The sequence below is a fragment of the Choloepus didactylus genome, chromosome X (assembly GCF_015220235.1).
Source record: "Choloepus didactylus isolate mChoDid1 chromosome X, mChoDid1.pri, whole genome shotgun sequence".
NCBI lineage: Eukaryota > Metazoa > Chordata > Mammalia > Pilosa > Megalonychidae > Choloepus > Choloepus didactylus.
The window spans coordinates 144,257,683-144,378,937 of NC_051334.1; the positions used below are offsets into that span (position 1 = coordinate 144,257,683).

The 121,255-nt window shown below is 41.5% G+C and overlaps 5 protein-coding genes and 1 pseudogene across 5 annotated transcripts; 2 read left to right on the forward strand and 4 right to left on the reverse strand.

The window, feature by feature from the left end:
- The window catches only part of LOC119522947, a 69,743-nt pseudogene extending 61,778 nt beyond the window's left edge, over positions 1-7,965 (reverse strand).
- Positions 7,966-15,464: 7,499 nt separating this feature from the next.
- ZBTB33 (zinc finger and BTB domain containing 33) lies at positions 15,465-20,098 on the forward strand. The gene is given in 6 exon segments (XM_037821689.1): positions 15,465-15,608; positions 18,014-18,923; positions 18,925-19,379; positions 19,382-19,652; positions 19,654-19,961; positions 19,964-20,098. Coding segments are annotated over 5 exon segments (2,007 nt in total). The 5' UTR covers positions 15,465-15,608; positions 18,014-18,015; the 3' UTR covers positions 20,029-20,098.
- Positions 20,099-21,764: 1,666 nt separating this feature from the next.
- LOC119522374 (developmental pluripotency-associated protein 2-like) lies at positions 21,765-23,208 on the reverse strand. The gene is made up of 2 exons (XM_037820888.1): positions 23,187-23,208; positions 21,765-22,633 (listed from the first exon to the last, which is right to left on the reverse strand). The coding sequence occupies exons 1-2, from the start codon at positions 23,206-23,208 to the stop codon at positions 21,765-21,767; spliced, it is 891 nt and encodes a 296-aa protein (XP_037676816.1).
- Positions 23,209-31,161: 7,953 nt separating this feature from the next.
- TMEM255A (transmembrane protein 255A) lies at positions 31,162-90,643 on the reverse strand. The gene is made up of 13 exons (XM_037820889.1): positions 90,423-90,643; positions 82,554-82,623; positions 78,560-78,599; positions 77,342-77,479; positions 68,439-68,501; positions 66,174-66,263; positions 60,424-60,492; positions 58,925-58,996; positions 58,433-58,521; positions 51,319-51,481; positions 44,139-44,276; positions 36,475-36,477; positions 31,162-31,433 (listed from the first exon to the last, which is right to left on the reverse strand). Exons 1-13 carry the CDS (start codon positions 90,478-90,480, stop codon positions 31,275-31,277), a joined length of 1,152 nt encoding a protein of 383 aa, XP_037676817.1. The 5' UTR covers positions 90,481-90,643; the 3' UTR covers positions 31,162-31,274.
- LOC119522948 (LYR motif-containing protein 4-like) lies at positions 40,973-41,365 on the forward strand. The gene is given in 2 exon segments (XM_037821691.1): positions 40,973-41,046; positions 41,048-41,365. Coding segments are annotated over 2 exon segments (273 nt in total). The 3' UTR covers positions 41,247-41,365.
- LOC119522946 (60S ribosomal protein L7-like) lies at positions 46,146-46,955 on the reverse strand. Its single transcript, XM_037821690.1, has one exon. The coding sequence runs from the start codon at positions 46,953-46,955 to the stop codon at positions 46,206-46,208; it is 750 nt and encodes a 249-aa protein (XP_037677618.1). The 3' UTR covers positions 46,146-46,205.
- Positions 90,644-121,255: the final 30,612 nt, after the last annotated feature.

The window sequence follows — 121,255 nt, forward strand, 5'->3', positions numbered from 1 at the left end:
AGTTGATAAATTGTATTTGATTACATTGTTCAGATTCTATTTTCAGGTGGTTTATCGCATAAACAGGCTAATAAAGCAGATTCAAAATTCCAACAGAAATAAAAGTCGTAGGTCTCTAAAAGCTTTTGTGCCCTAGAAGCTTTCACTACCTTTAGATGAAAGCGGCCAGCATTCCATCTCAACAACTTGCGGCCGTACTACCCCATCTCTCACTCGCCTTTTTCTCACCCTTTCGCCCTCCGGAAAGAGCCAACACTTGCAGAGCTTCCCAGTCTCTCTCCGCCCCTTTCCGGACAGAGCGGAAGGTAGAGAAGGGCCCCGAAGCGAAGCCTCCCAGAGCTCGGGCCCTTCCGGACAAGACCCGAACTGCGCTCGGGAAGAGGAGGGTGCCTTCGAGTTCGGCCTTTCGCCCCTGCGCTGTGCCCTCTGTCGGCGGCCTAGGGCAGCTGTAACAGCGGCGGCGGCGCCAGCGGAAGGGACGTCGAAGTCGACCAAGATTGGAGCGACGTTTTAAAGAAGGAGCAGTACCACCGGGGAGTTCGGCTTCTTGTCGGAGGACTCCCACCCTTCCGCGCGGCCCGACGAGGAAAAAGCGGCGGACGCCAGGAAGCAGGTGAGGACAAGATCCCGATCTGGGAGGGGGCGAAGAAGCGCGCCTGCTTCCTCGGTCTCAGGGCCACGCCGGCGTCGTTTGCATTCTCCTCACTTGAACCAGGAAGCGGCGTAGATGGAGACTGCGTTCCTCCAGCCCTTTCTTTGTGTGGGATCCGGGAGTGAAGGAGGAGGAACCTGGAGGGCTGCGGCGCGGTCCACTTCGCCGCCAGAGGGGCTGCCTGTGCCCTGGTTAGGCCTGGGGCGTGGGGAGCCCGCCAACAGACATACTCTTGTCTTTTTCTTGCTCCTCTACCTTCCTTTTGGTGCCGCTTTTTCTCCTCCTAGCTCCCACTTGGATTTAGAGCTTCTCTGCCGGGCCCATCGTCCCCTTCTCGGCGCATAACAATGCCGCCTGCTTCCCCTGGGCTCCCCCAACACCCCACCTTCTGTTCGCCAGCTTCTTTCCCAGGCACCCCCTATTCCCCCGCCCTTGCGCTGCTGTTTGCACCTCTATCTGTATTTGCAAGAAGCGTCTTTTCACGAGAATGGGGGTTAAAAACCTCGTTTGCTGCCGGCTGGGTGCAAATAGGGAAAGAGAGAGGTGGAGGAGGGGAAGAGGGGTTTCACTTGCCGCAGGGAGCCGCGTCGTTTGTCGAATTGTTTCACTCCCTGGCCGGTGGCTTAGCTTTTTTCCACCTTTACCAGCTACTTCACCTGCCCTCGGTGAAGGATTTGCTTCGCAATGATGCAGAATGGGTTTTCAACAGCCAGGTGGCAAATCTTGGGATGGTTCAGACCGACTTGCTGCTGTCCCTGGGCTCACCCTGACTGGGAGGAGGGAGGAAACCTAAACAAAACGAAACCAAGTCCCGGTTGTCACCTGTCTACGTACACTTGACGCGTGCGTACATTGGAAAAGTCCTATTTGCAAAAGACAAAAATTGGGGAATTTTACTCAGAAATCCTATTTACGTTAAAGTGATTTCTGTCCTAATCCCGTATTTTTGGAAGTCTTTGTAGTTGTCCAAAAGTCACCCTTTCCCATGAATGCCTTATGACAACCTGGAATTCTTGTTTCTGTTAACCAAAGAACACCTTCTAATAGATGATGTTTTAAATACACGGCTTTAGGACTTCTTGCTTACTTTTTGTTCGTAAGCTATAATATTGAAAAATTCAGAAGATATTTGAGATGTTCTGCCTTCCGTATGTGTATATTATTGCTCTCAAACTTTAAGCTCTGTGACAGTGGCTACTATTTTGGTAACCTTAAAGGGAACGATTATTAATAGTAAAAATGTTTCTTTTCTACAAGTACTTATCAGGTAATTGTTTATATATAATATTATATTTATACATATACATGGACTTTTTTTTTTTTACAACTCTTGGCATCATTGTTACTGGGAATATCTTCTGTGAAGTGTAAAAGAAAGTGTTTTGTGGGTGGTGCGCGGCAATGCTATTTAGTAATATTCTCCCTCCCCCTTTTCTAGAGTAATGTCTGCTCTGTTCCAATAAGTTAATGTTTCATCCTCACTAACTTATTTGGTGTGAAAAAAGTTCATCTACCAGTGCACATAATTCTTTACCAATGAACTAAAATGTTCCATGTTTCTGTGCCAATAAGCATTAAGAAATAGTAAACTTTCCTTTGTCTAATTTTTTCACAATAGCATCTGTTGACTTCACTTGGCATGCTGTTTAAATTCTGCCTCTGAGATTGTAAAGATGGAGAGGTAGGGGAAAAGGCAAGGGGATGAAGAAGGAGAAGGTAGAGAGATGTTTAATATAGTTTATCAAGATGAAGCATCTCAATTTAAATAAGAACAGAAAAAATAATGGGAAGTTGAGGGGTAATAATTGTAAGTGGTTTTAAATGCTGATTCAGTTATTGGCTCCAGGGAGTAGATGTTGAGTGTTCTTAAAGATCAGATTAGTTGTTAATTTAGGAAGAGTATATATTTCAAACTCAGTATTGCACACTTTAAGCTTTTCTGACATTTAAATCATTCAGTTACAATGAAATAACTTCTATACATGCATGATCAAATTTTTAAGAAATTTAAAAATTAACTCTTAATTTGTCTTGAGGAGTAGACCCAAAATTGGGAAATAAGAAAATTAATCTTTGGAGATTGCTTATTGGTGATGGGTGTATCTGAGTTTCATAGGAAGGTTACTGTGAAGATTACTTTGAAACTTTAGAGCAATTTAAAACTTGTTTGACCCTTCTCAGAAGGATGTCATAAGATTTGACACGTGGTCCAAAAACCAGCCTGTATGAGCAATTTATATAAAGGCCAAAAAGTTCCACCAAACTTCAGTTAAAGCTTGAATAATGATTTGTGGTTTAAATTCTGAATGATAAAGTGCTTCTGTTTTTCCTCCCTTATCCTGTCCCTCTCCATCCCATCCTCCTCCCTTTCTCTTATAGGTATGGAGAGTAGAAAAACTGATTTCTGCTGCAGACACTCAATACTCTGGCAGTCTGCTGAACTCCTTGAATGAGCAATGTGGCCATGGACTCTTCTGTGATGTTACTGTTATTGTGGAAGACCGAAAATTCCGGGCCCACAGGAATATTCTTTCAGCTTCTAGTACATACTTCCATCAGCTCTTTGCAGTTGCCAGGCAGGAATAATTTAAGTATTGCCTAGAAAATTATTTCTAGTGTTCCTTCCAACTCTAATTATATGAGTTCAGGTTCTTGGAGAATTTTCCAATGTGTCTATAAAAACAAGTTTCAGAAAATAATGCTTTATTACTCTGTCACAAATTACAGGTTTACCTGTCAAGCACTTTGTCTCAATTCAATCTAAAGTAGACCCAGAAATAGAGGAGAGAGAAGAAACTATGAAAAGCACCAAAAAGAAAGGAAATAAGAAAAAAGAAAACAGCACTAAGTCTTCAGATAGTATCGGTTATAGGAAGATTAAATACACAAAACAGAACTGTATATTCATTTTTTATTAAATTCAGTTTTATGGAAATACATTCACACACCATACAATCATCCATGGTATACATACACTGTCCACAGTATGATAACACAGTTATGCGTTCATCACCACAATTGTATATTCACTTTTAAACATCTCTTTGTAATACTAATATCTGGAATGCAATCTGCTACTGGGTTAGGTTAAAAAATTCACAACAATAATATGTACTGTGATGGTTTGAAACTCTATGTACCCAGAAAAAATATGTTCTTAAGGTTAATCCATTTCATGGGTGTGGACCCATTTTAAGTAGGATCTTTTGGTAAGGCTACTTAAGTTAAGATGTGACCCACCTCATTCAGGGTGGTTCTAATCCTTTTCCTGGAGTCCTTTATGAGAGAATGAAATTCAGACACAGAGAGACAGCCACAGAAGCAAGAAACTGAAAGCAGGGAAACCCGGAGATAAGGGAGAGGCCAAGCAGATGCTGCCATGTGCCTTGCCATGTGACAGAGGAATCCAGGATTGCTGACAGCTAGTCTTAAGAAAGAAAGGATAGACTTGATGATGCCTTGATCTGGACATTTTCATGGCATCAAAACTGTAAGCTTGTAACCTAATAAATCCCATTGTTAAAAACCAATGCATTTCATGGTATCTGCTTTGAGCAGTTTAGCAAACTGTTCTAGTTTGCTAATGCTGCCAGAATGCAAAACACCAGAAATGGATTGGCTTTTATAAAAGGGGGTTTATTTGGTTACAAAGTTACAGTCTTAAGGCCATAAAGTGTCCAAGGCAACACTTTAGCAATTGGGTACCTTCACTGAAGGATGGCCAATGGTGTCCGGAAAACCTCTGTTAGCTGGGAAGGCATGTGGCTGGCATCTGCTCCTGAGTTCTGGTACCAAAATGGCTTTCTCCCAGGATGTTCCTCTCTAGGCTTCAGCTTCTCTCCAAAACGGCACTCTCAGTTGCTCTTGGGGCGTTTGTCCTCTCTTAGCTTCTCCGGAGCAAAAGTCTGCTTTCAAAGGCCATCTACAAAATGTCTTTGCAAACTGCAGTTCCTCTCTCAGTGCCTGTGCATTCTTCAAAGTGTCCCTCTTGGCTGTAGCTCCTTTTCAAAATGTCACTCTCAGCTGCACTGAGTTCCTTCTGTTTGTCAGCTCATTTATATGGCTCCAGTGATTTAATTTATACCCATCCTGAATGGGTGGGGTAACACCTCCATGGGAATTATCCAATCAGAGTCATCACCCACAGTTGGGTGGGGAGCATCTCCACGGAAACACTCAAAGAATTAAAATCTAATCAACACTGATACGTCTGTCCAAGCAAGATTACTTCAAAGATAATAGTGTTTGGGGGATATAATACATTCAAACTGGCACACAAACTAAAACATGTATTGTTTGTTTTAACTTGGAACCCTTCTATAAATAGGAAATTAACACCCCATGAAAAAATTTAAAGTGAACAATTAGCATGCCAAAATTCACTAGCAACATGTTTTAATCCTTAGGAATGTTTCGTGTTTTTCAATTTAAAGTTTTAGAAAAGCATAAAAGAAGAGAAAGAGAGAAAATGTGAAATGTACTTAAAATTCTTCATTTAGTTAATAACAAAAAAACGAAGACATACTCCAGATTTAAACAAGTGTTATAATGTATTAAAAGAATATTTTTAACTACTTACCCTGGTTCAGGATTTTCTGAAGAAAATCTCCATACTTCAGGAGCTCCCAATTCTCCAATTCTGTGTGCCTCAATTATTCTCATAAAAGATACAGGCCTGTCAATTATAAATCAATAAGAGTGTTCTGTTTCTAAATATACACTCAGATTAAACAGGAGTCCAGTTATAGTCCTATTTTCACTGTTTGTTTTAAACTTAGATTAATAAAACTTTGGAGACACGGTAAACTCAACATTTAGGATTTGATGTTCTGATGCTACATATCAAATGATATAGACAACAAATAGCCTGAGCAGCAGAGCCCAAAATTCAGTCTGGGAGGGTGTCCAGTACATCCTTTCTCCTGCATGCATGACATAGGTCCTAATTATTGCTCATCTCATCTTCTGCAATACATGACAGTAACCGATTTACATTTGGAAATAATCCCATTTGTTTATACACATTTATGAAAGGAAAGTGAAGTCTGTCCCAATTTGGTTAAAATTTCAGTTTTTATAAACTCAGGAATTAAAAAGGGTAATAAAAATGAAGCATTATAAAAGTAAAAAATAAAGGGAGCTCCGAAAATGAAAGAAAAGTTCTATGTGACAAAAGTTATATTCATTGAGATTCAGTTTTTCCCTCTGTTTTCCTTTTTTTAGAAAAGCAGTACATTGTCTATGTGCTCTTTGTAAGGCAGTACATTTTTGTTTTGCTTTGTTTTATTGTAATGTTTGCGATTTCTTCTGTGTTAATTTTTCCTGTTATCCATAAACGGAAAAACAAAAACACTAAGGGGTCAATTCTCCCAATTGTAGCTGCTTATGTCTCCATTTGTGTGTTTTTTAACAAAACTTTAAAAGTAAATAAACTGTGTTGTTTGTTTGAATAAGTTATGTTTACTTCTTCAGTCAGGGGAAAGATATAATACAGAGTAGTAGTTCAGAGGGTCTCTTGCTTCAAGAGGAAGATAATCATGAAGGAGACATACATATAATCATACTTGGCATATATGAGGATAGGGGAAAGGATGCCTGCCAAGACTAAGAGCACACCATCCTATCCTTATTCCTGCTGCTGCCTGGCTTCATCTCTTCTCAAGATAATTATTTATCTTCTGCATGCACAAATGCAATTTTCATCCAAGCTGTTTTTACATCTCTTGGTTAGGATTTTGCAAAAAGAAGTCGTTTACTTTTTATTGACACAGATGAGGGGAACCTTTCTGAAAAAAAAAATTAACTTGGAGAGGTATGTCTCCAACATAACTCAGGACTGTTTTTACTGTTTCCCAGGCATGAAACACTAATAGCTAATAACACTTTTGGAGTGTTTATTATGTTCCAAGCACTAAATCATTACAACAGCCCTAAAAGAGTTGAAGGCTGAAGAAATAAAGCTCAGAGAGGACAAGAAACTTGTCCCAATCACACATCTATTAAGTGGCAAAGCAGGGTTTCAAACTCAGGCAGTCTGAATCTGGAGGCTGTTCTCTTCATCACTCTGCTTTATTACCTCACTCAACTGTTAGAACTTCAACCTGCCCCTCAGTGCCTGTAACATTTTAAAACTTTCTCATTTTTAAACACAGTGCATGTAAAGCACTTATTACAGTGCCTGACACACTTTCAATAAACATTAGATATTATTAATACTTACACAGCAGTAATTGTAACTCTTTTCCTTCTCCTTGTTAAACCATCTATTTTTCCACTCCAATATTCAGTCCATTAGGGGAATTTCACCCTTGCCTGTTCTTCAAGATCAAGCCTGGACAACAACACCTTTCTCAAGGTAGCCTCATCTACAGCTTAGCAGATCACTTTTCCTACATTCATCCAATCATCTTGTCACAGGGGAAGGTTTTCCTCCTCTCCAATTTAAACCCTTAATCTCAACCCTTCCCAATTTACAAAGAATTCCCACCTACACACCCTGTTATCATCTCAAACCTAACATGTCTTTTCATTCATTCAACAAGCAATGGTTGGGCATCTACTAAATGCCAAGTACTGAGAATGATGTGAAGAACAAAACAGGGTTCCTTGTTTCCATGAACTCAGTCTAGTGGGAATAAAATAAAAACATGCTCACGAATCATAACCACACAAGGCAAGTCAATGTTGTAATTCGGTAAGTCTGGGGCTCTTGGCGGGTCCGCCCCATGCCCGGAGGTGGATGACGGTGGCGGCACCCCAGGGCACTCTAGGAAGGCGCCTGAGGATACGTGAAAATGTAAGGGAGGAAAGGGGTGAATAAGGGGTTGCCGTGGGTATCTTGAAGAAAGGGATGGAAATGGGCGCAAGGCAGGCAGAGGGAGCGAAATGTAAACGGTCAGAAGCGAAACGAAAGGTGAATGCGGTCGTCTCACTCACTTCTGCCGCAGGCTCTCCTCCCTCTCCAGGTCCAGGAGGCCAGGCTAAGGCTTGTCGCCCCCATAGGGTTGCAAGTAGTTAATAGGCGGACCAAGAAGCTGAAGCGAAGGGGGTGCCCCGAGACCCAGAAGGGCGCTCTCGAGAGCGAGACCGCGAGCGAGAGCGGTAGGAATAATTTCGGGATCCTTGGCTGAGGCCCAACTGATGTCCCAGGACATTCTTGTCCCCGGACCCAGGGCAAGAGCAAGAGCAAGAGCTGCGGCCCCGCGGGGAGGGGGCGGCTTTGCTGGGCTTGGGCTCTTCGAGGAACTACAACCCTTCCCGGCGGAGCCCGAGGCCTCGCGCTCCGGACTGCGCAAGCCGGACACTGGAGCCATCGCTGCTGCCGGGTCCCCGGAGCCACGGAAGAAGGGGCACTCTTGCGAGCCTGGGAAGATCTGGATCGCCTTGGCTCCCAGAACCCACGGCTTCGCAACTGCCCAAAGCCGAGGAAACCTTGGAAACAGTTCCGGGTACATCGGCAAAAAGAGCCTACGGAGCTTCCAGTCTGCATGAAGTGGTAAGTGTACCTGTGTAAATAAGCCGGCGAGGCAACCGATTCCCTCCATCCTTCCGGTTCCACGTGAGGCTCCCCAAATCTAGGCTGGACTAGGGACCATGTCCTTTCTCAGCCTGAAACTTGAAATAACTGAACTGAAGAACGACGGGACAGGATACATCTCACAGAAATATCAAGAGGATCACATAGTTCCCGTATCAACAACATAGTCAATTTTGCTTGTATTGTGGATGCTTTCTATGCTCAAATGGAAGTACATGTTTTTTTTTTTTCTGAGTCTATCCTGAATTAAAAGAAAAATGTAAATGGGACAGGAAGAAAAGGGACAATATATTCAAAATACTTCCTACACAACTGACAATGTGTTTATTTTAGTGTTGTCAGATTAGCAAATAAAAATACAGTAGGCCCATTTAAATTTGAATTTCAGATAAACAAAAATAATGTTTGAGTATAAGTACATCCCATAAAACAATAATGCAGTATGGAATAACTCCTTTCTATTAAAAATGAGGTGATGAAAGGGGGGTGAGAAATGAAACAAAGTTTCAGTGGCTGAGAGATTCCAAATGGAGTTGAGAGGTCACTCTGGTGGACACTCTTATGCACTATATAGATAACCCTTTTTAGGTTTTAGTGTGTTGGAATAGCTAGAAATACCTGAAACTATCAAACTGCAACCCAGTAGCTCTGACTCTTGAAGACAATTGAAGATCCTTTGGAATAGCTAGAAGTAAATACCTGAAACTATCAAACTGCAACCCAGAAGCTCTGACTCTTGAAGACATTGAAGATTCTTTGGAATAGCTAGAAGTAATACCTGAAACTATCAAACTGCAACCCAGAAGCTCTGACTCTTGAAGACCAATTGAAGATTCTTTGGAATAGCTAAAAGTAAATACCTGAAACTATCAAACTGTAACCCAGTAGCTTTGACTCTTGAAGACCATGTATAACAATGTAGCTTACAAAGGGTGACAGTGTGATTGTGAAAACGTGGATGGCACTCCCTTTATCCAGTATATGGATGGAAGAGTAGAAAAATGGGGACAAAAACAGAATGAAAAATAGGGTGGGATGGGGGGATGATTTGGGTGTTCTTTTTTACTTTTATTTTTTATCCTTATTTTTACTTTTTCTGGTATAAGGAAAATTTTCAAAAAATAGATTGGGGTGATGAATGCACAACTATATGATGGTACTGTGAACAGTTGATTGTACACCACAGATAATTGTATGGTATGTGAATACATCTCAATAAAACTGAATTTAATGAAAAAAAATGAGGTGATGGCCACTGTTGCACTTCCTCCTTCCTCTCCGACCACCTCCAAAATGTGTTCCTTATATTCTCAGGCTTTTTACTTGCTGTTTGAGAAGGAGTAGGGAGCAGCACCTGCTATCTGGATAGCACTCATAGTTAGGACATGGTCTTCTCCTGATGGTCATAAACAATCTCACAGAACATCAACATCAGACAAGGTTACTCTGAGACTGAGACAAAGTGAGACAAAACGAGACCTCTTCATAATTTAGACTAAGCACAGACAAACAAGGTCACTGTGCCACCCAGAAAACACCAAACAACCCTCTCTTGGCCAAAACACGTGACTGCTACTTTGTCAATTGTAGCTTTATTTTTGTTCTGGTCTATCCTCCCTATAGATAGGATTTATTGAGATGTCCAGTCATACAATTGCCCCTGCTTTCTGACAGCATCTGATCTAGAGTGAACTCCCTCTTCCTTATACCTTTCCTCAAATTGCCCAAATCCTATAATAAGTTCTTTCTAACACTCTTTGTTCTAGTTTGCTAATGCTGCCAGAATGCAAAACACCAGAAATGGATTGGCTTTTATAGAAGGGGGTTTATTTGTTACACAGTTACAGTCTTAAGGCCACAAAGTGTCCAAGGTAACACATCAGCAATTGGGTACCTTCACTGGAGGATTGCCAATGGTGTCCAGAAAACCTCTGTTAGCTGGGAAGGCACATGGCTGGCGTCTGCTCCAAAGTTCTGGTTTCAAAATGGCTTTCTCCCAGGACATTCCTCTGTAGGCTGCAGTTCCTCAAAAATGTCACTCTTAGTTACACTTGGGCTATTTGTCCTCTCTTAGCTTCTCTGGAGCAAGAGTCTACTTTCAATGGCCGTCTTCAAACTGTCTTTCATCTGCAGGTACTCTTTCAGCTTCTGTCCACTCTTCAAAGTGTCCCTCTTGGCTGTAGCAAGCCCACTCCTTCTGTCTGAGCTTATATATTGCTCCAGTAAACTAATCAAGGCCCATGCTGAATGGGCAGGGCCACACCTCCATGGAAATTATCCAATCAGAGTTATCACCCACAGTTGGGTGGGGCACAGTTCCATGGAAATAACCTGACCCAAACGTTCCAACTTAATCCCCACTAATATGTCTGCCCCACAAGATTGCATCAAGGAATACGGCTCTTTCTGGGGGACATAATACCGGCACACTCTTTTACTGAGACACTCTGCAGTTCCCCATGGTGTTTGTTCTCCCTCATTGTAATGACTAATCAGTGAGAAAACAAACTGGCAAATTGTCAACTATGAGCATGTTCCCGGTGGTCTTTGGCTAAAGGGCATTAAGAGGTTCAACTGCCTAGAATTTCTTCCAAATATATTCACAGGGTGCTTTCTCTTAGTTCATTCTGTTTTTTTCTCAAGCATCACCTTTTCAGAGAGGATGTCCCTGACCACATTATCTACAATAGCACCCTCATCATTCTCTATCCCTTTACACTGTTTATTTTTCTTCAAAGCATGTATTTCTACCTGACATTATATTATATATTTATATAGTATATACATATATTTTTAGATTGTAAGTTTTACGGAAACTGGGAATTCATCTTGAGGACTACTGCATCCGCAGTACGTAGAGCATTGCCTGGCACAGAGTAGGTTCTAAAGAATATGCATTTAATGAACAAATGAATTAATGGCTATTTATCATGTCAGGATTTATAACATTTTCATTCTGTCACAGAGTCATAATCAACCCAGTTGTTTGGTTTTAGTCCTCTATTTAGATAGACTGACTCACTGCAAAATCTCCATTCTTAATTCTTTATTTTGATTAATTTCTCTTCATTTGATTTCATATTGCCAAGTAATTTTTTCACAAAGTGCTCATGGGTAGTATATACCCTCATTTTTTCATGTTTGAAATAAACTGCCTGTTCCTTTTTTTTAATAGATTGTTTATTGTTAGCAATTATCCATTCTCTCTTTCCCAGTAAGAGGGTTATATATCGTCACCTCCATTCACTTTGAAGATTTTAAACATAAAAGCACAATAAGCAATATATTAAACACGTCACTTCAGGAGAAAATTGTTGGGATTAAGCAGAAAAGGAGATAGTGACGAAAAACGAACATTTTTTTTAGCACTTATTAGGTTCTCAAAACTCATTCATTCAACGTTAAGCAAACATAGCTATTTACCACTTATTGATTCAGGTCAGGCTTCACAAATAAGGTAATGTTTGAGTTGGGTCTTATGGAAGACCAGGCACTTGCCAGACAACAGTAAAGGTGAGGTGAGGCACAGATATGGAGACAATAAACAGCATTGCATATTCTTGGAACTGTGAACAGTTTGACACTTCACATAGTTAATTCATTTAATCCTCAAAAGAATCCTATGGGAAGGTGTTATTATCCCTATTTACAAATGAAGGATCAGGCTGAAAGTCACAGAGCTAGTAAATGGCTGTATGTACCCCCAGAAAAGTCTGTTCTTAAAGTTAATCCATTCCTGTATGTGTGGACCCATTGTAAGTAGCATCTTTTAGCGAGTAGGATCTTAAGTTAAGATGTGACCCACATCATTCAGGATGGGTCTTAATCCTTTTACTAGAGTCCTTTATAAGAGAATGAAATTCAGACAAAGAGAATGAAAAGACATGGAAGCAAGAAGCTGAAAGCAAGGAAACCCAGAAGAGAAGGGAAAGAACAGCAGATACTGTCATGTGCCTTGCCATGTGACAGAGAAGTCCAAAATAGCCAGAAGCCAGTCTTGAGGAAGAAAGTGTCATCTAGATGATGTCTTGATTTGGACCTTTTCACAGGATTCAAAACTATAAGCTTGTAAACTTGTAAGTTAATAAATTCCCATAGTTAAAGCCAACACATTTCATGGTATCTGCTTTTGGCAGCTTAGCAAACTGAAACAGTGGTACTATCAGAATTCCAACCCACCCATTTCTGCCCCTCAAGCCTTTGTTTTTTCCACTATAGTATACTGGGGGTTTCTTTTTACTTACGCTGTGACCTTATCACATCTGTTCTCCTCAGTATAGCTCAGAGGAAAGGCTCTGAGAATTACTGAATGCTATTTTTTTCAATCTTTTATCACCATCAATTAATGTATATTAAACATCCACAATATTTTTGGCATTTTAACATAGGAGAGCTGCCTCATGGAATTCACAGTCAAGTTCAAACTAGGCAAGCAAGCACTGAAAATAAGGTTAAGAACCTTACTGATTCATTGTCAGCCAATCAAAAGCCTTTCTAGAAAGTGAAACAATTGCTTCCTCCAAGACCATTGGATATAGGCTCTTCTCTTTAAAATCTATGGGTTGTTTGAACAAGGGTTAAGCCTACAGATAAAAAGAAAGTGAAAGGTGAAATGACTCCTTGTGAATCATCTTGTTTACTAGTGAAATTGTTGAGAAATAGTTAATGAAATCTTCCAATGTCTCAAAGACAAATATTGAGACCACTCAAGTTTCTTGGTCTGCTCTGCCTTCCAAAAAATAGAAGTCCTATCTCAATAAAATTGCAAGGAAAAAGAAAAAGAATCACCATGTGGTGGCTTGGAGATATACACTCCAGAAAAACATCTTCTAAAACTTAATCCATTCCTCTGGGTGAGAACCCTTGTAAATAGGACCTTTAGATAATTACTTCAGTGAAAGTGTGGCCCAAAAGAATTAGGATGGGTCTTAAACCTATTAATAAAAGCCTTATAGGGAAAGCCACAGACAGAAAAGCCTAAGGTAGCAGCCAAAACCTGGAAGTCAATGGAACCCAGAAGAGAAACCAAGAGAGGCTGCCATGTGCATTGCCATGTGACAGAAAAGCCAAGGAATAAGGATCACTAACAGGAAGCCCCAGAATGCCATAATCTTCAGGAAGAAAGTATCACCTTGCTGGCACCTTGATTTTGGACTTCTCTTCGACTCAGAACTGTGAGACAATAAATTCCCATTGTTTAAACCAAAAAATAAAAAAAAATAAAATTTCTTTCCTGATCATTACATCCCCTTTAATTATAGGTAGCTTTTAATTTTAGTTTAGGTTTTTCTGGGCTTGTGGGCAGGAGGCGAAGGACATGGTGAGAAGAGAAGAGAAAGTTTCCTGTACTTTGCATTAAAGTTGCTGGCACTGGTGATGGTAATTCTGGTGCAAAAGGAATTGTATTGCATCTTCCAATTTACTGAGAGGTAACCAACAAATATTTGACAGCAACAGTGGCAGCTATTCCCACTGCAATCTGTATGTCAGAGCTATGGAAGGGAAATGCCTTATGTCTCATTTTTAGTTTCATCACGTAAACTACTGAAAGATAAATAGATCCTAAACTTTCAAAATATAAGTTGTCCTGTTTCCTAAGATTTTTTCTTTTTTTTTTTGCTACTGAATTTTTGGAAACGATGACTCAGAAAAATTGTCATTACTGTGATAACTAGCTTTCTTAAATGCTTGGTTGCCAAGAAAATACAACCTTCTATTTTAGCTTCTTTTGTAACACTGCACTCCTATTTACCCCACAATGTCTTTACATTAGGCAACAAAACTTTCATAAGTTTAAGTCCTAATAAAAAAACTGATTATTCAATAATTCTCATATATTTTCCCACAATAGAACATACTGAGAAGGGCTTAAGGAATTTCATGTGAATTTATTTTCAATCTGATGTTTTATTATGTGGCTTCACTTTGTAGAAGAGAATATAAACTATATTTGGGATGGATAGATGATGACATCCCTGCCTGGTTTCATGTTGAAGAAAATTAAATGTAGTTATGTTTTAACTCTGGAATGACCCAAGGGACATTTTCAGCAAGATTTTTGTAGGAAATAAGCACAGGATTCCGACTGAAAGGTAAACAGAAGCCAATTCAAGTTTTTGGAAACTGATGCAATATTATCCTATACGTCTTTTAAAAAAGGAAATGAAGGTAATGAGTGGCCTTCATTGTTGCAGAAAAGGCTACTTTTTGGTTCCTTAGTCAAATATGCTCAATAAACAGCCTACAGAGAAATATTTTGCTCTCCAAATACCCACCTTGTTGCTTCATTCATCATGATTCTTAGAAGTGTGTTACCAGAAGATTTTTTAAAATGATGTAACTCACAACTTATTCATATATTCATTATTTATTAAACAATTTTTCACCTCCTACTATGAGTCAGACACTAAAGTCCTTAGAGGATGAAATGCTATGGAAATGATGATAAATTAACAATTCAAGTATTATTTATTTTTCAAGAATACAGCTCAAGTGGCAACATTCAGTTTGCTATTCCCTTCTCTGTACTTCTGTAACTTACACTAATACTTTTGTCCACGTCTGTGTACCTATCTATTGAACTCTGAAAAGACAGAGGATTCGACTTATTTTTGTGTTTCACAGAGCCTAACATAGGGTTTGCTGCAGATCAAACAGGCGGTCAGTAAACGTTAGTTGAAATGAAGTAATCAACATTTTACTGCATCATTTAGTATTCAATTAAGATAGTAATTGTCAAAACACTAGAGTTCTTTCTTAGTCACTGTAATGTAGTTTTTGTCTTGTTATCTTAGAACATGAGTTATCATAAGGAGTTGATAAATTGTATTTGATTACATTGTTCAGATTCTATTTTCAGGTGGTTTATCGCATAAACAGGCTAATAGAGCAGATTCAAAATTCCAACAGAAATAAAAGTCGTAGGTCTCTAAAAGCTTTTGTGCCCTAGAAGCTTTCACTACCTTTAGATGAAAGCGGCCAGCATTCCATCTCAACAACTTGCGGCCGTACTACCCCATCTCTCACTCGCCTTTTTCTCACCCTTTCGCCCTCCGGAAAGAGCCAAACACTTGCAGAGCTTCCCAGTCTCTCTCCGCCCCTTTCCGGACAGAGCGGAAGGTAGAGAAGGGCCCCGAAGCGAAGCCTCCCAGAGCTCGGGCCCTTCCGGAAAGACCCGAACTGCGCTCGGAAGAGGAGGGTGCCTTCGAGTTCGGCCTTTCGCCCCTGCGCTGTGCCCTCTGTCGGCGGCCTAGGGCAGCTGTAACAGCGGCGGCGGCAGCGGAAGGGACGTCGAAGTCGACCAAGATTGGAGCGACGTTTAAAGAAGGAGCAGTACCACCGGGGAGTTCGGCTTCTTGTCGGAGGACTCCCACCCTTCCGCGCGGCCCGACGAGGAAAAGCGGCGGCGCCAGGAAGCAGGTGAGGACAAGATCCCGATCTGGGAGGGGGCGAAGAAGCGCGCCTGCTTCCTCGGTCTCAGGGCCACGCCGGCGTTTGCATTCTCCTCACTTGAACCAGGAAGCGGCGTAGATGGAGACTGCGTTCCTCCAGCCCTTTCTTTGTGTGGGCTCCGGAGTGAAGGAGAGGAACCTGGAGGGCTGCGGCGCGGTCCACTTCGCCGCCAGAGGGGCTGCCTGTGCCCTGGTTAGGCCTGGGGCGTGGGGAGCCCGCCACAGACATACTCTTGTCTTTTTCTTGCTCCTCTACCTTCCTTTTGGTGCCGCTTTTTCTCCTCCTAGCTCCCACTTGGATTTAGAGCTTCTCTGCCGGGCCCATCGTCCCCTTCTCGGCGCATAACAATGCCGCCTGCTTCCCCTGGGCTCCCCCAACACCCCACCCTTCTGTTCGCCAGCTTCTTTCCCAGGCACCCCCTATTCCCCCGCCCTTGCGCTGCTGTTTGCACCTCTATCTGTATTTGCAAGAAGCCGTCTTTTCACGAGAATGGGGGTTAAAAACCTCGTTTGCTGCCGGCTGGGTGCAAATAGGGAAAGAGAGAGGTGGAGGAGGGGAGATGGGGTTCACTTGCCGCAGGGAGCCGCGTGTCGAATTGTTTCACTCCCTGGCCGGTGGCTTTAGCTTTTTTCCACCTTTACCAGCTCCTTCACCTGCCCTCGGTGAAGGATTTGCTTCGCAATGATGCAGAATGGGTTTTCAACAGCCAGGTGGCAAATCTTGGGATGGTTCAGACCGACTTGTGCTGTCCCTGGGCTCACCCTGACTGGGAGGAGGGGAAACCTAAACAAAACGAAACCAAGTCCCGGTGTCACCTGTATACGTACACTTGACGCGTGCGTACATTGGAAAAGTCCTATTTGCAAAAGACAAAAATTGGGGAATTTTACTCAGAAATCCTATTTACGTTAAAGTGATTTCTGTCCTAATCCCTGTATTTTGGAAGTCTTTGTAGTTGTCCAAAAGTCACCCTTTCCAATGAATGCCTTATGACAACCTGGAATTCTTGTTTCTGTTAACAAAGAACACCTTCTAATAGATGATGTTTTAAATACACGGCTTTTAGACTTCTTGCTTACTTTTTGTTCGTAAGCTATAATTTTGAAAAATTCAGAAGATATTTGAGATGTTCTGCCTTCCGTATGTGTATATTATTGCTCTCAAAACTTAAGCTCTGTGACAGTGCTACTATTTTGGTAACCTTAAAGGGAACGATTATTAATAGTAAAAATGTTTCTTTTCTACAAGTACTTATCAGGTAATTGTTTATATATAATATTATATTTATACATATACATGGACTTTTTTTTTTTTACAACTCTTGGCATCATTGTTACTGGGAATATCTTCTGTGAAGTGTAAAAGAAAGTGTTTTGTGGGTGGTGCGCGGCAATGCTATTTAGTAATATTCTCCCTCCCCCTTTTCTAGAGTAATGTCTGCTCTGTTCCAATAAGTTAATGTTTCATCCTCACTAACTTATTTGGTGTGAAAAAAGTTCATCTACCAGTGCACATAATTCTTTACCAATGAACTAAAATGTTCCATGTTTCTGTGCCAATAAGCATTAAGAAATAGTAAACTTTCCTTTGTCTAATTTTTTCACAATAGCATCTGTTGACTTCACTTGGCATGCTGTTTAAATTCTGCCTCTGAGATTGTAAAGATGGAGAGGTAGGGGAAAAGGCAAGGGGATGAAGAAGGAGAAGGTAGAGAGATGTTTAATATAGTTTATCAAGATGAAGCATCTCAATTTAAATAAGAACAGAAAAAATAATGGGAAGTTGAGGGGTAATAATTGTAAGTGGTTTTAAATGCTGATTCAGTTATTGGCTCCAGGGAGTAGATGTTGAGTGTTCTTAAAGATCAGATTAGTTGTTAATTTAGGAAGAGTATATATTTCAAACTCAGTATTGCACACTTTAAGCTTTTCTGACATTTAAATCATTCAGTTACAAATGAAATAACTTCTATACATGCATGATCAAATTTTTAAGAAATTTAAAAATTAACTCTTAATTTGTCTTGAGGAGTAGACCCAAAATTGGGAAATAAGAAAATTAATCTTTGGAGATTGCTTATTGGTGATGGGTGTATCTGAGTTTCATAGGAAGGTTACTGTGAAGATTACTTTGAAACTTTAGAGCAATTTAAAACTTGTTTGACCCTTCTCAGAAGGATGTCATAAGATTTGACACGTGGTCCAAAAACCAGCCTGTATGAGCAATTTATATAAAGGCCAAAAAGTTCCACCAAACTTCAGTTAAAGCTTGAATAATGATTTGTGGTTTAAATTCTGAATGATAAAGTGCTTCTGTTTTTCCTCCCTTATCCTGTCCCTCTCCCATCCCATCCTCCTCCCTTTCTCTTATAGGTATGGAGAGTAGAAAACTGATTTCTGCTGCAGACACTCAATACTCTGGCAGTCTGCTGAACTCCTTGAATGAGCAATGTGGCCATGGACTCTTCTGTGATGTTACTGTTATTGTGGAAGACCGAAAATTCCGGGCCCACAGGAATATTCTTTCAGCTTCTAGTACATACTTCCATCAGCTCTTTGCAGTTGCCAGGCAAGTTGTTGAACTGAGCTTTATACGAGCAGAAATCTTTGCAGAAATTCTCAATTATATCTATAGTTCTAAAATTGTCCATGTTAGATCAGATTTACTTGATGAGTTAATTAAATCAGGGCAGTTAGGAGTTAAATTTATAGCAGAGCTTGGTGTCCCATTGTCACAAGTTAAAAACATCTCAGGTACAGCTCAGGATGGTAATGCAGAAACTTTACCTCCTGGTTCTAGTGACAAGAACCTTGAAATACAGAAGTCAAAAGATGAAGCCCAAGATAATGGGGCCACTGTACTGCCTATTATAACAGAATCTTTTTCCTTATCTGCTGAAGATTATGAAACTAAAAAGATTATTGTAACCGATTCAGATGATGATGATGATGATGATGACGTCATTTTCTGCTCTGAGATCCTGCCTGCAAAACAGACTTTGCCGAGTAGCAATACAGTGGCACAGGTCCAGCCTAACCCAGGCTCTGTTACTATTTCAGATGTTGCACCTTGTGCTAGCAATAACTCTCCCCCTTTAACAGATATCACACCAACTCAGAAACTTCCTACTTCTGTGAATCAGGCTACTCTGAGCCAAACACAAGGAAGTGAAAAATTGCTGGTATCTTCAGCCCCAACACATTTGACTCCCAACATTATTTTGTTAAATCAGACACCACTTACTACACCACCAAATGTCAGTTCTTCACTTCCAAATCACGTCTCCTTTGATCAGTTTACTTGTGCAGAATCAGCAGCCACCAAACAGTACTATTTTAAAAGGAGATGAGGCCAACGAGGAGGAGGAAGAGGAAATTATAGATGATGATGATGACACTATTAGCTCCAGTCCAGACTCAGCAGTCAGTAACACATCTTTGGTTCCACAGGCTGATATCCCCCCAAATACTACTTTTGATGGATCATTGATACAGAAGATGCAGATTCCCACACTTTTGCAAGAACCACTTTCCAATTCTTTGAAAATTTCAGATATCATTACCAGAAACACTAATGATCCAGGCTTCGGATCAAAACATCTAATGGAGGGTCAGAAGATTATTACTTTAGATACAGCTACCGAAATAGAAGGCTTGTCAACTGGTTGCAAGGTTTATGCAAATATTGGTGAAGATACTTATGACATAGTTATCCCTGTCAAAGATGCCCCTGATGAAGGGAAGCCAGACTTGAGAATGAGGTACCCAAAACATCTGGCAGTGACACAGCAAACAAACGTATGAAGGTGAAACATGATGATCATTATGAGTTAATAGTAGATGGAAGGGTCTATTATATCTGCATTGTATGCAAAAGATCTTATGTCTGTCTGACAAGCTTGTGGAGACATTTTAACATTCATTCCTGGGAGAAGAAATAACCATGCCGTTACTGTGAGAAGGTGTTTCCTCTTGCAGAGTATTGCACAAAGCATGAAATTCATCACACGGGAGCGAAGATATCAGTGTTTGGCTTGTGGCAAATCTTTCATCAACTATCAGTTTATGTCTTCACACATAAAGTCGGTTCATAGTCAAGATCCTTCTGGAGACTCAAAGCTTTATCGTTTACATCCATGCAAGTCTTTACAGATCAGACAATATGCCTACCTTTCTGATAGGTCAAGCACTATGCCTGTAATGAAGGATGATGGTATTGGGTATAAGGTTGATGCTGGCAAAGAACCTTCAGTAGGGACCACATCTTCTCAGAACAATCCAGTGACCTGGGAAGATATTTTTATTCAGCAGGAAAATGATTCAGTTTTAAACAGAATGTAACAGATGGCAGTACTGAGTTTGAATTTATAATAGCAGAATCTTATTGAACTCCTTTGAAATATCAGAAAGTTTTGGTTTGGATTAAGGGGTAGGGGTTTCAGAAGACCTGTAAAATAAAGTGAAAAGTTAATTTGATCTGCCACATCTGAAGGTGGAAATGTAATTGGATTATTTGTTGATCATATTTAGAAGCAGATTTTTCTGAAAATTTGGGTAGAGTTTGAGAGAAGTCCCCCCACCCAAGTATCTGTTTATGTAGTTAGCTTTTGGCTCATTTAAAAGAGGAAAACAATAGCTTGGAGAGAGAGTTTTCTGAATAGAATTTGAAGTAGTCTGAATGTTCTTTGAAAATAACTGGAGTTACTAGCATACCCTAGTATATCTTACAACTTTCCCCTTCCATGTTAGCACTTCACTGATTCTCAATTTTGTTAACATTGAGACACTATAAATGTGTTGTGTCTTGTATATAGCATAAAATGTAAACAAGAACTTATATAAAGTTGTTCTGGAAAATTTCAGAATAACTCCACTTGGTTGTGTATTCTGTTAGTTTAGCTGAATAGCAAAACCCCCATCCCTCATGAAAACGGTCATGCAGTCAAGTCTCACATCTGAAGAATGGATTAGTCTTAGCTAATTAGAATAAGGCTTGCTTTCATTGCCATAATCTGGAAAAGACATGTGGCTGGACCACTGTACACCTTTGCAATGGGGAAAATACTGATGAAAAAACAAATCTCCATAATATAGACAGGAGGAGATGAAAAGGTCTGTCGCATTTATTTTGAATTCTGTGCTCTTACATGATAGAGACAGGTAATGGAATTGAGTGGAGATTTGTTTTGATCATTATGGTTAAAATTATTTCTATAAAATTTTTCAAATTTTGAATCTGAAAACCACCAAATGACTCCTTTAGTTATGTATAAATCTATGAATGATAGACTTCTGCATATTTTGGGTGGGGGGCTAGTGGCATTTATTTTTAAATGTTCATGTTACATAGAATCACCAATAGGGAAACTTCATTTGAAATATTTGAATCAGTGATCTGGTATTTTCCTTTCTGCAAGACCGTTTAGATTTTTACCCCTTCTAAAATAAGTCCCATTCCATCTGCAAATTGCTTCAATATTATTGTAATTGGAAACTACATATGAAATGTTCTATAGGCTTGTCAATTCACATTTTTTTTTTACTCAGCAATTCCACTTGTAGGAATTTTATTCAACAATAAATCCATTTTTAGAAATTTCATTGTACAAATATACACACACAATATGATTCAACAAGGCTAACTGTGTCCATGTTACAATGAGAAATATGTCACTTATACCCTTAAGCACATTTTGAATATTGTGAATTTATACACACAAGAAAATTTCTTAAAGGAGCAAAAACATATTCTATATCGCTACATACTTAATGTTAAAATATTTACTGATGCTTTTTCTGTAATGGAACTCTCCTCTAATAGCAATTTATATGGAACCAATTCATTGAGAAACACTTTACTTGGAGCAGATGGGAAAACCTCTTCTTAAACCTAACTCATAAAAAAGCAGCAGTAGCAGCCACTTTTTGGCAAACCCCAAATCCAGAATCCAGAAATTCCTATTTATACTCAAGAAAGCAGGCAGCACTGAGGATGATTAGCACACAACACAGCATATAGCAATCATTGGGATGCAAGTCAATTTGGCTATGGGCTCTAGGCTATTTGCTGTTTATTAAAACATTGCCCATCCAAAAAGAGAGATGTTGGTGTGTTCGAAGCAGATCACTTCTCCTTCCCCATTAGAATTAATCTTTTCATTAACTTCTTATTCCTCTTCACACATTCAGGGCACAACATATTATCTTCTACGTCTGCAGATGGGAAAGTGCAGGCTGGTAACAGAAAGAGAGAGATCATCCTCTTAGGAGTGTCAGGTACCCAGGCCTGCCCTGCATGGAACTGCAGGCGAACCCAGCCCTGGGTGTCTGCAGGGAGAACTCGGCCATGGACCACACACCATCTGACACCAGAGGCTTGAAGCAAAAAGGTTTCGACAGAAGTGGGAATGGGACATGAATTCACGGTCTTAGGCTGAGCTGCTCTTGCAGCAATTCTTGTCCATGATGCCAATATGGCTTCCTGAGCTGAAGTTATCACTTCAACTCTATTAGTCATTTCTTCTCTCTCCCTTCTCTTACAACTTTTTTGATCCTTTGCTGTCTTGGGCATCACCTTGCATTTCTTCGAATGTAACTGCAACTTAGCCTCCTCTGGTGTGTCAGGAATATCCTGTTTTTGCTCAGGGTAAGCATGTTGCTGGAGCCTCAGATAAACGTCTATTTTTGGGCCGTCGGTACTCAAATTAAAATGTTGGCACCACTTCCGCAAAGTGTCCCGGTGTACCTTATTAATAGGAGGCAAAATGGTCGGCAAGGGAAGCATTGGTACTTTACGTTTTGAGCAAGCTTTGAATTGCTCATTCATTTGAGGAAGATGAACTTTATCCTTTTTCCTAGACTTCTTTGGTTTAACTTGTGCAGTTGAAGTACTTGGTTCCATCTGATGACCCACTTGAGATTCCTCTTTTATTGGAACTAATGTGATTATCACATGTTCTTCCTCTAATTCCTCTTCAAAGACATTCTTTTTTTCTCAAACCGAAGGGCGAGGAAACTCAATTCCAGTCCTAGTCTAACCTCAATTCACATTTAGTTTGAGAATAACAAATAGCACATTTATTCCTTTTTAAATGACACATATTTAAACCCTTAGGAAATAAGATCAAAACTTATAATTAAAGTGCTAGTACTAAAAGTGAGCAGGTTGCAACAAATATATAGCCTAGCATTTATGACAGACTTGTTGAACTTCTGTAAATGATTTTTGCAAAGGAAAAAAATTAATAGATACCGAAAGAAATATTGTTGTGCATAGTTATTAGTCATTTGTAACTTTGTTATAAGTATTTCTTAATTCGACATAGGTATTTTCTTTCTCCTTACCATGTATTTTTTAAAACAGACTATTTCTTGACTTTGAACTTAAAGCTCTAATCATAATTTCTCATGCATACATCATTCTTCTGGTGGTAAGCTGGATTTAAAAATAATGGTTTCAGTACTTCTTAAGTTTGTAATAGACGGTATCAGGCTTCATCAGTGTTTGCAACGGAACAAGGAGAAAGAAAAATAAATCTTTGCTTACCAAGGGGTAGAGTGATGTGCATCTGTTTTTTCTTATGTGAGTCTAGAACCTTCAAACCATTTTGTAAACTAACCCTTTGAAAATTTGAAATTAGCTTATAACTGAAGACTGTGATCTCTGGAATCACAATAGCTGTTACCTTTCTTATGTAGATATTGATAACATTACTCCTTGACTATAGGGTACACTCTGAAATATTTTCAGTGGAAATTTGTTTGAGTTTTATTAATGCTATTTCACCAGTTGAAACATAATTATTTCAAGTGTGAAAGATACCAATGCCAGCAGAGCTTCCAGACCTTTCAGACTTAACTGCTAGATAAATTAGTTTGTCATAATAAAACCTGGTAGTTTCTACTTGCCTATTATGACAAACCAGGGGTTAATTCTAGCATGGAAAACTAGCCATTATGAATAATATGTATATAATGATCTGCTGCTGGGATCTATGTAAGTTCTGAATATTAAGTTTAACCTCTCTGCCTACTAAAGGTATCTTCTGGAATTTTTTGGGAGGAGGAAATTGGAAAAATTAACTTTAAATTTTATTTTTTTTTGCCAGAGAACTCTTTTTTTTTAATCTTCATTTTATTGAGATATATTCACATACCACGCAGTCATACAAAACAAATCGTACTTTCGATTGTTTACAGTACCATTACATAGTTGTACATTCATCACCTAAATCAATCCCTGACACCTTCATTAGCACACACATAAAAATAACAAGAATAATAATTAGAGTGAAAAAGAGCAATTGTAGTAAAAAAGAACACTGGGTACCTTTGTCTGTTTGTTTCCTTCCCCTATTTTTCTACTCATCCATCCATAAACTAGACAAAGTGGAGTGTGGTCCTTATGGCTTTCCCAATCCCATTGTCACCCCTCATAAGCTACATTTTTATACAACTGTCTTCGAGATTCATGGGTTCTGGGTTGTAGTTTGATAGTTTCAGGTATCCACCACCAGCTACCCCAATTCTTTAGAACCTAAAAAGGGTTGTCTAAAGTGTGCGTAAGAGTGCCCACCAGAGTGACCTCTCGGCTCCTTTTGGAATCTGCCACTGAAGCTTATTTCATTTCCTTTCACATCCCGCTTTTGGTCAAGAAGATGTTCTCCGTCCCACGATGCCAGGTCTACATTCCTCCCCGGGAGTCATATTCCACGTTGCCAGAGAGATTCACTCCCCTGGGTGTCTGATCCCATGTAGGGGGGAGGGCAGTGATTTCACCTTTCAAGTTGGCTTAGCTAGAGAGACAGGGCCACATCTGAGCAACAAAGAGGCATTCGGGAGGAGGCTCTTAGGCACAACCACAGGGAGGCCTAGTCTCTCCTTTGCAGCAACCGTCTTCCCAAGGGTAAAACCTATGGTAGAGGGCTCAACCCATCAAACCACCAGTCCCCTATGTCTGTGGTCATGTTAGCAACCATCTAGGTGGGGTGGCCCGATACCCCTGCATTCTCCACAAGCTCCTCAAGGGGGCACTACATCTTTTTTTCCTTCTTTTTCTTTTTTTTTTTAACTTTCCCTTCTTTTTTAAATCAACTGTATGAAAAAAAAGTTAAAAAGAAAACAAACATACAATAAAAGAACATTTCAAAGAGACCATAACAAGGGAGTAAGAAAAAGACAACTAACCTAAGATAACTGCTTAACTTCCAACATGTTCCTACTTTACCCCAAGAAAGTTACCTAATATAGCAACATTTCTGTGAACTTGTTCCTACTATATCCATCAAAAATTAACAGACCATAGTCATTCCTGGGCATCCCCAGAACGTTAAATAGCTTATCTGTTCTTCTTGGATTATTGTTCCCTCTTCCTTAATTGCTCTCTATTGCTAGTTCCCCTACATTCTACATTATAAACAATTTGTTTTACATTTTTCAAAGTTCACATTAGTGGTAGCATATAATATTTGTCTTTTTGTGCCTGGCTTATTTCGCTGAGCATTATGTCTTCAAGGTTCATCCATGTAGTCATATGTTTCACGAGATCGTTCCTTCTTACTGCCGTGTAGTATTCCATCGTGTGTATATACCACATTTTATTTATCCACTCATCTGTTGAAGGACATTTGGGTTGTTTCCATCTCTTGGCAATTGTGATTAATGCTGCTATGAACATTGGCGTGCAGATATCTGTTCATGTCACTGCTTTCCTACCTTCCGGGTATATACCGAGAAGTGCAATCGCTGGATCGAATGGTAACTCTGTATCTAGTTTTCTAAGGAACTGCCAGACTGACTTCCAGAGTGGCTGAACCATTATACAGTCCCACCAACAATGAATAAGACTTCCAATTTCTCCACATCCCCTCCAGCATTTGTAGTTTCCTGTTTGTTTAATGGCAGCCATTCTAACCGGTGTTAAGATGGTATCTCATTGTGGTATTAATTTGCATCTCTCTAGTAGCTAGTGAAGCTGAACATTTTTTCATGTGTTTCTTGGCCATTTGTATTTCCTCTTCAGAGAACTGTCTTTTCATATCTTTTGCCCATTTTATAATTGGGCTGTCTGTACTATTGTCATTGAGTTGTAGGATTTCTTTATATATGGAAGATATCAGTCTTTTGTCAGATACATGGTTTCCAAAAATTTTTTCCCATTGAGTTGGCTGCCTCCTTACCTTTTTGAGAAATTCCTTTGAGGTGCAGAAACTTCTAAGCTTGAGGAGTTCCCATTTCTCTATTTTCTCTTTTGTTGCTTGTGCTTTGGGTGTAAAGTCTAGGAAGTGACCGCCTAATACAAGGTCTTGAAGATGTTTTCCTACATTATCTTCTAAGAGTTTTATGGTACTTTCTTTTATATTGAGATCTTTGGTCCATTTTGAGTTAATTTTTGTGTAGGGGGTGAGGTAGGGGTCCTCTTTCATTCTTTTGGATATGGATATCCAACTCTCCCAGCCCCATTTGTTGAAAAGACCATTATGACTCAGTTCAGTGACTTTGGGGGCCTTATCAAAGATCAGTCGGCCATAGATCTGAGGGTCTGTCTCCGAATTCTCAATTCGATTCCATTGATCTATATGTCTATCTTTGTGCCAGTACTATGCTGTCTTGGCAACTGTGGCTTTATAATAAGCTTCAAAGTCAGGGAGTGTAAGTCCTCCCAGTTCGTTTTTCTTTTTTAGAGTGTCTTTAGCAATTCGAGGCATCTTCCCTTTCCAAATAAATTTGATAACTAGCTTTTCCAAGTCTGCAAAGTAGGTTGTTGGAATTTTGATTGGGATTGCATTGAATCTGTAGATGAGTTTGGGTAGAATTGACATCTTAATGACATTTAGCCTTCCTATCCATGAACATGGACTATTTTTCCATCTTTTAAGGTCCCCTTCTATTTCTTTTAGTAGAGTTATGTAGTTTTCTTTGTACAGGTCTTTTACATCTTTGGTTAAGTTTATTCCTAGGTACTTGATTTTTTTAGTTGCTATTGAAAATGGTATCTTTTTCTTGAGTGTCTCTTCACTTTGTTCATTTCTAGCATATAGAAACATTACTGACTTATGTGCATTAATCTTGTATCCCGCTACTTTGCTAAATTTGTTTATTAGCTCTAGTAGCTGTATTGTCGATTTCTCAGGGTTTTCTAGATATAAGATCATATCGTCTGCAAACAATGACAGTTTTACTTCTTCTTTTCCAATTTGGATGCCTTTCATTTCTTTGTCTTGCCGGATTGCCCTGGCTAGCACTTCCAGCAAAATGTTGAATAACAGTGGTGACAGTGGGCATCCTTGTCTCGTTCCTGATCTTAGAGGGAAGGCTTTCAGTCTCTCACCATTGAGTACTATGCTGGCTGTGGGTTTTTCATATATGCTCTTTATCATGTTGAGGAAGTTTCCTTCAATTCCTACCTTTTGAAGTGTTTTTATCAAAAAGGGATGTTGGATTTTGTCAAATGCTTTTTCAGCATCTATTGAGATGATCAATTGATTTTTCCCTTTTGACTTGTTAATGTGTTGTAATACATTGATTGATTATCTTATGTTGAACCATCCTTGCATGCCTGGCATGAACCCCACTTGGTCATGGTGTATGATTTTTTTAATGTGTCTTTGGATTCGATTTGCAAGTATTTTGTTGAGGATTTTTGCATCTATATTCATTAGGGAGATTGCCCGGTAGTTTTCCTTTTTTTGTAGCATCTTTGCCTGGTTTTGGTATTAGATTGATGTTAGCTTCATAAAATGAGTTAGGTAGTGTTCCATTTTCTTCAATGTTTTGAAAGAGTTTGAGTAAGATTGGTGTCAGTTCTTTCTGGAAAGTTTGGTAGAATTCCCCTGTGAAGCCATCTGGCCCTGGGCATTTATTTGTGGGAAGATTTTAATGACTGATTGGATCTCTTTGCTTGTGATGGGTTGGTTGAGGTCTTCTATTTGTTCTCTGGTCAGTCTAGGTTGTTCATATGTTTCCAGGAAATTGTCCATTTCTTCTACATTATCCAGTTTGTTGCCATACAGTTGTTCATAATATCCTGTTATAATTTTTTTAATTTCTTCAGGATCTGCAGTTATGTCACCTTTTTCATTCATTATTTTGTTTATATGGGTCTTCTCTCTTTTTGATTTTGTCAGTCTAGCTAGGGGCTTGTCAATCTTGTTGATCTTCTCAAAGAACCAACTTTTGGTGATATTTATCCTCTCTATTGTTTTTTTTGTTCTCTATGTCATTTATTTCTGCTTTAATCCTTGTTATTTCTTTTCTTGTAGTTGGTTTAGGATTGGTTTGCTGTTGATTTTCTAGCTTCTTCAGTTGATCCATTAGTTCTTTGATTTTGGCTCTTTCTTCCTTTTTAATATATGCATTTAGTGCTATAAATTTCCCCCTCAGCACTGCTTTTGCTGCAGCCAGAGAACTCTTAACTTGCTTTTGTCTCAGGGTCTTCAGTTTTCCTAGGTGAAGTGTCCATATCCAAAGTCTGGAGTTCATGTGGAAGACTCCTTTGGGGTTAAAACGCTTCCCTCCCAGTACTTATTGGGCTGGAAATCTATAGCAAGACTGTTGAAATCTATCATGGAGTTCTTCTATTTTATATTTCGTTTTCTGGCTATGAATTTACTTTTTTCTTTCATGTTGGCTTCAGATTTGCTCCAGTGCTAAATTACCTGTAAATATTCTGGGTAGGGACTGTTTGGAATAGTAATTTGTTAAAAGAAATGACAGGACATTTCTGAAAATACTCAAGGTAAGCAATTATTTTTAAATGCCATAGCAATCTTGCGAGTCTAACTTTAAAATATGTTTTAAGTGATCATTATGATTTTGGTGGTAAAGATCCCCCACATACAGCCACTAAGAGGAGCTGATGCCTCATTTTTTTATCTTTACAAAAAGATAAACAGTAAAAATTGATCAAGGTATTTTGTATTACCAAGACTTGCATATTCAAATGCTAATTTGACAAGACTGGCTTCCTCTGCTGTTAGTCGTGTGAAACCTTGTTCATTTCCCTCAACACTGTAATGTTCATTCTTGTATAGCCTTCCATGACTTTAAGTTCTGCTTTACATTAATCATTACCTGATACTAGTTTTTAGCACTTCTTATAGCAGAAATAAAATGTTTTAATTCTAATTTTGAGTGTATTTTTTACAAGATAATATTTCATAAATTATTATGACTTTTATAATGTACTGTTTTTCAATTTCTGTAGCAGGAGATTGGACCTCTACTCTTGATGACAGCATGGCAGAATTTCCCATTAGGTTTATGTGTCGGTTGATCACATCCCATTGCACCTTGAACTGTAATAGTCAAAAGTGAGTCAGCTGCTGTCAGTTGCTATAGAGAGTTTACTATACTTTTGTAGATGCCAGGAGGACATGTGGAAGTGGATAAGGAAGAGGACAGTTTTATTAATTTGAAACATCACAAAAGCAGTCTGGGTTTTAAACATTGCAGTGATACAGATTTTAAGCAATATCCAGTTTATACAGGTTCTGGATTAATATCTTAATGTTCCATGCCCAGTTCAATACTTTAAAGCAGAATTAGGAACAAAGCAGTAAATATTACAAAATGCAGTCAAGGTACATATTGGAAATACAAATTCCTTTGTTACAGTAAATATTCTGCAAAAGAGTAAAGCAGCAAATATTAATTTTTCTAAGGTAACATGCACTTTATATAGTTCAATGTAATAAAAAAAGCACTCAAATTAAGTGTTACAAAATCTATACTTTCAAGTTATTTTGTAAAGTAAGAAAAATACATAGAAATGAGTCATAGAATCTTAATACATTAAGAAATGTGATAAATGTTGGATATACTGTGTAATGGTGCCTTTTTAAAAATTAAATACTCATACACATTCACCAAAGCAAAAGGTAAGATGTAAATGGTAAAATATTTCATTGTGTATTACAAGTTGATATTTGTATAGTAAGTCAATTGTTTATTAGTCTCTGAAATCCAATAGAATTTTAATATGCTCAGAACTGTAGAAAATAATAGTAATTTTGTTTAATGCAAAAGGGTTATAGTGTTTTAGATTTGAAATCTGGATGACAGCATTCATAATGATGAGAGTTGAAGTGAATGTTTTGCAGACATTTATTGTGAACAATGAGTGCACTTTTGTTGTGCCTTGATGATTCTTGATGGCTGGGTGTCTACAAGGTAGATGGGAGCACCAGCATTTGTCTGCTACCTCTAATCCATCAAGGCGGGAGGTAGCGAAATTGACAGGAAAATTTTCCAGTGTATGTTCTGTATTCGCAAAACTGTTTAATTAGGTACCCTCCTGTAGCCCCTGTATTTTTACATTATGCAAGTGTAGGATTATTAGTCTTCCTTTATATCAGTCAATCCGAAGGTTAATGTAAGATTGCAGTGGAAGCGTTTGTTCTGAAGTGAAGGCATGGAGTGAAGGCCAGAGTGTTTTAAATTCATCAGGTTGATGAATGTTTAATTAAAAGAACAATACAAATCTTATCTCAATGTGCCAGATGGATATTAAATCTACAATAACACTTAAGAATTTATCAAGTTGGCTACATTTGAGTTTTGCAGACTTGAAGCAGCATTGAAACACTCATAATCTTGAATTGAATGCTGTCCCAAATGGTCTCAACAGAAAAAAGGACCAATTAAGAGCAGTGGCATTAAAATACAGATGATTCTTTTGAGGTGGGGTGCAGGATATGTGCGGTTTGCTGGGGTTGAAGCACAATATTTGAAGATTAAATAGTCACAGAGATTAGTTACAATCCGTATCACAACCCAAGATCCTAACATTTTTTAACTTGGAATTTTAACCATAAGCTTTATATCTCCTATAGCAGGTGTACTGTGTAATTATGCAACATGTAGTAGAACCACTGTCTCCTAAGTTATCAGATGTATTTCTGAGATCTACTTAAAACATCTCCCATGTTACCCTGTGTTTCTCAATGCTTCCTGAACAATCAGTCCTGTTCCCCACTACTGAAGATGAGGGAATATTGCACTTTTCCCTTTAGGAGGTACCGATAACAAAAGCTGAGCTAAATGGTCACAACAGTCATTTTTACAATACTCACAGAGAAGAAAGGAGTAAGAGACATGGGCAGCTTTTTCCAACATCTAGTCATAAGCAAGCAAATTCTTAGCCATAACTCTCTGTACTGGGACTACTGTGTAGCCCTGTCAGTTGGGAAATTTTCCTTAGGAACTGACTTTAGTGGTAGGGAAAGATAGGGCCTATGAGCCAGGTGCTTCAATCAAGGGGCTAGGGTGGCCATCTGCCAGGGGCCTGAGGACAACACTCCTTTTACATAAAGTGTAACAGATGGCAACCAGGCTTCTGCTGAATACAGAGGTGGAGGCAGTGGGTAATGCGAGTCCAAATATAGTTTCTTGCTGGACTGACTCCCCAGCCTTGCTTAAACTGTGGTCCTTCTTGGAAGCCTGGGGCTCTGCCTCACCAGCTCTGCTCTGCACTGATAACAAATAAGCGTCATCCCTATCTTTTCCTAGCTGGACATGCCATTGTAAAACAAAACTATGCATAATAATCACACTTTAAATTTCGTACCCTACACACTTCCACTAAAGTAGAAATACAAAAGCTACAATAATCTCAATAGCCAGCAGGCATTCCTCTTTAGGGACTGTAAGGTGGTGGTTTTTCAAAAGGTGGATAGTAGGGTGGAGAGTAATGGGGTGGAGCACTTGAGGACCACATGTAGCTGGGTGAGGGAGAGGCCGACTGAGGTTCATCAGAAAGTCCAGAGGGAGGAGAGGATGGAAAGACACTGGAATGCTGTGTAATGAAAATAAAACACCATCAATTTAGGTGGTGAGTTTGCAATTTCCCAGACAGTCATTGCTAATTAAAAATGAATATGAACCAAGTTTGTTTTTATGTGGAACAAAAAAGAGCTCCTAAACCTTGCAAAGTTAATGAGACACATGAAACAGGTGGCCCCACCTTCTATCACGAAGGCTGAAGACCGCATGCAGAGATATCTTGTAATCTTCCTCTCCCCTTGAACTCCACATCCTGTAAGCTGCCCAATTCTGTTGCTGCTGCTTCTGCAGTGTCTCTTGAATCCATCACTCCCTTTTCCACATTTATCATTCAAGACTTCAATACCTCTCCCCTGAGCTATGGCAACAGCATCCCAACTTAGTCTTCAAAAAAAGATAGTTTGGACCTTAAGAACATTTTAATGGGAAGGTCTTGATTACAAGAATACACCACAGGGAGGTAGCACAGTGGTCATTAGCCCATTTCATAGATTAACAACAACTAAGGTCAGAGAGGTTAAGTGGAGTCTTTTGACTCTCAAGTTCAACATTTTCTCTTCTACCTTAACTGCTGCCCCATTACCCCCAATGTAGGGTAGATGGAGAGCAAAGAAGAGCAAAGATATGGAGGTGGGAATAACAATGGTGAGGAGGAGCAATTTGTCAGGTTGCAGAGGCACTGATGATTCAATTTTACTTTGTGTTGTCTAACTTTGGCAGTCTTTAGAAAGGGAAGGAACATGGATAAAAATGCTCAGTGAATTTCCACATGTGAGGAGTCATTTGCTGCTGCTGCTCTTTGCCTAGCCCAGGTACACCCTTGAAATAAATGATTTTCCCACTCAAGGAGAGGTGGCCTGTTTCGTTCATTGCCGTATCCCTAAAGTTTAGAACTGTGTTTGACAAGTAGTAAGTACTCCATGAATGTTGAATAAATGAATGTAACTTCAGAAGTATATCAGAAGGGCTTGCATTTTTTAAAAAATAAAATCTGTTCTAAAAGAATAGGGTCACAACTTGTGGGTACTGTTGTTTTCCTCCAGTGGTGGGGCAGGGCTCAAGTGAGGCCTGATGACTGAAGGGAACTCAAGAAGAGCAAACATAAGCCAGCAAACAGCTGGAGAACTGCAATTACTCTGTTATGTCTTAGCTCTAAGAGGAGCTGGTATTAAAAAAAAAAAAAGACCCATTTACACTGAAATTTCTCAAGAGTTCAAGTGTTATTTGGGGAAGTCACAGCCTTCACTTTTTTCTGCTGGCCTAAGAGTCTGAGTGGATTGTCATTTTGCCAGGCCTGGGGCAATCTAGAGTCATCCTTGACATCAGGTTTCTGGAGCCTGAGACCAGATTCCCTATCCCCAGTCCTGACCTCTACACCCCTGAGAAAGGGATATCTAGGTTTCTAGGCCTACTGGAATATCTGTCCCCTACCACATAATGTTAGGACTGAGCAGAGGCTGTAGCTGCCATCTTCCCTTCTCCTTCCCCATCCCATCCATTATTTCACCCTGAGTTAAGGAATAACAGGATCATAGAACCTGAAGAGCCCTTAAAGGCAAAACTACTTGAGGCAGTGGACTCAAGACAAGACAGTTTCCTTCCTAAAATTCGATATTTCTCCTCCCTCCAAGAGGATACCCTTTCTTAAAGCATCAGTGTAGTGATTTTCTAGTTTTCCACTCCACACTCCCGAACTGTCTTTCTCCCCTCCGTCCCTCCTCTTCTGTCGCTTTCCTCAACTAACAATATTCTCCTTTAACCAGAGAAGAGAACAACAACAACAAAAAAAAACCAGGGGCAAGAATCTCTGTACCTGGGCATGTGGTATTGTCCCACTATAGGGATGGTGAGAATCAGGAGGCCAGTTTTAGATGTTTGCAGTCACAGGAGAGGCATATTTCCTACATTAGGCCTTCGGTCTAATGGCAGTTCTGTCCTTGGAGGCATTAAAAGGCTTCTATGGGCAGCAGCTGCAGTACACTTGGATAATAAAAGGGGGTGGCACAATGGCCCTCACGTTTTCACTTCTCAGTTTCATATTTAGGAAGTATTGTGGGAGAAAAGGGAGTAGGATGGTTCTCACCCCCCTGGGGATGCCAAGAGTCTTAAGGATAAAATTGAAGGGCTTCTGGCAGAGCTAGGGAGCTAACTGGCTGCAGTCCACACACCCTTGGCATTTGAGAAGGATATAGCTAGCTAAAGAAATAAAGAAGTAAATAGCCACAGTACCAATGTGTATTTTCCTAGCAACAGGCAGGTTCTTTGGGAGAGATTTGGCTTTGTTACAGCTGGAGAGCTGGCCTGGTGCACAGTCTGGTGCATTTTGTTTCCCACCTGAGACTGTGACTTTATTAATGGGATGGGCAGCTCAGGAGACCAGAGCTTTGAATCCTCCTTGCACACCACAAAGCATTAAAAACAGGAGAACATCTAAATGGTCTACTGTGGGGCCTAATCAGCTCTGACTTCCTGGGCTGCTGCTTAGAGGCTGGAGTGGCCAACAGACTGATGGTGCTAAAAGAGGAACACCACTCTTTCAGGCACCCACTTTAGCCTGCCTCCTCTCTGCCTGATGGCTGACCCACTCTCCACAGGACCAACTGCATTTCTGTCAGAGACTGCTTCTCTCTGTCTGAGCACTATGGGGCAGTGACTCTGAAAATAGCCCTGGAACTGGCTGGGTGATAACCATCACCAACAAGAGATGCTATGCCCTAAGAGTAAAATCCTGTCTGTTCTGCCTCAGAATGCTAAGACTGGAAAGACAGAAGAGTGGTTGAAAGGAAAAGGAGAAAAGTCAGGGGAGGGGGACAGAAACAAGAGAAAGGAGGAGAAGAAGGGAAAAAGTCTTGGAAGGAAAATGAAAAAAAGATAAAAAGTTGAGAGTCAGTAGCAACAGGCCTTCTAAGGCTTCTGGTAACCTGTGCCATAGTCTGCCTTCCCCATGATTAAAGCAGTTATTTTATTAAATGGGCCCAATTGATAATGGGTCATTTTTAGTGGCTAAAATGAAACTAGTGTACCCTCATGTGATTTAATAAAAAAGCATAAACAGAGAGGCACTTGCATTTTGCATAAGATGAGAGTTTTGTTTTAAGCTTTAACTAGGCAGATCACCAAATGAACAGAAAAGGGACCAATCCATGGTTAGAGTAGACTGGCCCAGTATGCCAGGCTAGGAATTAGAGCTGGCGTCCTTAAGGGCTTTATATAAAGCTACGCTGGGTTTAATTTCCCAGAAGTGGAAACTGATGCTTTCTTCCCTGCAGAATTTGAACTAATTGGTTGAAGCTGAAGGGGTAATGGGGAAATAAGTGCAAAGGGCAAGAGAAGTGAAGTGAGTGTTGGGCAGATGAGCAAGGAGCCAAAGGTAACCTTAGCTTATACCCTTCTTTCTTTAGGGTATGGAGAGCTCATTAGAAGCAAGAACACCCCGAAGTCCTATGTTTGACAGAGTCCTGTTCTCAAGCTCACCACTCATACCTTTCTCAGGGCCAATTTACCATGAGAAATATTTCCCAAGTTTCCTAACTGGACATCTACCCAACAGGGACATGGTATTTGAGGAGTTAAAACAAAGCCCTATAAGTGTTTTCCTTTTCCTTCTATCAGCCTCAGCCTAAAAATGAAAACCAAAGTCACATAAATTATCCATTTGGAAATGACCAAAATGGGATGTCATTCAGAAGAGAGTCTAGAAAGATCAATTTTCTGGCTATAACTTGGGCCATTTTGCAATCAGAGAAGAGGAAGAGGGAACTCCGGCTTTTGGGGGGTAGGTTTCTCATTCCAGTGGTTTTATTGCCAGATCTAGTATGTGTTTTGCTGACTGCCTTTTTATTTATCTGGAAACATCAGCATATGTTCCCCTGGCCTCTTGGTTTTCCCTGGGTAGACTGGTTTGTCCTTCTATGAAATGTATAAAGGAATGGAACCTGGTGAACAAAAGAAAGGTCAAATCAAATACAGTACTAAAAAAAATGATTTAAGTTCTAGAGGGAAATTAATAATTTAAAAAGCATACCCTTCAAGACCCACCCAATACAACTATAAACACTTGAGCCTAGGAAAAGAACTGGGAGAGGTATAAGTGTCTGAGCAGCCCCTGGAATGGAGAAAGCATGAAGGAAGGGAATCCCTCTTCAGGAGAGAGCAATTCAGTAATTTAATAATTAAGAAAGGACGTCATCAACATGGTTATGTAAATAGCTACCGAAAACTTCTCTCCAGAGATTCAACATAAAAAAAGGGCAATTCTGACTGTTTGAAATTCTGGAGGAGGATATAGACTGAAGAAGAACCCGGCAAATGCTGAACTGAAGAAAGAGAAGAAATATTGGGTCCTCTCCCATCCCCCTCACTCAGTCTCAGTGTGGGAAAGGCACAGAATCAGCAGACAGGAACCCTCCCACCAGGTACAACAGATTTTTAAATTTCTCACAGCAGTGAGACATACCCCCACCATTTGAAGTCCCAGGGGACAGGGGAGAACATTTCAAGGCCCAGGTTAGTGGGGGACAAAGAGACTGAGAAAACGTGGACAGAGACTGTTTCCAGCCCTGGGTCCAGAAGCCCTTCCCCTACCCCTGAGTGAAGCAGCAGTGGGTGGCTGATTATATCCCTTGGGGACGGATGGATTACTAGGTCAGCTGAGGGAGTCATCTGCCACAGGTGGACTGCCACAGTGAGCTAGATTTTGGTTGGCAAAGTGAGGGCATAGGAAACCCACAGTTTCAGCTCACCTGTGTAGATGCAGCCAGTGCTAGGAGGTCAAGCAGCCTCTGACGATGATTAAGATACCAAACAGCACCATCTGCTGGTCCGTGCAGAAAGTGCAAGTGATTGAAACTGAAATAAGATACTCCAGCCCCTTTCTTAGGACCACAGGAGCTGGTCTACATGTGCTATATGGAAAGCCAGTCCTATTTTGGCTGAGAAATATAGAAGACCCAACTGTTAAAGAAAGGTTCTAAAACATACCCAGGTCTTGCTGGCCAGCAAAAACCAGAGCACTACTGGAAGTCAGCAGATTTGTATTACCACACACAGGGAACTTGCTGGGGTGCCCAGTGTCTACATCCCAATCCTGTGGCAGGCCATGCGTGGATGCCTGATTTCAGGGGTAAAATGTGGGCAGAGCCAATCTGACAACTGGCCAGTGAGAGAAACAAAGAAAAGACAGGGATCAAAAACAGCCAACAATAAATCCCAAGGCAAAAGAGAGAAAACAACCTCCAGAATAAATCAGTCAAGAAAATCAGACACCTAGACAGTAAAAAAAATCATGAGCCTAATCAGGAAACCAGAAGACATGACCCAGTCAAAGGAACAAATTAACAACTCAACTGAGATTCAGGAGTTGAAACAACTACTTAAAGATGTTAAAACAACCATTCTAAGTAAAATCATTGAGTTAAAAGAAAATATGACAAAAGAGATGAAGGATATAAAGATGACACTGGATGACCACAAAGAAGAATTTGTAAGCTTGAAAAAACAAATGGCAGAATTTATGGGCATGAAAGGAGCAATAGAAGAGATGAAAAACACAATGGAGACATACAAAGCAGACTTAGAGAGGCAGTAGAAAGTATCAGTGAACTAGAGGACAGGATATCTGAAATCCTACACACAAAAGAACAGACAGGGAAAAGAATGGAAAAATATGAGCAGGGTCTCAGAGAACTGAATGACAACATGAAGCACATGAATATATGTGTTATAGATGTCCTAGAAGGAGAAAAGAAGGGAAAGGGGGCAGAAAGAACAATATAGGAAATAATCAATGAAAATTTCCCAACTCTTACGAGAGACATAAAATTACAGGTCCAAAAAGCACAGCATATCCAAACAGAATTGATCCAAATAGATGTACTCCAAGACACTTATTAATCAGATTTTCAAATGTCAAAGGCAAAGAGGGATTATAAAAGAAGCAAGAGAAAAGTAATCCATCACATACAAGGGAAGATCAATAAGACTAAGTGCAGATCTCTCATCAGAAACCATGGAGGCAAGAAGGCATTGTATGGTATGATATATTCAAGATACTGAAAGAGAAAAGCTGCCAACCAAGAATCCTATACCTGGCAAAACTGTCCTTCAAAAATGAGTGGGAGTTTAAAATATTTACAGATAAACAGACACTGGGAGAGTTTGTGAACAGGAGACCTCCTTTATAAGAAATACTAAAGGGAGTGCTACAGACAGGAAAAGATAGGAGAGAGAGGTTTGGGGAAGAGTCATAGAAATGAAGATATCAGGAGACAGAAAGAGGGTAGAGATTGGGCATTTGATGCTGAAGGAGTATAGAATGTTCAACAGAACTGAATGTCTAGATCCAGAAATGGGTAGCACAATACTGCGTGATGGTAGCACAATGTTGTAAGTACACTGAACAAAGATGACTGTGAGTACAGTTGAAAGAGGAAGGCTAGGGGCATGTAGGACACTGGAAGAAAAGATAGAAGATAAAGACTGGGACTGTATAACTTAGTGAAACCTAGAGTGGTCAATGATTGCGATTAAATGTGCAAATATAAGAATGTTTTTACATGAGGGAGAACAAATGAATGTCAACTTTGCAAGGCATTGAAAATGGGATGGTAGTGGGGAAAAACACAACCAATGCAAACTACAGTCTATAGTTAACAGTAACATTATAATATGCATCCATTAATTATAACAAAGGCAATATACCAAAGCTAAATGTCTGTAAGAGGGGGGTATAAGGGAGGGGTAACTTGGCATTGGTGTTGTTGTCTGCCCTTTTTATTTTATTTTTATTCACCACTTTTTAATTTTCTTTTTTTCTTTTTTCTCCTCTTCATCTTTCTTTGTGGAAGAAATGGAAATGTCCTTATACAGATTGTGGTGGTGAAGGCATAACTATGTGATTATACTGGGAACCACTGATTATTTAGGAAGAAATGTATGGTGTGTGAATAAGACTGTTTAAAAAATAAACAGAGGCATACAAGTGCTGGAGAAAATGTGGATAGGAGGATGTACCTATTCACCGTCGGTGGGGAAGTAGAATGGGGCAGCCCATCTGCAGGGCAGTGTGGTGGTTCCACAGGAAGCTAAGTATGGGGTTACCACATGGTCCTGCAACCCCATTATTAAGTATATACTTGGAAGAACTGAGAAGAGGGACACAAATGGACATTTGCACAGTGGTGTTTATGGTGAAAGTATTCATGATTTTCAGTGGTTGGAGGTGGCCCAAAGACACATCAACTGATGAGTGGAATGGCAAACTGTGGTGTATACATACAATGGAATATTGAGCAGCTACAAGAACGAATGAAGTTGTGAGGTACGCAACTAGGCAAATAGACCTTGAGGACAGTATGTTGAGTGACACAAACCAGAAATGAAAAGACAAACATTATAATGCCTCACTAATATGAACTAACTATAATGTGTAAACACTGAGAATTGAATCTGAGAGCATAGTTTATCAGGGGAAGGCTTATGGTAAAGTTTCCTAGAGTGTAAGCTCTTAAAGAAGTTACATCTATTCCTGAGTTGTAATGTTTATTTCTAAATTCTGAGATGCTGAGCTCTTTGTGTATAACCTGGTCATTCCCTGGAAATTCAGGTATCTGTGTGACACCTGACCCTCAGAGCCAGAGTTTGGCAGCTGTGAGTGTTAGCATTACCCCATACAGCAAATGTTAAAGAGCCTGAAAAAGAGATCAGACTTCAATTAGAGATATGAATGAAATGGGCTTGGCTAGTACTAAGGGGAATCAGACTAAAGGGTAAAGGATGATATTGACGGTGTTTTAAAACTTCAACTTCTGTGTTGAAGAGCCCAAAGAAGAGATGTTTATTCAGTGCAAAATGTATGTTTTCTGTTGCACACTATATAATTTATCTTGTATGGTCAGTTTATTCAAACACCATAATTACAAGGAATGTTGAATAGGAAGTGATATTTGGTTGGTTTGTATGGGTTTGTGTGAAGCCCCAGTACATCCCAGAGTAATCTGTATATAGGATAAAAAATGTATTTGCTAAGCTATCTTGAGAGCCTGGGGAAAATGTGGAAATATTAAACTTCCCCAACTGGGGAATTACTGATATTCTCACAAGCACTGGGGACTTCCAATTTAGAAAGCCAAGCCCTTGATTTTGGGGCTTGCCCTTATGAAGCTTGTTACTGCAAAGGAGAGGTTAAGCCTACCTATAATTGTGCCTAAAAGTCACCCCAGAGAACCTCTTTTGTTGCTCAGATGTGGCCTCTCTTTCTCAGCCAACTCTGCAGGTAAATTCACTGCCCTCCCCCCTATGTGGGAACAACTCCCAGGGGTAAATCTCCCTGGCAACATGGGACATGACTCCTGGAGATGAGCCTGGACCCAGCATCATGGAATTGAGAAAGCATTCTGGACCAAAATGGGGAGAGAAATGAAACAAAATAAAGTTTCAGCAGCTGAGAGATTTCAAATGGAGTTGAGAGGACATTCTGGAGGATATTCTTATGCATTATATAGATATCCCTCTTTAGTTTTTAGTGTATTGGTATAGCTAGAAGAAAATACCTGAAACTGTTGAACTACCATCCAGTATCCTTGATTCTTGAAGACAATTGTATAAGTATATAGTTCACATGATGTGATCATGTGATTGTGAAAACCTTATGGCTCATCTGTGCTACAGTCAGATTTACAGCATCTACCAAGAATCCCTAAAGTCAATCTCTTGGCGGGGTATAAGAACATGGGCTGTGGGGGCAGACAGACATGGATACAAATCTTTGCTTCTCCACTTACCACCTCAGTGACCTTGGGGAAATCACTTAACCTCTTCATGACTCAATCATCTCATCTTTATCCAGTGTTCGGACAGATAAGTAGAAAAATGGGGACAAAAAGTAAATAGGGAGGGATGAGGGGTATGGTTGTTTGGGGTGTTCTTTTATACTTTAATTTTTATTCTTATTTTTATTTCAGGGGTGTAATGAAAATGTTCAAAAATTGATTGTGGTGATGAATGCACAACTATATAATGGTTCTGTGAACAACTGATTGCACATTTTGGATGTCTGTATGGTATATGAATATATCTCAACAAAATTGAATTAAAAGAATAATTAAGAAAATTAAAATTAAAAATAATTAAAATTAAAAAGACCCTTTATGAGGTTGTGATTAGGAAGTCCATAATTTACACCAGTATAAACTATGAGGTTTTAAAATATCCTAAAACTAACTGGGGAAAAGATCTATGCTGCAGTCAGATTTACAGCATCTACCAAGAACCCCTAAAGTCAATCCCTTGGGGCAGTATAAGAACATGGGCTGTGGGGTCAGACAGACATGGATACAAATCTTTGCTTCTCCACTTACCACCTCGGTAACCTTGGGGAAATCACTTAACCTCTTCATGACTCAATCATCTCATCTTTAAAATGGTGATGACAGTAATACTTCTGTCACAGAACTTAAATGAGTTGATATATGTAAAGTGCTTAGCACAGCGCTTGGTACATAGTGAGTGCTCAATGAACAGGAGCTGCTATTAAAAATAGTAGACCTGTCCAAAATGACAGCCTTCAGCCACACACAAATATTAGATCTCTACTGGGCGATGCTGTGACAGAACAAATATTTCAGTGTCTAGTTATACAACTTACGCTGTCAGGAGTATAAAAGATGCCTTCAGAGAAAATAAAAATGGAAAGGATCCTGTAGAAATTCAAACCCTAGTGAAGAAAGCTAAAAGAGACCTTGGAATAATTTACTGGCAGATACACATTAGCCAACTGTACTCAACTGACAAGCTCATCACTGAGAATCAAGAGAAGCCCAGGACCTAGGGGGCCTGGGGACTAGCCCCCACTGGCACCCATGGACCACCTTCAGCATCCATTCTGCTCCTGTGAGAGGGGCTGCCAACATACACAAATGACCTCCTATACCAGTTTAAAATAGCCTGGCTGCCTGTAAGAGTTGATAAACTGAGCTACGTCTGCTGGTTTGGATGTATTATGTCCCCCAAAACACCATTATCTTTGATGCAATCTTGTGTGGGCAGACGTATTCCTGTTGATTAGACTGTAATTCTTTGATTGAGTGTTTCCATGGAGATGCGACCCACCCAACCATAGGTGATAACTCTGATTAGATAATTTCCATGGAGGCATGGCCCCACCCATTCAGCATGGGCCTTGGTTAGTTTACCAGAGCACTATGTAAGCTCAGACAGAAGGAGCAAGCTTGCTACAGCCAAGAGGGATGCTTTGAAAATTCACAGGAGTTGAGAGAGGAACTGCAGCTGAGAGACACATTTTGAAGATGTGTGTTGGAAGCTGACACGGACATTCTGGAGAACACCATTTTGAAATGCAACCTGGATGCCAGCTACGTGCCTTCCCTAGCTAAAAGAGGTTTTCCGGATATCACTGGCCATCCTCCAGCAAAGGTACCCGATTGTTGATGCATTACCTTGGACTCTTTATGGCCTTAAAGCTGTAACTGTGTAACCAAATAAACCCCTTTTATAAAAGCCAATCCATTTCTTGTGTTTTGCAAAAGGGCAGCATTAGTAGACTGGAACACCACATTTCCATCTTTTTAAGCCTTCATGAAAAAAGATGACTCTCCCTGTTTCAAGTGTTACAATGTAGAGCTGGAGCTTGCTCAAAATATTGCTGTGTATTGTGTCACGTCTCCACCCCCACCATGATTTTGTTGCCTGTTGCCACATATATAGAGCATATCCAGACTGTTTCTTGGTCCTTGACAATAAACAAAATATCTCCCTAAAAAAACAAGTAGTAGAGGCTTCCATGAATCTATGATACCCTTTCTATAGGCCCAGAGTGTGGGTTTGGGCTAGGTGACAAGACCTAGATCCCTTCACTCAGTTAGTTACCCTGTTTCTAGGTTTCCATAGCACACTTTTTCCCTCCTACTGCTATCCCCTGCCTTCCTCAAGTTCCCAGGCCAATCTCTTGATGCAGGGACTATTTCTCATTCAATCTCTATATTCACAGCTCCCAGCACAGTGCCCAGCACATGGGAACACAGATTGAATTGAAACCAACAGTCTTAGTCACAGTTGGCATTGTCAAACTTGTTTTCATCCCTGGGGTAGAGTTTAAATGAGGAATGATGGACAGAGACATGGCCCAATACCCTACAGGAGGGGCTTCCTATCTTAGAGTTTGCAACAACCATCACCAGGGAGATTATTATTCCTACTTCAACGGTTCATTATAAAGTGAAAAATCCTAGAATCAACAGAATTTACTTCAATGTAAGAATGGAGGAGGCCTCTTGGGCTGGACCCATGTGTGGTACTTCTATCCCAGGATGACTTTTATTATAGAGGCCACAAAGGAATGGTGACCCTCCTTGTGTTAGCTTCAATAGCTCTGCATTCTCTTAAAGGATTTCTAATTGCCTCTGTTGCTCCTGAAATTACATATACCCTTTGTGAACCTATTTTTTTTCTTGTCTATACCACCTATTTGGGTAACAAGTTCCCCGAGTTCTCTAACTATGTATACAGTAGACTTTAGAGCAAGTTTGAATAGTACTGTTTCCAAACTTTAGCTGACACCTCCTTGTTCTACCAATGTATTTTATTGACAGTGAACAAGACCATGTTCACATTATATGTATTATTATTGCAACATAGAGTCCTAGACCTCACCAAACCGTGTATAAATGAAAGTAAAACTGCACTTTATTCAAATAAATAGGGTTTTTCAGTTTCAATTATTTGTTAATCTGAACCTGAAATTAAGTTGTCCAAGGGCTTTATATTCCTAAACTGGCTGGTCAATTGGAAGTACCCCCCAAAAGTCACACTTTTATGTTCCCGTATAGCATTCATGTGCTCTTAGTCAATAGAAACAAACTCATTATGAACTTCCCTTCCTTCAAAGGCATTTCCTTTGGTCCTCCAATTTTGAATTAACTAGATTTTAGTGTAATCCCACTCTTCTGTGGTCAAGGGTTTACAATCACTCTAAATGCCTAAAGGACCATTTTGCTTATTTTCTCAAAGTGCCTAATTCAGTGCTCTGCACATGATCCCTTATAATTAAGAGCCTTTTTTTGGGGTTCTGTTTTTCTGCACTTGTTCTCAGCTCAAAAGGAAAAGGGGAAAATGCAAATTTGGTAACACTATTTCTGACCTATGTGATAATAGGGCAAAAAAGGGAAATGTTATAAATTTTTTTTTTCTTTGAGTCGTTAGGAAGTCCAGGAAAAATGAAAGAAAGGGACTTCCACCTCATGACAGGTTTGATTCAAATTCTTGTATGGCTCAGAATGCTCTCGTGCCAAGAAGCAGGGCTAGGCTGCTCCCTGTAACAGAGGAGTGACAAAAGCCACTATTGGACAAGAATCCATGGTGGCATAATAATGAGCCACCACTTCCTAGCCAAGTAATCTTCTTGATGTAGGTCAAGGCAATATGGGACATCTCATGCTTACCTCCTTCTCCTTTTTACTGCATTTTTGTTTCATCTTCTCTTGTGCCTTTTCCACCTTTCCCATCTCTCACATCATCCCCTGCCTATGTAGACATTAAGCTAAACACGGGTATCCACAGGTGCTAAAGGCCATGAGGGATAGAAAGCCTAGCTACCTCAAACATACTACGAAGACAGTGGGGGAGGTTCCCTAATGAGTTCAGGAAGCGAACAGGAGAGCATGAGTGAGATCAGGGTAATGGAGAGTTCTTTTTCTCTTGAAACATACCTGAAAATCATGTATGGCAGGTGAGGAGGACTATGGTAGCAGGTATTGTAGGATGCCACTTGGGGACGAGCATAGTAAGAAACAGTTGGATGGGCATTTTCAACAGAACAGTTCAGTGCTGGGAGAGCTGAGTTCTGTAGAGAAACACAAATGAGGAATAACATAAACATACATCACTAGGAGAGTGGTTAAATAAGTTATGATATATCCATATTATGGAAAACCATGTAGCTATTATAAAGAATGAAGTGGACCTATATTGACAAAGAAAAGTGTCCAGAACATATTGTCAAAATTCTTAAAAAGCCAAGGTATATAAATATAGCATGATTCCAATTTATGTTAAAAAAAAGAGACCCAAGCAACTATATGTATGTATGTTTGCAAATGCTAAGAAATCACTCTGGAAAGATTCACAGCAAACTGTTAACTGTGGTTATCTCTGGGGAGTTGAGCAGTATTAGGAGATAAATGGGGACTCTTCACTTTCTACATACATTACTTGCATCATTTCCCCCCATTTTATTTGGAAAAATTCAAACCTATGGAAAAGTTGAAAGAACAGTTTATGCAATTTTTTAATTAAAAAGAAAAAAAGAACTAAAATTTATAATGTCATACAGGCTGAAAAGGTTACTGCTCTTGCTGTGATAGAAATGTGTCAGATCACAAAGTGTTTGTAAAAGTTGTCCAGGATGGCCAGGGCCAAAGCACTGCTCATTAGTTCCCAAGCAGGATTATGTTTTGTACCTTATGAGTGCCACAGGGGTCAAGGAGTGAACTGTGGTGTTTTTTTCCCCATCTTCTATGTCATTGGATCTTCTTCCAGTTGTGTATATAATCCAGAGCTGTCTGCAAAATCATTGTATCCTCTCTCTGGTACATATCTACTCCACATTAATGGAGAGCACAAGCTTCCTCTAAAGTGATAAAAGTGTGTGGGCAGATTTGGCAGTGGCACAGGCAACCATGTTAGTGTGTTGGCAGGGGAAACACCCTTACAAGTTTGAACACACTTCTGTTGCTCTCTTCCTTGGAGTGGGTTACTGTTTACATCTCTAGGAGGTTTGAAGAGCTGCAAATCTTAGCAATTATAATGCAGCTCACAGACATCCAAAGAAACGTTTGTCAGTCTCTCTACTGTATGGGACAGGACTGAGATGTTAACCATTCCAAAGGCTGGCTGCCTTACAGACAAAGAATGCTCAGAAATGTCCTTACCTCTTCACCAGAATCTAAGAAGAAATTTCTTCCCTAGGGAGGTCCCAGAAATCATGTTCCCGTTGCGTCCTGTCAATTAAAAACTCACCCTCCAGCTCTTGCAAAATGAAACCAGCTCTTCTATGCAAATAAATTAAGCCTAACTATGGAGAAACAATCATGCAATATAAACTGTATCTACAAAAGGTTTTATGTTTGCAGTGAGGCCAGAGGTCTAGAATAATCTTTGAAAGGAAGTTGGTATTATAGAGAAAGAAACATGGAAGTATGAGAGGAAGATTGAATGAGCACAGGGAGGCCACTGAAGAGAAAAAAGTCAGGAGTGGAAACACACAGGATGACAAGAAAGAAAGAGAAAGAGGGAGCAAAGGGAGATGGGGGTGAGGAATTGGGCAGGGAAGGGGCAAAAGAGATGGCCCAAAAGAATGGACTGGTTGTATTTTAAATCACTCATTCTGATTTTACAATAAATCTGGTCTCTGTATCTATTTGTATATACATGTAGGAGTGTGTGCATATTTCTGTTAAATTTCTGGAGCTTGAGTTGTGAGACCCCCACTATTGATCAGTGCACTCTGAGCTCCAGTAAAACAAAAGGTTACTAGGTAGTGCAGGACACTGTAAAAGCAATCTTGCCTGGACAAAATATGTGTATTCTGAGACAGTGATTGTTGACTTTGGAAAGAATGCCATTTTTATTCCTCCTAAGTTTACTCCAAACCAGAGACACTAATTAGGAGAAAATGGCAAGAAATAACCACCTTTTTTTTTTTTTTTTTTAATTTGAAAGCAATCACTGTTTATTAACTGACCAGATTATAAAAGTAATCATAGTAGACACCTTAGTTCATCCTTCTAATAAGCCTATTGATCTGGTCTTCCCTGTTGCCAGCATCTCCCCCTTCTACAAAATGGGTGGTCTTTTTCTTCATCCCCCCTCTGGGAGATGATAATTTGAAGGGCCACAGGAAGTTGTTTGCTTCTTTGAAGCGTTTCCCAACAGTATAGATCTCATGAATCAGGTCTTCCATGCAGATGATGCCATATTTACCAAGCGATCGTGCAATCAAAGAGTTATCTGTCAAGGCAATCCGCTTCTTATTGATTTTGCCGTAACCACGCTTATAGATTAGTTCGTTTACTGACTTCAGGTTCGGGTACCCCCATGCAATATATGGTTCCACAATCCTCAGCATGTTAATTGAGGCCTTGTTGAGCTTAACAAAGGTGCCACTGAAGATTTGGCGAAGGCGAAGAAGTTGCAACACTTTTCGGACCTTTGGGCTCACACCATTGATACCTCTGATCCTGATGACAAATGCTAATTTGGGTTCCGCAGGTACATAGAAGTTGCCAGCTTTTCTTGCCATTCTAGCCATTCGAATCTCAGTTCTGTACATTTGCCTATATTCCTTATGATAGTGCTTGGCTTTTTCATAGATAAGCTTCCTCCTTGCCTTTCGGAGCATCTTTTGGGCAAACTTCTTTCTCAAGCGCTTGATCTTCAGTTCGGCAAAATTCCTTCGCTTTTTCTTGAGGGTTTCCGGCACAGCCGGCACCTTCTTCTTCTTCTTCTCTTTGACACCCTCCATGGTTCCAGCCGGAAAAGAGGAATAACCACCTTTTAAGATTCATTTCAAACCCTTGTGTCAATAAACACTTCATCAAATATTTCTTTATTAAGATCCTTTTCACAAAGCACCTCCGGTCAGGGAAGGGAAGCATCCTTTTTCCTTTCAGAATCCCACAACTCTGGAAATGGTAGCTCCTGGCTGATTTTATTGAAGGCTGCCAGCTCACAGCTCTTGGCTCCTTTCCTCACTCCCTGGGAATGGCTTCCATCAGACAGCATCCCAGGACCTCTCTTCAGACCCCAGGGAGGAAGCACACCACAAACCACCAAATACATGTGGACCCAGGCCGAGGATTTTGTTAGGCTCACCTGGTTGATATTCTGGGACTTTCTACACCATGTTCTCATTTGAAAGTGATGAAAGTAATGCCTCCTCCCTGGTTGCCACCATCCTATATCTCCACTGGTGTTCTCTTACCTCATGAATCAATATCTGGTCTCCTGATCTCTGCTTTCATTTTCCCCACTGGTCCTTAATTGAGTTGCCAAGTTTGGCTTTGACAATGTTTGGTACTTCCCCTGGTCTCCTTCCTTACTGCTAATGCAGCTCCCAACAGTTGAAAACAATTCACTTTTAATTTTTTTTAATTAAAGCAACTAAACAAAGGAGACAATGTCTGTTAAAGCAGTTGTAGAATCAGAAAGAGCTATCCAAGTGTTAGTATGGGGCAGCTGGTATGGGGCAGAAAGAGCAAAGGCATCTGATAAACTTGGGCTCCACTCCCAGCTCTGCTATTTAGCTCTGGGCAACTTACTTGACCTCTCTTGGCTTGTTTCCTCATCTGGTAAATGGGGATAGTAATTTACCTCACAAGGTAGTAGTATTGGTGGGGACTGAATAAAGTAATTGTGCAAAAGTCCTTTGTAGAGAGTAAAGGACCATTACTGCTACCTATCAGAACAGACCATCAACAAACTCTTTTTCCTGTAGAGATCAAAGGGCAGAGTGAAATTGAGATTCCAGAAATAAACCCATGCATTGATGGTAAATTGATTTTCGACAAGGGTGTTAAGATCAATGAATGGTGAAAGAATAGTCTCTTCAATAAATGGTGCTGGGAAAACTGTACATCCACATGCAAAAGAATGAAGTTGGACACTTAATTCATAACATATACAAAGCTAACTCAAAATGGATCAAAGACACAAATGTAAGAGCTAAAACTATACAACTCTTAGAAGATAACAGAGGGCCAAATCTCCATGACCTTGGATTCAGCAATGGATTCTTAGACACAATATCAAAAGCACAAGCAACAATAGAAAAAATAGATAAATTGGACTTTGAAAAACATTTTAAACATTTGGGATTCAAAGGACACTACTTTCTTGTAGTACAACCCATAATATGGGGGAAAATATGTGCAGATTATATATCTCCTAAGGGTCCAGTATCCAGAACATATAAAGATATCCAACAACTCAACAACAAAAAGACAAAAAAACTGAATTAAAAAATGGACTAAGGACTTGAATAGACATTTCACCAAAGAACTTATACACATGGGCAACAGGCACATGGCAAGATACTCAACATCTTTAGGCATCAGGAAAATGCAAGTCAAACCATAGTGAGGTACCACTTCACTCTCACTGGAATGGATAGAATAAATAAAAAATGAAAATAACAAGTGTTGGTAAGGCAAGAATGTGGAGAGATTGGAACCCTTGTGCATTGCTGATGGGAATGTAAAACGGTGTGGCTGCTGTGGAAAATGGTTTGGTGATTCCTCAAAAAGTTAAACATAGGTTTAACATATGACCCAACAATTCCACTTCTAGATACATACCCCAAATAATTGAAAACAGGGATTCAAACAGATACTTATGAGTGTTCATAGCAGCATTATTCACAAGAGCAAAAAGGCAGAAAGGTAGAAATAACCCAAATGTCTACCAATGGAATTAATGGACAAACAAAAGTGGTATATCCACTCAATGGAATATTATTCAGCCATAAAAAGGAATAAAGTATTGGCACATGCTATAATGCAGATGAATACTCAAAAACATTACATTAAGTGAAAGAAGCCAGACACAAAAGTTCATATATTGTGAGATCCTATTTATCCCATTCAGACAGAGGTGATGGTGCACAACATTGTAAATGTACTAAATACCAATGAATTGTATACTTGAAAATAGTTAATTTTATGCTATATTAATTATACCCTAAAAAATGGAGGAGGCATAGTAAGGGAAAACAGGGGTCTGAAGCTAAGGCTGAAAGCTTGGCAGGGCTGTACTCCTTAGCAAACTAGCTTCCTGTTCCCCTGCTTTCTTCCAACTCCCACAAATTTCTTGAAGATACCCTTTGCCTCTAATCACAGTTCTTTCTGTCATGATGGAAAAGGATTTTATCAGTCCTTCACACTTAGTGATTAACAACTTAAGGTATTAACACCTCTGTAGCATATAAGCTTTCTTCTTTTCTCAATATATTTTGAAAGTGGACAAGAAGAAAGAGGACAATGCCTAACTTAAAGTAAGGAATGTAAAATGGAACTTTCATCACCATGACCTACAGTAGTATCACTGGGGAGGGCAGAAGCCTTGTAGGAACCCCATAAAGCCCACCAAGTAGCCACCACTTACTCCATTTGTGCATCAGAGTGGCTCTGCCACCCAAGCCTGAAAGCTCTAGGAACAATTCAGAGAACACCTAACACACTGCACCAATATCCCATTCTCCTCAACTCCCAACCCCAAGGCAGGGAAGGGAGCTTCTTTCCCAACCAAAGTGACCCAGATTCTACACAATGCCTCTGCTTTCACTTGCCCCCTGGGGAAAGTCTTCAAGAACAAAGGGAAGCCTCAACCCAGAAACAGCTCTCTAACCCCCAAACTCCCTCAGGCACAAATTTACAGGAAATCTTTCTCCTTCCTAAGGCCCCATTTGCACAGATGCTTTCCCTAATCCTTAATCCTTAGGCTTCCTGGAGTGGGAAGAGGGAAGTGGGAATGAGAAACATGTGTATCAAAAAGAGAGAAAAAAGAGAGGCAGCCAGGCAGACCTGGGGTGGGGAAAGAAGGATTTCTCTTGACTTAGGGTCATCAATGGTATCACTCAATCTTTCCAACCAGTCCATCCTGCTGGAGACTTAATACCCAAAAATGCAGAGGTTTTTGTTTTTTTTCCTTGTCTAACTGCACCTTTCATTTTCCATTACTCATCCTTTTAATAATACAGAATCAAATTAAAAACTGCCTTTCAGATTCCTATTTCTCAGGGACCCCACAATGGCTCAAACACAGCCAGGGGCCCAAGGGCTGCCTGCCTCATTTTGGGAGTCAAAGAAAAGCCCCTTTTAGGCACAAAACAATTCTCTGAACAGATGTGGGACATTCCTTTAAGGCAGTGGTAAGCAACCCTGGCAGCAGCTCAGAATCAACTAGCAAGCTTTTAAGAAAATATTGATGCCTGGGCCTCAGTTTAGACTAATCAAATCAGAATTTCTGAGGAGGGGTCATGCATCTGTGTTTTTTGGTTTGTTTGTCTGGTTGGTTGGTTGGTTTTCTTTTTAAGCATCTCAGGTGATTCTAATGTGAAGTCAGGCTGAGAACCATAGCTCTAAAGCTTTCCTTATATAATTAGAGATAAGGTTTTATTAAATCAGCAAATAAATGCTTAGAAATGCTTTAAAAGCAAAGGAAAGGAGGGAGCCTACCATTATGGGGCACCTACTAGTTGCTAGTGTGCCTTCATAGACACAAGCATGAATATAAACAAAGATTTGGAAGGGAGGAAAGGGAATGTGGGAAGGCTGAGGTTGAGGTTGAAGGCAAGACCTGGCAAGCAGCTTAGCCTAGGGCTGGCCCTTCAAATGCAAAATGAAAAGAGCCCAGATGTTCCTTCTGGATAAATCCCAGGATTAAATTCCTGGGAAGGGGGAGACTAGCATTAATTTTACCTATAGCTAAAAAAGCTCTTTCCTTCCTTCTCTTCCAAAGTCTGTTAGGGAGAAAAATTACCCCAAAAGGTTTCTACTAAAACTGCAGGGGGTGGGAGTGAGTATGAAAGGCTATGTTTACATAACCAGTGTGAAAAGAATTGAGAACACCCTTCCCACCTCCATCCCAGATTTTGCTTCAGGGACACAGGTAACCCATGTTAATAAGAAATATTTACAAACTGATGACATTATCTTGCTCTTTCAACTCAAGATGTTTTGAAGACAGCTACATCCTTTACAGAGGTGAGTTCATTCTTGCTTCTGTTTCTTCCCTTCAAAATACAGGTCTCCATTGCCCCCAACCACCTAGCCTGGCCCCCCACCCCCAATAGGAGTCTCTGTGGAATGGGAATTCACTTTCTTCCTTACCATGTCCTTAAAGCCTCCAAGGACAGCAGCAGTGTTGATGCCCAGAAACATGCCAACAATGTTGAGGATGGTGGCAGACCAGAGCAGGTGATAGAGGTGGATAATGTCCTGGCAGCTGCTGACATCGATGTATTCATAGTAGCCACCGGTGATCTCCACCCAACTGGACAGAGGAGAATGCACCTGAGTCAGTCCCCAGGAAGCAGGATCCCTACGGCTTTGGCTACCGTGCAGCTCAGGTGAAAAGACAGGAGGGCAGGTGGGGAACTATCATAAGGGACATCATAGCCATGAATTCACTGAAGGAGCAAGACTCTATAATAAATCAAAGTGTGACTGCTGTTATCCAGAGGAAAAAATCCTACCTGCTAGAGGAACACTTGTTACCAGCACTGACACTAATCCTAGATAGCATATGTTGACACTTGCCATGTTCCAGGCCCTGTGCTAAGCACTTTACATACATGAGTTCCTGAAATCTGTGTTGTCCAATTTGGTAGCTTCTACCACATGGCTATTTAAATCTAAATTAATTAAAATAAAAAAAAAATTTGAGTCCCACCAGCCACATTTCAAGCTCTCAATAGCCACATGTGACTAGTGGCTATTGTATTGGACAGAGCAGATTGTAGAATAGTTCCATCAAAGCAAAAAGCTCCATTGAGCAGTGCTTCAAATCCTTCCAATACCTCTGTGAAGTAGGTACTACCACTGTCCCCATTTTACAGATGAGACTGAAGCACAGTTAGGTTATCAAGCTTGCCCAAGTCATAAGTGGTAGAGCTGGGATCTGAATTCAGGCTTCAAAGACTTCAGTGCCTCCCCTCACAGAACAAAAGAAAAATCAAGCAAGCAAACCTACAAAAGACAATGCCCCAATAAAGAACTAAAGCTGAATTGTTGCACAAAACCAAATTATCACCTCCTTGGAGAGGTCTTCCCTGACCATTCTGTCTAAAGACACACTTGCCCCCTCCCCAGCGCCAATGCTCTCTATCACATTACCCTTCTCTAATTCTTCTGTAGCACTCATTCCTACATGAAAGTATCTTACAGATGTGTCTACTTCATAATTATCTGTCTCCCCAACTTCAATGTGAACTCCATAAGGGCAAGAACTTGTTTTGTTTTGTTCATTCCTATGCTTGACACACAAGTTGGTGCCACGTAAATACCTGATGAATGAATTAAATGAAAGTCCCTGTCCTCCTAGATGTTGCAAACTGGTTTAAAATGTGCCCCCTGGAAGTGACAATAAATCTAAAAACACTGTGGCTCATAACATAAAAGTCACAGCCAAATGCCCTGGCATCAATATGGCTACTACATGTGACTGCCCTTCTGTAAAAGTACTGAAAAAAAATGCAAGGTTTACCTCCAAAATGAATCAGGGAGTGATTATTCACATGAGAGAAAAAACTTTTCAACTTTACACATGAATTTATTTTAGGATTCTTTTAAATCAGTGTTTCTCTGAGGAATTGAAAGCAGTGTAAAGGACAGACTGCATCAGAATCATCCATGTGTGTATCTATGTGTGTTTGCTTGTGTATGTCAGTGTGTTATTTCTATGTGTCTATATATGTCTGTGGGTGTCATCTCTTTGTGTGCGTATGTGTCTTTGAGAAAGAAACTATTAAACATGCAGAGTCATAGGCCCAGCATCAGTGAATCTGGTAGAATCCTGGGGCGGGGTTCAGCAATCTGAGTGAAGAAGCTCACTAATGTTTGAGATCCACTGTTTCAAATAGTAAGCTTCCATAATGGAATTTTAAGTGTGTTTCAATTCATCAGAATTTGAATTGGGTTTCAGTATTTTCAGGAACATAGCTGAAGAGACAATCCATAAGCATACATTAAGTGTCTCCTGTTAGATTTAACTGTGCTAGGTCCTAGGGATGGGGCCAGGAGGAAACACAAATTACTCACTGCCCAAAGAAGGCACAGCTTTACAAGCACTATCCCCTGAAATGTGTGGGCCTGAGTAAGGGTGAGTGTGGGGTGGCAGGGGCTTGGAGTCAGCTTCTGGCTTCCTCCAAATTATCTTTACCTACCCCATAATACACTCAGGGCAGGCTGGTAATATACAGAGATAGGCAGTATAGCATTGCAGACTCTGGAGTGAGACTGCCTTTGAATCCAGGCTCTGTCACTTATTTGCTGTCTGACCCTGAGTAATTTTCTTAACCTCTCTAAACCTAGGAATTTAATGAGAGAAGGCATGAAAGCAGTGCCCCAACACATAATACACCCCCACCCCCTGCTTCCTAAAAACACGTAGCTATATTTTCTCGCCTCTAAGAACCAGCCTCTGGCAACATGTTTCAAACCTTTGAATTCTATTCTTAAAGGTATTAATGCTTTAAAGACACAGACCACAACACAGGGCTAGGTCAGCAGTTAGTTTAAAGATATTCAATAGTTTTAGAGAATATATGTTTGGTTTCAGTTTGAGTGGGTTCAGCTGCTACTTAAATTTTTTTAACTGAATCATGAAGCAAAAGAAATATTTCAATATCGTTCAGAGTTCAGCAAATTAATGTGGTTCATTTCTGTTTGAGATTAATTATTCAACTTGGTTCCATTTCTGGGCAGATCTTTGTCTGAAACCCCATCTTTTGCATTCCCACTAGTCCCACCCATAACACCTTAAGCCTCTGTAACTGCAAGGCTGTCCTGCCAGACCCTACCACTGCTAGATTAATCTTCCTAAAACATTTTTTAACTATGTCATTCATTTACTCAAAATCCTCCCATGGTTCTCCATCACCTTCAGGAAAAAATTCCTCTGTCTGGTGTTTCAAGGCCCATCATAATCTGGCCCCCAAATGGAGTCCTCACTCTAGCCAACCTGGGATCCTCAAAAGCCCCAAACTGGCTGTGCTGGGTACTAATTCCAAACTTTGCTCAGATTTCTCCCCATTCATATAAGGTACTGCCCTCTGTTCTCTGCTTGTCCTAATCTGTTCTGCTGCTCAAAGCTTCAATATCTACTTCTTCTAGTGCCTGCTTCAAGGACTCCAGTGCCCATTCATTAACTTTTCCCTGAACTCCCCCAGCCTCAGAGAGTCTGTTCCTTCTAATTGGGCATGCTGCATCTGTCAATCATTTAGCTATTCATTTACTCCAGTATTTATTGAGAGTCTACCCAGTGCTGAGTAATGTGCTGAGTGCTGAAGCTACTGCCAAGGCCAAAGTGGACATGGTGTGTGTGTTCAGATTGTAACTTCTTGAAGGTAAGGGTTATCTCTTATGTTTCTTTTATGTCTCCCTCACTGCCCAACACAGTGGTGGAAAAATTATAGGTCACCAATAAATACTTGGTGAATGAATAACTGAGTTCAAAGATGGATCATTACATTGATCATGAGATCAGTTGCTCAATATGGGCTTTTGCTCTCTTTCTCTCAACTGGCTGGGTATGCCTGGAGAAATAGATATTCTCTTTGTATTTCTGTCCACTTTTAACAAAGTAGGAGGCAGCAGGGCTAGGAAAAGGCAGGATGGCATCCTTCTGTCTTTAATAGGGGCCCAGAACCATCCACCCACTCTTGGTAGGCAGGCAGTCCCAATGGAGAGCCTCTGTGCCTATCTCGCTCATTGAATGTATTCTATATATGCATTTAAGCCACTATACCCCCACCCCCCTTGATAAATTGAGCTCATTAAGGGCAAAACTATGTCTTATTGATTCCTATTCTTCTATTTTGTAGAGAAGTCCCTGGCATATAGTAGGACCTCAATAAATGTTTGTCAACAGAAAAGAATAAATGGAAGTAAGCTTTCTTCTTTCATTTTATTACCAGATGAAGTATTTCACAAACCACCCCATTTCCTTTACATTACTCACTAAAACTGGTGATATTCACTTGTCTTCTTTAAGGGTAAGTAAGTAGATGAAAGCCTGAAATATTCTGAAAAGCAGCTGCTGAGGGACTGTGTCCTAGAGAAAGCCACCTTCCTGCACAAGGCTAAATTGAATAATCTATGTTTGGTATTAAAACCTCACCATTCCTGACATCAAAGGAGGTCTGTGGGTTCAAGGGGACAGTAGAAACTCTGTTTCTGTAGCACTGTACAAATGACTGCCTAATGTTTTTGTTCCCACTTTTCTTTCCCTTGGCCTCCTTTCCAGGAAATGGACTGGAGGAGCTGGCAATTGATTAAAAATAGGCCTCATGTGAGGAAAACAAATATGCATTTGGCAAAATTAAGGTCTCCAAGCCTCAGTATGCTTGTTGCTAGCTATATTTAGGCCTTGAGTTTAGGTCTCTTTGAGGTGGGTTGGAAAATATCTCACATCAGAGAAAATCTTTTCCCTCTATTGTGGGATCATCACCTCTGAAGCCTCATGGCATTGCTTTATGACTTAGTGGGACTGTTTCCTGATGAAAAGCTGAAGCAAGGCCTTTTCTATTGGCTTTGCCCATGGCATCGTAGCACTACACACCTAGCAAAGGGCTCTGAGAGATACCTGGACCTGGTCTCCAAATATCGGGCAGGTGAAAACCATTTTCAGGCTTCAGGGGCAGTGTCCTATGATCCCTCTGAGTTCATAGCCCAATATTTTATTTACCTGGTGAAAAGGGAGTTGTCTTTTACTCCCTTCTAAACAAATGCCACTCCCTTTTCATTAACTTTTCACTCATGCCTCGCCCTGTGCTGGGGCATGGAGGTGGGGATATAGATAAGATTAAGGGATGTTCCCTGCCCTTAGGGAGCCTATAGATTAGCACATCTCACAAAATTCCTTTAGAGCCTTATAGACAATGCTAGTATAATTTGCTTTAAGAACGTGAGAAAGCCCGTTATTATGAAGTTCAGATTGACAGGAAGATAAACTAGGCTTGAGTCTCCACTTTCAAAAAAAATTACCTAAGGGCTCAGCTAAATGGAATTTAAAATAGGATTTAGCTTATTCAAACCTTTTTAGGAGCACACCTATATGCACAGAGAGAGGCGTGTCTGCAAGGAACCACATCTTAGCCCTCTTCTCTTCTGCATCTCAGGCCCAGTTGGCCAGTTCCCAGTAATCCCTCTACCCCAGGAGGCTATGAAATGCCAAGGGAGTAGGCCAGAGGAGAGGGAGGAGAGCAGCAAGGAGAAGGGAAGAGCATGGCAAAAAGGAGGAATAGAAGAAGAGGGAAGAGATAGAGAAAGAGCAGGGGATGGAGGGATAAGGAGAGGCAAGAGGACAGAGAGCAATATAACCTCAATTCCCCTAGAATGTATTTTACATTCCTTTGATCATTTTTGGAAGGATGGATGCAGGAAGTACCATTACAGTCCGCTCTCAATGACTGCTGCTAAAGAGGGAAGTCCTTTACAAGTGTTTGTTATGGTTACAACATGAATACTTGACACCCTCATCCATTATCCCCAAACCTCATTTGAGTCTTTAAGTTTCCAAAAGACCACCAAACCTTTCAACAAGGTGAGACTAGTGCTAGCAGAGTAGATAGAAGGCTGGTATGAGTTCTGCTCCCTCTCCTCTCTGCCTCCAGCCTGTCAGATCTTAATCCTCAAACCAGAGAAATGGGCCCCAGAATACCCAGCGTAGGGAATGTGAGTGAGGAGGGGGTTAGCTCCATGCAGTCCCCCTCTGCTGCCCCCTCCCTTACTCTCTCCCTCCCCTGACCCTCAGCACTCCTGCACTGAGAATTTGAAGAAACCATGTGCATGGGCAGGCACTCGCTGACACACCCTACATAGAGGGGTTTTCACTCATGCTCTATGTCACCTGCTCACACATTCTTGTCAATTCCACCTTCTGAACTGCTCACAAATCTATTCCCTTCTTTTCAATGTCCCCAAACCAACTTAATCTAGGCTGCATTCTCTTTGGCTTTCTAGCTGCCTCTACTCTCCACCCACTCAAATCTTCCATGCTGCACCATTCAATGGCTCCCAGTTACCTACAGGGTCAAGTCAAAAGTCCTTCCTATGGCCTATGGGCTCTCCAAGATCTGGCCTCTGGCCACAGCTCTGCCATCATCTCCCACCACACCTTCTGTAACTATCCCTACTCCCCACCTCCTGACAATTACCTGAAATACCTTCCCCACCTCTATCCCTTTTTGGTTTCTCTTAACTCCATACTCATCCTTTAAATCTCAGCCCCCAAATCCCCTCCTCCTTGACATTGCCACCCCCCCCACTGCCACTGCATCTGAAAATTTGACTTCTGTAAGAATTCATCCATTGACTCCCACTGCACTTAATCGTACCATATTGCAATCAATTGTTCACATGTCTACTAGTTTTGGTGAGCTCCTCAATGGCAGTCTCTGTATTCCTATCACTGAAATATGTTTTGAAAGAAAGAATAAATGATGTTTTAGCAATTGGAAGGTAGAGACCCAGAGTGGTTGTAGCCGAACTAGCACCAAGCCTGCTCCTGCCTCAGGGCTTTTGCATTTGCTCTTGCAGCTGCTTAAAATACTCTTTTTTTCCAGCTATCTTCTTGGGTTGTCTTCTTGCTCTGTTTGAGTCTCTGCACAAAATGTTACCTTCTCACAGAGGCCTTCCCTGACTACTCTACCTAACACAGCACCCTCCTCTCACCTCATCACCATCTATCTTCAAAGCTCTGATTACCACCTGGCATTATATTACATATGTTTGTGTATTTATTGACTCTCTCCCCCACTAAAATATAAGCTCCACAAAGGCAAGGACTTTGTTTATTCACTGCTGAATCTCCAGGGTCTACAATAGGGTCAGACACAGAGAAGGTGTCAATAACTATTTGTCAAATGTTGTTGAACTTGACTCAGACAGAGCTGGATTCAAATCCTACCTGTACCATTTTGAAGCTCTGTGTGACCTTGGGCTAGTCATCTGTTTCTTCTAAGCCTTACTCTCCACCTCTGTAAAATGGGGATAATAATTCTACATACCTCATAGGTAAGGATTAAAAGAGATCAAGTGTGTGAAAGTACTTAGCATGGTGCTTGGCACCGAGAAGGCAGATAATGCTTAAGTTTGGTTACAGGCCAATGTCTTGTACTTCTCCGATCCCTACCGTGCACTCCCTCCCCACCCCCTACCTCAGCCCTTCTAGTGTTCTTCTCAGCCAAATCATTATTCCTGTGCCTGGGGGCTCAACACTTACTTGCCACAGTTGTAGAGGTCACAGCAAAAGCAGGTGTTGCCCCTGATGCGAGGAGTGCAGAATCCACAGCTGAGGTGAGGGCAGTTCACCTGAGGGCAGACAACAGTGAGGAGATGAGCTGGCAGTGGGTGGGAGGCAGGACTCTCTGGGTTGGAAATGCAAGTTTTAGTGACTGACGGAGACAGTAAAGATGGCTGTGAAATGAACACACCAATGCATGGAAGGGATGGGGCTGATCAGGCGGCTGGTTGAGCTTGTGCATGAGACAAGTCATTGTGGAGTTGGGCTTGTGTCCAGCCTCAGCCACAACCCTCAGTGCCCCATCCCTGAAGAGTAGAGATGGAGAGAAAGGACAGACAGAGGACAGAAGAACAAACGGATGGTAGAAAATGAGGATAAGAGGGAAGGGGAAATCAGGGTACAGGAGGAAAGAGGATTGGGTAGGAAGGAAGACAGAGGGGCCATCACATACACTCTGAAGTACAATAGTACCTCTCTAGCTGCCTGGGTAAGGTTCCTCATAACCCTCGTGGAAGGAGAATTTTTGGTTGAGGAACTTCTGACCTTATATAGGAAAAATATGGTTATGGGGACCAGGGTTAAAAGTGGAAACTATGGAAGCATTGTTAATATTTTTACAGTCACCAAATTAACACAACAAAGTGATCACAGCAAAATCAAGAGAACAGCAATGACATTTGATACATGTTGAGTTCGCAAAACAATTTTTTTTAAATTAAAACATTTAATTTACATTTACTATCTTTTGTTTGCAAGAAAATCTCCAGGCTCTCTCCCCACTACAGATGCAATGAAGTGTTTAGAAACTTCTTTTGTCTTGTATTCATAGGAAACAGGCACTTTTTTCTATATTGGGTCCTTCACCCAAATATTCACTGCCTGATAAGCTGCTGGCCACATACACATTTCCACTCCTCCCTTCTTATGTGAGGATAGTTAGAAAAATGCTAAACTTGTTATTTGGGAGGAGAAAAGGGAGACAAGTGGATGGCAGAGTCACAACAGAATGCCACGATGCCTATGTAGCAGAGCCATCACTTTACCTAACTCCAAGGGCACCATTCACACCATATTTTATGTAAAATGGCTTACCCTAAAGTTATGTAATGCAGTGGCCATTTTACATCCACTTGCCTCCTCTTTCTCTTCCCAATCACAAATTTACCATTTTACTGACTATTCTTGGCAGGATTCACTTTCAATATAAAACTAATAGAGTACCAAATTGTCAAGGTTTCTGGAAGCATATGGTAGAAATTCATATAAAGGGACCTCTCATTTGGAGAGGGATTATTGTGTATTGAAATGAAAGCCGTCCAAAAGTGACCTGAAACCATCACTGCCCATAGCATCTAGTTCTTCCTGGGAAGATATGTTGCACAAATATGGGTCAGGACAGATACTTTCAAGGTACTCACCCAAACATGATTAAGCGGACCTCTTGGAGATGTAGTAAAAGGGACCAGCCTGACAGTCTAAGCCTCCCTAGAACCTCAATATGACCAGACTTCTCAATTACCCTTGTTTGGCCTCCAGACCCCTCCCACGTGTGGGACATAGGCCCCACCTTCCTAGCCCAGGCTTTAATGCCTTTGTGGGGCTCTCGCTTCCAGCTGGGCTCCAAGTCCAGGCAATTGACCCATCATCCACAGAGATGGGGGATGGCATGCTCTGTGGCCTCTGTACTCTCATCTGTCCTTCTTGGAATCAAAGCCATACACTGGGAGGCTGCTGGCTAGGGTCAGAAGTACAGCCCAGAGCCATGGAACACAGTAAATTTGATTATGCCTCTTGAGGATCCAACCTATAACCATGACCTCATTAGCACTGTGCTCTGACCTACTGGACAAATTGGCTATATCTCCTGGCAGCAAGCCTTAGGCGCATGAAAAGGAGTAAAAGAAAGGAGGTTTCAGGCAGAACAGGAGACTTAACCAGGAAGCAAGACATGCAGCTCCATTCTAGCTCACCTCCTCAGCTTCTTTCTGGGATGTCTTGGGGACATAGTGGCACCGGTTAGCGTAGAGTGGTTTCAGATCCTTGAAAGGGAAACACCAAACCAAAAGGGTTTTGGCTTTGGAAAATAAAAGAGCAGGTGCTCTAGTAATAAAAGATTTGAACAGACACACACACACACACACACACACACACACACACACACACACATCAGAACAGGCAGTGGGTTGAATTAATTTATGAAAGTTGCCTATCTAGAGAGTCTGAGAACCTGAAGAGCAGACAAAAATGCTATAATAAACGGTTTTCTGTTGGGCCACTTGGTTAATGAGAAATTAGGAAAGTGATTGACAAATGGGTTTCTTGGCATTTCCTCTCTGGTTTTCTTTTACTTTTGGTCTTTGTGTTCTTGCAAAGAGTCCCCAAGGAATAAGACTCAAAACTCCAGGTTATTGCAACATCACACTGTCAAACAGAGGGAGCCCAGCTCCAACGGTGCTGTCTAATTATCACCCGGGGACAGGGCTAGGGCAGACTGACATGTACTCTCTGCTGTCATTTCCACAGTTTTCTCAGGAGGAAAAGCTCAGGAAGCAAGCCCCAGGAGTACAGGCAGCTACTGAGACTGCTGTAGACTTCAACTCAACTGAACTGTGAGCCATTTTCACTCAACCACACAGCTTAGATAAGGATGGTAAACTCCAAAAATACTGCTAAAGGCCAGAGAACTAGCATGGGGCTCAAGGACAGCTGATTCACCCTGCTGGCTTGGCCAGCTTCCTGGTGAGGGAGTTCTCAGGCATAGGGGTTGGGGTGTGTGCCAGTTTGAAACTGTTATGGACCTCAGAAGAGCCATGATCTTTTAATCCAGTCTTGTTGGGTGGAACTTTTTGATTGAATGTTTCCATGGAGATGTGACCCACCCACCTATGGGGGAGACCTTTTTATTAGATTATTTCCATGGAGGTGTGGACCCCACCCATTCAGGGTGGGTCTTAATTAGATCAATGGAATCCTTAAGAGAGCTCACAGAGAAGAGAAGCTCAGAGAAGCTGAGAGAGACATTTTGGAGAGAAGTTAAGTTATGTTTGCCCCTAGGAGAAGCTAAGAGCCGACAGACCCAGATGCTTCAAAATGCAGACAGGAAGACATTTGGAGATGCTAAGCTAAGAGATGAAGCCCAGAGTTTGCCCCAGCTAAGCTAAGAGAGGACCCCCAGGAAATTAGAGAGAAATGCCCTGGGAGAACAAGCAAGAATGCCCAGGAGCTGAGAGAGAGAAGCTAAGACAGACAGAAGCCCAAAGACATTTTGGAGAAAGCCATTTTGAAACCAAAACCTGGGAGCAAAGGACCAGCAGACACCAGCCACATGCCTTCCCATATGACAGAGGTGTTCCGGATGCTATCAGCCATTCATCAGTGATGGTATCCTCTTGTTGATGCCTTAGTTTGGACACTTTTATGGCTTCAGAACTGTAAATTTATAACCTAATAAATCCCTTGTTAAAAGCCAATCCATTTCTGGTATTTTACATAACAACAGTTTTAGCAAACTGGTATAGGGTGGAACAGGCAGAGACAAGCTAGGGATGCCTGGAAGCTTGGGGGCAGGGGATGCTCTTCACTTTCAGGCCTAATGCTAAACATGCCCTTAGTGGTAGGGGGCTATTGCCAAAGGCAGGTTAGGACAGGACAAGTAGTATCTGCAAACTGACCTTAGGGGGTTGGCAGAAGTGCCCTTGCAGAGGGTCTTTGTCTATTGCGCCCCTCCTCCTACCACCACTTCTCTCACTATTTCCAACAATCCTGGTAGGTACAGGCACCCAAGTGCCTCCTGCCTCCTAGCCCACAACCCTACCTAAGACTTTGCATCAGCTACTTATGCATGAATCTCCTGGCTGCTCAGAGTTCTAAAATCGCATTGCCCTGTTGGTTTAGTCTGAAGTCAGGCTGGAAAGGAATGAGATTTCTCAAGCTCACACCTGGCAGAGTTTGTTTTCTACGTTTTGGTAATGTCAGAAGTCACTATTATCCTGCTGGAAGGGGAAGTTCGATGTGCTGGTCATAGACCTCCTGACCTCCTTGCTTGGCAAAAAGCATTCAGCCACTAACTACCCTAAATAAAGACAAACATATATGATGGTTGCTCATTTGCTGATTCTGCCTGCTATTCTGCACTGAGGCCCCAGAGGAGGAATAAGCCCAGGCAAATGGGAGGTGGGGAAAGGTCACTCAGACAGGGTTCTGGAGGAATACCAACTACAGAGTCAAGGGGTAAAAATGGAAATAGCTTTATTTTGAATGTCTACTCTGTGCCAGGCCCTCTATAGGGCATGCTTATGTCCATTATTTCATTTCATTCTCACATTAACCCTGAGAAATAGGTTACTATTATATCCATTTGGTAGAGGAGGAAACTAGCACAAGAAGGTGGAGTGACTTTCTCAGCTAGTTGTGGCTAGATGAGAGAGGGGAAGGATGTGTGAGACAAGAGAGAGAAGGAATGAGATGCATGTAGAGGGGTGTGCAAGAAGGTAGGTCTTGAGGGGAAGCTCATATTCAACCAAGCCAAAGGATCAGGGTAAGATAATATTAATGGGCCTCAACAACAGGAAAGGCTGGCTCTAACCCACTGAAGGGGTGATAGGGTTCAAATGTGCCTTTCATTTAAGTTGGCTAATGGCTATCACCATAGATTAATAAAGCCTCCTTCCTCAAAACTCTATGGGTGTCAGTTGTCACTGACAGATATCTTAGGACAGGTACATTGTAAGCAAAAACGTTTTCTTAAAAATTTATCCAGCCTTATCCCAACCCTCCAAACCAAATGTTACACTGCAGGCTACTGAACTGCAGGAGGTACAGAGGGCCTTGAGTCAGAGGTAGGGAGGTGGTCATTAAGAGAAACTTCCAGGAAATATAATTTGGATTTTTGCCTATTCCCTTTGATTGAAGTCAGTGATCAAAAACTAGCAGAGTCAGGGAAATGCAAATAAAATCCATAATGAATTATTACATCATACCCACTAGGATGGCTATAATTAAAAAGTCAGATATAACAAGTGTTGGTGAAGATGTGGAAAAATCAGACTCCTCATACACTGCTGGTAGGACTATAAAAATGGTGTGGCCACTTTGGGAAACAGTCTGGCAGTTTCTCAAATGATTAAAATGATAGAGTTATCATATAACCCAGGCATTCCATTCCTAAGTATATACCCAAGGGAAATGAAAACATGCCTATACAAAGACTTGTAAATAAACGTTTATAGCAGCATTATTCATAATAGCCAAAAGGCAGAAATAACTCAAATGTCCACCAACTGATGAATGGATAAAAAAAATGTGGTATATCCATAAAAAGGAATATTATTCGGCTATAAAAAGAATGACATACTGATTCATGCTACAATTTGGAAGAACCTTGAAAACAGCATGCTAAGTAAAAGAAGCCACTCACAAAGGACTATATATTATATTAATTCATTGATACGAAATGTCCAGAATAGGGAAATCTATTTTGAAAGAAAGCAGATTAGTGGTTGCTTAGGGCTAGGAAGAATTGGAGGAAAGGAAGGAATAGCTAAAAGGTATAGGTTTGCTTTTTGAGGTGATGAATGTTCTAAAATTGACTGTGGCAATGGTTTTACATATCTGTGACTATGTTAAAAACCACTGAATTGTAGACTTTAAATGGGTGAATTGTATGGTATGTGAATTATATCTCAATAAACCTGTTTTAAAAAGTTAAGAATGGGAGGAGGTGGAAAAAGGAGGAAACCATTTTAGCGCATGATGCCATCAAAATCTACTGTGGGCTTCTCAACCACTGCCATGGAGGTTGCCCCAAAGTGCCTGCTTGTCAAATGGGAATAATAATGCCTGCCCTACATATCTCACAGGATTTCTGTGGGTCTCAAATGAGATAATAGATGTGAAAGTACATTGAAAAGCTAAATGCACTACAGAAAAAGAAGACCTGTTGTTATTAAGATGGCTCCTGTTGAATATAAAATAGCATGAATACTATGATTGACTGCAACAGTGCCACAAAAATAGGCATATGCTCAGAGGGTAGTATGCAAAAATGAAAAGAATTGCTACACTAGGGTGGTGCAATTATGGATGTTAGAAGTTACTTACATGTTATTTGCCTTTTTCAGAAGAAAAAGAAAAAGACAGCTGCTTTCAGCTGAGGTCAGAAGGGATAGGTCTGAGATAAGGGCCTACATTTATATTCCTGGCCCTGAAAGAAAATCAGGCAAAGGATCTCTCTCTCCCACTCCATATTTTGCCCCCTGCGTAGAAATTATTTCCTGAGATGCCATTTCAGAAGCTGTACGCAAGGTTTCCTCTTATCTTGGCAACTGAGGGACCAACTCTTCTGTCTGGGAAGAGGGTCCAAGAATGGGAGGGTCAGAATTGAAATAATACTGTCTCAAATTATCCTTCCCCAGATCCAACTACACCCAAGACATTCCCTCAGGGTGACCTTAACAATTAGCCAGTGGCTGAAATGAAATACACAATCATTTGATCCAGAGAATATTCTGACAATACAATTTTGCTCCAATTCAATTGTTTTATAAAACATAACTTCCATTCAGTTCATGGGATGCTTTCATTTTCCATGTTAGTTCAGGTTTCAAAAATGAATAGTTGGGTCTGTTCTGGGATCTCTGCTAGTTGCTGTGGCTTACTCTTGATTTTGGTTTGTGGGCCAGATCAGAGATACATTATGACTTCCTGGGGCCTAGGCCCTTCTGCCTTTGTGGGCCTCTTCATCCATTAAAACAATATTAAAATTTATGTATTTTCATTATGCTCTATAACTGCATTGGTATAAAGACAAATATATTTACATTACATGTTTAAACTTTTTTTCCAGACCAAAAACTCAATGTTTTTCTTCTGATTTGAAAACGAAGTGATAACATTTTCGTGGACCCCTAGAAGTATTATGGGTCCTAGGTACTATACCTCCTGTAGCTAATGGATAAGTTGGCCCTAGCTAAGATGTCTGAAATAGTATGAAGTGGAATGCACTGAAAGAGGGGCAAGAGTGCCTATAGAAAACCAAATGAGAATGCCCTTAGTCCCAGGTCTGCCAGAGAAGGAGCACAAGTTTGGGCTTCAGGAGTAAAACAGTCCTAAATCAAGGTATGGCTTCTCCAGAGGCCTGGGCTCTGAGTGAAAGCTTCTAGTTCTGGGGCTTTCTCTGGACCCCCAATCACATCACTGCTCTCCAACCACTTTTGTAGGGACAGCAAAGTTCATGAATCTAGGAAATGGTGACTCTGACTTCCCAGTCTGCTCTTGTTGCTGTGGAAGGGGAGACTGGCCACTGAAACCTTGAAGACTCAAGAAGTACGTGATTTCCAGCTGCTCTCTCCCTTCCCTTCTACTCCAACATACCATATTTGTTCTGAGTTCTAAGCCATTCCACTGACTTCAATGTCTGCCTTTCCAAATTTTATCCATACTTCAAAGGCCTAGCTCCAGGCCCACCTCCACTGAGAAGTTTTCTCTGACCTCTGGAATCCATGAGAAACTACAAAGGCACTTAATGTTTGTACCTGTCAGTTTAGACCCAGTTCTCTAAAAGCCTATGTAGCCATCCGTGTCCTCATCTTGACTATAAGCTCCTTGGAACAGGGACTCTGTCTTCTCCCTCTTCTGAGCACTAATGGCACTTATGACCATGCTGACCATCCAGCAGGCACTCAACGAAGCCTTGCTTAAATCTAGAATTAAAAATACTCACAATATGTCTGGCAGCAAAGACTCCATGGACTATAGCACAACAAAAAGCAGCAATCACACCGAAGCTTATAAAGACGATAGAAGCCACCAGCTGTGGAGGAAATAAAACAAAAGTGTCAGCCTTCCATTCCTCCTCCTTTGGAGACTAGGCAATCTCCAACAGACTGCCAGCCAATGTAGAACTCTGGCCTACCTCCCCATGGAGATGCTCTTTCTAGTAAGGAAGGATGAGTGGCAGGGTGGGTGGAGTGGGGGAAGAGGGGAAAAGCAGAGAAGAAGGGGTCAATGAAGCATTTTTTTACATTTTCAGAGAAAGCCGAGAAATTCATTCTGTGAGCACCAAATGAAGAGGAGGCTTGCTGCTGTTGAGTATGCTGTCCACGAAGGAATTCGAGTGTGTGGCTCTTCCATCCTCAGACTTAGAAAGGTGTTGGACCTTTGACATCGTGTAGTCCATCCCCCTATTTCATTTATCTGGAAACTAAGGCACCAGAGGGGGAGTGGTGTGCCTAGGGTCACCCTCTAATCTATGAAAAAGCCTGGTGCCTGCTGAATCCTAGTCCAGTGTTCTTTCCAACCACTCACACTGCTACTCAATGGTGCAGGGGGCACTGATAAAGATAGGAATGATTCTGAGGCCCTGCACAACCTTACATGGCCTTCTGAATCATTGAAGAAAAAGGACATTAAATTTATGAAGACTTAAATGTCAAGGGCATCTTACAGTGGTTGAATTCTCTGAAACTGATCAACTCTGTGAGTTATATATGGAAACTTATTTCAAGTAAAAAAATATTTGCTTGACCCAAACTGCCCTATTCTCTGATCATGTTAGATAGAAATTTTCCTAATAAGTTGTCCTCCATACACAAAGGTGGTAGTACAACCCAATGTGGGTGGTGGGTCTTTCCAAGGGGCTGGATAGCTGCTCTCTGAGCCCACATTCAACAGTGCAGACATTCAGAACAAGAAGGAATCAGTGTTTTTTCTTCCTTAAGATGTTTGGGGGGAAAGAGGGAAAAATAAATGATATCCAGGAAGAAGGAGGAAATCAAAGTCAAGTCACCCTGGGATTCTCCTAGCTCAACAGGCTAGGAAGATATGCTGATCTCTTTTGGGATTTGTTCAGAAACCTCTCCCCATAAATGTACTTCACAGCACTGCAGAGAATTGGTAAATAATGGATGAACGATTTCATGAAATTGGCATTACTAGCTATACTATGATAAGCTCTACAATTAAAACGCCCCCATTATTTTGAATAATTTAAGCCCAAAGTGCAAACACAACTGGCAGAGGGAGAGTCCAGGTAAAATGAAAGAAGAAAACTACTAGAACTCCCCTGAGGGTGATTCTCCACATTGCTGGGGGAGAATATATGGTTCGAGTTCTCTGTCCCAGGAGATATTACATTATCTGATTAAACTTATCAAAGTTGTATTGCCACAGAGATTTGTCCAGGGGAAGCCTAATCAGTCTAACATCTGACCACTCACCAGGCATCTTGATTTACAAGCCTATAAAACTGTAAAATGCTTGCAATTCAGTCTGTACCTTCTTCCCTTGTCCTCTGGGATACCTTCTCAGACTGAGACAGGAAAATACAACAGCTTGTCCATGTGGGCCCCCATTAGGACCTGGAACTTTCTAAGCGCCACCTCCTGTTTTATACTTATCCTTTTTTTCACATTTACAACATACTTAGCTTTGAACTATGGGTAATGGAAATACCTCAGGTTGGTTTCACAATTTTATTTTGTCTTCTGTGTGCCCCCAGTACATTTGTTCTCTTAATCAAAGCCTCCTAGATTGTAATCTCTTAAAAGGAAGGAACCGTCTGTGAAAACTTCCCCCAAAGATTATGCATCAGAAAGCAAGATGTCAATGAAGGTCACTAATAATCCAGGGCTGCAGCAACATAAATCACAGAAGCAAAGGCATTCTAGGCGAGGACAATAGCTTGACCCTAGGGCTGGAGAACTCCTTTGGGAGTGAGGAAGAAAGCAAAGGGCAACATCCATGATATTCTATCCCCATGGCTTAAGGAGACTGGCTAGCCCACTGAAGGAACATCAGGCAAGATGAGAACAAATCATGTCCCACAGGGTCACTGTAAAACAAATTCCCTGTGGGCTTAGGCAAAAAGGCAAAGGAGTAGTTTCTTTTGTGGCCTAATTTGGACAACCTTAAGAAATATGTTACTTACTCATATAAATGTTGAGCTTCTTCAGATGAACAACTTGATTCTACAGTGATGAAAACTTACCATCTGTTGTTTGTTCTCAACAAGGTTTGATCCGATGATTCCAAGGAATGATCCAAAGCCAAGCTACAAAGCAACATGGCGCACATAGCATGTGGGAAACGGTCGGCCTGACCACACAAATATTCCATTTCCTGGTGTAGCATAATGGAAAATAACTGGGGTACAGATGCTAAAGCTGCATGCAGTTATTACTTATATAAATACAGCATGTACAATAAAAGAATTTCCCCCCATAATTTGCCAATTATTCCTTTTAGATATGACTCACACCTAAAAAGAAACTCACGTGCCCAGAAACTAAAGGTAATGGCAACCATACTTTTTCAGAGCCTGCCTATTTCAATTTCAATATCCATCACCTAAAATGTGACTGGTGAGTCAGTAAGAGACATATAATGATGAAAAGCATGTGCTATAGTCTAACCTTTATCTTTTTTTGAAAAGAGTTCTTCCACTCTTCCACTCTGATGCATGGATTACAAAATAAAGTTTTCCAATAGCATTTTTTGATGCATCTAGCACACTAATCAAACCCAGGAAGTACTTTAGAAATCAGTAAGCACCTTAACCCAGACTAAAACAAAGAAAAGGAAAAAACAGAATTTTTTGAAAGCCTTTATTTGTGGTTGGCCCACTGCAATTTATGTCAGCACTTATTCACCTCTTCTTCCATCTCTGCTTCATTTATGGCAGAAAGCATTCATTAAAGGGTGAACAGAAATGGCATTGTAAAACCCTGAAAAAACAACTTCCATGTCCAAGTGGCTGGGATTATGGCTTGATGTAGCAGATCCCTGCCCTCTCAGCTCTGCTGTAAGTGGACTGAGTTTGCCAGTCTCAGCTGAAAATGATGACTAACTGATAGATGGTGATGGAGATGGAAACTGAAGAAGTAAAAAGTGGTAAGAATGCACCAATAAATCTTAACACAAGTTCAGCAATATAGTTACATTTCTCTTTAGCCTCACTAATGGTCTGGGTTTCCATCTGCAGCCTTACCCTTGGCTCACAGGGGCACCTCTATTTCAGTCCAAAGCCCCCAAGCCTGGTAAGGGGTGCCTTACAGCTGGGCTTGGAAATCTAATGGACCCACGGGCTGGGCAGGAGCTTGATGGAGCAGTGTAGGGGGACTGGGTAGTTATCACACAAGCCCAAGAATGAAAGAGAATGAAGGGAAGGGATGAATATGAACTTCACAGATCCCATTCTGCAGGGCTGCTCTGTCAGCAACTCCTTTTGGGAAGTAGAAGCTGAAGTGCATGAGGTGGAAGAAAGGAAGGACAGAATATCCCACACCATCCAAGACTCTACTGAGAATACCCTCATTTGACAGCTAAACCATGCCTGTCTCCCACCTGATTTTATTGCAAATGTAATTAAGATGTGTTGCCATTACATATACTGATTAAAATTTGGTTATCAAACTAGTCTGAGTTCCAGCCCAGCTCTTCCACTTATGGCTGTGTGACCTTGAACAAACTGATTAACCTCTCTGAACCTTAGTTTCATAAGCTGTAAAATGGGGACCACAATGGTAACTGCTTTATAGGGTTTTCGTGAGGATTAAATGGGATGATACATTCAAAGAACTTTTCACAGTGCCTGACATAGTAAGCACTCAATAAATATCATTGTTCTAGTAATTATCATTTTTGTAAAGACACTTATTTTTTGAGCAGCTCTAACCTGATTTCAGCTGAAAAACCCTATCATTATTTGCTCTGTTTCATGACAAGAGAGTTTCCCTGTTCTCTCTTATCCCCTCTCCAGATGTTCTACAGCTGTTTTTGTCTTTTTAGGAAGAATTCCATGAATAGTCTGTGCTTATGGCACTCTGTGCCACTTGCAGAGATTGAGAGAAATATGGAGGCAGCTTCATACATGGAAAATAAGTCCTTTTATTGAACAGTTTATTAGCTTCCACAGATATTCACTGAATGTCTCTTGGACCCCAACAGCAGTCTTTGCCCTAAGACAGGAAGCAAAGACACTCACTGTTCCTGACACTCTCAAATAACTCTCTGATGGCAATGACCAGAAAAGGTGAGCTGCAGTCTTGTGGAATTGACTGGAAAGACAAGGTACTCCAGGACTGGGAATCCCAGGACAGCTAGTTACTTCATCCAGTTCCCTTCCTTTCCATTCTATTCCACTCCAGTCCATTCAATTTTCTAACATCCACTGAACACTTCTGTGTGGCAAGCATTGTAAAGCTCTAAGTTAGAGATGAATAAGAAAAAAATGATCCCTGACCTCCAGTAGCTCACAGTCTAGTGAGGGAGAAACAGACTGTGGTTAAGGACCACACACAAGGTATAAGGTGATACAGAAGCAGGGAATAATTCATCAAGGATTATATCCCTGGATCTGCTTCTTATGAATTCTGCGACTTTGGGCCAGTCCCTTAACTACTCGGTGTTTTAGTTTCCTCATCCGTAAAATGAGGATCCTAATAGTACCTACCACACAAGGTTGCTGTGAGGAAAAAATGAGATAAAGTATGTAGTGTGACTTGTATTTAGTATGTAGACTGCTAAATAAATGGTAGCTCTAAGGTTTCACAGAGGAGGAGACATTTTAATGTGGGCTCAAAGAATAGATAAGAGTTCACCAGTCAGGGAACTACTATTTATTGAGTCATGGCTGGAAGAATTCACTTACCTTGATGATAGGTTGATGAACTCACCAGTATCAATAATACTACCTTAGACTTGAATAGAATTTTAAGTAAAGGTGTACTTTTACCCCATTTTGATCACAGGAAAGCTATGGAGTTTGGTGGAGCTAATATCATCCCCATTTGAAAGACAGGAAAATAGAGGCCACACAATTGTATGGACTTGTCTCCTCTTATAGGAAGTTAATGGCAAGGCCAGGACTAGCCTGTAGGTCCCCTAACAGCTGGTGTTCTTTCAGCCACATCTTGTTGCATTTGTGGCCAGTGTTAGCAGAATAGTGATATTCAAGGAACAAGGGCCTCAATGTAAGTCCACAGAAGGAGTTCTCAGCAGGGAAGGAATGAGAAGACCTGTTTGAGGAAGGGCTGAGGAGGTGAAAATAAAGAAAGAAAAACTAACATAGATTTTGGAAAATGGGCAAATGCTACTAATCAGTCATTTGCTCTCCTGAGGCCTCAGAAGGTAAGCTCTGTAAGTCAACCTTCGAAAGTAGCATGGAATCATGTAGTGTTCAAAACTTTGGAGCTCCATCTTGATTCCCTGTTACCTGAACAAATAACCAGTTTGCTTTGTTTTGGCTGCCCTCCACTTGTTGAAGAAAAAGACAAATCATTAGAAATCAAATCAGATTCAAAGGCTTTTTGGGGGCTGGACTCAATCACCTGTGCCTACTCCCACCCATTGCTCCAGACACCAAGGGCTGAGGTCCAAAGCGATTAGTCATTTAATGAATTATTAGTAATTTAACAAATATTAATTAGACATCTACTCTGTGGCAGACACTGTGTAGGGCTTTGATTTGGAGGCCAGGGCAGGGGGTGGGGTCTGATAGCAAGACCAATGAGACTCAGCCTCAAGAAGCTCATACTCTATCTAGGTAAATGGTCCACAATCCTTCTTTACAATTCTGAAATCCACAAAGCTCTGAAAATGGAAAGGGTTTTTTGGGTAACTAAATTGTTGACAAAACCTCACCTTGACCTGATGTGAGGTTGTTTTATAATCTTCATCCCACTTAGTGCAAAAATTCACATTTTATTATATAAACATGGAAGTCCTTGATTCTGGGGTGTTGCTTGAGACACCACTGGGGGTGTTAGATTATATATGGTTTATACAATGTATTATCTTTCTAAAAACAAAAAAAGTCAAAATTCTGCAACATCTCTCCCAAAGGTTCAGATAAGGGATTGTGGAACTGTATAAATAAAGCTAAATAAGAATATAACCCAACAGAGGCCACAAAGCAGGATATGAGTATTTTCCAGGAAGAGTGAGTAGTGGGGACTTCTGATAGGGAGTTCAAAGATGGTAGGCACCACCGTGGACCCCAGTAATTGAGAACTGACCTAGCTGGGTCTTTAAATTGGGATGGCACAAAGCATTTGAGTAAACACAGAGAAAACAGGGAAAGCATTTCAGGCAAGTGGGAACAATGTGAGTAACAGCACCAAGGCAGAAAAACCCGTTACCTTCAGAGGACTGTGAATTGACTATTTTGGCAAAAGGAAAGGTAGTGGAGAGGTCATAGGAGACCAGTCTGAGGAATCTGCAGTAAGCTTTGAATGGCATGCTAAGGAGGCAACAGGAAGCTGATGAAAGTTAGAACTGTGTGGCATTACAAAAGTCATATCCAGCAAATCAAGATTCAAGTCTTGTCTTTGAAATGTACTTACTAAGTCAGGAACATGGACTTATATTTTAGAGACCTTTTCAACAAAAGGTGGGGAAAGCTAATTCTCAGTAACCCACAAAATCCCACTCGCAGAGCCCCTTATATTTCCTGAGCATTCAGTTAATTAAAACTTTTTTTGGAGTTCTCAGGAATCTTAATAGGTGGAGCTGAATCCACATACAGGGCTACAGAAGGTTTCTGGGTTCTTGACGGTTTTTGAATGATCCCTGGTGTTAATAATCTCCTAATAATCGCATGGTAACTTTGATATGATTTTCAATTAACTGACCTCCTAGGAAAGTGGGACAGAAACTCCTGGTTTCTTTCCTGAAAGAAAACCCAGGCTGTTACAGGCCCCCCAAATACAACAGCTGGGAAAAGGGTATAAGAATGAAAGCCTTTCTCCACTGATCAGGTGGTACAACTCTATTTTGTGGGAATAGAGTTTGGGAAACACATCTAGAGGCTTTGCTCTCCTGGATCTAAGGTAAGAGTTGATACAGAAGGAAGGAGCAGCCTCTCCTAGCTGCCTTTTTCAGCTTCATACAACACCAAGACTCTTCATTTTTTAGGCCTTTTAAATAGAAAAGGACCAGAACTTCTCTGGAATGGAATATGTCTTGAATATTGGGGATAATAAAAATCTTCTTTGTCTGTTTTAATTTTTTAAAAATTTACAGGCTTATACAGATTAACACATCTTTAAAGTGTCCATATGTCACTTAGGATGATGATACCACATCTTAAGTGCTATCACAAGACTTAGGTTTTGTAAACTGAATTATATTTTTAAATGCCCAAGATCTCAATATTTAAATAAACTGTTAAAGTCTTCTTTTAATCTAATTTGTCCATTTTCAAAAATTTAAGTTCTCATATATTGTTAACATCCATTTAACCAGAGGGGAAAAAAAAGGCAGAGTTCCAAATAACCTGAAATTTTTTCGCATTTCTATACAATGGTCACATTTATTCAAAGTAACCAATTTATTAGTTTAGAATCTTGAAATGCCATATTATGCTCACTCTGATTTTATTGCTAAGTATATTTTATTGTGTTTTAATCCTCTACATGGTTGCTGAATTATAGTCCCCCAGGGTGCTTATTAAAATACAGATTCAACATGTGTTACTTTTTCAATCAAAGATTAGCTTGTGAAAAGAAAATTCAGATTCTTGGTCCACCCAGACCTTCTGAATCAGAATCTCTGGGCACAGGGCATAAAGATCTGCATTTTCCACAGCTTCTGCAGATCATTCTTATGCACAAGATGGATAAACACTGGCTTAGAGTTTATATAGAACTCCCTAATAGCCAAACTATTCAATTAGAGAAAGTGTCCCATTCCCAGACAAATCTGGATTCCTAGGCGTTTACTGTTTCAGAGGGATGAGTTGTAATTGTATTTGTTACAACATGACCTGACCTGTGATCGCAAATGGATTTGTCTGCTTTTCAATCTTCATTCTTTCCTCTTCACTTGCTACAATTAAAACTCATTTTAAAGAAACAAGCTACAGGAAATATAAGAGCAAATTTTAAAAGGTTAAACCATGGGGCACACTGTTAGGGATGGTTCTTCTATTAACATTTCTACATTAGTTTTTAGTGAAACACTCACACACACACACACAGACACACACATGCCCTCACTGCTGCATCTTGGAATGCAAGCTGAACATCAGTCACGCACCCTCCTTCCTTTGTTAATGTATTCTAACCCAGCCACCCACTGTCAGATATTCTACAGAGAAGGTTCATAGCTGCTGTTTATGAATGGGAGTTCCCACTCTTAAAAGACATGGAAAATACCTTCCCCTCGCCCATGGAGCTTGGCTTGAGCATTTGCTCATCAGTCAGAAACGTTTTACTAAATGCAGCTATCTGCAACACACAAAGTCACACAGACCCTACAAATTACTTTTCCAAGCCACCAAAATGCAATCTTACACCCACCCCCTTTCTTCCCTCCCTTACTTGTGTTTAAAAATAAAACCCAATTCTGCTGAGGACTGGTTTTCTTGCCTCACCACAGGAAGTGGACCGAGTGAATTCTCAAATCACATGTTTAACAGAGAGCACCAAACAGTGTTTGTAGGACAACTGCCCTCGGTTGGGGGAGTCCTGCCGGCCTAAGAGCAAGGAAGGAACTTCCCCCAGCAGCCGTCAGCCTGTGAAAAGCGCAGCACTTCCCCCCACCCCAGCTTTGCTAGGCTATTGAGGAGGCTGACAGTGGAATCGGTGACCCAGGCAACAGGCGCCAGGCTTGGTCACTCACAGAGCTGACTTGTCCACGTTTCCATCTTTAATCCCTTCTTTCCTCCCTTTGCTTCTCTCTCCAACCCCCACCTCTCAAAAAAGGGGGATGGGGGGAAAGAAAGGGAAAGAAATAAAGCAAAACAACAATAAAATGCATCTGACCTCTTTGCTATCCCCCACCCTAAAGTTCCTGCTCTTTAGTAATTACAATTGGGGTGCTGCTTAATTGATATAAAAATGCGATCCAACCTCTAGAGTTAGGTTTTTGGGTTCAACAGCAGTGTGTGTAGACCCAAATGGGGGTATTATATGTAAAGAGCTCAGCAGTATCCAAAGTGAATTTTGGGTACCTTAGGGGTGAGTAAAACAGTCCAATGGCCTGGGGGAAGAAACTATGAGAACTCTATTTTTAAATTTGTTGTTCATCTAAAATAATAAGAAAGAAATTAAGTGTTACTAATATTCAGTAAATAGACTGTCACTGGGGTCCTCCAGTATCAGATGATCAGGGAAGCTATCCTGTAGGAGGAGGGCAAGTTCCAAGCAGCAAAGGGTTGATTGGTGGTGCATTGTACATGTGCCCAGATTGTATTATCTAGTTTCAGCAAAACTAGTCCCAACAAAATGGACAAGAGGTTTGGAAAGATTCTGGAGGAGAAACCATGAATTGAAGATGACCTAATAATGTAAGCACCAGCGAGCAACAAGAAAATGACAGTTGACACCTCTTCTCATCATAGGGTGAGCTTTTTGCCCAGACAAAAAACAATGACACTCACTGCAAAGGAGAGGCTAGGCCTGCCTATAATTGTGCCTAAGAGTCTGCCCCTGAGTGCGTCTTTATTGCTCTGATGTGGCCCTCTCGCTCTAACTAAGCCACTTTGGCAGGTGATCTCACTGCCCTCCCATCTATGTGGGCTCTGACTCTCAGGGGTGAAAATCTCCCTGGCAATAAAGGATATTACTCCCAGGGATGAGCTTGGACCTGGTATCATGGGATTGAGACTATCTTCTTGACCAAAAGGGGGATGCAAAATGAAACAAAATACAGCTTCATTGGCTGAGAGATTTCAAACGGAGTCAAGAGATCATTCTGGTGGACATTCTTACACACTATATAGATAACCCTTTTTAGGTTTTAATGCATTGGAATAGCTAGAATTAAATACCTGAGACTATCAAATCCCAACCCAGTTGCCTTGATTCTTGAAGATGATTGTATGACAGTGTAGCTTACAAGGGGTGACAGGGTGATTTGGAAAACTTTGTGGATTGCACTTCTTTTATCCAGTATATGGATGGATGAGTAGAAAAACGGGGAGAAAAAAATTAAAGGAAAAATAGGGTGGGAGTGGGGGGTGTTTTAGCTCTTCCTATTTACTTTTATTTTTTATTCTTATTTTTACTTTTTCTGGTACAAGGAAAATGTTCAAAAACCAGATTGTGGTGATGAATGCACAACTATATGAAGGTACTGTGAACAATTGATTGTACACCATGGATGATTGTATGGTATGTGAATATATCTCAATAAAATTGAATAAAAAACAATGACACTAACGACAATTTAATCATATCTGATGAAAAGTCAGCCAAAAATGTTCAAAATTATCTAGTGAGTTATTTGGAATAAAGATTTATAGTCCCTGTCTTTAATGATGAACTTCACACTAAGTATGTATCACTCACTGAAATTTTAGTTAATGTTAGTATGAAGATATTAAAACCTATCACTTATTTTTTGCCTAATCTTTGAATTTCCATTTTTGTTTAAGTTTTATAAGCATGTACATAATTTGTAAATGAATAAATGTACCTATTTTAAGAATATATATTCTGCATGTTTTCCCTAACAGGAGTGCATGATTCATTTTGGAGATCAGTGTTGTTGGTTGCACAATGTCAAGAAGCAAGTGTCCTCAGATTTCAAGTTAGATCAGGTGACCTTTATTACACAGGGAAAGCAGATGCCCAGAAGGGAAAGTACCTTAGCCTAAGGTTAACACTGCTACTTGGTAAATCTCTTAGACCCAGAAAATTGAGATCTGAGAGGGTGAGATGACTTGCTCAGGATCACACTGCTAGTTAGGGATGGAGTTGATATTCTTCTGATTCTCAGTTCAGTGCTCTTCTTAACAGACCAAGTTGCCTCTCTTTATAAATATAGAGAGATATAAAGGAAAACTAGGCAAATGCTAGAAACTCAAGCAGAATTGAAAACCATCAGAGTGGAACCCAAATTTTTGTAACCAGCAAGCTACTGAGACCTACCTATGCCTTCTATACTTACAATAACTCCTGGGTAATAACCTCTGACAGTCACATTCTGGGTCCTGGTGGTTGCAGCAAGGCCCACCGTGAGAATTAACACGGACACAATAAGCAAAGTCACAGTAACATAGATGGAGTTTCCTTCGATTGAAGGCTCCTGAAAGCATACAGAGAAACTGAAATTGCTCATTCCAGAAAGAGATGGGAGCAACTTAAAGAAAAATCAAGAACATGCTAGGAAGGTTTTCCTTTCCTACTCCAGCTGGTAACTGGGGTTACCTCTGGGGAGTGGAATTATGAGAAACGGATGAAGCTTTAGTGCTTTCACAGTCATCAGGTGCCACTTTTATAATAAAAATGATAGTTCCATTTTGAAAATAAACAACAGAAGAGATTTCACGGTTACATAAAAACAAAACAAATTTTGTTGCTTTCAGCATTCTATAAAAGGTGTCATACTCAATAGAATGTTCTGTTAAGCCAAATTATAAGGCATATGACAAATGGGAAGTGTGTGTGTAAGGGTATTAAAAGAAAATATTTTAAAGTCAATACACAACTAAGAAGCCCCCCCCCCATAAGCTAGAATACGTGAAATTTTATTTTCGGTGTAAATATCAGAACCATAGCCAATTACTGGGATTTTTTTTTTTCATTTATTTCTGACATCTGCTACTCCACGTATAAACTTTAAAATGGTGTGTTGGCAAGATTTGTCACATAACAAATGTGTGTAATAAAGTAAGTGTTTGGAGGTCATTAGTCCACAAAGATATGTATTGGGGGAAGTAGATGGGGAGGATTATAACTTATATACATTTAGGCTTATTCAAGGGTGACATAAATATAAATGATGAGAAATCCATTCTCCTACTCAGTGCTTATTTTTTTTTAAACGGGCTTATTAAGTCAGAAAGAAAAACTGTTTCTAATCTAGCTTTTCCATTTAATTTTTTTTAAGGAACCTAGTACTGTTCCATACTCTGTATGTATTTCTCTGGCATGGCAGGGGGGTGGCTGGGGGTCTCTCAACAGGAAATACCAGCCGAGAGTTATCACCTAGAAGTTCTTATAAAAATAAGCAATGAATGCTATGAGAGTCCAGTTTCTCAAATGGGAGTATGGGGGGTAGGGAGATAAATGATGAGTTTGCCCACCCAGGTGGCTTGGTTGTCATTTGTGCCTAAGGAGCCACTTGGGTCTGTTCAGAAGACCCCATTATTCTGTGAGGCCTCACTGCAGCATCAGGAAGCAGCTGCGGAGAGAAGCTGCCCAGACTGCACCACAGGGAAGGAGGGAAGAGGGATGAGGGAAGGGGGAGGGAGTCGAGACAGCCAGGTGAGACCCAGGAGGCCTGGTGGTGGTAGGAAGGTGGGGCTACAGCTGGCCTTATGCCCCCACCCCGCCCCTCAATGCCTGTATGGAAGAAAAGCATCAGGAATGCCACCCTGGATCAGCCCCACCGTCCATCTTGTCTTCCACAGTACAGTCCCTGCTAAGGACTCCAAGGGAGGTGGGAGGGGCTGGCGGTCTCCCCTGACGTCAGCCTAGCAAGTGAGTTAAGTGATTCATCAGGGTCTTTTCTAATACTGTTCTATGCTAAGACAATTTTACATTGAAATGTATAAGTGGCTTGAGCGTTTATGGGCACCCGCATACTAAAGCACCACATCTCACCCTGGGAGGAGAGGTAAGGAGAGTGTGGAGAATGAAGGCTCCTCTCTAGTGGAGCCTGAACCCAGCCTACATGGGGACAAATATTAAGGACCACTGCAGACACCTGTCACATCAGGGCCCTTTGTGTGGGAGAGTTATTAGGGAAGCAAATGGCAAACTGATTGGTGATAAACACAATGAACAAATGTGGAGATCCTGGCTGCCTGGTACTCAAAGGGGAATAGAAGAAGGGTGGGAATGGAGGGGGCAAGATTTATTTTTTCTGTTTGCCTTAATGTTAGTTATTCTTACTGCTGATTTCAAGGGGCCCTAAAGGAGTCTTTAAGCCAGGGTCCCCGAGTCTATTTGATGATAGACACTTCTCAGTGAATAGGCAAGTTGGTTCCACAGAGGGGCTCTAACATAAACTTACCAACATCCCCTTCCACCCTAGTCATCCTTTCTCTTTTGTCATCATACCATTTCTTGACCCCCGCCCCCCTCCCCTATTCCAAATTGGCAAAAGAGAGTGAGGAAACCAAGATGCACCAAGGGTATCTTTGTGACACAGGAAAGTATCTCAACACCTTACACCTCAGAGACTAAATTGGGGAGGGTGTGTGTGCATGGACTTGCTAATTCTTTGATTCACACTCCTGCCCCCTCCCCCAACTGGCCTTTGATCCTATTCACAACTCTTGGGTCTCCTTTGCAAATATCACTCCAATTCTAAAAGCATGGGTGCCAGGTCAGAAAAGTGACTCAGCAAACCACATGGTGTCATTTGAAACCCCTCCCCCCACCATGTTTTAGAACCTGAATTGAAAATTCAGTTAGTTGAGAAACCCAGGCAAAGATCCTACAGCCCCACAGGGGCCTTGCCTCCAGACAGGATTTGCTTTGGATAAAATTTCTAAGAAAACTTCCTTACCACTAGGTTGAACTCAACTCTCTGTCTCCCCACCCCCCCAAAATCACCCCTTATTTTATACCATAAGGACCACAATTGTGTAAAATGAAATTATTTTTAGTAGCACTTGGGGGTTAGCTATTTTAAGAAACCCAGGTTGCATCCTTTTAAAAAATAAAGTATAACCCCTCAATTTATGTTTAGTGTCAATGGGATTTAATAAAATTCACATCTACTTAGAACAAGACACCTGTTTTCTGAAGCTATGGCCCAGGATCCTAAGAGGCAGCTTGCAATAGTAAAGCTCATTGCTGCTTAGGACATTTTCCCTGTGGTTGTTCTATTTTAGAAGGTAGAAGGGGAGCTTTGTTCTTATTAAAATTTGGGGCTTCCCTTAGATGTTCCTGTGAACAAAGGACCGTTTCATTCCAATTTTGTTTAGTAAATCCATACATCAAAAAACTCAGACACAATGAGGTACTTAAAGCAGCAGTTACCTGAAAACAGTGCCTAGCACAGTGTTAGATACCTTGAAGCAGTAAATACTTGTTGAGTGAACAAGAGGTAACATCTCAGAATTGCTTCCCTTCTAATAAAAAATGCTGGGGGGCTTAAGGATGTGAATAAAATATGGGCTATGCTCATAGAGTTGATTTTTTTTTTTTGCACTAGGGTACACCTGAGGGCTCCCCAGAACTGTGAAAGACTTTTGGTTAACTAGTTGTCTTAACTCCATTGTTAACTCGGTACCCAGTGTATATTTCTGTTTAAACAACAACACCTTCAACCAACAGCAGTGGGAGAGTCTGAAATTCCGTCATTGGCATTGCCTGCCCCACCCCCCAGCAGTCTCCCTGCAGAACCACTGCTGCCTTCCCTCTCTGCAGTGCCCCACCCCCACCCAGGATTCGTGACTACCAGTATGCTCGGATCTAGAAGGGCCCAATTTTTTGCTGTCACCATCCTTCCATATACAACCAGGTTCTCCCTCCCTCTTCAAGGTGTTCCCCTGGTCAGAGCCTCCACCTGCACTGCAGTCTTTGAATCTGAGCCCCTCCCTTCCTTTGAAACCTACTTCAAATTCACAGGAAGTTTTTTTTTTTGATCAAGCTCACTCTAGTCACTTATTATTCCAAGTCCCCTGAGATCCTAGATATCTTAATCAATATATTAATTGTAACTGCTACAATTACAATTGTAATTGTGGGTCTGGTCCACGACCCATACAATGTCCACTGGTCTAGGTCATCCAAGATCAGAAAGGAACCAGGGTGTGGGTTTCCAGAAGGTTCAATGATCATCTCTGCTCACTTGTGCTTTCCCTTGTACATGTTTTTTGTTACCCCTTCCTGAGAGAGAAGGTAGGGATATAATCTCTATTGGGTTGCAGCAAGGGTAGGTGCCCTGTACACTATGTCATTAATGACTGGCTAGTTCTTGGGGCTGATCTTTTTTTTTTTTTTTTTTTTTTACTTTTTTTTTATTCATCATTTTATTGAGATATATTCACATACCACGCAGTCATACAAAACAAATTGTACTTTCAATTGTTTACAGTACCATTACATAGTTGTACATTCATCACCTAAATCAATCCCTGACACCTTCATTAGCACACACACAAAAATAACAAGAATAATAATTAGAGTGAAAAAGAGCAATTGAAGTAAAAAAGAACACTGGGTACCTTTGTCTGTTTGTTTCCTTCCCCTACTTTTCTACACATCCCTCCATAAACTAGACAAAGTGGAGTTTGGTCCTTATGGCTTTCCCAATCCCATTGTCACCCCTCATAAGCTACATTTTTATACAACTGTCTTCGAGATTCATGGGTTCTGGGTTGTAGTTTAATAGTTTCAGGTATCCACCACCAGCTACCCCAATTCTTTAGCACCTAAAAAAGGTTGTCTAAAGTGTGCGTAAGAGTGCCCACCAGAGTGATCTCTCGGCTCGTTTTGGAATCTCTCTGCCACTGAAGCTTATTTCATTTCCTTTCACATCCCGCTTTTGGTCAAGAAGATGTTCTCCATCCCACGATGCCGGGTCTACATTCCTCCCCGGGAGTCATATTCCACGTTGCCAGGGAGATTCACTTCCCTGGGTGTCTGATCCCACGTAGGGGGGAGGGCAGTGATTTCACCTTTCAAGTTGGCTTAGCCAGAGAGAGAGGGCCACATCTGAGCAACAAAGAGGCATTCAGGAGGAGACTCTTAGGCACAAATACAGGGAGGCCTAGCCTCTCCTTTGCAGCAACCGTCTTCCCAAGGGTAAAACTTATGGTAGAGGGCTCAACCCATCAAACCACCAGTCCCCTATGTCTGTGGTCATGTTAGCAACCATGGAGGTGGGGTAGGCGAATACCCCTGCATTCTCCACAGGCTCCTCAAGGGGGCACTACATCTTTTTTTTTTTTTCCTTGTTTGTCTTTTTTCTTTCTTTTTTTTTTTTTAACTTTCCCTTCTTTTTTAAATCAACTGTATGAAAAAAAAAAGTTAAAAAGAAAACAAACATACAATAAAAGAACATTTCAAAGAGACCATAACAAGGGAGTAAGAAAAAGACAACTAACCTAAGATAACTGCTTAACTTCCAACATGTTCCTACTTTACCCCAAGAAAGTTACATAATATGGGGCTGATCTTTTGAACTGATTAAATTAGCTTACCTGAGTCTGCTTTGCCATACAGGGAGGGTCCCAGGAAGTCCCAGTCTCGAGCATCCGTGGAAACAGGTGGCTGCCCACACAGTGTGCTGAGAGTTAGCCTCAAGACCCTCACAACCTCCCAGACATTTCCCTAGAAGAGCTGAAACTCCCCCACCTCCCCTTTGGTCTATTCTTTGAATAGAGGCATCCAAGGCAGTGGGTGGATTATAAATGTGTCTTTTGGGAGAGAAGGAGTACCCTGCTGCAGTTGAGGTGCCTTAGCGCCTGGGGCCAAAAGGGAGAAGGGGGTTACTGGAAAGGGGTGGAGGGTCGCTGGGGTCAAATTTCCTTCTTCATAATTGCCAAGAGCCTATTCCACTCAGAGCCTTGGACTAACCCTTCGTCCTCAGGCAGCCAGTAAGTATCAAGTGCAGGTACCTTGGTGCAGTGTGTGCCTGTGTGTTTTAAATTTTATTGTTTTGGCTTCAATTGTTTCTTGCCTGTAGAGGGAATCTCCTCAGAAATGCAGAGTTTAGAGGCTGAAACTCTCACCCACCCTTCCACATCCCACACCCCCATGCAAGGGAAGGTGGTGTTTCCAGAGCTAAGTGGGAGTAGCTCCTAAGTAGCCTACACGCTGATTCAGGACTGGGCTGGGCGGGACCAGTGCCAGGAAACTCCAGGGAGACCTCCCTGTCCAAACTGGAAAGCCAGTGTTACCATTTTACTCAGGAATTTGCTAATGCCCTTGGCTGGCCGGCCTTAAAACGCGAGTGCATGGTGCGAGCTCCTTGTCTATGTGGGATCTATGATTCCTTTCCCTCGGTGTTGAGAATGGTTTGGGCGAAGCCCACTCAGCTTGTCATTGGGCAGACCTTTCGGAAAGCGTAAGATTGGCTAAGGCCCCTGGGGGCCCAAGAAAGAACTCTCATTTTGTCCCCAACCCAGAGCACAGTGTGCCAAGTAGTAATGTTTTAAGCCCTGGGCCACTAACCGGTCCGCTGCCCTACAGGCAGACGGCCCCGGGACAGGCAAGCGGGGTTTGTAGGTGGTTGTGGTCCGCAGCAGGAATATGCGACGCGGAACTCTTGCACTCTTGCACCCAGCCAGACCTCGCGCCACAGCTTGGCGTCGAGGAGCCAGGGCTGCGTTGGCGCCACAGCTGGCCAAGGTGAGGAGTGCAGTCTCTGGTTGTATATGTGTGATGGGGGTAAGAGGATTTCTGTTACTGCTGGGCTCGGACCTGAGTCTTTGCACTCATTTGTACCACGTTGAGAATTACTATGTCCTTAATAATAAATAAGAGCAAATTCTTATACAGAATATGCAAAATCATTGAAAATACGAATCTTTCCGCCATCCAGGCCGTAACACTTCCTGGGGCCTCCCGTGAACGAATTATTTTAAGACTGAGTCTTTTGCAGGCAACAAGGAGCTCACATGGAGGGTTCAACCGTTGCTCCCCCCCGCCCCCCTCCAGCCCCTCGAAATGTTCGTGCAAATTCATCGGAGTAGATCTGGGCAGACGGGATGGGAGGAATTAGGGATGGAGGGATTTTGCAGAATGCAAAGTATCTGGGAAAGAGAATTCGATTTGGTTAAAGTGCATCTGAGTCGAATTATCAGATTAGGTGGGATCACGGTTTAACAATCTCCTGCCGCTCTTTTGGGCTGCAAATTAATTTCTCCACCCAGTGAAATCATAGGGCTTGGGAAGGTACCTAACAGCTGAGGAGGGGGGTGGGGGCTGGGTTTGTTTTTGTTTGTAACTACCAAAAAGCAGCTTCGGGGGTAGCCAAATTGGTGCCTGGAGGTAGCTGACCCCCAGTTTTGATGAGGAAAAGAATCAAGCCGTATCGGGCTAATGGGTTTCCCCCTCCCCCTTCACTCCACCCAGAGAAGAAAAGCGCAACTTCGCAAGATGCGCGGGCTGGCTCTCGCTTTTGCTTTCTAGCGCCCTTACTAGTCCCCCCACCCTTTTTTTTTCCACACTCACGCACATTCCGAACATTTGTAGAATAGGAATCAAATTCAAGGAATATTGATCCTACTGCTGCAGAAGGCCGGGCTGGGCTGTCTTGAGCGATTCTCCGGAATTCCCCTCCAGGGAGACTCCCCCCCATCCCTACCCCTTACGCTCCCCGCCCCGTTCCCCAGGGTTGCGCAAACTCCAGGTTCCGCGAGGTGCTCAGTTCCCCCCGCTGCGGGGACTGAGCTTGTGCCTCGACTTACCAGGCCTGGGCCAGGGGACCTGATCACCCCCTGGGGAGGGTAGTAGGTACGGGCGTGAGTGCCCTCTGCAGCCCCCCCGAGCCTGAGGAGCGAGGTCAAGGCAGCTCCCTTTTCCTCACCCAAAATGCCACTGGCAGGGGAGGCTTGCCGGAGGAAACCGCCTTTCTCCCAACTGCCCTTTCCCCACTACCTTATCTTACCCACTCACTCCCTGGTGCCAAGGCCACTCCTGCCACCGCCAGTGCGCATGCACCGTGGCCAGAACAACCCCCGCCCGCTGCAACGGCTCCTGAATCCTCTCAGAACCAATCCTAGCCCCTCTCCCTTCAATATTGCCATTTTAGGCTACTTCACCTCCTTTCCAGCCCTGCCCCTCTTACCAGCCTATATAACCTGTAATCACCCCTGAATAAATCTCTTTGGCGCATACCCCTACTGGATGAAGAGTGTTTTTGTCCTTATCGCCGCCCTCCTTGCACGCCTCTCGCCGAGGACTCTGGCCAACGTCCTCCGCCTCGCCCTCGCCTCCGGGAAAGAGCCCCCGCCGCCGGTACCCTTTAAGCAGCCCCGAGAGCTGAGGGCTCGGCTACCGGCCGCCACTCCCCCTAGAAGCAGTAAACCCGACCGCAACTGGTGCCCCGTGTGAGGAACGTCTCCACACGACAGTTTGGCAGGTCACCCGCTCGCCCGGACGCCCCTCCAGCTTCCCGTTTCCTCGCCTGCAAGGTAGGGCCGCCTCTCCCTCGCCGCTTCCGGAGCCGTGTGAGGTTCCTTGCTCCGAAGCCGCTCCTCCCTTCCCCCACGCTCTCTTCATCCAGTAGGAACTCCTCCCTTCCCCCACGCTCTCTTCGTCCTCTTGTATGCGCACTTCTATGACCCCCGTTCCTCCTAACACTCTCCCTCTTCCCCTCCATTACTTTGCTGTAGTTCTTTGTATCTTTATTTCCTCATTTGGTGCCGTGTGCCTCTTTGCAACTGCCCCCCCTGACTGCTCTCGTTGCCAAAGGGCATTGCTTTCCGCTCTCGCCGTCTCCTTCGGCCTTGCAGCCACAGTTTATCTCATTCTCTCTGCTCAGTAAACTACTCCTCCGTCTCCTCCCTGCCAGCCGGCCGGCCCGGCTCGGGAACAACTCCCCCTCCTCTCCCCTCAGCTATGGGTAATCGTATATCTACATGTCAGGCACCTCAAGTTCGTGCTCTAGCGGGTCTCCTAGACACGCATCGCTGTAAAGTGTCTGTCCGGCAGCTGCAGATATACTGGGATCTCCTGCTGCCCTTTAACCCATGGCTCACCACTTGCCATCTTTGGGACCCTGTTACTTATGATCGCCTTATTGATCGAGTCACTAATGCCATGGAACATGAGAGCAAGCGTTTCCCTCCCGGCTTGCTCCCCACCTTAATAACCATCCGCTCCTGCCTTCAAGGCTCCCTCCCCCCTGATAGAGGCCCCGTTAAATCCAAAGAGGCCCTATCAACCCAGCCAACAGACTCAGATAGCGATACTAATTCAAATCATGACTCGGACACGGAGTCCTTAGTCGAGCAGATTAACAACGCGCTCGAGGTGACTCCCAAAAAGCAAAATAACACTGCGCCACGCCAAGATGGCGAACTTCCTCCTTCTTCTTCCATCGAGGGGAGGAAATGCTCTGGTGATGACATCAGCCCTAAGCTGGACCGGAAACCGCATGCGCTTTACCCCGCCCTTTCACAGGGCGGAGTTAGTCCACCATCTTATGCCTTGAACCCCGCCCTTTCACAGGGCGGGGCTGATCCACCATCTTGTGTCTTAGCCACGCCTACCGCGCCGCCATCTTGCGACGCTTGGGGCCTCCCACTCCCGCCTCTCCCTCCGGCGAGCTCCCCTTCGGAGCCGCTACCGGCAGCTGCCGCCGTTCCTCCCACCCTGCCGACTAACAACCCCTGGCTGCCTTCTGCACCTCAAGGCAACCCTTGGGGCAACGCTCCCCCTACCCCCACTCCCGCGCCAAGTCCTCTGCAAGCGTGTCCTCCTTTCTCTCGTGCTTTTCGCTGTTTTCCTCTTAACCTTGCCCCCACCCCACAGAGGCCGCATGACTGGTATCCCATTGACTTAGATACTATCAAGCAGCTTCGCAAGGCCGTCAAGGAGGACGGGTTAGGTAGCCCATATGCCTCCCAAATACTGCAGGATCTCGCCATGAACTATTGCATCCCCCAAGACTGGGCCTCGCTTGCCCGTTCAATTTTTAACCCCGGTCAGTTTGTTGACTGGCGTGCTCACTTCCAGGCAGAAGCAGCTCAGCAAAGTGAGCAAGACGCAGCCCTTGGAGTCTATCATCCCCCCGAAGCCTATTTGGGCACTGGAGCGTTTCTAAATGCGTCTGCTTATGTTAATGCCCCTGCTGCCTTCTGGACTGTCCTCAGAGGCATCGCCTTACGCGCGTTTGCCAATTGCTCTGCCTGTCGGCCTAATAAATTTACCAAGCTCTTCCAGGAGCCGAGTAAGCCTTTCGCCACCTTTGTCTCCAGAGTCGAAGAAACCTGCGCCAGGAAGGTAAGTAATCCCCAAGCCCAATATTACATGTGCCCATCCTCAAATCCTGGAAAATCGTGCTGTAATTCCCCCAACGAGTACTACTGTGCATACTGGGGGTGTGAAACATTAGCCACTAATTGGAAGCCTCCTGTTCCTGATCATTACCTTACCCTAAAGTGGGCCCCTACAGAGTGCAAACTCCCTATTGTTAACTGGCTCGGCCAAGAAAGTAAGGGATCCTGCACACATCTTAATCTTACAGTGCAACTCCCCACTGATCCCTCCTGGTTACTCGGTCAAACTTGGGGCTTCAGAATCTATGAGAAAGGAGCCGACCGAGGATCACTTATTCTAATAAAAAAGGAGGCTGTAAGCCAACCATGCCAAAATACTGCTTTAAAAACACCCTCTGGCCTAGGTCCCAACCAAGTCATTAACCCCCTTTTTCCACAGCTCTCCAGCCGCACCTTAGTTCCAACTAAACGTACTTCAACTACATCTCAGACTCCACCACCCCAGCTTCCTCTGCCCCCTTCTCGTTATTCCTCTCCCCTCCTCAGCCTCATCCAAGCCGCCTTTGCCTCAGTGAACTCCTCCAACCCCAATTTTACCTCCTCCTGCTGGCTCTGCCTCTCCACCTCTTCCTCACTGTACGAGCCCGTTGCCTCCAACCTCTCCTTTTCAGAAAGCACAGAAGACAGCCCCTCGGAATGCAGTTGGAATACCTCTGCCGTCCCCCTGACCTTTCATTCAGTCTCCTATACAGGAAAGTGCGTCCGTCCTCGCTCCAGTAACTCTCCCGACCTCACTGCCTGTGCCAGCTACTCATCTCCCAGCAGCTCGGCAAAATTTCTCATTCCTCATAACTCCTCCCAATGGCTCTGCTCCTCTACAGGACTTACCCCCTGTCTCAGCACGAATATCATCAGCGAATATAAAGAAACTTGCCTCCTAATTGTCCTTATCCCTAGGGTCTTATATCATAGCGAAGAAGACTTCTTCCTCCGTCTGGAAAGAACTGCAGCTCCTGCCCTTCTGCAAAAGCGAGAGCCCATCACCGTCCTCACAATTGCCTCCCTCCTAGGTCTTGCCGGCGCTGGCACCGGAATCGCTGCACTAGCCAGTCAAGGCTCCGCCCTAACTCACCTCAGGGCAGCTGTTGACGAGGACATTCGCCACCTACAAAACGCTATTTACCATCTAAAAAATTCTGTCAATTCCCTCTCTGAGGTAGTGCTCCAAAACCACCAAGGTCTTGACCTTCTCCTCCTCAAAGAAGGAGGCCTCTGCGCCGCCCTAGGAGAAGAGTGCTGTGTTTATGCCAATTCCACAGGTCTCGTCGAGGACAGCCTGAAAAGGGTCCGAGAGGGACTTAGAAAAGCGTAAAAGAGATCGTGAAGCCACCAGTTATTGGTCCAGTTTTTTCACTCCCATCCTCCCATACATCCTTCCTTTTCTTGGCCCCCTATTAATAATTATTCTAGCTCTCATCTTAGGACCCTGCATCATACGCAAAATTGTCCAGCTTGTAAGAAAACAAACAGATGCCATTTTTTCCTCGTTCGTGCAAATCCAGTATCAGCGACTCGCCACCTCTGACGCCCCCCACTCCAAGATGACAACCAACCCTCCGCGACCTCAACGCCACCGGTCAACCCGCCGACCGCAAGGCCCTTCTCAATCACCTGAACATCGCTCTCGCCTCGAGTTCCAGCTTCTCTGAACCCCTGAACTTTGAACCCCTGAACTTTAAACCCATGAACTTTAAACCCCTGAACTTTAAACCCATGAACTTTAAACCCCTGAACTTTAAACCCCTCACCTTCTCCCAGCCTGCTGCAGCGGAGCCATTGTCAAGCGCCCGGGCACCACACCAACACTGAGCTCCAGCCTCGCTGAGCCACCGTCAACCCCTTTTTCCCTTCCCTGACCTTCCCCTTCCCTCACCCTTAGCGGACCTCTCCGGTAAAGCCTCTTCCTCTAATTAGAAAAGAAAGGGGAATTGCGGGGACTGAGCTTGTGCCTCGACTTACCAGGCCTGGGCCAGGGGACCTGATCACCCCCTGGGGAGGGTAGTAGGTACGGGCGTGAGTGCCCTCTGCAGCCCCCCCGAGCCTGAGGAGCGAGGTCAAGGCAGCTCCCTTTTCCTCACCCAAAATGCCACTGGCAGGGGAGGCTTGCCGGAGGAAACCGCCTTTCTCCCAACTGCCCTTTCCCCACTACCTTATCTTACCCACTCACTCCCTGGTGCCAAGGCCACTCCTGCCACCGCCAGTGCGCATGCACCGTGGCCAGAACAACCCCCGCCCGCTGCAACGGCTCCTGAATCCTCTCAGAACCAATCCTAGCCCCTCTCCCTTCAATATTGCCATTTTAGGCTACTTCACCTCCTTTCCAGCCCTGCCCCTCTTACCAGCCTATATAACCTGTAATCACCCCTGAATAAATCTCTTTGGCGCATACCCCTACTGGATGAAGAGTGTTTTTGTCCTTATCGCCGCCCTCCTTGCACGCCTCTCGCCGAGGACTCTGGCCAACGTCCTCCGCCTCGCCCTCGCCTCCGGGAAAGAGCCCCCGCCGCCGGTACCCTTTAAGCAGCCCCGAGAGCTGAGGGCTCGGCTACCGGCCGCCACTCCCCCTAGAAGCAGTAAACCCGACCGCACCCCGCCACCACCATTGCAGCTCTGAATTTCAGGGCAGCTTCGAGAAAGTCGGGGGCGGGGGTGATGACCCTGCTTCTTCTAATTATCGTTAGTCGTGAGCTCTTAGAAGCGATGAGGACTTTGTAAAGAGGGAGCGTTGGCCGGAAAGTGAAGGCGCAGGTTGCAGGGAAGTGTTTTGATCCCCAGGCAGCTGGGATTTACTGCTGGCTGCAAGTCTAGAGACACGCACACAAACACGCACACACCCGCACTCCAGGGCAGAGATACTCCGACGCAAGCTGGGCACTCAGATCTCAGCGCACCGCCCCCGCCGAGCTGCTCCCCTGGGGCTCTGGTCCACGACCCAGCTGCTGGGGTGCACGGACCTCTGTAGCCCCGCTTCCCGCTCCCTGGGTCTCCAGAACGCTCGCAGACCAGAAGGCAGCGCACTCAACCCTTGCTGCCACCACCCCAAGGAAGGGCGGCCAGACTTACCCATGGAATCGGGCAGGCACATATCGCTGGACCGCTGCTGAGTCAGGGACTGGTGCATGGTGAAAGCTGTCCGGTTGCCCCAGCCCGTGAAGCTGCTTCACGCGCCCCCGGGTTCAGGGCACCCCGCAGAGCATCCTACTCCGTGGCTACCTCCCTCCGTCCCTCCGAGAGTTGAGCGAGACTGCCTCTGGTAGCGAGCTGCAGCCCAAGTGCCGCCTCTCCCTCCCTTCCCCTCTTCTCCATTCTCCCTCCCTCTTCATCTGCCTCTCTCTGCTTTTGGAGGAAGCAGCATTGGCCGTCCGTGCAGCGTCGTGCGCTTGCGCAACACCCCCGCCTCGTTCCCCCTAGCCGCCCCCCCCCCCATCCTAGTTATTCACCTCCCAGCCTCCCAAGCCAGACAGGGAGCTGTTCTAGCCCCTTGGGGCCAGGGCTGCCCAGAGAAAGCGGGAGGCTTCAGCCTGGGGCAACCGACCTTCTCCGCGGTTGGGAGAGAGGGTCTTGGGTAAGAATCCTGTTCTAGGATTTATGATTGGGGAGGGGGACAGAGTCAGAGGTTCAGAGCTGGGGAACTCACATACACACAATACACGCACACATTTGTGCAGGTCTGGTCTTGGTGCTTCCAGAATGACATAATGGAGCTGGAGATGATCCAGAGAGGGACCACTCTGTAATCAAGGGATTGGGTGGGGGCTGGTGGTGGAGGGGGCTGCTGTATGAAGACGGATTAAACAAGGGTAGACTCTAGTCTGGAAAGATTAAGGCTGGGAAAGGATGTGACCAGAGTGTATAAAATTATGCAAAGATGGAGAGGGAACACAGACTTATTCAACCTATCTGAGAATTCCAGAACCAACCACTTCCTAAGAGCTAGAAGGAGATGCAGATGCATCTAAAGCAAATATGACTCTGCATCAGCATCCCAATTTGTATTTCTCAACGTGCTATTATATCCAGGATCCCATTATCTCATCATAGCAGCTATGTGAGATAGGAAGAGGTGGTCTCAATAATCTGATGAGGAAACTGAAACTCAGAAGGGATGGAAATTTCCTGTGGTCAGTCAGCTAGTAAGTCACAGAGGTGGGATTTGAACCTATATCTGTTGGACTCCCTGTCAGTGCTCTTCCCGTCCATGGTAGCTGAAAAGGAATATTACTCTAAATGGAATTTGTAAACCTAAGGAATTCATTAGCCCCAAGAGGTGCAACAGGGTGAAAACACAAGTGGCTTTGTAAAGAGTGAAGATAAAGTCACTCTGTGGATTGCTAAGGGAAACTGGGAATGAGGTGGGAATGCCCCTGATCTTGAAAGACAGCCAAGTCCTTCCCCTGTCCATCCTTCCATACCTCCCAGAAGCTTCAAGGATATTGGGCTAGAAGCATCATGTTGTTGGCCTGGAAGAGTGGTTCTGATATCCTTAGAACAGCTGCAGAACAGGAAGAGGCCTCCTTGGAGTTCTCCAGGACTACTGCTTGGTGGCCAGGAGAGGTGGAAGATGAGGAAGGGGATAGGTGTGTGCTCCAACTCCTTCTGGAAACTGCCCTGTGGGCCTGGAATTCTAGGGAATTTATCTGTTTGGAGGTGTCCATTCTGTCCCAATGAGGAGCTCTCAGGTTCTGCTTGCCAGAGCTCCTTCCAAACAGCTTGCCCTGATGACTGCTGCAACTCTTTCTCCACGGCCGTCCTGCCCACCCTGCCCCCCCCCGAAACAAAACAAAATAAAACACCAAAGCAAGTCACATGTAAAACTCTCCTGAGAGTCTGTGGGATGAAGGAGAGTTTCTGGTTCCTTCCAGATCTGATGTGCTAATCTGCTCTGAGGCTCTGTTTCTTTATCCAGGAAATGGAACTGAGGCCCTTTTCCTTTGCCCTTCTTCCAAAGGAAGAAAAGATGCTTCCTTTTGAAGGCCAAAATATAAGCCTTTTGTAAAGAACTTGGGCATCCCAGGGGCCAGACTGAATGCTGTGTCAGGTATTATTAGCAGCCCTACACTATAGCTGTGATTTGGGGAATCTGTGACATACATCCTAGATAAAGACAAGATGCCCACTGTGGTAGAGGTGTGTGTCCGAAGCATGCTTGGCTTATTTGTCAGCTCCCCAAAGCAGGGTGAATTCCCATATATGCACTCTTGCAATGTTCCTCTTTGGGTTATGTTTGCCTATCTCTTTTTCCTCTCACTCTAAATATCTCATACATTTAATCTGAAGAACTCCTGCATTCAGCAACAATTTCTCAGGAGTGCCTCACAATTAACTAATTTTGTTTCTGTGAAAGTAGCCTAGAAGAAAAATGGTTTTATACAGGCTAGAAAAGACTGCTTAACACTTTCTTTAGAGATGCTGGCTCCCCTAATGCAACCATACAGCTAGATACCTAGAAAAGCCAAATAGAAACTTCCATGCTGTTTTCGATGGAGAGAATGAGGCCTTTTCACCTTAAAGAGAAACACACAACCCATCAACTGACACAGAGGACACAGGTAATTTGACCTGTATAATCAAAGCCACAAACCAGTGATGTGCCCCATTGGGAATGAGCCTTGCTTTATGCAACATCTGTATTCCTAAATCCTGCATGTAATTGAACCCTATTTAAAAAAAATACTAGAGGAGCTGGTGATTTAAAGGAACTGCATACTGTATATTTCCTTTATACCATGTCTCAGAGTGCCTTATGAGACTCAGAGCGCAGCAGGTTCTCAGTCAAGTTAAAAATGACTTTGAGATCAGTAGGAGTAACAATAGCAGCAGCTGCAGCAGCTCAGAGAGAGAACTAGGAAAATAACCCTATATTTGAACCAAGTCCAGCACATAGCCCCCTTTTGCTCCAAAAGGAAATTTATTTTAAATCAGAATGAGCTGGGCAATCCAAAAGAAAGAGGCAATTTTTCATGAGCTCCATTTTGATTTTCATGTCAAAACACATGTGGATTTTAAACATAAATAAGCTGATAATAAAATTTACCAGTAGCAAGCCACCTGGATGAAGTAATTAGTCTTTCATGCAAGTGAAGGCTATGATAAAACTGCTTGGTTACCTTCTGATCAAAAAGAAATTATTAAAATGGCATAAAATAAATCCTTTTCATCGCAAGCTTAATCAAGCATGCAATATTGTTCTAGGTTGCAAATTTATAGCATTAGGAAACATTTGCCAATGTAATTGCAGTCTCCTTCTCTCTATCTTCTTCAAACCAGTGTTGAAAGCCTTCCCCAGAAGCCTTCAGAGCACTAGAAAAATACCAGATGGTGTGCTGTCTCTAACACATTCACCCTGGGAATAGCCATAGTGCTCAATCATCTCCTTATTTTGATGTTTGGTTTGACTAGTTAAATTACCATAATGCCTTCCTGATTTCAAATTTGGGTGTGTGAGGTAGAGGGATCATGTCTACACATATACATATATGTACATGTATACATGCATATTTAAAATGGTGGCCACACAAGTATTCACAAATGTACACACACATGCACATCCCAGTCATTCTCTCTTCATCCTGGTTATCACTACCCACCTCTCAGCCCTTAGACTTAAGCTGCCCAAGGGTAGAGAAGAGTTTCAGAATAATGGAGCAGCTCAAAGAGTCCAAACATGCCTAATTGAGGTTGGAGTTGTGCACACGAAACTTCTTTAGGTCAAAACCTAGTACCCAATGCTTATACCACAAATGACTGAATCTTGATTGAGAGAACCATTGTTGAGGGTGGTGTTTTTCCTAGCTGGTCACTTTCTTTGGGTAACAGGGAAATCTCTGCAGCACCAGGGAACAACACTGGCACTGTCCTTACTTTGTTATTGTTTTCTTCCTATTTTGTGATCTGCTTTAGTTATCAAACACTATATAATAAGTGTTTTCCAATACCAATAAGAACTCTTTTGTGAGCATAATTTTCAATGTTGGAGCATCACTTATTTATTTACTGTTTCCCTGTGTTTTTTAATATTTTAGAGTTTTCTCATTTTTCAACATTATAAATAACACAATGAATGAAATCTTTGCATCTTTATTACCATAGGATTCAATACTATAGTGGAATTATTGGTTCAAAAGGTCCAAATACATATATTTTAAATTTTAAAGTGTTATTAACATACCTACAGTAAAGTGCACATCTTAATTCATTTTGATGAATTTTTACATATAAACCCTTATAACCACACCCAGATCAAGATATCGAACATTTCCAACATCCCATGGTGTTAAATCCCCTCCTCAGTCAAAAACCACTCTAGAGGTAACGACTATTCTGATTTTTATCATCAAGTCCAAATATTTTAAGGCTCTGAATACATGTCACCAAATTGCCCTCCAAAATATTTACAGCAAACTATGTTCCATGAAAGTATCTGACTTCCCACACCCTCTTGGGTTTACTTTGGAAAGAAGACATTTTAGCACTTAAGACATCTAGTTACAAGCAGCAACAGGAAAGGCCAATCAAGAAGCCAGATTGCAGTTCAGGTGGGCACAAGGCATCCAGTGGGAACAATAGATCTAGGAGCTGAAGGCTGAGGGCAGTCCCAGCAGGCAGAGTCTGTTTCACAGTCCACATGCACCTTAGAAACCTCCAACAGCTCAGTTGTCTTTATTATTGTAGGCATGACTGTTCTCTATTTCACATACCCAAAGTCGTCTTTATATTTAGCTTTCAAAATTTCTATAATGACCATGAAGTTGTGCCTGGTATATAATAGGCATTTAATAAATACTTGTTGAATATATGGCACCTTTAATGTATTGCTTTTTCTGCTTACAGAAATAAAATATGACTATAAAAATTCCCCAAACTGCAGCAGTGCACAATGCAGCAAGTTACCTTCCTCACCCTCAATTCTACTCTCCAGAATAACAACAATTTACAGTTTGGAGTGCATTTTTCCAGGTTTTTCTCCATGCATACTTTTACTTTGTTTGTTTCAAAAGTTAAATACTCCTTTTTTAAAAAGTGAACATTTTAATAATAAAATAATAAATATTTTTATTAAGCAATGTAAGTTGCATTCATTAGCTTTCAAAAATGCCACACAAAAGTCCATCTGCAATGAATCAAACCCAACATTAGTTCATTCTTGTATGATATACATTAGGGCAAAAATTCCCTCCAATTTATATTATACCTATTTAGCTCTTATGGGCAGGAAATGTAAATTACATCTCATTTCTAATCACTAATGTGTGATTGGGAGCATCAGGAAAGTTATATGAAAATGAATATAAAGAAATGACTCAGATTTCACAGTATATTTTTTGGAAACAAAACAAATACATCAAATAATGAGTATACATACTTGCACTAAATTCTTGATATGAAATTTCTGAAGAATAAATTTATTTCCTACTACAGAAAGGAGGTAGTTTTATTTTAAGATCAAAGTCTTTTTTGTTTTTCACATAATGTCACATTTTGCTAATTTGAAGGCATAAAAAGCAATAGAGAACAATAATGCATACAACAATTAATACACTAAAGAAATCCTGATATGCAAAAAGGCTAGATAATGCTTTTGGGAATTTTAGAATAAATTTAGCAGAGGCTAATAATCACAAAATCTTGAGGTTAGAGTGATACCGGTTAATGAATAAATACAATTAACATATTTATAAAGGACATATTTTATTGAAGGATGACATCCATACAAAAATATGCACCATATATATTATGTTTTAATCAGGAGAAAAAAGCAGGGAATGAGAATGAATGGCCTTGAGCCCACAGGAACTGAATTGGGGAATCACTTGCTGGGTCTCACTCTGGATGCCCTGGTTTACTTGCCAGAGAAGGGGGTTAGTTGGGGTTGTAGATTATTCAGTTAAGCTGTAACTGCCTGTTTCCTTCCTCTAATTAATTACAGAGATCAGTACATTCTTTCCCTTTATTCCTGTCAAAAACCATTCATTTAAACACTTAATTAGATGTAGCATTGTTATGGGCGGGGCTATGTATGTCTAACTGCTTGGTTCAGGTTTAGATTGGAGAGGATTCCTGTATTCAGTAGTTTCTGGTAATCAACAAATTTGATACCAGTTCAAACTGCTCCACAGAGCCTTTAAAAATGTTTACACCCTGAGTCCCTGTAATTCCATTTCTGTGCTAAGGAAAGAGAAATCCAGACTAAGATTTATATGCAAGGATGTCCATGGCAACATTATTTATGATAAGGAAAAAAAATGGAAAAATTGAAAGTCCTAAAATTAGGGGAATGATCAACTACATGAGAGCATACATTATATAGCCAATAAAACCGTGTTTTCAAATATTTAAGGACATGGAAAAATACATAATATTGAGTGAAAAAGTAGACTCAGAACTGTATGTATTGTTTAATCACAACTTTGTTTAAAATTGCAAAAATATGCAGAGAAAAATGACTAGAGGAAAACCCATAAAAATATCACTGTGATTATCTCTGAGTACAGAATTACAAGTGATTACTTATTTCTTTTTTTTTTTATCATCATTTTATTGAGATATATTCACATACCACGCAGTCATACAAAACAAATTGTACTTTCGATTGTTTACAGTACCATTACATAGTTGTACATTCATCACCTAAATCAATCCCTGACACCTTCATTAGCACACACACAAAAATAACAAGAATAATAATTAGAGTGAAAAAGAGCAATTGAAGTAAAAAAGAACACTGGGTACCTTTGTCTGTTTGTTTGCTTCCCCTACTTTTCTACACATCCATCCATAAACTAGACAAAGTGGAGTTTGGTCCTTATGGCATTCCCAATCCCACTGTCACCCCTCATAAGCTACATTTTTATACAACTGTCTTCGAGATTCATGGGTTCTGGGTTGTAGTTTAATAGTTTCAGGTATCCACCACCAGCTACCCCAATTCTTTAGCACCTAAAAAAGGTTGTCTAAAGTGTGCGTAAGAGTGCCCACCAGAGTGATCTCTCGGCTCGTTTTGGAATCTCTCTGCCACTGAAGCTTATTTCATTTCCTTTCACATCCCGCTTTTGGTCAAGAAGATGTTCTCCATCCCACGATGCCGGGTCTACATTCCTCCCCGGGAGTCATATTCCACGTTGCCAGGGAGATTCACTTCCCTGGGTGTCTGATCCCACGTAGGGGGGAGGGCAGTGATTTCACCTTTCAAGTTGGCTTAGCCAGAGAGAGAGGGCCACATCTGAGCAACAAAGAGGCATTCAGGAGGAGACTCTTAGGCACAAATACAGGGAGGCCTAGCCTCTCCTTTGCAGCAACCGTCTTCCCAAGGGTAAAACTTATGGTAGAGGGCTCAACCCATCAAACCACCAGTCCCCTATGTCTGTGGTCATGTTAGCAACCATGGAGGTGGGGTAGGCGAATACCCCTGCATTCTCCACAGGCTCCTCAAGGGGGCACTACATCTTTTTTTTTTTTTTCCTTGTTTGTCTTTTTTCTTTTTTTTTTTTTTAACTTTCCCTTCTTTTTTAAATCAACTGTATGAAAAAAAAAAGTTAAAAAGAAAACAAACATACAATAAAAGAACATTTCAAAGAGACCATAACAAGGGAGTAAGAAAAAGACAACTAACCTAAGATAACTGCTTAACTTCCAACATGTTCCTACTTTACCCCAAGAAAGTTACATAATATAGCAACATTTCTGTGAACTTGTTCCTACTACATCCATCAGAAATTAACAGACCATAGTCATTTCTGGGCATCCCCAGAACGTTAAATAGCTTATCTGTTCTTCTTGGATTATTGTTCCCCCTTCCTTAATTGCTCTCTACTGCTAGTTCCCCTACATTCTACATTATAAACCATTTGTTTTACATTTTTCAAAGTTCACATTAGTGGTAGCATATAATATTTCTCTTTTTGTGCCTGGCTTATTTCGCTCAGCATTATGTCTTCAAGGTTCATCCATGTTGTCATATGTTTCACCAGATCGTTCCTTCTTACTGCCGCGTAGTATTCCATCGTGTGTATATACCACATTTTATTTATCCACTCATCTGTTGAAGGACATTTGGGTTGTTTCCATCTCTTGGCAATTGTGAATAATGCTGCTATGAACATTGGCGTGCAGATATCTGTTCGTGTCACTGCTTTCCGATCTTCCGGGTATATACCGAGAAGTGCAATCGCTGGATCGAATGGTAGCTCTATATCTAGTTTTCTAAGGAACTGCCAGACTGACTTCCAGAGTGGCTGAACCATTATACAGTCCCACCAACAATGAATAAGAGTTCCAATTTCTCCACATCCCCTCCAGCATTTGTAGTTTCCTGTTTGTTTAATGGCAGCCATTCTAACCGGTGTTAGATGGTATCTCATTGTGGTCTTAATTTGCATCTCTCTAATAGCTAGTGAAGCTGAACATTTTTTCATGTGTTTCTTGGCCATTTGTATTTCCTCTTCAGAGAACTGTCTTTTCATATCTTTTGCCCATTTTATAATTGGGCTGTCTGTACTATTGTCATTGAGTTGTAGGATTTCTTTGTATATGCAAGATATCAGTCTTTTGTCAGATACATGGTTTCCAAAAATTTTTTCCCATTGAGTTGGCTGCCTCCTTACCTTTTTGAGAAATTCCTTTGAGGTGCAGAAACTTCTAAGCTTGAGGAGTTCCCATTTATCTATTTTCTCTTTTGTTGCTTGTGCTTTGGGTGTAAAGTCTAGGAAGTGGCCTCCTAATACAAGGTCTTGAAGATGTTTTCCTACATTATCTTCTAGGAGTTTTATGGTACTTTCTTTTCTATTGAGATCTTTGGTCCATTTTGAGTTAATTTTTGTGTAGGGGGTGAGGTAGGGGTCCTCTTTCATTCTTTTGGATATGGATATCCAACTCTCCCAGCCCCATTTGTTGAAAAGACCATTATGGCTCAGTTCGGTGACTTTGGGGGCCTTATCAAAGATCAGTCGGCCATAGATCTGAGGGTCTATCTCTGAATTCTCAATTCGATTCCATTGATCTATATGTCTATCTTTGTGCCAGTACCATGCTGTTTTGGCAACTGTGGCTTTATAATAAGCTTCAAAGTCAGGGAGTGTAAGTCCTCCCACTTGGTTTTTCTTTTTTAGAGTGTCTTTAGCAATTCAAGGCATCTTCCCTTTCCAAATAAATTTGATAACTAGCTTTTCCAAGTCTGCAAAGTAGGTTGTTGGAATTTTGATTGGGATTGCATTGAATCTGTAGATGAGTTTGGGTAGAATTGACATCTTAATGACATTTACCCTTCCTATCCATGAACATGGAATATTTTTCCATCTTTTAAGGTCCCCTTCTATTTCTTTTAGTAGAGTTATGTAGTTTTCTTTGTATAGGTCTTTTACATCTTTGGTTAAGTTTACTCCTAGGTACTTGATTTTTTTAGTTGCTATTGAAAATGGTATCTTTTTCTTGAGTGTCTCTTCAGTTTGTTCATTTCTAGCATATAGAAACATTACTGACTTATGTGCATTAATCTTGTATCCCGCTACTTTGCTAAATTTGTTTATTAGCTCTAGTAGCTGTATCGTCGATTTCTCAGGGTTTTCTAGATATAAGATCATATCATCTGCAAACAATGACAGTTTTACTTCTTCTTTTCCAATTTGGATGCCTTTTATTTCTTTGTCTTGCCGGATTGCCCTGGCTAGCACTTCCAGCACAATGTTGAATAACAGTGGTGACAGCGGGCATCCTTGTCTTGTTCCTGATCTTAGAGGGAAGGCTTTCAGTCTCTCACCATTGAGTACTATGCTGGCTGTGGGTTTTTCATATATGCTCTTTATCATGTTGAGGAAGTTTCCATCAATTCCTACCTTTTGAAGTGTTTTTATCAAAAAGGGATGTTGGATTTTGTCAAATGCTTTTTCAGCATCTATTGAGATGATCAATTGATTTTTCCCTTTCGAGTTTTTAATGTGTTGTAATACGTTGATTGTTTTTCTTATGTTGAACCATCCTTGCATGCCTGGAATGAACCCCACTTGGTCATGGTGTATGATTTTTTTAATGTGTCTTTGGATTCGATTTGCAAGTATTTTGTTGAGGATTTTTGCATCTATATTCATTAGGGAGATTGCCCGGTAGTTTTCCTTTTTTGTAGCATCTTTGCCTGGTTTTGGTATTAGATTGATGTTAGCTTCATAAAATGAGTTAGGTAGTGCTCCATTTTTTTCAATGTTTTGAAAGAGTTTGAGTAAGATTGGTGTCACTTCTTTCTGGAAAGTTTGGTAGAATTCCCCTGTGAAGCCATCTGGCCCTGGGCATTTATTTGTGGGAAGATTTTTGATGACTGATTGGATCTCTTTGCTTGTGATGGGTTGGTTGAGGTCTTCTATTTGTTCTCTGGTCAGTCTAGGTTGTTCATATGTTTCCAGGAAATTGTCCATTTCTTCTACATTATCCAGTTTGTTGCCATACAGTTGTTCATAATATCCTCTTATAATTTTTTTAATTTCTTCAGGATCTGCAGTTATGTCACCTTTTTCATTCATTATTTTGTTTATATGGGTTTTCTCTCTTTTTGATTTTGTCAGTCTAGCTAGGGGCTTGTCAATCTTGTTGATCTTCTCAAATAACCAACTTTTGGTGATATTTATCCTTTCTATTGTTTTTTTGTTCTCTATGTCATTTATTTCTGCTTTAATCCTTGTTATTTCTTTTCTTGTAGTTGGTTTAGGATTGGTTTGCTGTTGATTTTCTAGCTTCTTCAGTTGATCCATTAGTTCTTTGATTTTGGCTCTTTCTTCCTTTTTAATATATGCGTTTAGTGCTATAAATTTCCCCCTTAGCACTGCTTTTGCTGCATCCCATAGGTTTTGGTATGTTGTGTTCTCATTTTCATTCGTCTCTATATATTTAGCAATTTCTCTTGCTATTTCTTCTTTAACCCACTGATTGTTTAGGAGTGTGTTGTTTAACCTCCAGGTATTTGTGAATTTTCTAAGTCTCTGATGGTTATTGACTTCTAATTGTATTCCATTGTGGTCAGAGAATGTGCTTTGAATAATTTCAATCTTTTTAAATTATTGAGGCTTGTTTATGTCCCAGCATATGATCTATTCTGGAGAAAGTTCCGTGAGCACTAGAAAAGTATGTGTATCCTGGTGAATTGGGATGTAATGTCCTGTAGATGTCTGTTAAATCTAATTCATTTATCAGATTGTTTAGGTTTTCAATTTCCTTATTGGTCTTCTGTCTGGTTGATCTATCTATAGGAGAGAGTGATGTGTTGAAGTCTCCCACAATTATTGTGGAAACATCAATTGCTTCCTTTAGTTTTGCCAATGTTTCTCTCATGTATTTTGTGGCACCTTGATTGGGTGCATAGACATTAACGATTGTTATTTCTTCTTGCTGAATTGCCCCTTTTATTAGTATGTAGTGGCCTTCTTTGTCTCTCAAAACATCCCTGCATTTGAAGTCTATTTTATCTGAGATTAATATTGCTACACCTGCTTTCTTTTGGCTGTAGCTTGCATGAAGTATTTTTTTCCATCCTTTCACTTTCAGTTTCTTTGTGTCCCTGTGTCTAAGATGAGTCTCTTGTATGCAACATATTGATGGTTCATTTTTTTTGATCCATTCTGCGAATCTATATCTTTTAATTGGGGAGTTTAATCCATTTACATTCAACGTTAAAACTGTGAAGGCATTTCTTGAATCGGCCATCTTATCCTTTGGTTTATGTTTGCCATATTTTTCCCTCTCTCTATTAATATCCTTTATTGTACCCATACCGAATCTCTTTAGTACTGAACCTTTCTCCAAGTCTCTCTGTCCTGTCTTTGTTTCTCTGTCTGTAGGGCTCCCTTTAGTATCTCCAGTAGGGCAGGTCTCTTGTTAGCAAATTCTCTCAGCATTTCTTTGTCTGTGAAAAATTTAAGCTCTCCCTCAAATTGAAGGAGAGCTTTGCTGGATAAAGTATTCTTGGCTGGAAATTCCTCTCACTCAGAATTTTAAATATATCGTGCCACTGCCTTCTTGCCTCCATGGTGGCTGCTGAGTAGTCACTACTTAGTCTTATGCTGTTTCCTTTGTATGTGGTGAATTGCTTTTCTCTTGCTGCTTTCAGAACTTGCTCCTTCTCTTCTATGTTTGACAGTGTGATCAGTATATGTCTCGGAGTGGGTTTTTTTGGATTTATTCTATTTGGAGTTCGCTGAGCATTTATGATTTGTGTATTTATGTTGTTTAGAATATTTGGGAAGTTTTCCCCAACAATTTCTTTGAATACTCTTCCTAGACCTTTACCCTTTTCTTCCCCTTCTGGGACACCAATGAGTCTTATATTTGGACGTTTCATATTATCTATCATATCCCTGAGGTCCATTTTGAGTTTTTCAATTTTTTTCCCCATTCTTTCTTTTATGCTTTCATTTTCCATTCTGTCATCTTCCAGGTCACTGATTCGTTGTTCAACTCCCTCTAGTCTTGTACTATGAGTGTCCAGAATCTTTTTAATTTGGTCAACAGTTTCTTTAATTTCCATAAGATCATCCATTTTTTTATTTAGTCTTGCAATGTCTTCTTTATGCTCTTCTAGGGTCTTCTTGATTTCCTTCATATCCCGTACTATGGTCTCATTGTTCATCTTTAGTTCTTTGAGTAGCTGCTCTTGGTGCTGTGTCTCTTCTGATCTTTTGATTTGGGTGCTTGGGCTTGGGTTATCCATATCGTCTGGTTTTTTCATATGCTTTATAATTTTCTGTTGTTTTTGGCCTCGTGGCATTTGCTGAACTTGATAGGGTTCTTTTAGGGTTTGTAGACCAGTTGAAGTCCTTATCTCTAATTTATCAGATCTACAGCTTCGTGGAGTACACTTTCTCTAACTAACCAGCAGGTGGCGTCCACGAGCCACCTGTTCTCCACAAGCCAGATCTCCCCTGCTTAGCCTTTTTGGTGAGTGGGGGAGTGAGTCTTGTGGGGCCCAATTGGTGTACCAAGCTTGGGTGTGTAGTTGGTGTTGCCTGCCCTGTATGTGGGGCGTGTTTCTGGGCAGTCGGGGAGGGGGGGGTGGCCCTAACAATCAAATCTCCCTGATGATCCTAGAGTTTTAAAGCTGCTGCAATAGTCTAATCCTTCAGTTCAGTCCTGCCACAGTTTGTCTCTGCCACTGACCCACAAGTCTTTGGTATTGGCGTATGGCTCCTGAGACTTGCAAGTGGTCCCCTCTACCAGGCTGTGCACCCCGGGTCCTCTGTTGAGGGATGACTGTGCTATGTCACAGGTGAGTGCCGTCCCGCCAGGGCAGTTCTGGGCTGCTGGGCTGTGTTGGGAGGCTCCCAGTCTGCTCAAATGATGGCTGAATGGGGCTCTGTTAATTCACACTGCTCCCCCTTCCCAGCTCTGGGACATTCAGCTGAGGTTGCAGGGAAGGCTAATGTCCACGCCCAGTTTTGTGGTGTGTGCCTGTTATTTGAAGCACTTCCGTCACACTGGGTTGTCTGGGGCAGCTCTGGGCTATGGGGCTGGCGATGGGCAGGAGTGTTTCCTGTCCACCAGGATGGTGGCTGTGAGCGGACATCCCCCTTTTCTTGGGAAGTTGTGTTGTTTAGTGAATTTTCTCAGCCACTGGATTATTGCCTTTTGTCTCAGAGCTCTCTTAGTTCTGCTCTTGACTTGACGTGCCCAAATTTCAATTCTTTGAAGCTTTCTGTATTGAGCTTCTTAGAGTAATTGTTTTAGAAAAAGCAAAAAGGATTTAAAAAAAAAAAAAAAAAAAAAAAAAAAAACGGCCCTCCTCAGAGATCTAATGGGTTATTGAAATGCTAATAGACAAAGCAACCAGGGCCATGAAGGAAAGGTGCACAGGGCAGAGAGATCAGCTTTGCTTCGGGATTTGCATATGCGCCTCAAGGCCTGATCTCCGCCCTTCCCCTTTCTGTGTTCACCAGAACTCCAAAAATCCTCTGCTTTTATTTTGGAGTTTTTCGTGTTGTTTTTTTTTCTATGCCTGTCTCCTCTCTGCTGGGCTGGCTGCTCTCAGAGTCTCTGGTGTCTGGTCTCAGTCTATCTATGGTTGGAGTTTGAATCAGTAGAATGAGTTTCCGATAAGAGCAGCCACTGCAGTTCTCCCTTCTCCTTCCCGGAGCTGACAGCCCCTCCTCCCCCGGGACTGAGCCTGGCAGGGAGGGGCGCGGGTCCCCTGGCCGCAAAAACTTACAGATTTCGCTGATCTCAGCAGTTCCACGTTTTCATGAGTGTTGTATGAATATGCCCAAAGACAGATTGCTCTGTGGTGTCCAGTCCACGCAGTTCCTGGCTTTTTACCTACTTTCCTGGAGGAGTAACTCGTATATGTCCTTACTTATTTCTTTTTATATTTTTCTGTATCTTTGAAATATATTCAGTAGCAGGTATTATTTTATAAATTAGCAAAAAATATCCTACAAATTCTATTTTATAAAGGAATCCAATAAATAGGTAAATGCTTCAGAAATTGCACTCTGTCCTTCCTGCAGCCTGTGTCATATGGGTTGGCTCAACACTCACTTACTTTGGTTCTCTCTCTGTCTCTCTCTCTCTCTCTCTCTCTCTCTCTCTCTCTCACACACACACACACACACACACACACACACACACACACATAAAGGAAAGGCTCCACTTTCAGTCTTCATTGCCTGAGTGTGAGTTTCAGGCAATGTATCATCTCTCTCAAGGGAAATTGTAGTTTTCTTTTGTTGTGTGATTGAAGGCCTGTGGTGCTGCCAGGTAGGCAAGTACTGTTTCAGGTCAGGCTTTCTATGTCCCTGAAATTACACCAGTAGGGGGCTATCTACTCTGTGGATTGCCTGGAGGAAAAGAGCTTTCTGGGAAACTGACCTGTCTGGAAAGATAAAAGGAATTTCTCCTTGGGAGAGCGGAAGAAGAAATTTGGGAGGAAAACAGAATAGTGGAGGGATAAAATTAGCAACTTTGTGTATTAGAGAAGATTTCTTTGTTGAGGTTGTATTTTGGTGTGTTACTGTTTAAAAGAAACACAGCATTGTAGTTCAATCGGACCTGAAAGAAGTTCTATTGAAGCTGAAATGCACCTAAATCCATGCCTACCTCTTGGTTCTACTCAGAAACAAGAATCCGCTGCAGTGAGGAGGGATTGTTCAATAAAGGCTGCCATCCTTTAACAAGCAGCCAGCACCAAAAAAGTGAAGTATACATATAAAATTCAAGCAATACAGAGGTGTATAAATGAAAAAGTGAAAGTCTCCCCCACCCAAGTTCACTTTTCAGAGGTAAGCTCTATTAAAACACTGGTGTATGTTTTCCTAGACTTTTTCTATGCATCTACACAGAGAGACATACACAGATAGTGAGTGAACAAAAATGGAACCAACTATAAATATTATTCTTTGGCTTGTTATTTTTTTTTTAACCCAATACTATTTCACAGATATACTTCCATGTCAGTATGTATAGGTTTACCTCATTTTTTTAGCTGCTGCATAACATTCCATTGTGTGTTTCAGACTTACTTAAACAGCCTTCCATGGTTGGATGTTGAATTAGTTCCAGTTTTCCATAGTTCCAAATGATGCTGCACTGAACACCCCTGTATATATACCATGGAATCAATTTAAGGGAAAATCTTCTTTCCATCAGTTGTGCATTACCTAACCATTTGCAATTAGTTTTCCAGGCTCTGGAGAAGAGTTTTTAATGGCTATGCCAAATGTTTTGTAGCATCCTTTCCAATTAAATTGCCATCTACTACATACTGCATTTTAAATTACATTATGATTTAAGGACAGGGCACTGTCTTGCATTATTGATACAGTGTTATAATGTTCTATCTTAATACTAATGCCCTGGACTTGATGGGGACCGCCAGGAGAGATTGTGTGGCCATAGGCTGCTGGTACATATCATCAAGGGCAACCCAACCAAGAATAATGCAAATCTGTGACCTTCCCACCACTTCTGGCAGCAAGGCCCAACTAGAGATAAGGCACTTTATTTGCCCCCTACTGGTTTGTGGAAAGGAAGACTGGGGAACATATACTAATATCTGATTTGGTGAAGAAGACCAGGCTGCTTTCAGCCCCTCTCCCCCATCTTCCTCCCCTTACCCAGGTGCTCATTGTCCCCATGATGTCCTCTGGCTGCTTTCAGGCTTTGACACTCTACTTGAATCTGACCTCTCTAGTCAGTGACTGAGCCCTCATTGTCTTTCCTTAGAACTCTAAGTTGCCAGTAATCATTTGTGTTAGCATGGCAGAAAGCTTAGGGCTTGGCATCAAGAGATCATTTTCTAGCCCTAGACCCTTGACCAAATCAATTAATCTCTTTGAGTCTCCATTTTGGCATCTGTAAAATGAGGATTATAATAATATCTACTTCACAGGGTTGCTGTAAAGATGAAACATGATAACATATGGGAAAATACATTGGGAGCAAGGAAAAGCACTCTTGAATTGTAAGATGCCATTATTATTTATGGGCTCGCTCTTCCAGATAAACTAGTTTTACTTTATTTTGTTTAAACAGAGGATTTCTGGAGACAAGTGTTTTAACTGAGAGGAGTCCTTATTATGGTGGAAATTTCTGGCAGTTGGGCAGGCCAGTGGGGAAACTATTTTGAAATATTGAAACCCTTCCAGACCTTCAAATCTACACATGTAGGGGGTTGATGTCACCATCAAGACAGAAGGCTGACCAGAGTCCCCTGGGCAAAAATGTCAGAAAGGTCTGTTACTCTTTGCTGTATTCAGGGCAGACAAAGACCAGTTAGAAGGGAATGAAGACAGTGTGTATTTCTTGGGCTGGCCCGAGGAACTGTCCTCCCTAAGGAGATGTGTTCTAGCAACTGTTTGGTGTACTTTTAAAGGTCAGAGAGGCTTTGGCTCTATAGGATAGAGTGGCTGTGACCCCTGATCAATGTCTGTGCAGTACTTTCCAGAATGAAATTTCATCAGTACAATGATTGTAGCAAGCAGCTGCCTGGAGGAAAATGATCCTGTTCTAATGGTGGCTTGTTTGATGTGTTGGCATTGTAGTGGGGCACATACTGTTATTAGTGCAGCCTAGGGGGCCCCAACTAGGAGACTGGATCATCTACTAAGGAAATGCAGCAAAAGGCAGCAGCCCCTCCCTGGCTCTATGTAGGATCATCACTGTCAGATTGTCAGCTCCTCCACACTCCAAGGACGTTTACTGTCAGCCTCTTTCCCACCTCAAGGGTCTTCTCTGTCAGCTCCTTTAACCCCCCTCCTATTGTTATCCATTCCCTTGTTCCCCTCAGATCCATCACTCTTAGTGCCTTGTCCCCTTCAAGGCCTTCATGACAGCGTCCTCCCTGTTCTAGTTTGCTAATGCTGCAGAATGCAAAACACCAGAGATGGATAAGCTTTTATAAAACGGGGGTTTATTTCACTACACAGTTACAGTCTTAAGGCCACAAAGCATCCAAAACAACACATCAGCAACTGGGCACCTTCACCAGAGGATGGCCAATGGCGTCCGGAAAACCTCTGTTAGCTGGGAAGGCAGCTGGCATCTGCTCCAAAGCTCTAGCCTCAAAATGGCTTTCTCCCAGGATGTTCCTCTCTAGCAAGCTTGCTCCTCTTCAAAACATCACTCCCAGCTGCACTCCATTTCCTCTCTGTGAGTCAGCTCATTTATATAGCTCCACTGATCAAGGCCCACCCTGAATGGGTGGGGCCATGCCTCCATGGGAATATCTCATCAGAATCATTACACATAGCTGGGTGGGACACATTCCAAGCAAATTCAACCAGCACCAAAAACATCTGCCCCACACAAGTCCACAAAGATAATGGCATTTGGGGGACACAATACATTCAAACCGGCACATTCTACGCCCTGGACCCCAAAATGACATTATCCTTCCATATACAAAATACATCCATCCCACAACAACATCACAAAAACTCAAATCATTTCAGTAACAAAAGTTAAGCACAAAATCCCATCAAAATCAATTTAGGAGTGGTCAGTCCCAAGGCACAATCTTTCTTTAGCTGTGGATCTGTGAACTTAGAACAAGTTATGTGCTCCCAATATACAAAGGACAGACATTCATAGGATAAACATTTCCATTGCCATAAGGAGAAACAGTAAGGAAAACAGGGTTAACAGGAGCAAAACAGTTCCTAAAACCCACAGGACAAACTCCATTAGATTTCAAAGTCCAAGAGTCATTAACAGAACAATGTTGCATCCTTGGGGCTTGAGAGAGTGGGAGCCTAACCCTTCCCAAGGGCCTTTTTGGCAGCTGTTTCCTCTCCAAATGCTTGCGTGAGTGCTCCAACATATCCACACATTGGGGAGACCACCTTCTCGGCCCCACCCTCCTCAAACATCGGGGCAGCTCCCGGATTCCCTTCCATCTCTGGGGCACACACTCAACCCCTTCAGAACAGTGTGGTGGCAGCCAGGCTCTCCCCAATTCCCTAGGAATGTGCTCCACCCTCTTTGGGACCTCAGATGGCAAAACTCTTCCAGAGCATTGAGCCGGAAAGCCTGCCCTCAACCTCCAAGTCAATCTCACCCTTTCCATGCATGTGGGCTGCTCCGCTCTCCCAGCCCGAGACCTCCTGACTCCAGACCTCAACCTCCATGACTCTGTCTTTGAAGAGATTTATCCTTTAATTTTTTCCTTGTCTGTCTCCTCCAGTCCAGACCGGCAATGGCTCTGTCTATAAAGATCTCTCAAAAATTCTGTTGGCTTTGCATGAAGCACACAGGGGTAAAAGCCAACAGACTTTCCACAAATCCTTTCTGGATAATTCCATCTCCAATCTTGGCTTGTACTGAAATGGCGGCTGGGTTCCATGTTTGGTTATATCCTCACACTGGGCTGTAGCTTCAGGGATTCCACCCCCTGGAAGCTCGCAATTTTCCAAGCGATCAGCTTCTGGTCTCTTTGAGCCCAAGAGTTCAGTTCTAAGTTTATCTCTCTCTGCTTGCATTTTACTATAAGCTGCAAGGAGAAGCCAGGGTATCTCCTCCACATGTAGTCTGGAGATCTCCTCAGCTAAGTATTCCAGGTTGTTACTTTTACATTCTTCCTTCAGTCTGACACCAGGACTCAATTTTGCCAAATTCTCTCCCACTTTAAAACAAGGATTGCCTTTCTTCCAGTTTGCAAGAACACATTCATCATTTCTGCTCAAGTCCTCATCAGAAGTATCTTTAGAGTCCGTATTTCCATAAACAGTCTCTTTAAAGCAGTTTTGGCCTTTTCTATCAAGCTCGTCCCAATTCTTCCAGAATCTTCCCCTTATCCATTTAAAAAGCTGTTCCAACATGTTTGGTATTTGCAAACTCAGCAGCAAAAGCACCCCACATCTCTGGTACCAAAATCTGTCTTAGTTTGCTAATGCTGCAGAATGCAAAACACCAGAGATGGATAGGCTTTTATAAAACGGGGGTTTATTTCACTACACAGTTACAGTCTTAAGGCCATAAAGTGTCCAAGGTAACACATCAGTAATCGGGTACCTTCACTGGAGGATGGCCAATGGCATCCAGAAAACTTCTGTTAGCTGGGAAGGCACGTGGCTGGCTTCTGCTCCAAAGTTCTGGTTTCAAAATGGCTTTCTCCCAGGACGTTCCTCTCTAGCAAGCTTGCTCCTCTTCAAAACATCACTCACAGCTGCAGAGTTCCTTCTCTTTGAGTCAGCTCATTTATACGGCTCAACTGATCAAGGCCCACCCTGAATGGGTGGGGCCATGCCTCCATGGGAATATCTCATCAGAGTCATCACCCACAGCTGGGTGGGGCACATTCCAAGCAAATCTAACTAGCACCGAAACTTCTGCCCCACAAGACTACAAAGATAATGGCATTTGGGGGACACAATACATTCAAACCGGTACACTCCCCAAACACACACACACACACACACACACACACACACACTTTCCCTCCCCCTATAAGTTCTGAAGGCTTATGGAATGAAAAATGTCCTCTCTTCACAAAATAGCTGGAATCTCCTGGTCTAATGAACCCTTCTCAGCCTATCTTTCCATCAGAAATGCAGAGGTTATTATATTAGCTTGCAGAAAATCTGTAGTCAGTATTACATTCCCTAACAGCTACGAAATGCAGCAGAGACTTAGGTGACTGTCATGTACCACCACTCAAATGACAAGGTGTGCTTCACATCCAAGCTGACAATGCTGGGCCTCCCTCAACAGGATCTGAGTTGTAAGGTTTTACCAGTAGTAAATATAAGTTCAATGAGCTAATCACAATTTCTTGCTGGTTTTTGTTTCTCTGATTTGAAAATTATCTACCTAATTCCTTCAGAGGTTGCCCTAGAATCACCACAGGTGTCTGGTCCAGAATGAGAGCAGTGCTTGGAATAATTAAGGCCATTTTACAGTGGAAAGGGTAGCCTTTTGGGACCAAATGGATATAAATAAATAAATAAATAAATAAATAAATAAATAAATAGAGTTTCTTAACTCAAAGAAAGGGCAGCGTAGTCTCTTCCTCCACAGGCAGTGGAGAATACTTCAAGACTCCTAGGCTTTTCTTATGGTACAAACCCAGGACCTTAGTTATGAAATGAATTTGGAATCCAGAAAAAACAACTGACTAGTGTTCCTGAACACAATAAGTTATGCATGGTGGTGGTGGTGGTGGTGGTGGTGGTGGTTCTAGAGGTGGAATCAGACAGGAGGAGGTACAGAGGATATTCAAAGTTAGAAGACACTTTGAATAGTATAGGGCAAACTATTACTGAGTGCTTCACTATGTGCCAGGTCCTAGAAATAAATAACATCTTGTTCTTCCGCTTAAGCAATTCATAGCCAACTAGAGGAGAGAGATTTGTAAAAAGATAATTACAGTACAGGAAACTAAAAGCAGTGGCAAAGGTATGTGCTGAGTACCGACAGAGGACTGAGAAGAGCTTCCTAACCTAGACAGGAGGAATATGGGGAATTTGTGCCTGACATAAGAACTAAAAGATTTGCTCATTCATTCATTCATTCTCTAGGGTTTAAGTCCCTAGAGAATGAATGACTGTTTTGTTATTTGTGTTATTCCTAATGCCTAGAACAGTACCTGAAATATGGAAGGTAATCAATAAATATTCATTGAATGCATGACTACTACATGCCAGGCACTGTGCTAAACATTTGGTATACGTAGAGGAAGGTGGAAGGAAAGAGAAGTGTCAAGGAAGATTTCTAGGTTTCTGGCTTGGGTGACTGGATGGGTGATGGTGTCATTTACTGTGGTTGGGAAAGAGGAAGTTTGAGGGTGGAAAGCATCAAAGATTTCTATTTGGGGCATGCTAAGTTTGAGATATTCGTAGGGGCATAGAAATAGAAATTTTAAGCAGGCAGCTGGATTTTAGGGTCTGGAGTTCAGAGAAGCAGTATGGCTTAGAGATTTAAATTTGGGAGTTGTCAACATAGGGATATTCTGTACATCCACAAAATTAGATGAGATCACCTAAGGAGAGAGTGTAGAGAAGGAAGGGAAGAGAAACCAGGGCTAAGCCCTGAAGAAGAACATCATTTAAAGGTCAGGTGGAAGGGGCACCAGAGGAGACAGAGAAAGCAGTGAAATGGAAGGAGAGCCAGAATAGCCTCTTGTAGAACACAAGAGAAGAGTTTCAAAAAGGAGGAAGTAGTCAACTGGGTTGAATGCCCCTGAGAGATCAATTCAGATGAGGACTGCAAACTATGCATTTAATTTGATAACAGAGATAATTGGTGACCTTGACAAGAGCAGTTTCAGTAGAATGGTGAGAAGTGAAAGACCTAATTTAGTGGGTTACAAAGAAAGTGGAAAGATTTCCAGGGAAGATGTCAGAGTAGGGAGTTCCAGGACTCAGTCCTCCCACAAAAACAACTATTAAAGAGGAGGAAACTGTCTGAAAGAACCACTTTGAAATTCCAGAGGCCAGAAGAACACTATACAGTATCCAGGGAAGAGTGGAAGGAAGAAGCTGATAAATGACAGCAAAGAACTATAAACTGTTTTCTCCATGTGGTGGCTACTGGTGCCCATCTCCCCATTCTCATGGCAGGCCACTGTGGGGTCCAACCGCTGGCTAGCTGCTGGGTAACAGAAAGGGACATGAAAATCCTCTTCCCCAATATAGGGCTGTGCATAGCCAATCACTGATCACGGCTTTCGATTAGAAAATTTGGATAGCTGGGTCCCAGCTCTAAGGGCAGCTATTGTTTCCTGAAGGTGGTGGTAGGCATTGTTTTAACTCTGCCCCAGACAAAGGCAATGAAAGCCATTGTTTCAACCCTCCCCAGAGAGGGACAGAAGCAGTGGAGATTTAAAGATGCAGGGCTTCCTCAGGGATACAGTGGAAAGTTAGCTGAAGGACTGCATATGCTGGGCAGGGTAAGAAAGCTCAGCTTTGGGGAACAGTCAGAGAAGTTTTTGGCACCCTTCCTGACCCCCTCCATGGGACACTTTGAAGTCAGCCTGCACCCCCATCCTGGTTTCCTGGCCCTGTTTTGACTAGGAAAGACTGAATTGGGAAAGTCCTCCCTGGGGTGACCCTGCCCCTAGAATTTGCCCTCCAGGCAAAATCAGCATGAAACACTGAAAGGAGTGTAAAAAACTATAGAGGTGGATGGTCTGAGACAAAGGCTTGCTGGCTTCTGGTACCTGGGAGGGGGAGGTTTATCCCCTGGGAAATGGGAGCCAACCAAACTCCTGTAAACAGGAGAACTCCATACAACTAACTAGCAAAAGCCCAGAACAAGACAGAGGCCCAGGAAGACAGTGAAAACCCTGCACAGTGCATTCACTTTGGGCAGACCTTCCTGATAGGTGGGCTAAAGCTCAAGGAAATCTCTGTCTTATCAGCTGGTTACAGAACCAGTAAAAGACACCCCAGGGAGTAAACCCCAGAGTTAATACTTCAAAATATTAAAATGTATACTGCACAGCAAAAGAGTACAAGACAAACAAAGAAATGAGAAATGATAGCCCATCAAAAGGAAAAGGATAAAAATACAGAAAACAACAATGAGGAAGACAGGAATGTGGATGTGCTGAGCAAAGCTTTTAAAAAGTCATCTTAAAAGTGCTTAAGGAGATGGAGGAAAGTACAGAAAAAGAACTACAGGATATCAGGAAAACAAGGAATGAGAAATATGAGAGTCTTAATGAAGAGACAGAAATTTTCAAAAGGAACCAAAGAAAACTACTGGAGTTGAAGAGCACAAAAAATGAAAGGAAAAATGCCCAGGAGGATTTCAAGAGCAGAATGGAGCTGGCAGAAGAAAGAATCAGTGAACTTGAAGATAAGACACTTGAAATGAGTCAGGCTGAGGAGTGGGAAGAAAAATATAAAATTTAAAGCAAAAATAGCCTGACAGTTATGGGGCACCATCAAATGCACCAATATAAGCATTAAGCAAGTCCCAGAATGAGAAGAAGAGAGAAAGGGAGAGAAGGCATAGTCAAAGAAATAATGACAGAGAATTTCCCAAAGTTAGCAAAAAACATGAATATGCACATCCAAGAGGTTCAGAGAACACCAAACAGGATAAACATGACGAAAAATACACCCTGTCATATACTGATTATACTATTACATGTAAAATACAAGAGAGAGTTCTGAAAGCTGCAAGAGAAAAGCAACATGTTACATACAAGGGAATCCCAATAAGATTGAGTGCCAATTTCTCATCAGAAACCAAGAAGGTAGTGGGTTGAAACACTTTAAGTGCTGAAGGAAAACAACTGCCAGCCAAGAATTTTATATCCAGTGAATCTCTCTTTCAAAATTGAGGGAGAGATAGCACATTGCCAGATACACAAAAGCTGAGGTAGTACATCACCACTAGACTCTCCCTACAAGCAATGCTAAGGGGATTCTTTTTTTTATTTTTTTCATTTTTATTTTTTTAATAATTCAATTTTATTGAGATATAGTCACATGCCATGAAGTCATACAAAGCATACAATCAAGCACCACCATAAAGTTGCGCATCCATCACCAAAATTAATTTTTGAACATTTTCATTACCACACACATGAAAGTAATAAGAATAAAAATTAAAGTGAAAAAGAATAATTAAAGTAAAAAACAACACTGGGTACTTTTTTTTTGCCCCCATTTTTCTACTCATCCATCCATACACTGGACAAAGGGGAGCATGATCCACATGGCTTTCCCAGTCACATGTCACCCCTCATAAGCTAACTTTTTCTACAATTGTCATCAAGATGCGTGGGTTCTGGGTTGTAGTTTGATAATTTCAGGTATTTACTGCTAGCTATTCCAAGTCATTAGAACCTAAAAAGTGTTGTTTATATTGTGCGTAAGAGTGCCCACCAGAGTGACCTCTTGCCTCCTTTTGGAATCTTACAGCCACTGAAATTTATTTCATTTCAGTTCACATCCCCCTTTTGGTCAATAAGATGTTCTCCATCCCATGATGCTGGGTCTAGATTCCTCCCCGGGAGTCACATTCCATGCTGCCAGGGGTATTTACAACCTTGGGTGTCAGATCCCATGTAGGGGGGAAGGCAGTGATTTCACCTGCCAAGTTGGCTTAGCTAGAGAGAGAGGGCCACATCTGAGAAACAAAGAGGCATTCAGGAGGAGACACTTAGGCACAATTATATGCAGGTCTAGCCTTTCCTTTGCAGTAACAGTCTTCACAAGGGCAAGTGAGCACTAGGGAGTTCTTTTTTAAGATGCAATTTTATTAAGATATAGTCACACACCATATAATCCATCCAAAGTATGCACTCGATGGCTCACAGTATCATCATATAATTGTGCATTCATCACTACAATCAACTTTAGAACATTTTAATTACTCCAAAATAAAGAAAAAAAAATAAAAAGAAAAAGAACAGCCAAACCATCTAAAGGGAGTTCTTCAACCAGAAATGAAGGGACACTAGACAGTGGTTCAAAGAAGCATAAAAAAATAAAGACCTACAGTAAAGGTAGCCATTGAAATAATTATAAATGCCACTATTATTATATGGTATTGTTTGGTATGTAATTTCACCTCTTACTTCCCACAGGTGCTAAAATGCAAATGCATAAAATGTAATGATAAATCTATGTTTTTGAACATACAATGTACAAAGATATAAATGGTAACAAGAAAAAAATGGTGGGGGAAAGAAGGATATAGGAAAAGTATATGTGCATGCTATTGAAGTTAAGTTTGTATCAAACCAAATATAATTATTATATATTTAGGATGTTAAGTTTTAACCCTATCATAACAACAAAGAAAACAGATGCAAAATGTACCCAGATAGAAATGAGAAGGCACTCCATGGTGCAACCCATAAAAGCAAATAAATATAAAAGTAGGCTTTAATGGAAATGAAGGAAGTGAGGTTAGTGAGTTAATGGAAGTGTTTTGAAACAATTAGAATAAGCAAAGTCATAGAGTCAGAATCTAGAATATAGGTTACCAGAGGATGGTGGGGGGTGGGGCAGGAAGTTGGATTGGGAATGGAAGTTAAGGCTTAAAATGCACAGGGTTCCTATTTGGAATGATGGAAATATTTTGGTAATGGATGGTGGTGATGGTGGCACAACATTGTGAACACAATTAGCAGCACTGAAATATATATCTAAATATGATTAAAAGGAGAAATGCCAGATTGCATATATGATTATTACAGAATAAAAAATTTTTTAAATTTCATGGAACTAGACTACACAGTGAACCCTAAGTTAAACCATGGACTTTAATTAATACACAATTATAAAAATATGCTATCATCAATTGTGACAAATGTTCCAAACAAATGCAAGGTATCAGTGGTGGGGTAGTATATGGAAAACTTCTTTTCTAGGCATGATTGTTCTGTATACCCACTTCCCTAACAAAAGGAATAAAAAGATTACAGCATTAAGTAGACATTTTAAAACAAAACAAAACAACAACAACAAAATGTAAGTGCAAATGTGGAAACTGAAATAATATATGTAGAAAATATTTCAAGAAGTTTCACCAAGAAAGGGAGCATAGAAATGGGACAGTAAGAAATAGTCAGGGATGAATGATGGTGGGAATAGAAATGTGAAAAAATAGGGTGGAGGCAAAATTTCCAGGATTTGGGGTGGGGAGTAAGAGAGGGAAGATGCGTCTCTCAGAATTATAGCATGAGTAACTGATTACTGAGATAGAGAATATAAGAAGATGAACAGGTTTGGAGTGGGGTGGAGCAGTTAATTACCTAATTAGTTTAATTTGGAGAATACTGATTGCAGTTATTTTTATAAATATTTTAAAATTGAGATATAATTCATTTACTATAAAATCCACCATTTTAATAGAGTACGAACTCACCATTTTTTCAATTCAGTTTTATTCATATATTCACATACCCTACAATCATCCACAGTGTACAAACAATTGTTCACAATGCCATCATATAGTTGTATTTTCTTCACCAAATTCAAGTTTTGAACATTTTCATCACTCCAAAAAATAAATAAGAACAAAAATACAAGTAAAGAAGAACACCCAAAACATCCCATCCCCCATCCCCCCTATTAGTCATTAAATTTTTGTTCCCATTATTCTACTCATCTGTACATAAACTGGATAAAAGGAGTGTGAGCCACAAGGTTTTCATAATCACAGTCGCATATAAGCTACACAGTTATGTAATCATCTTCAAGAATCAAGGCTACTGTGTTGCAGTTCAACAGTTTCAAGTATTTCCTCCTAGCTACGCCAATACACTAAAAACTAAAAAGGGAAATCTATATAATGCATAGGAATAACCTCCAGAATGTCCTCTCAATTCCACTGGAAATCTCTCAGCCACTGAAACTTTGTTTCACTTCTCTTCCTCCTTTTGGTCAAGAAGACTTTCTCAATCCCATGATGCTGGGTCCAAGCTCATCCCCAGAAGTCATGTCCCATGTTGCCAGAGAGATTTACAACCCTGTGAGTCAAGTCCCACACAGAGGAGAGGGCAGTGAGTTTACCTGCTGAGTGGCTTAGAGAGAGCAAACTCACCATTTTAAAAAGTGTGCAATTTAGTGCCTTTCAGTATATTCATGAAATTATGCAATCAATACCACTCTTTAATTCGAGATCATTTTCATAACCCCAAAAAGAGACACCATACCCATTAGCAGTCATTTACCATTCCCTGGCCCCATACACCCTGGCAACTACTAATCTACTTTGTGTGTCTGTGAATTTGTCTATTGTGGACATTTTGTATAAGTGGAACCATACAATATGTGGCCTTTTGTGTCTTGTTTGATGCACTTAGCATAATGTCAATGTTCATCCATGCTGCAACATATATTGGTACTTCATTCATTTTTATGATTCTTTGTAGAAGCCCTTTATCAGGTTGAGGAGATATTCTTCTATTCCTAGTTTGTTGAGTGTTTTTTTTTTTTTTAATCATAAAAAGATGTTGGATTTTCTCAAATGCATTTTCTGCATCTATTGAGATGATCATGTGATTTTGTTCTTTATTCTATTAAATGGTGTACTACATTGATTGATTTTCATATACTGAAACAACCTTGAATTCTATGATAAATCTCACTTTGTAATAAAATATAATCCTTTTACTATGCTATTGGATTTGGTTTGCTAGTATTTTGCTGAGGATTCTGATATCTAAATTCAAAAAGTCTATTGGTCCCTCATTTTCCTTTCTTTAATATCTTGTCTATGTCTAATTTTGATATCAGAGTACTGGTCTCACAGCATGAGAATGAGTTGAGGATTGTTCCCTCTTATTTTTAGAAGAGTTTGATAAGAATTGCTGTAAATATTTAAATATTTGGTGGAATTCATTGGTGAAATCATCTGGTCCTAGGTTTTTCTTTTTTGAGAGGTTTTGGATTACTAATTGAGTCTCTTTATTTGTATAGGTCTGTTCAGACTTTCTATTTCACCTTGAGTCAGTTTTGTTTGTCTCATTCTAGAAATTTGTCCATTTCATTTAGGTTATCTCATTTGTTGGCATATAAATTTTCATAGTATTCCTTTATAATCCTTTTTATTTCTTTAAGGACAGTAGTCATGTCCCCTGTTTCATTCCTGATTTTAGTAATTTGAGTTTTTTCTGTTTATCTTCATCAGTCTAGCTAAAAATTTGTCAATTTGTCAATTTTATTGTTCTTTCCAAAGACCCCACTTCTTTCATTGATTTTCTGTTTTTCTATTTTACATTTTATTTCCTCTCTAATCTCCACTATTTCCTTTCTTTTGTTTGCTTTGTGTTTAGTTTGCTTTTCTTTATCTGTTTTCTTAAGGTGGAAAGTAAGGTTACTGATTTGAGATTTTCTTATTTAATATAGGTGTTTACTGCTGTTAATTGTCTTCTAGCACTTGCTTGGAGGAAAGTATTTTCAGAAGTTCTTACACCAGTATTTTTTCTGACATCACTCCTATTAGTTCAATCTTGAACATTTTGTGTTTGAAATAGCTTTAGGATCTCTTGGTAGAGTTATTCAGTGGGAAGCTGGATATGTAAGTCTATCTGTATATGTAAGGGGGGATCTGGTATAGAGATAAAGATTTGGAATATTTCAGACAGTTTAAAACATGAAAGTGGAATTTATCATTCAGGGAGAGTATGCAGGATATGATAAACAGGGGATTTAAGACAGAACTCTGAGGAAGTGCAATATTTAAGGGTCATTCAGATGAACAGGAGATTGAGAAGGCACAGTCAGGAAGGTAATAGAAACCAGATAAACTTGGGTTTGAGAATGCATTTTCCTTGAAGCCTGCCCTTCATGGTTTGTAATGCAGTCTAGTTATGTATTATTTCTTGCCCATATAGAATATCCAGTGTGTCTACCTAGCCTGGGAGCAGCAGGATGCCTTAGAACTGCTCCATTATCTACTCCAGGACAGGCACCCCATGTCATTTGTCAGATCTGCCAGCCCTCTCAGTTTGTCTCTCTCATTAGTCTTCTCAACTGATGTGCATATCCTGACTCCTCTTTTTATTTTTTCAAGCATTTTATGTCTATATCTATAGCTATCTATCATCTATATGCATTATTGCCCTATTGAGGTAAAATTGATATACAAAACTGCAAATATTTAATGCATTCAATAGAAGAGTTTTGACATATTTATACTATTTTGAAACCATCACCACAATCAAGGCAATGAATATATCCATCACCCCCAAATTTCCTCATGCCCCTTTTTAATAAATAAACTCTCTCTTATACACAGACAACTATTGGTCTGTTTTCAGTCACTATAGATTATTTTAAACTTTTTACATTTTTTATAAGTGGAATTACTTAGTATGTACTCTTTTTTGGTCAGACTTCTTTTACACAGCATAATCATTTTGAGATTCATCCATGTTTTTGTGTGTGTCAGTAGTCGGTTCCTTTTGATTGCTGAAAAGTATTTCATTGTATGGATATACCATAATTTGTTTATCCATTCACCAGTTGATGGACATTTGAGTTGTTCCAAGGTTGAGGCTATCATAAATAAAGCTCTTATGAACATTTGCCTGCCAGTCTTTTTGTGGACATATGCTTCCATTTCTCTTGAGGAAATACCTACCTTTGGAAAGGCTGGGTTGGCTAGTAGGTAGAAGTTATTTTTTATTGTTTTTTATTTTAACTTTTAACCTAGTAAGATTAAAGTTATATGAGTTTTTTTTATTTTGATGAGGTTCCATTTATCTCTTTTTATTGTTGTTGCTTGTGCTTTGGGTGTAAAGTCGAAGAAACCATTGCCTAACACAAGGTTCTAAAGATGCTTCCATAGGTTTTCTTCTAGGAGTTTGATAGTTCTGACTCTTATATTAAAGTCTTTGATTCATTTTGAGTTGATTTTTGTATATAGTGTGAGAGAAGGGTCATTCTTCTTCTTCTTCTTCTTCTTCTTTTTTTTTTTTTTTTTTTTTTTTTTTTGCAAATGAAGGTCCAGTTTTCCCAGCACCATTTGTTGAGAATATTCTTTCTCAATTGAGTGGTCTTTGCTTCCTTGTCAAAAATCAGTTGGCCAAACTCAGCAGGTAAACTCACTGCCCTCCCCTCTATGTTGGACATGACTCCCAGGGGTATAAATCTCCCTGGCAACACGGGACATGACTCCTGGGGATAAGCCTGGACCCATCATCATGGGATTGAGAAAGAATTCTTCACCAAAACAGGGAAGAGAAATGAAACAAAATAATGTTTCAGTGGTTGAGAGATTTCAAATGGAGTTGAGAGGTCATTCTTATACATTATATAGATATCTCTTTTTAGTTTTTAGTGTATTGGAATAGCTAGAAGGAAATACCTGAAAGTGTTGAACTTCAACCCAGTTGTCTTGATTCTTGAAGATGATTGTATAACTATATAGCTTACATGGTGTGACCATGTGATTGTGAAAACCTTGTGGCTCACATTCCCCTTATCCAGTGTATGGACAGATGAGTAGAATAATGGGAAAAAATTAAATGACTAATAGAGGGGATGGGGGGAATGTGGTATTTTGAGTGTTCTTTTTACTTGTATTTTTATTCTTATTTTTATATTTTTTGGAGTAATGAAAATGTTCAAAACTTGATTGTGGTGATGAATGCACAGCTGTAGGATGGCATTGTGAACAATGTGGATGACTGCAGGATATGTGAATATATCTCAATAAAACTGAATTTAAAAAAAGTCTGTTGGTCATAAATGTTAGGGCTGATTTATGAGTGCTTAATTCAATTCCATTGGTCTATATGTCTGTCCTTGTGCCAGTACCATGCTGTTTTGATTACTGTGGCTTTGAAATAAGTTTTAAGATCAGGAAGTATGAGTCCTCCAAATTCATTCTTTTTTTTTAAAGATAGCTTTAGAGGAGAACCTAAGATGGTGGCTAGGAGAGACAGGGGGAAAAAAACACCTCCATGAAACATACTAGATAGAGGCCAGAAAGTGACCCAGATCACCAGTTCCAGCGATGCACCAACT

Coding starts and splice junctions, on each gene's coding strand:
- TMEM255A (XM_037820889.1), bottom strand. CDS start 90,480: ATGCACCAGTCCCTGACTCAGCAGCGGTCCAGCGATATGTGCCTGCCC. Junction 78,600..82,553: donor GTATGGCAAAGCAGACTCAG/GTAAGCTAATTT, acceptor CCTGTGGTGCAG/TCTGGGCAGCTTCTCTCCGC. Junction 44,277..51,318: donor TTGGAGGCTTTAAGGACATG/GTAAGGAAGAAA, acceptor GTTTCTCTACAG/AACTCAGCTCTCCCAGCACT.
- LOC119522946 (XM_037821690.1), bottom strand. CDS start 46,955: ATGGAGGGTGTCAAAGAGAAGAAGAAGAAGAAGGTGCCGGCTGTGCCG.
- LOC119522374 (XM_037820888.1), bottom strand. CDS start 23,208: ATGCACATCACTCTACCCCTTG. Junction 22,634..23,186: donor GCACATCACTCTACCCCTTG/GTAAGCAAAGAT, acceptor CTTCGGTTTGAG/AAAAAAAGAATGTCTTTGAA.